Raw genomic sequence first — 144,179 nt, 5'->3', positions numbered from 1 at the left:
ATCCTCCATTTATGCCATATCTTAACACAGTTCCAGAAGGATGAGATGTTAATAGTAAGAATATAAATTACATTACTGAGAAGAAAGTTTCAAGGACAATCAGTTTTCATGGTTCAAAGCAACGTTCTTTGACGAGTTAGCTGTATGACTGAATAACCCTCTTTATTTTGAAGCACTGCAAAGCCAGATGAGTAGGGTGGATTTTAGGCTGTTTTCCTCCAAAGTATATATGATTGGGCCTTTTTGAACACTGCAGTTCCTAAACTGGATTGTGATTACAAGCTTAAATATTTAATACACTTTGAGATGAAAAATCCTAATTTGATTAAGTCAGTATGTTTGTCACTAATGCCAGTGAAGTCAATATGCTATTTCTTTAATCTATTTCTATGTAAAATAATTGGATTTATTACTATTAGGTTATGTTAGTACATTTATGTACTAAATTAACTGACATTGATGCAATCCAACATTCATAGCATAGAATAATATAATTCCTAATTTATGTTTTTCTTGGAATTGCTTATTAAAATATTTTGCTAGATTTTGATATTGCAATTAAATTTGGGTTTATATCTCTCCTCATATAATATCCAATCCATGCCAAGAAAAGTGGCAGTTATAGGTGTCCCCGTGTCCACTGCATGTTCCTGTGTCCACTTCTCTAACATGAATACAGCCTCTAGCTGGCCTGTGTTTCATGCACCCTGTGACACTTCATAAGGGCACCATTTCCTTGGACATTCAGACATTTCTGCTGTCCTTATCTACATCCTGGCCAGTTGTGTGGACTGGCTTGTCTAAATTGTTTGTGGTGGCAGACTCCTGTGTGATGTACACCTCAGTGAATGCACTGAGCTACTGATAACACAAATGGGAAATAAAGAGGGGGAAGTTTGGCTCATGCCGTCCATTCTGCACAGGCTGGGGCTCAGTACACAGTGATGTGCAAAGCCCACAGAGTCCTGAGACTGTATTTGGGCTTTGCTACTGTACACCAACACACATATCCTTGCTGGACAGTTACCTGCTCATTCCCACAAACAGTTTGATTCTGTCCTGCTAGTGCTGGAAGATGATTTCAGCTTACTGCTTCAATCACAATGTCCATGAGATGACTTTCTAAGATTGCCATGGGACAGTGTGGATACTGAATATCTGTTTGCAGTCTTACAAGTAATTTTATACCACTTCTACAAAACCAGAAGTGTCCTATTCAGATCAAAGATAAACAAGAAGCAGGAGATAGTGATGTATCTTATGGGTGTTTTTTGGGGAGCACAATATTGCTAAGAAATGACTGTGCATGTACTTGTACTCCTTCTGCCATGAGCACAGACCAGGGAAGACTAGGCATGCTGTGCTCAGGCAGCAAGGGCCCTGGCAATAAAACAAACAGTTTCTATTGCAGTACTTATACATTCATGTGTTTGGTGACTGGTGTCACCTTAGTACAAAGTAAGAATCACAGAAACGTAGGTCTGGAAAGACTTCTACAGGCAGATTAATTATACCTTTGTCACTCTTTATGAATATTTCTAAAGAATGCCATAATGTGACTCCATGTGACTCCACAACCATTTCATCTTGTCATTACTCTTACCATGTCATCTTACCATTACTCTGACATGCTTCTCATCACGTTGTTTGAAACTTTAAGAGATATACATTTTATTGCACTATCCGAGTTACTAGAGTATATAAAGAGATTATTGAACACTAAACATGTCTTGTAAACAACAGCCTGAACGAACTGTGCCTGGAGCTCTGTAGGAAGAGGGGCTCAGAAGGAAGAGAAGCTCAGTCTGTGAGGTCACTTATGGGAGGAAGAAAACAGTTGGAAGGGTCACACCTTTGTGATCTTCTCTTTGTTTGCCAAACATGCAGTTCTTACCTCATTTATTGCTGATCAAAGCAAATATGTGCAAAGTATGCCTCCCCTACTTGAACTATGGTTCTTCCCATATACCACCTACACATGTGAATTGCACGTACTGTTTAGATTAATTAGTATAGTTCATAGAATCAGAGAATGATTTGGGTTGGAAGGGACCTTAAACATCATCTAGTTCCAGCCCCCCTGCAATGGGCAAGGACATCTTCCACTAGACCAGGTTGCTCAAACACCCATCTGACCTGGCCTCGAACACTTCCAGGGATGGGGCATCCACAGGTTCTCTGGGCAGCCTGTTCCGGTACCTCAGCACCCTCATGGTGAAATATCTCTTCCTGATAGCTAATCTAAATCTACCCTCTTTCTGCTTAAAGCTGTTGCTCCTTGTCCTATCACTACATGCCCTTGTAAAAAATCCTTCTCCTGCTTTCTTGCAAGTCCCCTTTAGGTACTGGAATTCTGCTAGAAGGTCTCTCTGGAGCCTTCTCTTCTCCAGGCTGAACAACTCCAACTCTTTTAACCTGTTCCCACAGGAGGGGTGCTCCAGCCCTCTGATCATCTTCATGTCCCTCCTCTGGAGTTGCTCTAACAGGTCCATGTCCTTCTTATGTTGGGGGCCTCAAATCTGAACACAGTACTCCAGGTAGGGTCTCACAAAAGCAGAGTGGAGGGGGACAATCACCTCCTCCAACCTGCTAGTCACTTTTCTTTTGGTGCAGCCCTGATACAGTTGGCTTTCTGGGCTACAAGCACATCTTGCTGGCTCACGTTGAGCTTCTTATTAATCAACACTTCCAAGTCGTTCTCCTCAGGGTTACTCTCAATCCATTCTCTGCCCAGCCTGTATTAGTGCTTGTGATTGCCCTGTCCCATGTGCAAGACTTTGCACTTGGCCTTGTTGAACTTCTTGAGGTTTGCACAGGCCCAGCACTCAAGCCTGTCAAAGTCACTCTGTATGATACCCCTTCCCTCCAGCATGTTGACTGCATCACATAGCTTGGTGTTGTTGGCAGACTTTCTCAGGGTCAACTCAATCCCACCATTTATGTTGCTGACAAAGGTGTTAAATAGTGTGAGTATAGACAAAAGCACACTGGAAGAAAAGTGGAAGGATCTTGGATCTGGCAGACCAGTCCCTGGAGAGAAACGACAGTCTAGTTTACTGACTTATCAATGGCCTTGTACTCCAAAGATCTTCACAGGTACCTCAGACACAGATGCTTGAATTTCTAATTCCTTGCACTGTAGAGATGAGGTCTACACAGTTAAAAAAGTGTCATGATTCACTTGGACACTAGCAGACACTTCCTTCCCACAGACCTCATTCGCTGTAAAACAAATGTGATGTGATTCCCAGGAAAGTCAAATTAGATACCAGGTCTGCAAGTTTGTACATTTGCATCTATTAAAATTCTTATATGGGTCCCATCTTAGGCTGTGGCTTCATATTGCTATTTAGAAATTTTGCCAGAACAAAGGTTTTGCACTGAAGCACCTTCTCTCTGAATATTGATTATGACTTTAGCACTTCATAGAATGTTTTTCTGGAATCCAGTTACATTACATGAAGAGCTACCCCAGAAGGATTCTACCTAATGAGACAGTGGCCTCAGTATAGCATGTGGCAGGTTGATGCTAAAGTGCAAGGATGAAAATGTAACATCTATTGAAATTTTGTTTCAAGTCTACGGGTCAGTCAAGACAAGGCCAACCCTGCAACTTCCATCCTGCTTGTAGGAGTGAAGTCAACCTTAATTCCCTGAAGGTTTCATACCAGGGGAGCCAGCAAACATGTCCAAAAGTTTTGAACAGGTGTATATAAACTTGTAGAAATTGAAGCTGAAAAGGCAGGATTTGAATGCAGTCTTGATATGAAGTTAATGTGACTCATGCATATGAGAGTTGTATTTATCTCCTTTAAACTGGGGTGTACTTAAATAAGAACTGTCATTGTTCCAATATATGTTATGGAGGTAGTTTCTACTGAGAATGATCTAGCCATTTTTTTAAAAATAAATTTGATAAATTTTTATTTTAATTATTCATTTTGGTAGTTTGGATAATGCGTGCTTTCTTCATACTGAGTTGCTTTTTCTATTTCTTTTTTTAGTTGTACATAAAATATGTCTCATTTTTAGTATTATATTTGTAAGATTTTTTCTTTTTTTTTACCAAAAATTTAGCTATCATCAGAAGGAAAGTCTGAAAAAAAGCACTATAGTTAAATTAACTGGCTAACATACCTTTAAGAAAAGAAAAACAAATCAAAACACCCTATCAAAAAAAGAAAAAAAGCCAAAGTGCCTTATTATTGCCTTATTATGAACTCCTTATCCTTCCAGAACATTTTAAAGTATTTTCAATTTACAGGTTCATTGATGACAGATGACTTCATTAATTATATTTTTCCACTCCTTTTTATTTTTTAAAAATGTCCCTGCTGTGAATGGCATTGGAAAAACAAACTGATATATTGTCATCCTTGGAATTTTGGAAGATTACCACTGTTTACAGAAGATAAAATCAATATTCTTTTTAATCATCCTGTACTTGAACTGGCATTTTATACAACTTTTCAGCTGATGAACGACAAGGTCTTAAGCTTTGAGAACACACTCATTCTAACAGTGAGTCTATCTATACAGTATATAATGCCTCTGAGAAATAGCTAAAGTACTGTCATGACACGTTTCTGAATACAGTACGATTTCCTCACATTACAAAAATATTCAGACACATACTTTCATTGTGTGGAAAGTACAGATTAGGTATGTAATAGGATATAAAATGAACTTTGGGCTCACTTTTTGAAAAGAAGCTTTATGTGATTGAATAGCTGCCATGGAGTCAGAGTTATAGTGTTTGGCATCCCAGGTGGAAGGGACAGCCAGCATTCTCCTTAGTGTTGGTGCTGCCAAAAGATGTTTCCATTAAATTACAATAGTGAGGACAAAAACTGAAGTCAGGATATTTTCAGAACTGGTCATTAACTGCTGTTGCTTTAATGTTGGATGTTCTTCTTTATAAGATAGTATGAGAATTCAGAAACAGACACAAAAAGCTCGGAACACGCTTTTCTAAATCTGAACTGAAACAAAAATCAAGTCATGTAAGCCAAAATTAGCAATGAAATTATAAGGTTGAAAAGTTGTATCTCAGATAATTCCATTAAAGCAAAGGACTAAAAGGCTGGTAAAGTCAGTGTGAGAGTTATTAACTACTTTGGAGATGGTTATATCAAGTCCTAACGCCTTTGTTCTGGGAAGGGAAAGAGAAAAGAGAGAGCAATGAGAAGTGAATTAAAGACTGAAATATGAGATAAAAGAGGTTTGCTGCAAGAAGTGCCTATAGATTTAGAACTTGAACTTAAGATCATTTATTTTCCAGTTTACGCTGTGGGACCTAACACATGAAGTGCTGCAGAAAAGCATTTAACTACCTTCTGGGTAATTTGTTTCTCAATTCCAGGACATTTTAGCATCATGAAGCATTAAAATATACATATATAAGTTCTGCAACCTTTTAAAGTTCTCCTATTCCCTGTGGAGAAATACTGTAAATATCCTTGACAGCTGTAATAACTGGACATTGTTAGAGTGATGCTAACAGAGGGGGTTAACAGCTCGTGCGTGTACAAAATACTTGGAGTCAGACAGAAAGCCATTATTATGACCTTGTGCTGACCACATTCTATGAAGTGTTACATGATCAGGGACAGGGAAGTTGCTTAATGGAAGTTATATAGTAGCTAGATGTATCCTTGTCACACTTCATCTAAACTGATACATTGCAATGGTCCACACTGCTCAGACCTGGCAATTACTGTCCAATTCCAATCTATTCCACACTGCCACTATAATGAAAAATAATTAGGAGCCTGAAAATGAGTTTTCACATGAAATGGTTTCAGTGCTTGGACACAATCGCCTTTGGCAGATGGCTTTGGGTTTGCTTTAATATAATAAAGACAGTTAATCATCTCTAAAGAGTGCACAGAATGAATAAACTTTTAACACTACTTTCTCCTCTGAAACTCTCATATTGATTGACTGTTTAATACTGAAGAGTTCATGTTTCTATAGGTGAGTGTTCTTGAATAGCTGATACCCAGGAATTTGTGCACATTCTGATACACCCTGGAGAATAACCAAATTAACCCAGAGGCCAATTTCTTGATATTGGAGCTTAGAAACTAATAACAAATTCAAAAAAGAAGAAAAAAACTCTTAGACAGTGAAAGTACAGATCTTTGGAATGTTTTCACGAACTCTGACTAAGAAATTAAAGCTCACTTGAATTGCAGGAAATAACATGATATAAGAGTAATAAGATTATTGATAACTTTCAGAAAACGTGTGCCTATTGTAGTTAGCAAAGAAATTGATAGGAGTGGGAAACATTTAATCTGACTTCAGTTATCTACAGTGCAGTTGTTAGTCACTGTAGGCTCCCTTTGTAGCCAAGGTAGAAAAATAGGCACAGTTAAGGTGCAATTGGTATGACCTGTATGAGATGGCTACTTTTGGTTGAAATGAATTGCACCCCAGAAGGCATATCAATTTCTCTTCCCTGACTATAATGGTAGCCCAGAGCAATTAGCTCAGATGTAGATGTCAATAGTGTTTAAAGTTAGATTCAATAAATCTGTCTTGAATAACTGTTTGATTCTCATTGAACTACTTGCTAGCTTTTGTAACAGTTTTGTGTATTTCTATTTAGTATACAACCTAAGAAACACTCAATGCCTCATATATATGTTACATCACATGGCATAACAATTTGAATACAGAAGGCTGGACAAAAGTCTTTCCATTGCATCCACTGAACTATGAATTATACATTGCATCCATTGAACTATGAATATGAATATATTCAGTAGTACTGAAACACAGAGATAATGTTCTCCTGATGAGCAAAAAAAAAAAAAAAAAAAAAAAAGAAGAACCTAAATAAACATGAAAAAAACATGGTGAAAGTCGTATGACAAGTTAGTAGATGAAGATAACAGACTATGTAATTTTGCGGTTTTTGATTATTTTTTGTAGAGGAGGGATTAGCTAAATGGAAAGAGACATAGGCAGGACTACTATGAGAGAAAGAATATAAAACAGGCAAGTGTTACTCTTAGTGAATAATGGGGATGCTGAGAGAGATAATAGTTCAAACAGCAAGATACCAAAGGTAGGAAAGACCTGAAAAACTATGGCAAGTACTCCAAATGTCCCAGAGTCCTTATTTTGTCTGCTTCTACTCAATACCTGTTTGGTTTCTGCAGTTTTTCTCCCAGGCCACAGGACAGTGGGCATAATGAGCTTGTCACTTAGTCATAATCTCTGACACAGAGAGTGATTTTCCCTTGGAAACGTCTGGTTACAATGTCCCTAGTGAGGTCTCTCTTCTGTTCTGCTTCTCTGCAGAAGTCCTTGTCTTTGATTGCTTCTGTAGCAGCTCAGTCATATTAAAAAAAAAAAAAAAGAAAAAAGAAAAAAGAAAAAAAAAAAAAGGAGTGAGAAAGACTAATAAACAAATCTCTTAAAGAAAATCTAGGCAGGAGTCTGGACTATTTTTTATACTTTTCAGTTTGCTATTGATTAGCAGTAGAAGAATAAAAATAAATGAATCACATTTTTTTCCACTGGCAAATGTTTGCGATAAGCATCTTGATCACTCTCCATTTCTGTACGTTTATAATTTGTTATTATATTCATTAACTATATAATTAATTTTTAAAATACAATTTATTAAGTACATTTAGAAAATTATTCAGCCAGTGCTTGGAAGCAATATTTATCTAGGTTTTTTTTTTTTCCATTTTCAATGAGGTAAGAATTCAGTATTTTATAACCACTTATGTCACTAAGAAAATAATGTTATATTCCAGTAGCCTAATCAATACAGAAAACTAGAAAAATTTGAAATATGGTTTTATATTGAATAGTTTAATGTTTACAATGAAACATAATAGTAAAACAATGTCTCTTTTCAGCTGAATTATTAACTGAAGCTCTAAATTGTCTCTTACAGAATTAGCAATCGGTGTTCTAGCCTTTTCTTTCTCTTATACATTATTGCTTTGTTTAATCAGTCCTGACAACTTTTAAACTCTTTTTAGCTACTTCACCTCCACCTTTTGACAACTTTTTACCTCCTCTGTAGTTCTGTGGATATAATTTTTCTCCAATATAAAGTAAAGGGTTTTGAGGTGGTCTTATTGCAACTGATTTGTTGTTGTTTTCTAATTCCAGTTTAAAATTGCCAAGTGAGACAGGGATTATAAATAGAGTTAATGAAGAACAAATCAAATACTTTGATTGTATATATCTGTTTAGTTCTAAACCCCATAATTATTTATCAGTCAAGTAGATTTATTAGAATACTTATTTTGGAGGATGTTGAACGCAAGTTATAAACAGCTTGAAGACTGATGCATATAGTTCACTTAACAATTCAGTTTTAATCTTATTTCTAGTATGTTCAGCTATATTGACTATCAACACAACTTCATGTAACAGAATTTTTGTACATTCCTTTTTTCTATGCAATCTGAAGGTATTCGTATGCCTGTTACACTGCTCCTTTTACTTTGATATTTTTTTTTCCTAATCATGGAGCTCAATGTTCTCTACAAGGTGTATGGGCATTACTGGCTAACGACATATAGCACAAAAGTTATGATGGAAACTCTGCCTTTCAGCCTTGTTAATTCCTTCCAGTGTTTAAAACTCATATAAATATCCATTTAATTTTATTTTCTAAAGAAATTCCTGAAGAAATTTAATTTTGTGCCTTCATGTTCTGTGACCTACTTTTATGAATAAAGAACTCTGAAACACTTGCAAAGTATACAGAGGCTACTAGAAATGATCCTGATAGTTCCTGTATTTCCACAATGATTATAGTTAACTTTTAGTTTCTGCAATAAGATAAAAAACATTCTGGAGGACCTATGGGTATAGCCATTGAAATCTTACATGTTTCACAATAAACATCCTTGTGTAATCAATTCACTGAGCAGAAGTGCCAACTTGTGGCACCATGTCCAGCTGGGACAGTGCATCAAAAGTGAGATTCAGACAGAAAGAAAAATGATTTTAAAATCTGCTCCTCATGTACATCAGTAGGGCCATATGCCTATTTGCTACCAAGGGTGGTTCAGATGATATAGATACTGTTGATTTTCCTTACCTTTGCTCCAAGAAATAAATGAATAAAAAAACTAGATACATAGATAGGTATGTTTGGAGAAAGAGTGGGGAAAATTCATTGTAATTATTTTTAAAAGGACGCGAATTTGTAACGTGGCAAGAGAATTCAAAACACAGTCAATTGTTTGATCTTTTTTCCATCTTTTGGGACTCATCTCTTGAGCATGTTGGCTCACCATAAATCTGAATCACTGTATGCAAAATAATAAAAAACCCCATGGTTTGGGTCTCCTTTTTGTTCAATGGATTTTCATCTATACTATCTTTATTGAGGTGTTTGGTTGAGGAAATGAAAAAGGTAATAGATGAAAGTGAGCTGTCCAAGTAGTGGGGAAGAATCCCTCCAATCTGCAAATAAATAACTCTATAAATTGGACCAATTAGTAAGTCAGAGGTATATAAGTGTGAAGGGGAGGAGGAGGCAGAGGTGGAAGAAAAATGAGACTGTCAGATTGAAACATGTTTTCTTGGTGCTGTTCAAATGAATAATGCAGAAACAGAAGAACAACAAGTCTAAGATACGTAAACTTCAGAGGGCTACTGTTGGGAAGATTAAAATAATTTTGTGTAGTATGTTGAGCTGTAGCCCATCTGGGGGCATACTATAATACAGCTGGAAGAAAGTTCTTAAGCCAGACATGTCTGAAACTATTCTGTTGTTATCTGTTTAAGCTCCTTAGATACAAGTAAAATTGGCCCTATATTTAGAAAATGGAAACAAAGAGATGTAGTCAGGAAGTCACACTCACGTCATCAGTACAAAGCCGCTTCTGAAAGGTAACTGTGACAGTGCTGTATGGATCCCATAGAAGACAACACCAATGTACATACATATAAGGCCAATTTCATAATCAAGATCAATAGATGTCACACAACACTCTGACATCAGTGACAATTTTTTAATTACAGGTTGCATCTAGTGCTTAAATCTCATCTTCTCTATTACCAATTTCCCTGTGCAGCTGTGTCATTTCAGATGAGACACAAGTCCTGTATTTTTTAAGTATAGTATGTTAAGTATGTATTTGTTCTCTAAATATGTAGGATGACAATTTTATATTGATTGCCACGATAAATGGCATGCAAATAACTACCTAACAGAGACTAGAATATTTAAAAGAAAATGTGTAAAAAACTAAAATATGTCAAATATATATATATAGGAACTAAAACGTTCCATAAATTCATTTTCTTTCACCAGATACATAAATCTCTTTAAATTTTATTGAGTTACATGCATAGCAACTGAGAGAATTACTTGACTTCTGTGTTTCAGAGGATATCACTTGACTAATTTTGAACATCCATGTCAGCTTTAAACATTTTATAATCATGTACTTAAGCTTACTTAAGTTTAAATACGGCATGATGCATTTAGAGTTAGAAAGAGCAGTTTATTTGTCTGTCATAATACTTCATCTACTCTGTTACATAGTTAAGACAAACAGAACAAAGAACTAAAAGCATCATTTTCCATGTCAAACTGTAAAATGTTCACACAGAGCACACGATGGTGGCTGACTTTCCAGTAGAGCTGCACTCCTCTTCAACCACTGTAGTCACTGTCAAGTACAATACACGCTTCTTCATTTTATTAATACATTTCCTCTTTAAACTAAATGAGAGAAAGGAGAGGGGAAACTTTTTAGATTGATTTAGGCCAGAATGTCCATCACCTTCCCAAAATATTGCCCTATTATTTATGAATTCAATAATATAGAGAGTAAAGCCTATTATGCATCTTTATGCATGCTACATACATTTCTGAATAATGTCAAGGATATTGAAAGTAGCCAAGCCATGCATTAAGTCTTCATCAGGAATTTAAATTAAAATGCAAAAATCCTTGGATTTCTCCCTCCATCATCATGTCTAGAACTGAAAATTGTAGTTACATTTGAAGATGTCAGACACAACTTGCTTGTGCTGTCACTTCACACATAGTTTGCCTGTATTACACCACATAGCAGGAACTCTTAGTGGCACATTCAGTAATGTGATATAATTACTAAATTGTCAAATTCCATGCTTACAATTAATTTTACAATCAGATTTTGAGCGGGCATAATTTTTAGAGCTACAAATCATTTCCGCTTGGTACTTGCATCTGACTGATGTCTAATTTCAGATTACAGAAGAAAATATTGAGCGTTTTTAATATTTATTTTGGGGAAAAGTAATGAATTGTTCTGACTAACTAGATAATTGCATGTTGGAAATGTACTTTTCCTCTGTGTGTTGTTTTCCAGCATCCTACTAGCCAATGACTAGTTATTTCAATTGTTATTTTCACTTTACTATAGCCCTTATTTTTTTAATCATTATGGTTTATGAAAGCATACTATACATTTCAAGATGTAATTACACATTCTCATTTTATTTGCTTTACTCCAAGTATTTTACAGTGGAATAGGTAAATGCTTTAGACACTTAACCCAGACAGAATTTTTATAATGTATATTACTTTTTTTGGTACAATATTCCCTACAATCTATTTTACAATGTAGTTTTTTATTAGTAAGGATTTGTAGTAGGAAAAAAATATTTAGCATGGGATTCATGTTAGCTAATCTTATAAGTCTAAATTGCTTACATTTGAAGAAGTTGTTTGACTGTTTTATAGTCAAAACTATGGAATTAAGTGGTTTTAGGGTGCTTTCCCTAAAATATGTATCTAGATCAAATTGTGGATGGCATCAAGTATCTCCACTAATTATTAAGTGTCTAAGCAGCTAGTTTAGGTTTAGATTTCTATGTGACAAATTCAGATAAATCTATCTGGTCACATAAATGTCACTCAGAGTCTTAAATCCTGGATTAAATTTATGAGGGGGGGAAAGATCATAATAGATATACACAGACGAATGCACAATCGTATGTATGTGCATGGGTGTGAGAGTCGGTGTTTATTGTGTGTACAGCTCTTAGCTTCATGTCTATTATTATGCATTCAGTACAGTTTTTAAATACATGACCATGTGCCATTTTTGCATAGGAACCTTCTTCATTCAAGACACAGATGGATATGTCGATATTGCTCACTTAATATAAAAAGTTCAATATTTTCTTCTGTTTTCTTGATGCTGAATATGCAGGCCCAAACTTGATTCACTGCCTGTTTACTACAAAACCTGTTCTGAAGGTAGAATTGCTCATTTCTTCTCCTGTGGCAGTCCTCACTGCAACATCTATATTATAAGAGACATGAAGGAATGCAGACCCGCCCGGTCCCACACACCAGTTGTCAGACCCACCCAGCTGGTTCCTGTCTCTCAGCCCCTGCAGTAGCACTAACATCCTTCTGACATGTACAAAACGATGCTGTGGCTTTTCTCTCACTTCCTCCCCAATCTGTGTTTTGCCAGTCAGCTCTGTGGGGTCACACAGTAAGAGTAGCCATCGCACCTGCACATGGGTTGGGCAGGTTCTGCTGGAGCCGCTCCGTGCTTAGTTTAGAGAAACTTGTAGATGATACACTCACCAGACGTCACTGCTGCTGATGTAATGTGAACAGTCCCCATCTCAAGCTCCTGGGTAACAGATGCATTTCCTGAGCTATGACAAACTATGGAACTGCCTCATACCTCACAGGCAAAGGTACTTAGTGCATGGATGCATTTTCACAATACTCTTTAGTGAGGAGGACATTTTTACGCTTTGTGAATTGAGGCAAAGAGAGGAAGGAGAGAAGTAGTGTATCGACAATGCAGTAAATCGGATGAGGTATGTAGGATTTGTATTTCAGAATATGTGGAGTATTCCAAAATATCATATAGCTCCCAGGTGCTTATAAATTCATTCACATGGTGAGATGAGGACAGGTAACCAGTAACCACCTGTGAGAAGTTCAGCTTAAAAAAGTTGCTTATAATTACGTAGAACAATGTAAAGTCAGGGTGCAGATATTCCGACTCAGTTTTGGAACTTCATATTGTTTTGAGGGGATGGGAGAGGAGGATGGGTTTTGTGTACAATTTCCATTTAGAAAAAAAAGGCCAACTGAAAAAGCAGAAAGCTCGTCATGCAATATTATCTGACAGTTTGGCTGGAAGCTTTGGATGGATGTTGCAGACCTCTGACACTCCATGAAATGGAGTAAGTGATAGCAGCAGGTGGGAATAGTCCCCTATGTAGACGCCAGCACTGCAGGAATCTGTGACACTTTGCCAAACACATTTCATAGCTGATGCTTAAAATGGGGCAGTATTCAGATTTTCTATTTATGGCACCTTTCCAGACTGTTTCTTAGCATGTACTTCTGCAAGACTATATTATCTTGCCATGTTTCTGGAAATTTAACACTTTCTTCTCCCTCTCTACCAGCCTGTCTGGGTCCCAGTGCCATTTCTTGTCCACACTAGCTCCTGGTTCAGTTACAGTATTCTTTTTATGTAGTTCCATACTCCACCTTTTTGGGTTTATAGCTGTACATGTTATGCTTTCAATCTCCTTGCCACAACTTTAATTTCCTTGCCATACTACCAGCCCTGATTTCCTTCTGTTGCTTCCCATGTCAGGCTTTTTTGCCTAGAGAGCCAGGCTGAGACTCAGCCAAAGTCAAGAAAAAATCGGTTTAGGACTAACTTCTCCAGGGAATAGGAGGGTATTTAAGGAAGTTCAAACACACCTAAATATCTATTTGTAGGTAATTGAACTGTGCCCCATGATGAACCTTAGGATGAACTGCTTTAGTCTCTCCTTTGCATTGACTTTATTGGCTAGATTTCCATTGCTTATGGCAGTCTTACAGTGCCAGCCATGAACTTAGTCCTTGATGCCTGCTAGGAAATTAATAAAATTTGGTGTACTGGGTCTGGTTGGGATGGAGTATGTGAGCTTTAATTCTGTTAGGACTCAATATCATTCATTTTATGAGACAGGTATCTCTTTACTACAGGAAGTTTATTAGTTTATTCACTTCAACACAGTATGAATGAACAAACTCAGGCATTTTCCTCACAGTTGTCAAGCCTGATATTCCCATGGTTCTGTTCTGAACTAAACCTTCTCTTTGAGCTCTTGACTAGGTCAAAACTGCTTCTTTAACTGTTTGCTGGCCTTATCAACTGATGTTTTTGCCTGCAAACATGCATAGCATGATGAAGAATAGGCTACATTTACCACCAGTCATACAAAATCTTCACAAAGTACCTTGCTTACAACTGAAATGTATTTCTTCAGTTATCTCCATTTTTAAAGAGGCTTTTTTTTTTCCTCCAGACTAAATTGGGTAATATATCTTACAGATTATATGGTTAATGAATTAGATGTCTTGCTATGTTTATAGTAGCTTTTTTGGGTTTCTTTCTACAAAGAGGTGAGTTACTTGGCCCAAAACAATGAAATGGAAAAATGCTGAAACTGCCATACTAAAATCATAAGAACTGTCACATACTCAGAGTGCAATTGCCTAGAACAACCTGATTTATCATACATAGAAGACTGCCATGAAAAGTGTCATCCTGAACTTTGCCAAAAATATGAAAAACAAAAAGAGATGAAGGTTTTAGCTTTTTTCTCAAAAGTCTGCCATCTAAGACTAAGATGGAAGCAATTTTACTTTCAAGGAATCACACAGGTAGGTACATTAACTAAAAAGTCTTTGTCTTGCAAAGACTTCAAGATCAATGGCATATTCCTTCCAATGTGTCGCTTATATATAATTTATTTATAACTAAAAGTCAGAAAAGTCAATATTATTTTTTTCCTGGAAATATATAGATTTATCTTAAAATTGTACAACTATTAAGGCTTTTGATGAACTGACCTAGAACGATCAACACCTTTTAAAGATCAAGCTATGAATTTTGCTAATGTTGATCTTCAAAAATACTTTTCAGTTATGAACAAAATGGGTTTCTTTTTTAAAAATACATCTCAGACAGGACTTGCTTCAAGTTGAATGATATCAAGATCTTTTTTTAGACTGGATGTTTTAGTCTCAGTCGATGTCCATCAAATGGACATGTTGGTCTATGTATCAAAGGTATTTGCTCCGGTGATCAGACTGTTGGGTATTTTCTCATAGTAACAGTGTATTCTGCTGGAATTGCTCAACATGGTCTAATAACATAATAAATGCTCATTGGAACAGCACACTGAGCCTGGATAATTTGAATCATAGATGAGAACCTTACTTACTAGGTTGTTGTCAGTCTCATTCTTTTGCATTTAATGCATATCTAACTATGAATTTGCAGAGCAACAGCATAGCCTAGTGGTTAGGTTTCTGGAGAGGACAAGGACCCATGTTCAACCATATGACCCAAATCAGGCAAAGGAGAGAAAGTAGATTGTGTCACCTAACTTGGAGATGAAAAACTCTTGTCAAGGAAAGTTTTTATCATCACTGAAAAGGGTTGGGCTTGGAGTATTTTGTGTTTTTTCTTTGGTTGATTGTTTTTTGTTTTGTATTTCCCTGTTGTTTCTGTTCCATTAGTGTTTCTGACCAAATAAATAAATGAATTTATTACCAGATTTCTGATTGAAGTAATGCCACATACACTGTGTACTGACTTTTTATAAACCTTTTCCTTTTATACAGACCCCTTAAGGCCTTATTTTAAAAAAACACATTAAGAATAGTGATTTCATCCAAAAAGTAAAACAAATGGAGGCTGACAGGCCTCATGTATGGAATGTTTCTACATGTCAAAAAAAAAGCTGTCCCATTTCTGTTTCTGAGTTTGACTTTCTGTCTTCATAGGCTATAAAATTTTTCTTAGCTTTTGAGCAAAGCATTCAGTCAAGCTTTAGAAGGATAGATATATGGGTCTTGCGGTTAAGTCTGTGGTTCCATTTCATATCACAAATTCCAGGAATTCCTTAAAAATAAGTCGTAAGTTGCTACTGCTGACAACATGTTCTAGGATAGAAGATATCATAGATAATTTACAAAATATTTCTGGTTATTCAAATAAAACATCAGTCACAACAAGATATAGTTAGCTGTGGGAAGTCCTGGGAAAGCCAAATGCCTGCCTTGCCAGAAGTTGTCTCTTCCCTTATGTTGTATATATCTATAGTTCTATTGGGTACTTTTTAGGACTTCCAGTGAAACTTACTGCTTCAAATGACAAATGTGGCACATTAGTATGTATGTTTATATAACTGCACATAAAATTAAGTTCCTTAATTCAACACACGGTAGTTTTAAAATAATTTAGTGCACAGCGCTTTTGACTGTGATCAATAGATTTCAGTCTTTTGATGCAATTATAGCTGCTAACAAAATGACAAAACATCTTTCTACTCTATTCTAAAAATTCCATTTTTTTGTGAAACTGGAGTGGTTTGTGGAAATATTTCAATATTGATAAAAAATATGCAACATACTGTCTGTGGAAGTTCAGATAAACTGATGGATCACTCCCATTTTATGAATTGTCTAGCCACTAAGCTACTGAGCATCCTGAGATACCTTAACTCCTGCTTTTATTTCAATTAATGTTTAATTTAAAATCTTTACCTATCATCTTGAAAGAAAATATTAAAATGCATATTTTAATTATTTTTACAGCATTTAAATGCTATTTACTGGCCAGCCTATCAGCAGTTTTCACTGACACAGTTAAATCTAAGACTAAGACCAAAAGTAGAAAAAAATTCTTTCTACAAAATAGACTTGTATAGCTTTAGATTTTTAGGTCACATACCAAATGAACACTCTAGATATCACCCACATTCCTGAAATTACAGAGTTAGTTTTATTTCTGCAGTTCTGTTGCATATTAAACTATATACTATATAACTGTGAAATTTACAGCATCATTTGTAATGAAAAATGTATCAGTAATGAGGTCTGATCTCCATATTATCCTAGTCTCTCTACTTCTAGCTACTGTGATATACAAAACAGATCATACATTTATTTCCCATAGGGCTCAAGAATCAGCTTTTGGGGGGGAGGCATCATTTGTTTGTTTTAATAGAATTCCAGAGGGCAGACTTTGTCCTGTTAGGACGCTGGTTGGCAGAGTCCCTTGAGAGGCAGCTCTGAAGGACAAAGGAGTCCAGGAAGGCTGGTTGCTCTTCAAGAAGGAAATCTTAGAGGTGCAGGAGCAGGCTGTTCCTGTGTGCCAAAAGAGGAGTTGGTGGGGAAGAAGACCAGCCTGACTGAACAGAGAGATTTTGCTGGAACTCAGGAAAAAAAGAAAAAGAGACCAAATGACCTCTGAAAGAAGGAACAGGCAACTCAGGAGGACTACAAGGATGTTTAGAGGTTATATAGGGAGAAAATTAGAGGGGTCGAAGTCCAACTAGAGCTGAGTCTGGCTAGTGACATAAAAGACAATAAAAAATGTTTCTATAAATACATTAACAACAAAAGCAGGGCTAAGGAGAATATCCATTCTTTATTGGATGTGGGAACAAGCATCGTGACAAAGGATGAGGAAAAGGCTGAGGTACTTAACTTCTTCTTTGTCTCAGGTTATAGCAAGGTGGGTGTCAGTCTCTTCTCCCAGGTAACAAGCAATAGGACAAGAGTTGTGCCAAGGGAGGTTTAGATTGGATATTAGGAAAAAATATCCACCAAAAGGGTTATTAAGCATTGGAATAGGCTGCCCAGGGAAGTGGTGGAGTCACCAACCCTGAAGGCATTTAAAAGACATGTAGACATGGCACTTAGGGGCATGGTTTAGCTGTGGACTTGGCAGTGTTAGGTTTACAGTTGCACTCTATGACCTTAAAGGTCCTTTACAGCCTAAATGATTTAATGATTTGAAGTCTCCTCCATTACCATAAATACATCCTGCTGTAATCTTATGGAAAGTGACTTCCTAGGGACTTATTGCATGGAGTCATGTATCCCATGTGTCATTCCAGAATACCTCCTAGTGCTGAATAAGATACACGTTCAATGCCATAGCCAAAGTTGAAAATCTTTACATATTTTTTGATCATAAATTGCAGTTGTGGGTATGTGCACATAGAACCATACCTGAAATACATTTCTTAATAGAAAACAGAATGAAAAAAAAAAAAACACACAAAACACAAACAAACACAAACAAACAAACAAACAAACCCAGCAGGACAGTGCTTGATAATTTTCTAGAAATAAATAAAAAATATATTAGAAGGAGTCCTAATTCTTATTCATTCTTTTGAGCTTACAAAAGTAATTTACACTAAAAGCATTAGCTCACTGGGGTGTGAATGCTCTCCTTTTTTGTATGTGTCAATATTATGTTTGTGTTACAGAGAACATGCAAACATGTTTGTACAGAACATTTGTGAAATTAGTCAGAAATCTACCTGGAGTTACATCCCATCTCTAGAACAATTTTACATAAAACACCAGGGAGTGTGAGATTACCTATAATTAAGTTTACCAATACATTAAAAGCTTTAATTTTATGATTGCTTATATGTCTTCATTGGAAATCAAGGAACTGATTCAACATGTCAAAAATTCCTGAGTTTCTGATTAGTTTCAGGGATGTGAGAGAAGTAGAATACAGAAAACAAAAATACAACAGAATCGGCCATTTAAAAGCTAAATAGGAGGAAAGCTGAGCATCTTTACATTCAGAGTGTGTAGTAACACAGATTCTCCTTTTTTGCTATACTGTTGAACAGCTGTATATATAATATAGTGGTGTGAGGTGTTAAAACTTTTGCTGTGCTGTGAGAAGCAATATACTGCTGATTATGTCATTTTTTTCCTCTTACAGAAATATTGTGCCTCCTAGCAACTTTTGAATTAATTTTGCTGACATAAAAGAAAGTCTATAAATTTTAGTATAACTTCACATATTTCTATGATTTTCTGAAATTTCAGAAGACAGTCTTTGCTCTTTCTAATCATAAATTCTGTAAGATTTCATCTTCCCAGCTCAGTGAAAGAGGAAACTGGAATACAAAAAAGAACATTCAGGAGTGCTGAAATATAATAATGAATGGAAAGCAACAAAAGAGACATACCTGTTTCAGCTAATACTATATGTCTTGCTTTATCAAGCTCTTCATGTTCCTCAATATCAGACAAACCTAGTAGAGAGGTAAACTATTGCTGGTCTTTCTTATCACTACCTGGTCTTGCAGGACAATGCCCTAAAGTCTCCAGGGCATCACTTCTGAGTATAAAAGCTCTTGCTGCCATTTATTGCCACTGTGAATTCAGTGAGATATTTTTTTTTTCTTTATGTTGAATTATATGTTAAAATATTAAACACCATTTCTGAGATAATGTGAAAGAAATACATTCTGAGTGCAAATTTGCAATATTTGATCCCAAACCAAGATAGAAGTAAACTTCAGCCCCTTAAAAAGCTTTTCCTTGTAATCAGACAACACAAATTTTCTCTCTCTGGACATAGTATAACATCACTGAACTACTGGCAAAATACACTTAGACTTTGATACTCAGTATGAATTAGACATCCAAATGCCTTTGAATGTTTGACCCACCATTATTTGTGTATTGTTTAGAGAACTGAAACATAACTAAAGATATTGCAAGGGTCAATTGATATGCCTTCTGGAAAAGAATGCTTATTTAGGAAGGTGAGGATAATGTATTACAATAATGCCATGGACATCTTTAAATTAGAAATAACTAAACTACACAGTTTCTCATTTGAAACTAAGTAAACTCTTGCTCAGAAAACTTAAATCATCCTATCCAGAAAATGGCTGTTGTGGGTGCTCAGGATCTGAAATTTAACTTGAGTTGTGAAATGAAAAATCTGAATTTAAAAAATCCTCTATATTCTCAAAAACTGTAAGTTTCTGCATGTTTGCTTTTGTGGTTTTGCTTATTCTTTTTTGGAATAAAATAAAATATACTGCAACCATTGATTGACTGATCTGCTACAGATTTAACAGGATGATGTAGGAGCTGTTTGATAAAACCAAAAAGAATAAAGTCCATTGTGGGTATTCACACTGAACCTCAGAACACACAGAAGCAAGCAATAAGGTAGTGAGAGGAAGTATTTCAGTGTTGGTGATGAGGTAAAGCTGTTGGATGTCTTTCAAATTATTATGCTAGTCCGGATATTTTTTGCATAATGAGAACATCTTTCATGTGTCAGAACAGGTTTTGATTATAACTAAATAAGTGAAAGCAGGAATATGTTGATAAGGTCACCTTTAATGTAAAGTTTGGTCTGAGTTGTCTAAAGTATTTCATGGAATAGGGAAACCTGCTGATGAAGCAAGGCATTCAGATGAAGAAATATTGTACAACACCATATTCTAGAGGAAAAAATAAGCATGCCTTTCCTTAAAAAATATTTTTTAAAAATCACCTATATTGAGAAAAGAGAAGGTCACTTGCAGTAAACAAATGGATTGTTAATAATAAAAAAGAATTTTTTTACCATTATAAATTAGTTCTTCAAGCTCATGATATTAAATTAAATGTTGGAGGTTTTTAAAATTATTTTTATTACAGTAACCATGAAGACTTTGCTCTAAATCTGAATAGCCTCTGGTTGTAGCTGGATCTTCATGAAAGCTATCATTGCCTGTGTTCAGAACAAACAAAAGGAAGTGTTAATTTGAATAGCACATTATTATCCACAGAACTCACTGTCAAAAGATGCTGGGGGGATATAAGCTTTATTTAGGTATTTTTGTATATTTTAAGTATATTATTTCTATACAGGAAAGACCCTGTAGGACTAGTATGTTCCTTTTCAATATTTCAGAGTCACTAAATAGCAAAAATAGTTTGATATCTATCATCTAAGGGAAACAAACTATTTTAGTAAGGGCTAACTGAAAGATTGAAAGGGCTTAATACTCCATTGTAGTAATATCAATATCTATTCCAAAGCTTTATGGACCAGTTTTATAGATTTTGCAAGAGATTCTGGAGCTGACCTTTGGATGCAGACATGGATCCCACCTGTATTGGACAAATATTGGAAAAAAACTTTTTTCAGTGTCTCCTGCTTACCACAAGGTGAAAATGTGTTATGAAGAATAGTGTGAATGTATCTAAAACTTTGTCCTTTTTCCTAGTTATGTAATTTGCTTTAGGAAAAAAAATTGCCTTTATTTATAGGCAATATTTGGTTGTAGTCTGTCTTGAACATAGTACTACTACACCTGGTGAACTCCCTGCCATTTTTATCTTTACTTGCACAGTGTCTGAATGTTGGATCTCTGAGAGTGTATCACCATGCACATTTTTATAAATAATACCTGAAAAATGAAGACATGCTGCTTGGACTTATTGATAAACTTTGAATAAGTACTATAAATTTTTATTACAATAAAAAACTTTGAAAATAAACAAATGAAAGTACTGAAGCATTGGAATAGCAGCTCAGTGGAAGAAAGGCCATTTCAGAGAATGTATATTAAGCTTACGGTTCTAACAATAAGAGCCAAACCTTTAATAATACAGTACAATATTTTTATCGGAGTTCCATCTAGAAAGTCTATTTCTGTACACTCTCTTAGTTAGAGAGAACCTGTCTTAGAAAGTCAGATTGTGTTCTGTATAATGGTCAATGTATTAGGTTTCAGAAGAAGTCCTACGCTTGGTAGGTATGGCATAACCTGTTAGATTATCTTTTACTTTATTAACCCTCTCTTCATCAAGAAGTTGCGATTTCTACTCAGGAGCATGAGGGTATGTAAGTGCTGTCTACTCTATACAGATATAGATACATACATGGACAACTTGTTAGATATATGTGACATATTATGATCTACTCTATGGTATGTGTTCCACATAGATACACCTATAAGGATGTTTTATATACAGGAACCATTGTTAAAAAGAACATTGTGTTCATATTAATCAAAAATCGATAGGCCTCATTAGCATGATTTTAAATTAGTAAATCCTGCTGATATCCTGGTAGGCTATGTTATCTCAGACAGAGGATCAGAGAAACAGAGTCAGACAGTTTTATTTTTCTTCTGAGGTGTGGTTGTGTGTTTCTGGAACACAAAAAGCATAACACATATTTTACTACAAATATCAGGTATCCTCTTTTAGTCCAGTTCCAAAATTGTTCCAAGAACTTCTAGTTTCAGTTTTCATTTTAATTTTATTTTTTAAGTTACATTTTGGATGGAAAATCCCAGAAGAATTGTTCAGCACTGAAGTTTGTAACTTAACATAAAGTAATTAAATGGCAATGTTAGGTGTAGAGATGTTAAGGTTATTTACTTGAAAGCTAGGAGGCAAATAAAAAACATCAAGCCTTATTGTAGCACTGAAGGGCATGATCTTTTAGCCACTTTTATAATTCAGAGTCCTGATTCATGAGAGTAGAACACATGGCACTGGCAGTACCAGAGATCCTGCTTAACTGAACGGGAGTCAGGGAGCCACTTTGTTTTGGTTTAATCTTTTTTATAGCAATGCTGCATAGCCTAATTGTTTAGATACATTATGATGTACCTCTGAACAAAGAATGCATTAGTAAACAGCAGGTCTCTAGAATATGACTTCATTATTGTTTTCCTAAAGGTTCAGTTCTCATGATGTACATCACCCCTTAACCAACACCTCCAGTTGGGCTAGGAAAAATTGAGGTTTTTCTTTCCACAAATACTGAGTATTACTTTTTTTTTTTCTTTCTTTTAAACATGCTTGCTTTGAAATTAGTAGTCTTACCCCTGTGCCTTTATTTCCAGGGTGTCTTTTCATATATACCTATGAGTGCATATATGTATATGTGTAAATGCATATGTACATTATGCATGTATATATAAACCATATCTATATGGCTGATATTATCACAGCTAGAAACTGAAACATCTAAGAGACTTAATTCTGCCTTTAATCATTTACTTATAGTACTGTGGAACTCAGAATTTGGCAAACCATCAATTGTTCTTTTCTTTTTTTGTTTGAATGACGGCAATTATAACAAATTAAGCATTGTATTTTTGTCTTTTGGAGTGTCACAGAGTATTTTTTTTTCTTCAACTACCAGTCAAATCTTCGAACAGGTCTGCTTTTCATTCTAGAAAGAAAAAAAAAAGTGTTTTTTTTCTTTTTTTCTTTTCTATTTTTCTTTTCTATTTTTTTTTCAGATTCCTAAGAATGGGCAATATGAATAACAGGACCAAATAAAAGTAATCTGCTGAGAGAAATTAACTTAAAAATTGGAAATCAAAAAACGACAGAAATACAAGGGAAATTCCATCAGTATACAGTGGATAAGATAAAAGTACAGTTCTACGCCTTTTAATACTATGTCTGGATATCAGTGTTGGGGATTGATGACATATTAATTAAAAATTATTAAGTCTAATAGTCTTGTGAATACAGATGAGAGAAATGTGCAAGTAAAATCCTTCAGTAATCTCAAGTGTTTCAGTCTTCTTTGTGAGGCTTCTCATTACTCTAATATAAAATTTGAAAGATTTCATGTTCTCACCATTCCTGCTAGATATCAACAGTGTTTGCCTTTATTATTTGAACTGTGTACAAGTAATCCACTAATTTTAACAGGTTGCTAAGCATGCATCCCTGGGAAATACAGTCACCAGGAAAAAGCTGGTCAGTTCACACAGTTTAAGCCAGAATCAGAATCGAAACACTTTATTAATTTATTAATGACATGTAATTAACCCCCAGCGAACTATACATTCAGGATCAATATTGGTAATACAACAGATAAATCATGATACCAGACACAGAGCATTAATAAACAGCTATGCATTTCCCAGGCCCCGGGACTAATCCTGAGGAACACGCCCCGCCTCCAGCATCCCCAGGTATCCCCCTCTCTCCCTGCCCACGGTCAGAAGCACCGCCTCCCGCCCGGTGTGGGTCCCCGCGGCCGTCGGGTCCCTGCTGGGGCAGGGGTCGCTGCCGGCGCCCGCGGGGCTGCGCTGCCCCGACCGGGGCGGGGGTCGGGACGGGCAGCAGCGGGGATGCTGGGGTAAGGGACCGGCCGGGTGGTGCTGCTGCTGGTCCCTCTTCAAGGTCCCCTCCATCTGACAACTCTTCATTCTGCCTCTGTGCCTCTTTTCAGGCTGACTCCCTCCGTATTTCTATTTCTGTTATTCCATTCAACAGAATTCCTCTCTTTAACAAGGTCGGTTTTGGGGCAAACACTCTCCCTCCAGACTTGTGCACATGGCACACTCACACCCTTATGCACACACAGAGTCCTACTCTAACAGCTGGGGTTATCACAGCCACCCCAATTGTGCATCATGCGAGCACCCCACCAAGTCCTTTATGTTACAGCAGTGAATGGTAAAAACATTCCCCTGATGAAAAACATAGAATCAATTTCATACAGACGTTGTTGTTCAACTTGTGTAATTCCGTTCATTTCACCTTTCAAAAGATGTATTTTAGGATTCAAGAAAGTCACTTGGGTGAACAGTATATGGGGAGGTGCCTGAAAGAGGCAGAGGATACAACACAGAGGGAGGGCAGTACATAATTTAAGGCATTTTAAGTTTTTGTTACCTAAATTCAAGAGATACACAGTAACCTCTGCAGGCAAACTGACCTAGTCAGTTTGGTTGGGACAGGATGGATTGTCCTCTGTAAGTGACTATTTCTAGTCAATGAATTTGAAGGGAACTTAAATTGAACAGTGTGGGGTTACACAACATGGTTTTAGACCTCTAAAGTTATATGAGACCTAAAAACTATCTATGCAGTCTTTACTCCTTATGAGTATTCACCAAAGCAGAAGTCTGCATCTCGAATGTCTGCATCTGAAGACAGTTTCCCATTGAATACTGGAAAATATTTCCAGCAGAATGCACAGTATAATTCTATCTCTATACATATCCTAGTCCAATAAAATAGTAATGAAAATGAGCTTCCAACTACCAGCAAATTCCTCTACACCTCACTCTAGCTGTCAGGGATTTTTAATTCTTATCAAAACAAGAGTATTCAGCAGATCATGTTAAAAAGAAGAAAAAAGTGATTATGACTATGAACCATTTCTGTACTGCAAATTGTACAGTGTCTGGTATAATAGGATCCTGGTCCATGACTGAGTATCGTGCTAACAGAACACAAATGAAAAAAGTCATATTTATTCTGTCCTGTCAGTATAACACGTTGGCATCATTTATCATGAAACCCACCTTGAAAGTGGTGTGAAAGAGCTGATGATGGGACAGTGACCATCACTGTATTTTAACTCTCATCCCCACAGGGTAAGTGTGAGGCAGATAACAGCATCTTATTAGCACAAAACTGAAGGAAAACTGTTCCATGTAGCACTGGGCTCCCTGTGGACAGGAATTGTCAGGGCAATTAGTAAAAGGAGATTGCTGTGACTGGTGGCTCCACCCTCAATTAGATAGTCTGTTTGGTTGTGTCTTTTCAATCAGTACCCATCTTAGTCCTTTACAAAAATGTGCTTGTGCAAGTTTTGGTAAGCACCACTTGCGTTTAAATGATAATGAACAGTTGCAACCCACTAGTCTTGATTTGTTCACACAGGCAAAAACTTACTTTGTTAAAATCACTGTATACCTAAAACAAAATGAGAAACTGATGCTAAGAGAGAGATTATTTCTTTCACAAATGGCCCAAAAGACTTCTACAGGGACAGATTACTGTCTGAAGTATATTGTCCCCTGGCAGAGTTGTCCTCTCCCTCTACGCTTGTTATTCCTTACTGCTGTTTGTCAAACCTGTTTGCAAAAACCTATAATAATGTGTAACCCAGAATATTCCCAGGTAATCACTTCCAGAGCTTTCTTTCTTTTTTTTTTTTTTTGGTAATGTTTCATATTTTTTGTAATGTCTAAGCTCAATTGCTTTAGCTGAAGCTTAATCCCATTATTTATAGTCTTATTCCCAACTGAGATGTGGAGAACAGATTTTTCCATTCTTCTTTTTCTTGTTTGCAGTAATATTTTTTGTATTCAAAGACTGTTGATACATTCTCCTGTATACTCTTCTTCACACTAAACAGCCACAGTTCTTCCTTTCCTCATAATCACAATTTTTAGATTGTTGACCTTACTTGTTATTCCTCTCTGGATTTCCTCCATCTGGGCCATGGCTTTCTTGAAACATGGTGCCCTAAACAACTGTTGACTTCTCCAGTTGAAGGTGTTGCCTACATCCTTTTAGCCAGTCTTTCAGCTGCTTTTAATTAAGAACAGTTAAACTGGATTAAAAATAAAATAAATGTTACTAGTTTTTTGTTTGATTGGTCGTTACTCTTTTTCTGACAAGGAATTTCATGATATAATGACTGCAATGTCAGAAATCATTAAGACTGCTGTTACATATCCTTTAAAAAACACATCAGCTATTCTCATATTCATGTCTGTATACACTCTGAAAAGGATTATGGCCTCTATATAACAATTTATTTCAAAGCTTTCTGCTCATTGTAGTGACAACTGATGGCAAAATAAACTTATTCATTAGGGATTTATTTAATGAGGAATACACCACTGTAAGTAATCCTCATTTGCCTCAGCGATCTGGCACTGTAGTCACTGGGATCAGGCACTTGGTCAATGCCAGCTGTCTAACTTAATTTTCCACAGACCATGGTTTCTCACATTTGTGCATCTGTAAACTTTCCAGCAGCTTCTTTGTGCTAATGAACAGAAAACTTGCTCTGCTTCACTGGTATTTCCAGATATTCTTGTTGCTGTATATACACAAGCTGCACTTTTCCTACAGCTCAGGTCAGAATTTAACATACCAGGTCTTGAGAGCTGAATGGGGAAAAGTTAGATTCCAAATATCTATGATGACTTTTAAATCAAGGATTAATGTTATCTAAATGGCTCTTCCTAATGACCTTGGATTCTTACAAAATTTATTATGCTAAATATAGAATTGCCTCAGGATGCGATAGCTATATATTTCAGAATCTCTTTTCACAGATTGGAACAGAGCTTTGTATTGGTGATTATTGCATATACTATTTGGAAATATTTATTTTTATAATCCTTGAAAGCTGATTTAACAAGTGACAATGGGAAACATTGTATTCCTGACAGACTGCGATACTTGGCAGTTCCCACAATTTCAGCAACAACTCTGTGGCACAGGCTTATCTCTTTCCGTTAGCTGAAACTAGAGCAGAGCAAATTATAAAAGCAGCTCAAAATTGTAACTAAAATTCTCTTCATCTTCAGTCATAACTTTCCATATTCCTGTTTCTGAACATTATCATAAAAAAAGGTTTACTAGCAGATTGTTCACTCAAAGAGTTCATTTAAATGAAATATATTTGTAGACATTTGTAAACACAATTATTTGAACCAGAACAGAAAAGTCATGCTGATTCAGTTCTGGAACAAAATATACTACATGCCTCATGTATTCAATCAAAGATAACCAATGACATCCAAATTTCAGATATTGATTATTTTCAAAGACTTCTTCCTGAACAATTTTAAAACAAGAGGTCTGTGAGATTATTGTGTGAATAGCACTTCAACTAGCAAACAAATATAAGAAGATTATAAAGGGCAAGTAATATAGAAGATGACCATAGAGAGAGAATAAATTGTGTGGAAAGGTTACAAAACAGGAAACACAGAAAACACCATCTAGAATGAAGAATAGATTTAGAAGTTGGAAAAAGAATGGCTAGAATTGATTTATGAAGCATGTAACTGTATAAATTTGTTTAGAATGTGGAATCAGTTACATTATGCAGGTCTAATGTGTTTATTACTTTAACCCATTACGCTCTGCTTCAGTGCTCAGAATGCTAACACATTAAATGTGTTCACATTCTGTTGTTTCATTTAATGAATCTATATACTGCAAATACTTCTGATGCAAGAAGAATAAAACTTTTACATGTAAATACATATGATGCCACATTGAAGCAAAAACTACTTATCAGATACAGGTGTATTAGTTTTGTGGTCTGTGTAACAATTTTCTCTAGGACAACAAGTATTTGACAAAAATCAAAGTTTAATTTTCCTGTAATCACTGTTATGTATCTAATTGTAAGAACTGTATAAATTCAGCTTATGTAACAGACCAGCAGATGTCTTTTCTTTACTCTGCATAGTACTATGACTTACCAAAAAAAAAAAAAAAAGAAACAAAACCCCACCAACCAAACAAAAAAACCCAGGTGTTTAAAGCTCCAGGCATTCTGGGAAGTCCCTCTGGCAGTTGCTCATTGGTCCTGATAGAAGATGAAAGTACGTGGATGTAAGTTACTGGTAGAGTGAACTAGAACGGGAACTGAATGTGAAAAGAATAAAATAGACTATGAACAGTAATAAACTGCAGGACTATCAGTGTAACATGTAAAAGTATTTAGTGAGCTAGGATTCTCTGCTGTACTGAGGTTGGCTTGAACTCGTATTTTTAGATACATAGAAGTATTTTAGAATTTCGCTTCTGTTTTTTCTTCAAAATGCATATACGCTATAGTTTTTATCCCAGCTCCATATCCAGGAATGATAAAGACTCATTTTTGGCCTAAAAAAAAAAAGGTGACTTTAATATGTAACCATGTGGCAGTGGCAGCTACAGTGTTAAACAAAACAGTGGGTATCTTATGATTTGAGATAAAATTATGAGAAGTGATAAGGCCAGAACAGGAAAAGAAACTTGATTTTTAACTTCAGAAAAGGAGTAAGGTTTGGCAACTGGCTACCATCTCTGCAGTTTACCAAGGCCAAGATAGATATTAATAGAGCTGAACTGCAAAGATAGATGTGAACCTCCTTCACTAAACTCTGGGCTTTCAGGCCAGTAGAATAAAGTGTTGCATAAGTTGTGGTTGATACAGGCAAATTTGTACAGTTCTGTAAGGGGATTTATCTCATGTTGAAAGACTAGATGCATCTGAGATGTCCCTCATTCCCCTGCTTTCAAAGCACTTTCCTCTGAACATTTACAAAATTATGTATCTGCTTTCCCAACAGGTTTGAAATAGCAACACGTGTCCAAACTCCAACCTAATCAATTTCCCGTTTTCTAGTCCAAAATGTCTGTTGTAATCCACTAACTTAGTAGGAACATAGGGCTTTACTTCCTTTTCTGCCCTGTGCATTTTGAGGAGATAACTTTAACTGATGTTACCATTCTCCATCCAAGACCATTTTCTGGGAGGGAACAGGACGAAGTAGAAAGATCAAGTAGAATAAGATCACTGATCCCCTGAACTCAAATTTACACAGATTTTTGAGGTGCTTTACAAATATATGTGTTTCTGGTTAAAGTTACATGATCTCTCTTAAGGTCACAAATCCCAAGACTGGGTAATAGCATACTCTACCCACCATAGTAACTATGAACCAAAGTACATGTAATGGCATTGCTACTGTGTGCTGGGTTAGCTGAAACGGAGTTAATTTTCCATACAGTTAGAAGCTTTTCTTCATAGTAGTTGGTATGGGGCTATGTTTTGGATTTGTGCTGAAAACAATGTTGATATACAGGGATGTTCTTGTTTTTGCTGAGCAGTGCGTACACAGAGTCAAGGCCTTTTCTGCTTCTGACGCCACTCCACTAGCGAGTAAGCTGGTAGTGCACAGGAAGCTGGGAGGGGACACAACGAGGGCAGCGGACCTCAACTGATCAAATGGATATTCCATACCATATGATGTCATGCTCAGCATATAAACCTGGGGGAAGAAGAAGGAAGGAGGGAGACATTTGGAGTGATGGTGTTCATCTTTCCAAGTAACTGTTATGCATGATGGAACCCAGCATTCCTCAAGGTAGCTGAACACCTGCCTGCTGATGGGAAGTGGTGAATGAGAAACCCTTGTTTTGCTTTGCTTACATATGTGGCTTTTGCTTTACTTATTAAACTGTCTTCATCTCAACTCATGAGTTTTCTCACTTTTAATCTTCTGATTCTCTCCCTCATCCTACTGGGGGAGAGTGAGTGAGCAGCTGTGTGCTGGCTCAGGTTAAACCATGACAAAATATTTTTATACAGTCACTGTGAAGCAAAGACTGCATGTTGGTGCAGCAGTGACAGTATCACTAATAGAATGTGCCATTATGTTATTTAAGAAGTTAAAGTGATAGTATGCAGCTTCTGTGACTTCAGATCTTAAAACCAATTATTGATTTGCAAAAGAGTATAGTCCTAGGCACAACTCTTAAGAGTGTATGGGTTTTCCACTAGGCTGGTGTCCTAATACTGATAAATGATGCCATGGGAAAAAGGATTCATGTTCTGCAAAACATGGGTAATGATAAGTCAGGCTTATTGACCTGCACAATTAGTAGCTAATAGGGTGGAAAAAAAAAAATCCAGCTTCCCCTGGGCTTAGCATTTGTAGCTCAAAATATATCAACCTTTAAAAATTGTTATTTGTGAAACCCTATTATTATTTTTTTAATTAATGTGAGAAACACTATAATATTACAGGTAGTGAATTCTTTGTACTTTTTATACTATGATCATTCACAAATAATATTTATATAATATAGTATAAGATAATATAATACAACGTAATACTATGGCCTTTAGGGAGCAATGAGAGTCCTAGAGAAGTGGGATAGAGAGATATTGAACACATATCCCACACTAAGATACTAAATTTAATCTGAGACTATCTTTCCTCTAACCGCTATTTATATGGACAGACATTTGCAAGATTACCCTTCAACAGCCTTTTCTGTTATTTTGAAACTTCTTCAGGAGTTGTGGCAAAATACCTGAAGCTGAAGTAGTTACTGGAGAACCACCTCTGCAAGAAAAGGAATTATGACGAATCAGAGCAGTGACACAGGTCAAGGTAAGCCACAATTATGACTCTTCAACTAGGATTTTTATTTAAAAAATGGCTTAATTTGAGAACTCACAAAAAAGCTAAGTTTTCAGGGAGGGAGTGTTTAACTTTCTGAAATTTGACGTCTAATTTTCTGAAATATGGCAACCGAACATTTAACTCTTGTAAAATGTTGGAATAGGCAAATTTCTTAATTCATCTTGTGTGCTATTACATTGCAATACCATGGCTTTTACAAAGAACTTATCTACATTTTATTAAGCTAATTTTACGTCTCTGTGTTTTTGATGCCTATGATAATCTTGCTAAATTCTAAGATTTTGTCAATAAACCATTATATGGTAATCCTTGACCTGAGAGACTAGAAGCGAAGACAAAAATATTTGAAACTGATCAAGAAACTTTAAAAAAGACAAAGTTCATAAAGCCACTATGCAGTTTAATTTAGAATTAAAACGCAAATTACCTGAGACTCATATTGGGTCATAATGAATAGAACACAATTCATTGAAGATTATTCACTATTAATTGTTGAAGATACCAAATCATAAAAAAAGCCAATATTTGTTCTGAGTAAGGTGATATATCAGTTGATCAACAAGCATCAAGAACTGTCTTAGAAACTCCTGTTTCTTAGTGCACCATATTTTATTCTGTGAGGTATATTCTGCTAGTGAACTACTTTGACTAGAAAATTATGTGTAAAGCCATCCCTATCCCCAGAGCTGTCTCTCACAATGTTTGGCTTTTAGCCTGTCAAAGCAGGAGAAAGTAGTTTTGTAAAATAGTCAGTTACAATATGAAGTTATTCATTAATAATTCTCTCAAGTGACTTAAAAGATAATTTTAAAGAAAAGGTAATTTGAAATAGGTCAACACATGGACTCATTAAGCCTAAAAATAATAATATTTGAAAAATGCACTACAAATATGGGCATTATTACATTAATTTACACTTAAACTTGCTGTATTTACATATTTACACCAGGAGAAGCAAATTTCTTTGTATTGGTTGCATGCAGTTATATTTGTGTATTTGAGAAAGGCTATTTTCTTCTCTTTTCAGTTCTATTTTTTGCCACTGCACTTCTCTGTTATTATCTGAGGTTGCATAACAATACACACACTCAATACTGTCAAAAACCGAAGCCATCTTCTCTGAAGCAGTATTGGAAGTCTACAGGTAGTTCTGTTGGGAGTCTGACATTCTGTGGCTTAATATATTCTTATAGTCTGTTTTAGTTTTTTTTCTGGAAGGAGTTATCATTTTGTTCCTTAATCAAACCTAAGGTCTTCAGTATCTGAAATGTTGTCAGTCACAGAAGCTGTATTTTTGAATTAAATTGTAACAGATCTTAAGGTACCATGAGACGTATGATTATGATAATAGACTACATAGGATGCTGTTAGTGATCTAGAAAGACAGGTATTATATTTTCCTCCAGTTAAGCTTTCTTTATTGTTATTAATGGATGATAATTGTGATTACAACATGAAATTTGACATGTGATATGAGTCTCCTATAAAGAAATTAGAAGGTGAAAAGGTTCAGAATGTGTACATCTTGATTTTTTTTAATGTCATGATTTCTAAGTCAACTTCACAATTTTCTGAAACTTGATCTTCTAATAGTTAGGATATAACATTCTTCCTTGATACTTTTACCTACAATACAAAAAGAATGAATGGAGAACACTAGCAAGGACTTTCCAAACTGCTAAAAGAGTACATCATGTGGAATCACTGTCAGAGCACAAATTTGACTGGTTTTTATCTGATTTTCTGATTATTCATATCAGCCATCCTTCCAGTGATTTCTTTTATCTCACTCTTGGCTGTGTATAAACATCATCAGAATATAAATATAACATTTGAGTATCATAGGTAAATCTTGTTTGTTCACTTTCAAAATGCTATTCATTATCACATGTATCTTTTAATCTTTAAACTTTGGACACAGCCATTTTGTTGTGATCTGCTGGGGCAAAATGCCATTTGATCAGCCGCTTGATTTCTTGGACAGTTATATCAAAACTAACTAACTAATCAGGCTCTAATTCTTGCCTCCTTTTCTCTATTTCCACTCTTTCTGAGAGTACTTCTATTAATAAAAATAGCAACAGTAATTATAATAATGTTAAACTGAAACAAAATTTTAACCTAGCAGGCATTTATTTGCTGCAGTCACTAATTTGCCAAAGCAACCAGAGAGGCTTTCAAGGCAACTTTAGAAATGATCTGTGTTTGGCTAACATTTAGAACTGTTACTCCACTGATGTAAGATACTGTGGTTTGACTGTGAATTGACTTTACAACTAACTGTCTGGGATAAATCAGGTACACCAAGTAATTGACTGTGGTGGGAAATAACTCACTATCTCTAATTTTCCTCTTGTCTACATCAGTTTTATGGCAATATTGTTCTGTCCCACTGAAGATTCTCCTCTCTGATATCATCCTTACTGTGGGGAACATCCTACTGCCTTTGGTAGAATAAGGTACAGTGTTAGATTCACATGACATTACTGTCTATATCAACCAGCTACAAAGTTTTTGCAAGTCTTTTGGGCAAGTTCAACTTGTGTCCTGGGTTTGGTTTTTTTTGTTTGTTTGCTTGGGTTTTTTTAAGTCAATACTCATACAAACTATGTGTGTTAAAGAGATACAAAAGAAATTAGAGAAAGATTCATAGATCTTCACAGGTACAAAGGTAAGGTACTAACTGTAATATTACTAAACATAATTCCAGAAGACTCTGTAATGAAACTAATATATCCTTCCTATTCCCCACCCACCAAAATAAAAGAACAATTAATATAGTGTGAAAGTCATGGAAGAGGCAAGAAACCTCTGTTCTCCAGAGGAGAGAGGTTAAGTATGCATTAATGCAGAGGTTTATCTAGGGGACAGAGGGATCATGTCTAAGTGATAAATTATCATGACTGGGCACGTGATGCTTCTCCTCTAGAGGGGAACAGAAGGATGGATGATGTTACTTACATGCAACTGTAGCAGCTCTTCATCATTACCCTTCATAAGTGTGTAAAAATACCTCACACACAACTCAGAAAGAGCAACTGAAAATCACAGAGCAGGATCTGGGAATTAAAAAGCATCAGGCTCAGGATGATATCACAGAGGTACCTCAAATTATAATGAAGAGGTTAAAGTAAAATATTTCACTTCTAAGGAAAAACAGTGTTAAGCTGCCTGACAGAAGACTTCAGGTGGGCAGATGCTTCAGAACTTCTCTCTCCAGACCTCTTCTTTCATGGCATATTTCTGAAGTAAAACAGACTATAGTGCATTGTAAATATTGTCACAGCTATTTGCAACTTTTGCCATATATTTGTATCTGAAACAATAATTATGATTATGTATTTTTGTAAAATAGGCTCTGCCTATATTCATTCTTTCCTTTTGAGTGGGGTTGTCTTGATTTAGCAGCTTATTTTTTCCCGTGACTACGTTTTTTTCTGTTCCTTTAATATAATTAACATTATTCTTGGCTCCCCTTTTAAACTCATAACATATCTGTTATACATCTGTCAAAGAATGTTAGAATGTGCCAAATACATAAACAAGGAATATGGACTAAATTATATTTTCATTTTTGTCGACTTAATTTAGTCTCCTATAATCCTTCTATCAGTAAGTCTCACAATATTTCTTTTTCACCCATTCTAATAGCATTTAGACCATGACCTTGATTGACCTCTAAGGGTGAATGTGTTAGGAAGAGGGAGAAATGCCAAAATACTGTAGTTCAGGATACAAGTTCTGAAAAGTATATTTCAAGTCTTATCTTTTCAGATCATGCTTGCCCAAATCATATGGGATCTAAAAGGTTGTTCTCTGTCTTTATTTAGAACTGCTTGAATCAATTCTGAGAGTAATAATATTGAATAATATTTTTTTATTATTTCATCAAGCATTGATGCATGAAAAGTGTTTTGATTGCGCTACTGGATTTATGGATTAATGGACATTAATAATATCACTATATTGACCAAAACTTGTTTTTATTAGTTTAATAGCTGGTTTCTGCCCCTGTATCACCCCCTGGGGTGCAATACTAATGACTTACCTGCACCTGGGCTTCATGCCACTGTGCATAATCCTTTGAACCCAATAGTTTACCCAGTTTTAGATCCACCTCACTGTCCACTTATCTGGTCCGTATGTAGTCAGCTGGTATATGAGGATAGAACAGTGTTGAAAACTTTACAAAAGTCAGCATAGGCAACATCCCCTGCTACTTCCTCATCAACCAGGTCAATTATCTCATTGTTGAAGGTGCTTAGGTTGGTAAAGCATGATTTTCCCTCCATAAATCCATGCTGACTATTTCCTATGTTGACTACTTCCTACAACAAGGACGATTGAAAAACTAAAGAAAAGTGACCTTGGCAGAGTACTTGGGAGGTAATTTTTCTTCTTTGGTACTGTCTTGTTTTGAAACATGTATTACTCAAAATGTCTTAAAAGAAATGTGTTGAGCTTTTTTATTTTTTTTTAGTAAACCAAGGGTAATTTCTGTCAGCTGTTCTAAAATTATCTGTATATAGATAGAGTAATTTTCTGCAGAAAGCATTCCTACTAGTCCTATTTCTCCCTATTTTTTATTATGTGGTTTATAGAGATGGCTCATGAATACTTCTACACTGTCCAGACATATAAAAAAATACTCTCGTGGCAACACGAGATGAGTCTGCTCCTTGTTATCCTTGTTTCCCAAACAGCATCTGCTGGCTTTCCCTTAGAAGAATCTTATGTGAATTAGGAGTGATCTGCTGCAGACAAGCCCCTTGGGCCATTCACAGTTCAGTTTGTGAAGTTTCTCCAGTTGTCTGGAAGACTCCATGTGCTGTTATTCTTCCAGAAAACCTAGAAGCCTACAGCAAACAACAAAACACAATAATGATTAAAAACTAGAGCATGCTACCATACTGTCGGGAGTACAAAGACACTGATATTTGAAAAGGAATGAGGGCAAACACTTGCTGAAGACCACCTCCAACAAGGCAGACCATGGTGAAAAACTTACTGATGATATTGTGGTACTTGGATGCTGCTCAATAAAGGTGTGCTGTGAAAGGTAGTCTAATGAGAGGCTGGAGGTCAAGACCATGAAGTTTAGCAATGGTGCTGTTCAGGACTTCAACTGATATGTGAATTGTGGTAAGTCATAGTTTCTCAATGACATGAAATAGCAGTTTTATCATGCTTATAGAAAAGAAAACTGTAATTTAAAAATGAACTAAGAAATGCCCCTTCCAAAAAAAAAAATCAAAAATCAGTGTAGAAATAACTGTATTTTAACCTGGTTTGTGGAAGTCTTAAGAAGATTAGTGACCATTTTAAAAATTTCAGGAAATAAAAGTTCAATAAAAATATTAGGGGTTTTTATTTAGTTGCTTTAGAGAATAAAAATCTCTAAGAGAACTGAAAATTCAAAACCAGGATATACGGGCATTCTGCTGTCATGCCACATGGCTGCATCTGAAAGTCTAACTTGAGTGGCAAAGCATCTTGGTAATATTAACTGAGACACATGAAGAACCAGATTGACTGAGATCCATACAGAAAGTTATCATCAAAAAGCTTCTAGGAACCCCACATTAAAAGTATTTAAGCAGAATTTTGTACTATGCCTATCATTCCCATGTTTCTAGACACAATCTTCAAGTGAAATATGGGAACAAGCGACATGCAGTATATGCATAGTAAGTGTAATGCATCTGGAACAAATTACCTTTACTGGGCATGTTCAGGTGAGCTGTATAGCACATGTGCAGGTAAACTATGTATGCACATTGTCTGGAAATTCTGGAAAAATGAATTCCTTTTTTCAAGCTTGAAAATAATTGCAGTCATGTTAGGGAAACTAAGACATATGGCCACCATGGTTTTCTTATTGTCCTTGAAAATGTGATCACAACTTCTCTTTCTAAAACAGCAGCAGTAGATATTAATCACTCACAGAACCATATCTGGTTTTGGAATAATGAGGCTACAGTTCAAAGGTTTTGTGCCACTTGGATAGCATATGTGTTCAGATAAGAATAAAGCCTCAATCATTTGCTGGAGATGTTTTCTCACTTTTCTCATTTCCTTTGTTCCTGATTTGAGCTTCTCTCTATTGTTCATCTTTTGGAGAATTTGAATTACTGTGATGATGCTAAAATGAATCAATAGAGGGTTAAACACTTTGGAAAGTTAATGTATCTAGCTAGTTTTGTCATTAATGAATAATGAATTTGGTACGAAGTGTCGTGCTTCAGCAGCTGTCCTGAATGATCTGTATAAATTATCCCAAGCTTATTTTCACTTCATATAGGATGAAACTTTACATTCATATTTTAGGAGGTATCATTAAGATAAACTGTAGCAGTACAGCACAGGATGCAGGAATTCTCTCTTTCTTTGCAGCATGCAGACTTGACACATCTGAGAAACCTGATCTGATCAGATCTGCTTTGAGCAGGGCGCTGGACTAGATGGCTTCTGAGGTCTATTCCAGCCTGGATTATTTTGCAATTCTGTGATCTGCAAAATGGTATGAGTTAGGAACTGTAATGAAACTGAAGATTATCCCTGCATTGGGAAAACAGCAAATGGAAGTGATATGAGTGCAATCATCTAAAAACTTCTCCTCTTTCCAGTGAAGAAAAATACTTTTTCAGAGAGAAAATTATATAAAATTCACATTGACAAGTTCAAGTGACCAAATATATTTGTAACAGGAGATTTAGATAATATCAGGAAACCCTAAATTGAAGAATTGTAAACTGCAGTCAAAACTCAGTCCAGAGCACTATGCAAAAATAAATTGTAGGTATGGTTTTCCAGGAACCACAAGAGTGTAACATATTTAATTGTAAAAACTTTGCAATCAACCCGGGTCATGTTTTCTTTTCTCTGAGCAATCCTACTGACTACAGTAATACCATCTACAGAATAAGCAATAAGTGAGCATGAGTATTTTATAATCTGGTCTCCAAATACCAGTTTTCTAGATGGAACAATATTTTTACCCCATGAAATGAAAAAAAGGGCTATGATATTAGACGAAGAATCACTTTAAAGTTATGTTATCAGGAAATGCTTTAAAAATCACTTTACAAGGAAACAGAAGATATTTTTGATGTCTTGCATCTGACTGATGTTTTTCAGAGAGCTGACTTTTGAAGAATGGATTCTGATTATTAAAATTTTGTGTATTTATGTCAAAATATGTTTTGCGGCAACTGACAATGAAGACACATTTTTTAAAAAAAAAAATTTTAAAACAAAGTGTTATTTCATTTACCAGGCAGTTTCATTTAAGAAATCTATTTAAACTCAGTTATGAAAATAAACAGGGAAACATGCTTCTTGCAAAATATCCCAGGTGGTGATAAAAGTGTTAAACACATCCCTAATGCTGACTTCAGCCAAGCTATCAGTAAGGTATCCTATAATTATATTTATCCTGCAAGTGTAAAGAAACTGAGTAAGCTTCTCCCAGAGCTGTAACAGAGTCCAGAGGGAGCACAGGAAGAAGCAGCATGCCTGCCTGGACAGGAGCCCAGTGTCCAGCTGAGTAAATCCTCTGTCTTGCAAGCTCAGACTCAGATCCATAGGTATGCAGACATATATCATTGTTTAACCAAATCTGATAATGTTGCACAGCACAACTGTATGACACCATGCTAGCCTGAGTTTTTTCTGTTTCTGGTATCACAGCATCACTGTGTTGGTGTGCCAGGTAGACATTACAGGATGGGTTACCTCTCTTTTTCTATTATTGTGCCACTATAACTTGTACACTCCTTGCATAATGTTTACATTAAAACAGCAAGTATATTTCTGAATGTAAGTTATAATATTTTAAAATATTTTGCAATTTACACCTTCATGATATCTTCTGAAAAAAATAAGACAATTGCAAGAAGACTAATATTTCTAAATACATATGAGTGCACCAATAATGTAATCCACACAGCGGGGCACAGGTAACTCAAAGCTAGTTTTTTTATGCCTAAACCAGTCACACAAGCATTCTTGTGGAATCAGTGGAGATAAACAGTCCTCTGAGAAGGAGGTTCGCTTCATGGTAAGGTAGGTGTCTACAATAAGCGAGATGAATCAGTCTTTGGATGTGCTTATTTCTTTCCCAATATTTCAGCTGATGTGTTTTTTTTCCCTTTGGATCTACATCCAACAGTATTGAGACATGCACAGAGACTCTTCTCAATAGCAAATAAGGTACTATAAAATATATCTATACAGTAGGCTCTGGAAACATTTCCCAGTCTGGATTCTGACGTGTGGCACCCATGGCTTCATGTTTAGATGAGGGCTAACACTACACCGTCATTCTCTGGTTTCTATGCAAAGGAAACAGGGACACACAGACCAGCAGCACTGAAAACAAATGTTCTGTGGAAAAGCTTTAGTAGATACCAGCTGTAAATACTGGCTGGAAAAGTTTCCTGGTTACCTACATGAGAAACAAAGCAGTTTTCCTAGGCAAGAGGATAGTTCTACACATTCCTTGCTTATTATGCTTTTTTTTTTTTTTTTGGTTATCGTGCACTTCTTGTAATGTTTGCTTATAAAATATAGAACAAGACTGATTCATTTGACTGATTCAGTATGGTTATTCTTACATTCAGTAACTTAATTACCTCAGAGATTCAGAATAATTTAGGAAAGGAAGCCTATAGTTCATGTAAACTTGGGGAAAAACATCATCAAAAAGAACTTGACGTATACGCATAGTTTTGTCAAGTATTCTAGAAAAGGCAAATAATAAGCATATCTCCACATCTAAAAGATTATATTTTGTCTAAGTGGCATGAGATGTGGATATTCTGTCTGGAGACAATTACAAAGAGCATTGAAATAATTACATCCATCTTTTCTATGCATTTTTTCCTGCTTTTCATTATATAATTTGTATATATAAATGTAATCATCCTAGTGGCTGATGAAGAAAAAATAAATAAATAGGGATGTGCTCTGTGGTTTATACATAACTTGTCAAGCTGGAAGGTTGGAAACATGTTTCTTCTTTCATTCAAAGGAAAGCAGCTGATACAGGATACATTTCTTTATTTTTATGTGGCAGGATACTTCTCGTTAACTGTGGGTGGTGGGTAGCACTGTAGTATAGATCTGCCTACTACAGGAAATAAATATGTCAGATAATTGTACAAAGAAGGAGAAATTACTGAGGGAGGAAGTGAAAAAGAAAAAAAAAATCCCCTACATCTGTTCTTCACATGACAAAGGTTCAAATTCAATCATGTGCCTGACACCTAAAATGATATGTTCCTAAAAATTATTAAAATTAATAAATATGATTTTCATGATTTCTTAATCCCTGGTTCTTTTAAAAATTAAGGCTGGTCTACTTTTTTTCACTCTAAAGCTTGCAAACATATTTTCTAAAACTCGGTTCTTAGATTTCAAAATAGATGGTTCTAAGACCTTGTACTTTTTAGAAACACAGTAAACATCAAATATGTTTATGAAACTCATAATGCATAGGTAGGATCTGACAGAACCAGAAATTCATCCATTAGCAGGATATTTGTGTTTATTCCCTACAGTTATTTTACCAAATAAGTACCCTGACAGAAATGCTCACAGAATTGACAAGTAGAAGAGTCAGGAAAAACTTAAAATGTATAGATGTTTCCCCAGCAATAGCTATTGCAAACAACTGAATATCCCAGATTGGACAGAGTCCTTAAAAACGTGTAGAAAATGACAGAACAAAAATCAAATGGAACCCATTTCCCTGATGGTGTTGAACCATTGTTCTGATTTAGTTCTCAGTGTTAGAGTGTTTTAAGGATTGTTTTATATCATAAAAACTTCTCATTGTTGTGATTCTTTAACAAGCTTACCAGGTAAATGTCAGTTTGTTTGCAGATTTGCATTTTATTAGCTGCAACTAAAACCATCCAAACTGACATTTGTCTGCTTTATTTACAGTGTGGAATAGGTTAATATGTTGTCTTCAAAGACATTGTCTGTGTCTGTATTTTTAAAAGTAAGGGAAAAATTAATCAGTGAAGCATAAAATGTTGAAAAATTGTATTAAGTGTTTCATCCTTTAACTTTGCTGATGGAACAGTTTTCATCCGTAATCCCCAGGATCATAACCAGTGCTAGTAGAAAATCTAATTAGCTATTAAGGACTGCATTTAGAAATAAATTATTTACTCAAGTAGAAGTATTTGTAAACACTTAATGAGAATTACCAATTTCATGCATGAAACCTTACAATTTTGCAGGTTTATTATTTTAAAAACAGGGGGAAAAAAAAGAAAAAAAGAGCATGGTTTGTAGGAGTTGAAGTATTATGCATCAAAAGATACCTTAATGGAGAAATACTAATTTTTGTCTAGAAAATCATTAGCTTCTTTTATTATATAGAATGAATCTTCTACAGTCAAAGCAGAGACGGATGAGTGAAGTGCATTCATGGAAAACATCATTGCAGTCAATACTGCTGCTGCTGTTACTTATTTGTCTTCTTCTTCATACTTCAAGGGATGCATTTTCTTCTTCATCTCCAGCTGCTATTGCAGGGAAAATATATCTTAACTTGGAATCTTTCATTTCTTAGACTAACAAAATCTACTTGTATCTAAACATATAGTTAATAGGTATGAATTCTGAAACAAAACAAAACTGTACAAAGCATCTCATTATTTGATCAAAATGTGAATTTCTAAATACCAGAGAAGCATCCACATATTCAAAAAAGCTAAAATCTGACTAGGAAATGTACTCTTATTCACTTTCTTAAGAACAATACTGCTTGCCTTGTAGCCACTGAGAGTTATTATACTTTATGACTAAGCCCTAAATACATTTTCAAAGTTAGAAACTACAACAGCAATAGTAATGATAGCTACCCTCACTATAAATGTATTTGAATATTTGGGGAGCTTGTTTGTTTGTCTGTTTTGTGGGGGCTTTCCCCGCCTCCCCCCCAGTCTCTTTTCAGGAAGAGGGTTTACTTGTGAACCCAAGCAAATGCAACATACCTAGGTTGATCCATAGCAGTGGAGTTTGAAATTTACTGTAAAATATAAAGGAAAACAGAGGAGATCCCTTTCTAAGTTGAATAAAATCTGTAGAAATAGACAATACACTAATTAAATAAAAGGTCAGGAAAAACATATTTTAAAAGCATTATAAATTTAATAATCTACAAGTGTAATGAAATATTTACTGGGGGTTTTTTATGTCAACATTCTTCCTTTTTCATTGTAACATTGTCTGACCTTACTGTTCTGAAAAAGTAGCATCTCCTTTACAATGTATTTGGTCTGTGCTACATTTTCCCTACTTGATCATGTTTTCCAGCCTTCCCAAACAGAAAACAAAACCAAAACCAACCAACCAACCAAACAAAAACAAACAAACAAACAAACAAACAACAACAAAACCCCAACAAACCAACCAAAACCACCAAACACCCCAACAAACATAGGGCATGTGAAAAATGATGAAATACGAAAATATAATTCTAATGACACTATGTGTTGGAAGTAATATGATCTGAATACCATGAACTGAATTTTACTATCCAAATTAGTGCTTAAGCACATCAGCCCTCTGGCACTAAGGCACACCTCTAAGTTAAAATTCTTCCTTTGTTTATTTTCTACTATTGGGAAAAAGCCCAACTGTAGTTAGATGTCAATAAAAAATACTAGCCCTTAATGAATCTGGCCAATGAATCTGGCCAATGACCAGTGGAAATGGAAACAAATTTCTGTTCCATTCATTCTTCCTACCTGCTTTTACCTTTTTCTCCTCTATTAATACCTGTAGAATTTCTAGTAGAGAAGTGCTAAGGATGCTGATGTTGATGTTTTATTTCTGCAGGCATAGCACAGTCTAACTTGAGAGTTATGCCTAGGTATAAATCTACTATGCTAATTGATTAGGAATAAAGTAGGTATTTATATTTGACAGATCTGCTTGTGCATAGCTGTTTGCTTAAATTAATCTATATTAATTTAAAGAGATTCTGCCCCAACCCCCATTTTGCACCTCACAAGACCAAGACAGCTATGAAAAAGGAGCATCATATTATCTGTGCATTGTCAAGAGTTGTTAATTTCTAATTATATAGCCATGTGCTCTCTTGTACTACCATAACTCAATGAAATTACCAAGATGCCACCAAAGCTCCAGTTTGGTCTGTATAAAATTGTTCTTATTGTTGAGGGTTAACAATTCTGAAAGAAGTTTAGATAAGCAACCTGTCACTTAGAGATGTAACACGCTAGATTTCACCTGAAGAAACAGAGTAGACAATGTGGACTCTACAATGACATTTCCAAAGATAAATATTTGCATTACTTAACTGCTTCATCCATTGAAGTATTTAGTTTCTAGTTAGCTGTTTTCCTGTTATATTTCAACATTGTAGTAAGTAAATCAGATGAACTAAATGTCTGATAACTTTAGAAAAAACTCCTCCCCCTTTTAAATTTTTCTTCTTTTTTCCCCTAGAAATGGTACTTCTTTCCAACCACTGTGCTCTGTAAAGCAAGAGTAGAATACTTTAAATTCAAAGAACAATAATAATAGCATTTAAACAAGCAAAAAAAATAGTAATTTTATTGCAATTAAGGGGAAATGCCAGAAACTCTCTGGATTTCATTTTGGCTTGCCCAGTTTACATGGAGAATTCTCAGAAATAATGTAGATTGGCATGAGTCTAGAATCCTATACAAGTGATCAAATTTGAGTGACTATTGACCAACTCCAGAATTACATAAGTAGTTGGGATCAGTTTCTGGCTTGATTTAAAATAGAACGAAATATAATAACATATAATAAAATAGGCCAAATAACCATTAAAATTGGTAATTTTTATTCTGTTACAGACCATCTGCTCTACAGCTTTTTTTCTTCCATGCATTTAGTTCAGTAGCATATGATAATCTGTTATCTACTACAATTTACACTTCTATAATTCAAACTCTACTTTCAAGAAGCCACAAAAACTGCAACACAGGCACATAAGAGATTTAAATTTCTAAAAAAACGTATATAAATGGTAAGAGGGTATATTATGTAAAAAAGATATTATGTGAAATATTGTGTACTTTATGTTATAAATGCATTAAAAATTATCCAAATTTATGATGGAATGTTAGGTAGATTGTTTATTATTTGTAAATTGAATATTTTTGTTAACTAAATTCTTATTTAAGATTATTGTCAATTTCTCTGATACATGTTTGAATCAATCCTGCTAACCTACTATATATTATCAGAAAGCTGGATATCATGAAGCATCTGAGCCTCTGGATGTTTTCATAAATTCATGTGGGGAAACCTATTATATTTTGTTCATCAGTGACACATGGATCAAATTAAAATGAAACATTTTTATATTGTTTTACTTAGTGTAAATTGAAGAGCTAGATTATATCTCAATGAAAATGTTTTTGCTCTCCTAGAACTGGCAGACCTATTCACTGTACATGTGTTTCTCCAGCTATAATATGTCTTTAAACTTTTGAACGGTTATGACTACAAAAGAGATTTCACAAAATACAATAATCATGAAAGCTGATGAAACTAGGAATAACCATGGGTAAATTGTTGCATCACTTTATAACAATACAATCATAAAATAATAATAGGTAGGTGTATGTTGATATGACTTACATTTCATCTGGAAGTTACAGTAGGTCTGTTATGCACACGCAGAGAGAGAAAGAGAGAGCAACAGGATACAGAAAGAAAGAAAACACCACAGCTTACTTAGCTCCTCTCTTTGTGGGCAAAGCACCTAGGAAATGAATCCATGTTTATAAACCAAAAATCTTTCTTTCTGAGCATTTGTACAGCATTTAACTAGATAAACCGCTGCTTTGACAAATCTGCCAATGACCAGGCAAAAGGACTTCATATAACCCACAGGTCTCAGTGTACAAATCTCCCTTGGACAGAGTTTTTGGAATGATATTTTTGCCAAATATGGTCTTTACTTAACCTTTACAAATGTCTATATATGGTCTGTAAGCATTTTTGCAACTACTGTGTTGCAAAATCAATCTAGCAGTCTAATCCAGAACAGGTGTCCTACAAATGTCTTTGCAAGATTAACATAGAGAGCATAGCCTCATGGACTATTTTAGTAACTATGATTAGCATTGAGAAGCAAATCCACTCCCATATTTATGGTGTGAAAGAATTCCATTTCAGCACGTGCCGTTCCCCCATACAAGAAAAAGAATGGGATGGAGGGTCAGGCCGAAGTGGCAAGACAAAGCTGGAGATGAAAGGATCAATGTGCTGCAGTGCGGGACTAGGAGGACACAGCAGTCAGCAGAAAAATATATTCAACTTCATAAATTCTCTGTTTAACATACCTCAGTAAAGCTGCACGTGGAACACAGAGGCCAATATCAGGTAATCAAGAAATGTCATGGGCGCTGCATAGATTCTAAATAAGCTGTTTTCATTTATTGGCCTTGACAGATCTTCCTTTGTTGTTGTTGTTGTTTGGTGGTGGTGGTAGTGGTGGTTTTTCCTAAGAAGTAATACTAAAATAGTCCAAAGCAGTCTCATAATGAAAAATAGAAATAAAATATCACCAGATGTAGGATGTTTTAAAAGTCTGTTTATCTGTGTAAATATAAACAAGCATTTTAAACATTTTTGTAAATTTAAAAGTTTTTTTCATTTTAGTTACATAGAAATCAGTTTTCAAATATCTGAAACAATTAACAAGGTAAAAGCAATAACAGTTACAGTAAGTGTTACTAATGCTATTAAAACAAATGATAACAGTATTCTGGATTTTCAAGCATGTTTTTATTATGAATATTTTGTACAAAAAGCTATTTTCCTCCAAAAAGTTTTCTTGAAAAACATTCTATAGTTTCAGGCAACATATACAATTTTTGCTCACATGTGTTCCCTGGAGATGTAACCTAAATGTGTAATACAATGAAACATCATTTAACAGAAGACGAACATTTCCCAAATGCTCATCTCTGACTATGACCTCAATCTGTACTCATGGGAACTAAATACTGCCACAAACCTCATGGCCTTCCCTCCGAGTGCCAGCTGCAGTTCTTTAGCTTTCCCTTTTCCAACACAAATGTATGACAGCACATAAATGTGTGTCTGTTAAACAATAGTGTCACTTATATATAATTTTAAATTAAAAACCTATACTAATGGAGTCGTCTTCTCTAAGGCCTGTCATATTAAACCCCAACAGTTTCAGAGAAAGTTACATATCCCTGAACACTCCTATTACATTCAGAAATATATTTTAGCTAAAAAATGTAAAACTTTTTGTAGTTAGACATCTTTATCAGAACTTGGTACAGTTCTAAGGATGTCAGAGAGCATATATTATTTCTACCAAGCTCAGTTTTACCTTACACATTAAAAACTGGTTGAAGTCTAATACATTCCTCTCTCGTAAATGGCAAAGTATGACTAAGTAATGCAAAAACTTCCTCTGAATTCACTGGAAAGCCTTTGAAATTTTGTTGTAATCCAAGCAAGATGTCATGATACAAGCAAGATGTAAAATGGTACAGACAGAATCCGAAGTGCTAGGCTTTAGACAAAATGTATCCATCAGCACTGAAGAGATGGTCTTTCTGCTACAAGCAATACAACCTAACAGGGCCTGATGATGGAAAGGTTGTAGCAATTAGTATTTAGAGAATGGTTGTCTTAAAATAACTTCAGGTCTAACTTTACATTACTCTTCCATACCTTTTACCCTTGTAAGCTTTTTTTGCTTCTTTTTGCAATAGCTCATACACTCCTGGTATTTCAAGTTCTGTTTCAGTCATGGATTACTGTCCTGGTTTCTGCTGGGAGAGAGTTAATTTTCTTTCCAGTAGCTGACATAGTGCTTTCTTCTGGATTTAGGATGATATTTGATAAGACACTGATGTTTTAGCTGTTGCTGAGCAGTGCTTACACTAAGTCAAGTACTTTTCAGCATCTTATTCTGCCCTGCCAGCAAGCAGGTTGGGACTGCATAAGAAACTGGAAGGGGACACAGACAGGACAGCTGACCCAAAGTGGACAAAGGGGTATTCCATACCGCATGACATCATGCTGAACAAAAAACTGGGGGGAATTGGTTGGGAGGCAGCGACCGCTGCTCAGGTACTGGCTGGGCCTCAGTCAGTGGGTGGTGAGCAGTTGCACTGTGCATCACTTTTTTTTTCTTATTGTTTTTGCTGTTGTGGGTTAAACCACAACAGTTACATCACCCGTGATTAAGAGTATAGGAACATAAGAACACTTATTGATGACCATAAGCAAAAGCTAAGAGAACTTTAGACTAAGGCAAATAGATATTATACTTCCCATTTCTAAGGTTCCAGCCTGCTGTTTGAGTACTGGGACTCCCAAAGCTAGACGTATGTTATTATTTTCCATATATATTTTTTTCCATATATAGTTTGACAAGGAGTTCAACAGGGTAGGGAAAGATAAGCAAAAAAAGGTGGCTTTTTCTGTAAGTGTCCTTCACCTCCATTATATGAATTCTGCCTCATTCTCCACTCTGGAGCTGCTTTGTTGGATCTGCTCTTCAGCTGGGTGCAGCAGGGGACGTTATCCTGATACCAGGTTTCACCCAGTCACATTTTGTGGCCAGCATTTGGGCAATGGCTTTTATCAGGGATGATTGCACATGACAGCTTTTACATACCAATGGGATAAAGCAGAAGGAAAAGTTTGCCTCTTAAAAAAGGACAAATGAAGGAGGATAAGAAAGAGCAAGACTGATGTTATCAAGATCCAAGAAGTGCAAGGGGAGTCATTCACTCTGAAGGGGGACAATTTGAATTTCTATCTCCTTTCCCTGAAAGTTGCTCTTTGAAGGAAGTGCTTTGAGAACACAAAAGGGTGTAATGAAAGTAGAAGACATCTTTTCACATGATGGCTGAGCAATGCTGTACAAAACTGTGAGGCTGCAGCTGTGGTTCACACAGATTTGAATTCTGCAACCTCTGGGTAATGGTGTAGGTGTCAGCAGAAGGAGTAGGATGACGGCAGTGGCAGCCTGCAGTTGTGATGTGGTACTGGATGCTACTGTGAAGTTCTAGGCCTTTTCAACGCAGAGAGATAAGGACAGGAGAGAGAGGGGAAAGGAAAGCTTATCTGATGTTTTTTTCTGATTTGGGTAGTGAAGAACTAGTGAAAGAAGGTCAAGATGCTATAAGGAGCAAATGTTTAGTTATTATAATCTATCAAAGACGTATGAATCTGTGGTAGAAAGAGAGAGAGAGACTGCTTAATTAAATGCCTTAATTCATTTGACTTTTAAAACACTCTCTGTAAGGTCATGTTAGAAGCTATAGTGAGCTGCAGAAGAGCTTTAGCTCTCCAAAACTGTAAACTTGTCTGACTGTTTTCAATAATAAAAGGTATTTAGAAGATGGTATTATTGTGTATTTCAGATCTGAAATCAAAATTAAGATTTAGATTACAGCATTTGACAAAATAGTGAGGTATCTTATCAGTTTCCCTCCTGACAGTGGGGAGTAAAAATACAGAGCCAGACTCTTCTCAGTAGTTCCCAGTGACAGGATAAGAGGCAATGGCCACAAACTGAAATGCTCATTAAAAAAAAAAAAAAAAAGTCATTTAAGTATTGAAAAAAGGTTTTATTCCTGTGAGGGTTGTTGAACACTGGAACAGCTTGCCCAGCTGTTGCAGTTTGGGACCAAAAGACAGTGTGGAGACTTATGCAGATATGCTGTCAGCATTGTCAACTAGCCCTAACATATTAAAAGCTACACCAGAGAAATTGTGGCATCTCAGTCTTTGGAAACACTCCCAACATGATTGGACACAATCTTAAGCAACCTGTTCTAGCTGACCCTGCTCTGAGCAGGAGTTAGATTAGGCAGTCTCCAGACGTCCCTTCCTACCTCAATGATGCTGTGATTCCAGAAATTTTCACTATATTGTAGAAAAACACTATTAGCAAGTGAAGAAATCTTATCTGTCTGAAGAAGAATGTAGATTCACTCAAGATTTGCTGTTGTGTAAATATGATTTGCTGGTTGTAAATAAGTCATCTGATAGCCTTGTCTGCTGTCTTCTGTAGTGGTCATTCAGATTGTATAGACACATGCAGAAACAATACTGTGATCGTTTTGCCTGCAGGACCAATATAAAAATGAGACATGTATCTTAAGCTAATGACTAAAAGGGAACTTGTTTAGGTAATGGCTCAAGATGCATTGATTTTTGGTGTATTGATATCAATCTTGGGTGATCAATAATATAGCTGGTTGCAGGAAATGAATGACTAATCTCCAGACCTAGAATAATTTCAGTCTAATGAGGACAAGCTATAACCATAGTGTCTGGGGCTCCATTACACACTTTATCAAAAAGAAATTATCAAGATGAGTGAGGAAATCAGAGTGAACGTAATGGCGGAAGTGGGAGGGGGGAAGAAAAGGCAGAAATCCCTCTGTATAACAGAAACCCGTCTTTAGGAGTATGGCATAAGAGTACATGTACACATTACCTGTTGAGGACAAGCCTGGGATAGGTCCAGGTTCTCGTGTGCCCAGGGTATGTCCTCAAGAGCACATGCAGTAGTTATAATGAGGACTGGTCTTCTGCCAAGTCATCACTGCCAGGTTGCTTAGAAGTGGTCTTAGTCTGTCAAAGAGACAAGCCACATGGCAGTCAGGCAGGAGGACACTAGGGAGGACACAATGGAGTGTTTCATGCTTTTCATTGATCCAAACCAGTTTTCCAGGATGAGAGATGAAGGCTGTTAATTCTTAAGATAAGTTGAAAAAGTTAGTCAAAGACATTCAAGATTGATTTGGAAAGTGAAAAAATGCCTTATAATGAGAGATTAATGAAGTTCATTTCGTATGACCAAACAGATGTTATGGAGATGAAGCATAGTTTCCCTGACTTTTTTTTTTCCCACAGTTGGTGGCTCCTAAATCTAGTAAAAAAGTGAAGTAGCAACAAGGAATTTCTAAATGCAGCTCAAAAGAGTGAGGAGAGAAACATTTTTAATGTGGCTGTAATGAGCATATAGCAGTAGAACCAGCAGAATAATTTATCTGAAAATATTATGAATTCCATGTCACTAGGACATCTAACTATACCACTAGTGCAATAGGCAATGTAGGCTCTGTCTTTAGCATATGGGGGAGAAATATTAATTTTGGAAGTGTAATTTATGTCATTATAATATATACGTATGAGAAAATGGGGAGGAGAAGAGAATCGTAGGTTAAAACAACCTTGAATTTAGGTTGCTAAAGCTGGGAGAGATAAATTGGCCCTTGTCAACTTGGAAGTTATTTATTCAGGTTGGTATCAAGGGACCCAATAATTTCTAGATAAGTTCTATGACCTGTATTAAACAGGAAGTTTTACTTGTTCATCCTTTTAATGAATCTTTTATGCTAAATCTTAAAAAAACCCCTGTGTGTATTCCAGAGACCCACCCCAATAGCGTATTTTTGAAGCTAATGATCAAGTTAATTTTTGAAAGACAGTGCAAAGTCTTACGGTGATTTATTTTTCATTCAATTTTTTGATTCAGTTTTAATTGAATTATTTATCTAAATGTCATTCAGCTATGCCATTCTTATATTTCCCCAATAAATACTCGTATTTTATTCCAGAAATAAATTTGAATTGCTTGCTGTCTGCTTGTTTTAGAAGAAGAAAACTTAGTCCTCTTTTGTCACAAGCATGCTGATGTATTCTTTCAAGATGAAGGAACAGTACTGATAATAACCCTTTTTATTGAACCTCTGCCTTAAAAATACAGCATACCTCTCTTGAAGCTTTCTTGCATGTAATGTACTGTCTAAAATGGCTTCTTACTTGCCAGTTGAGGAAGCGTTATCACTGTCAATGAGTTAAAAGTGATGGGAGAAAATTTCTGTATTTATTATACAAAGCAAGAAAGATTAATAGCTGGGATTTCATCAATAATCTTCCTCAGGGTGGATGAATGCCACAGCATTTTCAAGATTGGAAAATTTTGACAAATCAAAACACTAATTACCTCATGAAATAAATTTGTGACAGTACTAATTATTGTTATTATTATTAATAATAATAATAATTGGAAAGACCACCAACTCAAGGCATTGGGGTCAAATGAAAGGGAGACTTTAGTATATATATAATAAGAATCTTCAAAATACCTTTCGGTAACTATCAGGAGCTTTCGCTTACACGTATCCCTTTATGTCTAGGGCAAGAAAATTCACAAGTATTGTACCTCCTAGCATGTGACAGGACCTCTAAAATTAAGAAGTTAACAGGTTTTGCCTGTTGAGCCTACAAAATCATACCAAGCAGAAAAAAAATCTTAGGTAACATTTAGGCAGCCAGTATCTTAAAACATTCCTCTAACGCTAGACTCTGCCTTATCTCCCCATTCCCTCTACTCTGTGACTGGGGCTGACTTTCAGCTTGAGATGTGCTGCATCTAACAGTTTACCCCTTGACCTTCAGTTCCTTCTTCCACTTTGATGTATACATTTTCTTTCCCAACATAAAAAAATCAATTCTACCACTGAAATTCTTTTTTATTTACCCTCTCATTAAAACCAGCCTAAAGCTTCTGTTTTATTTATATAATGCTTTGCCTGCAGATCCACCTCCAGCTTTACTATCCCACCCTAGAGAGTAAAGCACAATTGAAACATGTTTTCGGGCCATAAAATTTAGCATAGCCATCATGGAAAAAGAAAATGATTATACAACCTCTGAAACTGTCTGAATGTTTAGCATAACCTCTACTTAAAATCTCTTATTATGTCCTACTAAAATACTACCAATAGTCTATGATAATAAGTAATGGATATGCTATCATTAAATTAAACTGTATAAATAAAAAAGACTAGTTTATTCAAGTAATGGAAAGCTGGAGCATAGAATATGAATTTCAGCATGAGCATGTTACAACACTGAAAATAAGATCTACATTGGTAAATGCAGACCTGACCTAAATTGTCTTTAATATAACGTGTTGGAGAATAATTTCAATTAGGTGCTAATAATGAAGAGCCCCTTTCTTTATATAATGACTTTTTTTTCACTTTTGCATTAGAAAATGGAGAGAACAGTGCTTCAGACTTCTCTGTTCTTTCTGAAGACAGACCACCTGGCCTTAATATGGGGTAAAGATAGAAGGATAGTGAGGAATGTAGTTGTGCAAAGTATAGCAGGAACACAGAGGACAGTGCGCAGCTATTTCAGTCTTTTGGTACTTAACCCATCAGGCTACAACCCACTTTCCTCTGGAAAATTGCTTTATTTTCACAGACTGAAGTCTCTAAAATGGAAAACACTGTTCAATGCACCTGTTGTTTTCTGGTACTGTCATTTATTTTTGAAAAAGAATATACTTACATAACTATTAAATACAGCTTATATTTTAATGTATCATTCACATTAATCAACATGGGCTATCGTAAAAGCTGTGTCAAAATGTCATGATCAAAAGAACGGTGTTCTATAACGAGAGATTTTTTTGCAAAGAGCTACATAAGGCAATAAAGAAAAATTTGGGGTCCCTTTTATGAGTTTCCATAAGTCTTGCATTATTAGAAGTTTCACAGCTGAAAATTCCATTTTAACTTAGTTAAAGCTTTGTATCTTTACTATTTCTACAGCTTTCAAGAGCCACTGCATTAAATACAGATCATCTAATATACACTATCTATGTAGGCAGAACTAAGGCTGAGGTTTTACTTAGTGACATCTACATTAAAAATATTGATTATCAATAGTTTTCAAAATATTATCAAATGAACAATACTTTTTTAACATTCTGTATTTGAACTGAGAAAAATAATATATTTTGGATTACAATCCGCATGTAGCAAAAATTATGTTGTATTTACCTATTTTAAAATATTAATCTGCTTTCTAATTAGGACATATTTATTTAATTAAGAAAAAAAAAAAACAAAAAACAAAAAACCAAACAAAACCAAAACCAAAAACCAAAGTTCGCTTCAGAGGGTAAAGAAAGCTTGCTTTTTTGGTAGTGCTTAATTAAAGATAAAGCAATTTCATAGAACGAATGTATTATAATGAGTAAGGCTCCTTTACACTTTACAGGTTTTGCTGCATTAAGCATTTTTGTGGAACTTCTGTAGATTTTAAGAACAAATGATGCATGAAACAGGAGCAAATTGGGCCCTAAGTGTGTGGGTGGGTGAAATGGAGGATTTAAAAGGATTAACACTTATTGGAGTACCTCTTATAAAAGATTTTGACTGTGTAGTAATGTTAATTGTGAAAAAAAAAGCAGGTGCAGAGGCACATTAGAAGTGGGATATGTAGTTTTGATATTAAAAGAAAGTTGCAAGCACAATCATGAACCTAAACCTTTAAAATCTGTCTGTAAATTACATATCACCAATTTGTTTTTCCTGGTGACATTTAACTATGATATTCAAAAGTTGTTGAGAGTTAATCCATGCATCTGAGCTGGACTTGGAGACATTTATCCAAAATTCCTGCATTATTTAGCATACAATAAAATAATAACTACATAGTGACAAAAGGTGTCTTGTTACAGAGATCAGAGAGATCTTTCCACAGGATGCCTGTCTGGAAGGTGTGATAACTAGTAGGGATTGGCACGACCCATTCCTCAACGTATCAGCTACTGAAGGGTGTGAAAATGGCAGGGGTAATCTGGAGAGCAGCAACAGGCAGGAAGAGCTCCCATTTCCAGCAGCCCACTCAATGGGCACAGGATTGCAGGGCTCTGGGAGTTGCACTGTGCCCATCAAGCCACACGGAAAATGTCCTAATGAAGTCCTAGTTCCCATGACGAATACAGATGCCAGGCACTACGTGGAGGAGAAAATCCTGCTACAGATTTTGCTGTTGAAATCATCAACAAAAGTTATTACTTGTCATATAAAATCTTCTCCTGGCCTGTCCTACTTTACCCACATGGGGTTAATATGAGGGACAGAGTGAAAGGTGCGGTTTCTGTTAAGAAACTATGTACATTTCTAGGCAAGCTAGCATATTTGTTTTGTAGGCTGCTTTACAGAATGTGACAGAGAAAAGAATCCTATTCCAGAATATCTCAGACATGGGGCAATGTTTCTAAGGAAAGATTAACCAAAATGAATACATATATTATTTTTCTCTCTCTTCTTCTAGTGTCACCTTAAGTGAACTTCAAGACAACTTTATGACAACTTCATCTAGATGCAAAAAAAAACCCAAAACACCCCACCAAAAAAAAAAATCCCTCAAACCATAAGTGGACAGTAGATATAATTGGTTTGAAGTAATTTATATGCTTTATATACATTTATGGTACATCTTTCTTCTAAAGATGTATAAAGCATTTAATGATTAAAGTTAGTAGTAGAAGAAAAATGTTGAAATATTTTCATTTGAAGAGAGGACTAGAAAGGCACATGAAGGATATTCAAAACAATTAATGCAATTAGAAAGTCAGTCTGAGTACTCTCTTAGGAAAAGAGATCACATGGCTTCTGGTTTTTAATCAGTCTAAGCAATTCCTCTTACATAGTGAAATTAGTTAAACAAAGGATAAAACTATGTATGTTGTCACCTTCATTCTAAATTATTAATCGTCTTATGGAAGCCTCTAGAAATGTCAGATTTAGTCTTGGAAGTTTTACATAGGTGAACAAAGTGATAATCCACTTAGTAGACATGGATTAAATGACAGAGGTGCAGAAAGCTGAAAAAGCTGCCTAAATTCACACTGGATTCCTTGCTTGGTAGCATACACCAAATTCATACAGGGAAATCTTGCACTATGCAATCTTTCTGACTGATTCCTAGTTTACTTCCAAAGGAAAAGCTATGGACATTCACATAATTTTTTCAGGATAAATATCTAAATCAACCACATAAATACATATAAATATTTGAAATGTAGTCATACTGGTTGCTCTAAATTTATGTGTCTTCTAAGGGGCCATATATGAGAATTAAATTTGAAAAAGAAAATTTAAGCTCAGTACCATGAAAATCTTCTTGGCAGTAGACATATCATCTGTTGGATAGTTGCTCAGGAAAAGCAATTGAAGTGAAAGTGATTGACTTTTTTGGTCCTCACTTGGATTACTTTTCAACATCTTAAAATGTCGTACAAGTGGAATATTGAAGAAAGATATCTAAAATTGTGATGAATGAGCTGAACAAAAACCCATGATTTTTTGAGGGGTGAAAAAATTCATGCAATTACATTATTTCTATTTTTATTGAACTGTATAGCTCTCTCCTCATTAAAGACATAAACTCTTGTTGTGGTTTAACTCCAGCTGGCAACTAGGACCACACAGACACTCACTGTGTGATGGGGGAGAGAATCGAGATGGGAAAAGTAACCTCATGAGTTGAAATATTAATAACAGTTTAACAGGACAGCAAAGGAAGAGAAAATAATACTAATAATAAAATAATATGCAAAACAAGCGATGCACAATGCAGTTGCCCACCATCAATAGCCTATCCATTCCTGATCAGCAGTATTTGCCTCCCAGACAACTCCAGTTTATATACTGAGCATGACATCATATGGTAAGGAAAACCCCTTTGGCCAGCTTAGGTCAGCTGTACCGGCTTTGCTCCCTCCCAGCTTCTTGTGTGCCTGGCAGTGCATGGGAAGCTGAAAAGTCCTTGACTACCTGGCAACAACCAAAACACAAACAGTGCATTATCAACATTCTTCTCATACTAAATCCAAACCACAGCACTATACCAGCTACTGGAAAGAAAACTAACTCTACCCTAGATGAAAACAGGATAGCGAATTTATAGTGGAAGATATAGCTATAGAAATGTTAAAATAAACTAAGAAAATATTGCGCTATGAAGCAGGTACTTAACACATGTCACACCACTCTTACAAAACAAAACAAATCCTCCCAAGGCTCTTTTTAATTAGAGCTGCAATGAACCTTTTCACCATTATTACAAGCACTGATAAACAAACTTCTCATAAGTTCTAATCTTTAGATACCATTATGGGACTCTCTGCTGCTAACCTGAACGTATTCCCTTAGGTCCACACTGAGGATTGAACCTAAAACAGTCTGACAATTGCACCAAGCCAATGGGAAATTTATTCTGCATTTGAGTGTTCAAATAAGTTGAGTCTCTGAAGTGACTGGCAGCATTCAGAGCAGCAGTATTTTGTGAAGATATTGTTCTACGTTTACTTGGTTTATATAGGTGTTTGCTAAGCAGGCTGGAGGTTGAACTCTATTGTGTTGATTAGACGGGAGGAAGAAAATTGGAGAGAGTAAGTGTGACTGGAATAATAAGGAAGTCTGCAGAAGTGAGAAATGTATACTAAGGTAAAGTAATGTCTTGGTGTGAGGAAAAAAAAAGTATACACCAACTTAATGTTAAAAAGCTTGCTATCTAGATCTATGTCCAAATAAGAGAATCGACTACAATGCAAAAATAGAGATTACCTTGATTTATTTCCAGACATATTGTGAATCAAATAAATATTTAGAAGGTAATATTTTAAAGGTGAATTGAAAACAAAACAAACTAAACCAAACACAAACCAAAAAACAAGCAAACAAAAATCAGTGAGAAAGCTATCAGGCTATTGTAGACAAGGGCAAAACCAGCAGTGGAAGAAAGAGAGAAGTATTAAAAAATGAAGAAATTTCTTTTTCTCCAGGTTTAGAAAAAGCTAAAAGATCAGATTTACATTATTTAGAGAACAGTCTTAATTGCAATGTTCACTTAATTTTAAATTAATTTAGTAATGGTCTAGTAATAGATTGAGGCTTAATATTGTAAAAAAGTAAAATGATAAAATCATGAGTAAGAAGAAATATTTAAGAAAAAATGTACATTATTCTGCTCCTTGGAAAGAAGTACCACAAAGTAAGTCCTGGTTTCATATAGATGTTATCTTGTTTTTTTGCTTGCTTCTGTACTTTTTGAAATTCCTGATCTGCAAAGTGTTTTGTAAATACTTGCATAATGGGGTTTGCATTTAAAAAAACAAGTGATTTTGGACAGAACCTTTTCGCCTATATTTCAGTGCATGTATCTTGTTTATATTAAAGAGGAAATCGATATGAATTATTCAAATTTTCTTTTTTCAACTTGGGTGTGTTAAAACAGATCCTGAAGTCTCGAAATAGCTGGAGTAGTAACAGTAAATTGTTTTTTTCCTGAGATTCGATACATTCTACTGTCACTTGAGGATTTTCACAAATAGATATTCTCTTGAAATTATGCATATCTTAAAGAACAAATAGTTTGGCATAGAAGCTGAAATTTAGGGATTTTATTGCTCAGGAAGCAAAAAGCATGAGGACATTTGCATTGCTGGATGCATTGTGGTGGAACATCAAACTACATCTGCTATACATTTAATGTTTTGTTTGTTTGACCACTCCTTGTAGCTTTTGTCTGAACTGCATGTTTTTCTGCTTTTGTCTTCCATTTTATATTGAACTAAATTCCTTAAGGATGCATCCTTGAGGCTCCTCTTTCTTATTGTCTTCCTCTTTGCCCTACCTACCCTCTACCAAAATTACTCAACTAGTGTCCACAGTGGGTAGTTATGCTCACATTCATCATGAATTTGTCATTAATCTACTGTTCTACCCTGTCTGTAAAACAGCAACATTATTGCCCACTACTGTTAAATCTCCTTTGTGCATCTCATCACCTGTACTTTGAAAAGCAGTTCTACACTGGAGAATCAACTTGGTTTTTTTTTTATTTTTCCCTCCTGCAGCTGACTTACACATTTCCAGTTCATAGGTATGCTTGAGCCATATGAGAGACAGAATATTTGAACTCCTTGCTTGCCTCCTGTGTGATCAAAAGTGAAACAGTGAAAGTATGTATGTCCTATAATTCTTTCCATTGTCACCTAGTGATTTGGATATATTCATAAGTTATGTTTATAACCTGACTGGGTTCCTATAAATTACAAAACTTAAGTGAAAGTTACTAGCATAAGAGTTTATTTCCCCTATTTTTAAAGAACAACATACATTACTGCAGCCAATACCAGCTGACTAAAATGATTATCAGTTTCTATGGGATGAGAAAAATGTGGACTTATTTCTGAAACATTATAGGTATGCTGCTTATAGAGAGATGTGTATAGATATATTTGTGTGTGAATGTATTTCAGGTCCACCATGCAATTTTCATAATTAATCTCAGTTTTGACTTGAGAATCAAATGGGATTCAATTCTTCTAGATATGTTGTTCTCATCCGGATATTCTTTCATGCTGGCTACATGTTACTGTCTGGACACAGAAGAAATTCCTGAAGTTCAAGGTAAAATGTTGATTGCAATAGATGGCTGCGTGAACAAAATGTACTGGGTTCTGGAAATGCTCATAAAGAAAGCATCTCCTCTGGTGTCCTTTGCAGTCAATGCAGCATTAGTTTAGGACTATGTCATAGATCTGCACTTTTCTCTAGCTCACACAAGCTGTATGAAAGTCTCCATTCTTGATTCTTTGAATTGTTACTTTACATATTCTTTTGCAACAATATTATGTTGTTACTGTTCAGATCATATAGAAAAAAAACCAGCTACCAATGTTAATATTCTATAGTCTTTCATAAGGTACTAATGTATTTTATTTATATAGATCTTATTTGACATTTTTAGTCAGATTGTTTTTATTACCATGCATTTCATTAGTTTTTTTGTGGTTGGTTGTTTAGTGGTTGGGAGTTTAGGTTTTTTTCTCGCAAGAACAATCCTAACAGATTTTTCCCATAATTTAGATTTAACTGGAATGCAAAATGCACACAGAAACTCCTTACACATACACACACTTTCGTGCACGTAGTTAAAAAATTCTGCAAAGCACTTGGGCAGTTCCTAACTACTGAAAGTGGTCATTAATAAAAACATTAATAGTAATTTGCAAAAGTACTCAGTAATGTTTTTTTGCATCTTTACATAGCCTCAGGCAAGTCACTAAAATTCTTACTTCTGCGAATCTATATGTGAAATAGATACATTACCCATTCCCTCAGTGAAAAGCGAACACGCATTAATCGTATGTGAAGAAAAGGGATTAGATGGTTTGCTCACATGGACAAACACTGAACCTCAGTCACTACATAAGCTTGAAATCACACAAGTATTTTCGCATTTGTAGGCACAGAATGCAATATTTTTTATCAGTGATGGCAACATTTATGCTTTATCACAAAATGATGTAAAACTAAGTTCTGTATGTTCAACAATTTAGAACCATGTATTGTGGAGAAAAAATGTAACTACTGAGTCAGCCTGAGGTCAGGGATAAAGTATAACTTGAAATATAACTTCAATATAACTTGAAATAGAACTTTTCTGTTGAGGCTAAATTACCGGTAAGGTAAACCACCCAGCTGGGAAGTGACTAACAGAAGTTTCAAGGTGAAACAGCTTCCTCCACACTGACTGAATGGCTATTTATAGTGTTGCAGGCATCCTAAAACTTCCATCAGCATTTATAAGGGAAAAATATGGAAAAAAAATATAGATGACAAAACAGTGGATTACTATTTGAATAATACTTTATAATAATTTAATGGCTTACTTTGATAAAATATTTTGAGAAACATTTACTTAGGACATTAAGCACAAAATACACATAGCCTTATGAAAATGGCTTTGAAATATTGATATTTCAATTGTTTAAATGAAATCATTATTTTATCCATGCTTACATATTAAACACATAATAATACATAAAATGTTATAATACATTCCTATTCATGAATGCAAACTCTTAAAATTTCATAGTTTATGTTTCCTTTGAGGGTGTTCTTAGCAAATATTTTTCTTCTTCTGGCTTGGTTCTGGGTTTTGTTGGTACTTCCCTCAATAAATCTGTATGTTATTAGGCAGAAATTTATAAAATATTTTATTGTCTTTTACTTGTCTTAAAGCCTCATTGTTACAGTGTGCTACAACAAACATATAGCCTGCTAAATCCTTCTTTTGATCTTTTACATTAACTAAAATTGGCAGTGAATCAGCAATTTGTTTGTACATCTGTGATCGTAAACCTATGTATATCCAATTAGAGTCGACTTTGAATTTGCATCTTTGTTAAGATTGCATCGTCTTGTTCTGTGAGGGAATCTGATCACTAATATGTTCCAACTTTTATTCAGGTTTTGAATGAAAACTCTTTGAGAACAAAATCTTTCAAAAAAAAGAGATGTAATTCATTCCTCTTTAACGTGATGGTTTTGCAGATGCCTTATTCACCTCACATTCACACAGCTGACGTTATTTGAATTGTTACTTCAAATAACAGCACCCAGAATAGCAGATGGGAGCATTTTTACATTGTTATAAATCACAATAAAGTGTTCAGTCTCTTGTATCAATGCTGTGTTTATAGTCATTACAAACCCCATGCAAAACCAAAATTGTACTGAGGAGTTCGTTCTCTTTATATGTGCACTTTCTATGCATATCTCAAACACATTACTTCTCATTTAATGTGCCTAATTTCTAAGGGTATTCAACTAAGTTCTCTGTTAAACAGGATATAGGACAGAGGAGTTTTATTTTTGCACAGACACATTTAATCTTGCTTATTCATAAAAGTTTTTAAAGTGCGTACATTGCAAGTGGATTTAAAGTATCTGAACTGTAATTACTGTCATTAGTGCTGTACCATCTGCATCTTTCAGGAACCAGCAGATTGAACTAATCACCAATAATTGTTTTCAAGATGTTTAGCACATCTTAAATTTAAACATCAAAACAAAAGCATATATTTGGCACTGATTTCTGCCAAAGCCTTCTTTTTCCAACATCCTATGTCTACACTAGTTTGATGTGTTGGATTAAGCCCTACATGAGCTTGTTCCTTAGATAAAGTCTGATACATAGCTTTGGAAAATTTTTGATAGTTTCTTTTTCTTATTTTCCCCTTAGTAGCCCACATTACAGAGCCATCGTACATCATTGAAGGAGATCAGAACCCTTGCTGGGACCCTAGGATGGAAAATGAATTACTTTCCAATACAAACACAGTGATTCATTCTTAAATCACCTCTTGCAGTCACTGAAGAAATGGCTGGGGAAAGTTTTATCTGTATAAATCTATCACACCTGACAGCAAAAGGAACAGACCTCTTCAGATTTAATAGAAGCTAACACAGTGATCTGACTAAGATAAAAACATTTTTAGCTAATGTATAGGTATGCGCTTTTAATAATTTTACTCTTTACTTTGTCTAACAGCATCCTTACTTCTAAAGGTTCCTAAAAGTATTTGACAATCCTCATGTGAAAATAACAGTAACATTGCATTTTCTTCCAAATACAAGTACACTTAATACATATATTAAATATTTCCATATAAGATCACGGAAAAGAAAGTGGCAATTTTAAAATTATTTTTAACAAATGAAAATTAATAAAATTTTCTCCAGGCTTCTTAGTGTTTTCTTCTTTTTCTTTCTGACTATTAAACTTTGATCCTACAGGCTGCACTCTGCATCTGATATCTGTTCATATGTAGAGCTTCTCGCTGGAAAGAGATTCTAGACTGTAAATTCTTAGGGCAAATGTATTATGCCACCAATATTATTTCCTAGCCCAAACACAACCTGCTGACGTATCAGCCCTCAGGGTCTTAGTGATACTGTGCAACCTGGTCCCAAATTCTGCTGACAGAGTGTAGATATGAGAAGGTTCAGTCCTCTTCAGATCTTCAGTTTTATAGTGTGGTTAAGACATAGAACAATCTGAATTACTAAACAGCAAAGTTAAACCTTTGATAAGCAAGGGTATTACCTCAGATACTTATGAAATATCCTACCAAAGCAAAACCTGAACTGTTCAGACACATATATTCATGCTGTCCTACACACACCAGCTGTACCTATTCTGAATCTCATGTGTGCTGTATTCACAGCTCCTTCATCTGGTAAAGAGCAGGATCAGATCTTCAATTTGACTTTAACACAGAAATAGACTCAACTCAGTATTTGTTCCACAGTATTGAGGCCATCATCTAAATTGTTAGTCATAGGATAACAAGGAACTAACAGCTCTCTACCCCCTGAATCAGAACTAGTATTTTATTTTTATTTTTATTTTTATTTTTTATTTCTGATCAGGAAAGCACTTCTGAAGCAAATCACTTAGTCATTTTTGGTTACCGTTCAACGCTTTTTGTCATGGACAACATGGATTTTGGACAACATGAAATAAATTCCTCTTAGATCAAGTGAAATGGAGTGATCAAGAACTGCAAGAGATCATCCAGTATTCTTCAGCCATTGACATATGTTCAGGCCACAGAATCAGAATAGAATAAGGCTACCTCCCTGCCTCTTCCCTAGATACATGGTCCCCAACACCAACTGTCGCTCTCCTAGATCCACTCCTATTATACTACACTATTGATTATAACCACAGATCATTCCATAAGCACATGTGTTGTGGTTAACTTCAGCCGTCAACTGGGACTACACAGCTGTTTGCTCACTACCTCTCCTCCCAGATGGGATGGGGGAGAGAACTGAAAGGGAAGAGAAAAATTCATGAGTCACCCTGCTAGATCAGCTAGAACAGAAATTTTACACTACTTTCTTCTAAGGGACAAAGAGAAGAACATGAAATGAGTTAAAAGCAGAGACTGCTGTCTTTTAGTTTGGCCTTTGTTCCTTAAGACTGATGAATATGTAATTACATATGCTAAGTGTGTCTTTCAAATATATCTAGTGGTATACAAATACAGCATTTTATATATATACACACACACAACAGTCTCTGAATGGCAGAGAAATATATAGATAAGCTTTGTAGCATAATCACGGCTAAGCTTAAGATCTGTCCAATTTTTAATTGGTAACGAAATCTAGAGCCCTAAATGTGAAAGGAGACAAGAAACGTGTTTGTGTATTGTAAAGCTACTGCAGACAAACTTAACTCTGAAAGCTGTATTCTTAAATCTACAGATTCAGAAAAACAGTGAATGTTGTTTGTCTTTAGCAGGCAGAAACATATAAACATCAGTCAAGGCGTTTTATCTAAAATAGGTATTTTGAGCGAGCAGTTCAGATTTGCAGATCAGTGAACAAAATTATAATAAAACTAAATTGAACAAAATTATAATAAAATAAAAACATTATGTATATAGCTCCATTAGGAATTTTCATTCTTATACATGTTATACCATCTGTATTACCTCTGATCCTTCTAAGACCGTATTTTTTTAAGATATAAATTTTATTTTCTTTCACTTAGGAACACTAGAATCTGGTGTGTGAGGCACACACCTCAAAAAGGAAGAGGAGTTTAATATATCCATATGGATTCCTCGTAGTACTTACAGGTAAACCTTATTAAAATGAAATCTTTGTTATAAAGGATTTTTTTTTTCAATGATCAAAAAGGGAAGATGAAGTTTGTTCACAAATTTTTCAAGCAAGGGGATGCTACTGTACTAAAGACACTCCTACCCTTTAGCACTGAAACAACATAAAATGTAGAAGTGTTAGTTCACACCTGGCATGGGCAAATGTTTGGAATTAGAAGTAGCTCATAGCAATATATGCCACCTTTTCCACTTCTGCTGGTTGAAGCATGAATATCCTCCCACACTATGTCTATTTACTGCACAATTTACAAGCTTGCTTTTCCTTTAGAACAAAAAACACATGCAATTTTTTCAATTTATTGCATCTTGCCACATATCATGTGCATTGTCAGAGGATTTAAAGACAATAAATTTAAGCACATGCTGATTCACAGATGGGGAACCTATTATATCCGAAAAGCTTTAGGATGGAAAATAATACATTGGAATACTAAGGCTTTTGAGTTCCAAATTAACTGCACATTAGATGAAAGCTTTAAAATCCATGATGTATGAATTTTAGTGAGAAAGCATCACAATTTCAGATGTCACGTATTTTTTCCAGTAGAGAAAACAGCTTACAAACACACTTGGGACACAATGATTACAAATATAGTTCAGCGATATAACTAGAGAAAAATAAAACAACAACTAAACAATTCCTCCAGGCTAATATTTCAATACTTCACCCTCCAAATGAGCTGCACTGTGACTTTAATCAATCTCCAGGACTTAGTTTACAAAATTATACTTGATTAGAATACATAGGTATGATTTCCACAGAAATTTCTCTTTTTACATTTTAGAAGAAACTAGGACTGGCTTAAAGAAGTATGTATTTCAGATCCATTTAAAATAAACAGAAAGACAGCTGTCAATTATGGAATATATAAAGGCGGTACCTGATCTTTCATTATTGGAACAGGTCATCGAAAGAGTAGATAAAGGGACTGTTTCTCTTAATAAAGATGAAAAGTTTTCTTTAATATATGTACAATTACATTCATTTTGTTTATGTGTATATTTGGATGAAATTCCCTACATAAAAAAAGGAAAAAATCTACAGAAAAAAACCCAACCAACCAACCAAAAAAAACTACAACAAAACCAAACCAACAACAACAGCAAAACCCAAAACATTATCAATGTTCATGCAAATTAATCTATGCAGGGGAATTTAGGTAATCACTTTTATAGCTTGAATTTGATGATCTTCTAATGAGCAAGCAGCAATAGTACTATGTGACTTTGGTGATCAGACACAAACCAGACATTTAGTTGAAGATACTAAAACTTCAAAACCTTACATGAAGTTTTCCAGAAGAAGTGATGCAATAATATATTTGTGCAACCTCTTTATCAAGTAATCTTTCTTTATATAACAAAAAAAAAAGTGAAAACTGTCAATTGCTTGCTTAGGAAATTACATAAGTAAAGGATATCCTTCCTCCTTAACAGAACACTACACCAAATATTCTCAAGTATTTATTTATTTCTAGATTCATTATATATTTGTGGATGTAGAAGAAAAACCTTCTGAACATTCTGAAATTGTAGGAAAATCTGGATAGATTCCTAACTGCAGGAGAGTCAAAGTGTCTTGTAGATATATACATTGTACAAAACCCGCCTGTAATTATAGTTGTCCATTGTTTGCCACATTATCATTCTTGTGCAGATGAGCAACATAACATAAACAAATATTTTGTATTGCATACTAACTCGAAAGAATAAATTGTCCTTTTCTTAGGTCATTCTTGGAGTTAATACGGTTACTAGAGGATCTGGAGTTGGCATTAGGCTTCATGGCTTGTTAGGATCCTGCACTTGCTTTGCATCAATGTATTAGGTCAGAAAATGATGAATGTGGGATTTGCCATCAGTCGCTGTTGCAGCACACAGTACCCCTGGCAAAACCATTGTTCAAGTTATTTACTGGTAGTTATCAGAGGCTTCAAAATCATCTTGTGCCAAGAAAAAAAGAAAAATCAGTTTTAATAATAACTGCATTACAATATGCATTTATATATAGGATGGTAAGCAGCAGACTATCATCTTGAGAGTTGTAAGCAGTAGGATAAAGTGTGTGGTGCTTCAATAAATAGCTATTCTGGATCAGGGAAAAAATTAAGTTACAACTAGTAGGTACAGTTAAATATTCCTAGTTTTATATGAATTAACCTATTATATGTAATGAAAATGATCACTCACATCTGTAAAAATCTGGACCCTCATTAAAGGTTTGACTCACTTAACTGGTTTTTATTGTTGTTGTTGCTGGTTTTTCTGTTAGAAAGAACACTCAGCCCTCTGAAATTTCAATTTATTTTCTTTTTAATAAAGTGGTTTTATTGGCCTCAGACTAGGGTGAAGTGACAGGTGCTTCAGCACTGGAAACTTAAATACCACTATTAGAGCAGAGATTCACACTTGACTTTCTTTCCTTTCGTTCTTTAAAAACATTTCCAAAATTTCATCATTTAGGATCATTTTGTGTGTACTATATTCCATTTGTACTTTTATTTTCAAATATTTGTAAAAAGAAACAGGCAATAGAAGCTCACAGAAATGCAGAGGAGAATGTTTCGAAATTCGTGGTTAGCTGGGATGAGGCCATAATGGAGCTGTTACTGTTGCTCGTGTCAATGCGTACTCAGAATGTAATCCATGGATTACAAACACAATGGACCATAGCAGATCCTGCCATATGAATGGCTGCTGATATGCATAAAAACCTATAATTCTTCAGATAATTATTTTGTCCAAATTTAGAATGTGAACTTCTGACACTATCAAAGGCACTTTCGGTTGGATATCAAAGTAGAAGATGTTACAGGATTTAGCATGTGTTAGCATTAATTGACTATTATGTCTGTCAAGCAAATAAAACCCCACATAATCGAATTAAACAGGGCACTAGAATGAGAAATGACTTGTATGCAACCATAAGAAGATGTAGCTGGAATGTGTGTATTTATAAAGAGACTTTTGTATAAATTTTCTTCATGAACTCTGGTATGAGGTGATGTTTCAGCATACTTGTCTTTAATCTGCATTTTGAATTCTTTGTGTGCAGTAAGCTTCTAAGGAAGAGCTCTCCAAAAAGAAAATTACTTCTCCCAAAAACTGTTCTAAAATGTCTGTATCTTGCTATTTTATTTTTGATGGTGGTTTTACACTGACAAATTAAATTGCAACAGGAGTGGTTTTGTCTGTGGAAAAGGTCATTTCATGTAATATAATGTGGGATTTTTCTGTGTTGTTTTTTTTAAAAAAAACCCAAAACTTCTTTTTAAACAACACTTCTGAAATTATTTTTTTATCTAGACATAGGAATTTTTTTTTGTCAGATAAATATTTTGAGGAACAGGTATTTTTTTAGGTTGGAAAAAAACCATTGTAATAACCTTATAAGAGCATGTCTGAAGTATAGAAACCTATTCAACTTAGACTTAGTTTCAGCAGTAAAACTTTGCTCAATTGGGCCAACAGAGAAAGTTACAGAGAATATCTGACTTCCTGCCATAAAACTCAGCATGTAATGATAAACATCAATAATAGCTGCTGTTATTGCTCACTGAAAAGACAGAAAATTATGTTTTCTAAAAGGGACCTTGAGGAGTAAAGACACTAGTGGGTTAGCAAAGGAAAACATGTGAAAGAAGTCATCAAAAAGATCAAAATAGTAAGGAGTTCCCAGTACAATGTCAGATGGTCTTTACCATTTCCACAGACAAGTATTTTCTATTTCATCCTTCTTATAATAAAACATGGAGCTATGAAACTCATTGAGAATAAATTTAATTTTTGAAAACTCATAATCCTTCAAGTGCCAAGACAAAGAATATTAAAGTGTTGAATTTGTCTAAATTAATATGAAAAGGCAGCAACATACTCATTTAATAATACCCTATTCATTAGGAAAAGGCTTTGTAGTTGGATATATACAATAGCAAAATTTTTCTCCTCATGTAGGCTACTAAGTAAAGGTGGAAAATCTTCCAACCTCTATTATACAGTTTTTGTGCAAACAGAACTTCTATCATCTTTAATGGAAATGTGCACAGGTTTTACAGATATTGGATGTTTTGCCTAAGACTCTCTTACTTCTTTACAAAAACTAAAACCCAGAAATATTTGCCTGGAGAAACAGAGTGAAGTTCTTGAGGAGTCTGTGTAGCTCCAGTTATTATACAGAAGCAGTGCTTTTGAATCATTATGTTTAAAGAATCTGAGACTCAAGTAATTATGAGAGCTTTTCATCAACTCTATGATGATTCAATTTTGGGCAGGCCTCTGAAACAAATAGTTCATGATGAACGTGTGCAGGACTTTACTGGGTACATCAACATAGCTGTTCTGGTCTCCAAGGAGCATTATTCATTCGCATTAATGCCATGCCCCACTGCCCTTTTTGTCTTTGCAGAGTGACTTGCACATTATTCTTGCCCTATAATTTAATTCTGACAATATGCCATGGGCTATGCTAGAATATTGACCATTACGAGAGCTGCATTTCTCATTAATTTTTGTTGGGAAGCACATGGAGTTTTGCAGATGCCAAAGACATTGGATCTGATTCACCGATGTTCAGTGGTTTCTGCTGTTAAATATGCAATTACAAAAGTAATATTTAAACATGGTCCATAAATGTAACAGAGGTTCTTCCCTCCTTTCCCACCTGAAGCCTTTCATTCTTGATCATTAATGCTTGTACACTAGTTGCAGCAAAAATAAAATTTGATTCTGTGGCTCAAATATATGTGCAGTTCGTCAATTGGTATTACAGTCAGAAGAAAAAAATATTTATTCTTCTTTAATTCAATGAATACTGAAAACTAATATTTCTGTATTGTAAATATCTGTACTGTAAATATCACACCTGTTTTTAAGGCAAGTATAACTTTTATTTTGCAAAGTTTATCTTTCTGAAAACCTAAATTTACAGACATGAAATGTGCAGAAATGCCCAGAAACTTCCTTGATAGTTTGTACAAAAGTTTAATTGGTCTTCAGATTAAAAATATATACTTAATATGTGATTTAAAAGTGTTTAGCTTTAACCTCTGGTCACTGGTTCCTGTTTTTCCTCTCTCCAAAAAATTAATGTTTTTCCCTTTATGTAGGTGCCTATACACTGATGGGATAACATTTTATGTCAATAACAGACTATAACAAATCCTGGTATGTCATATAATTCAACCTTGTAATATCATAATATGGAAGATATATAATGAATTACTTGGGACTGCCATGTCAAGAAATAAAATGAGATCATCAACTAACAGAAAGTAAAGCATAATGCAATTAATATGTATATGATTTTGTAGTTTCCTGATGATTTCTTATAATAATAAAATCACAAAATTGGATGGAAAATCTCAATGAAAATTATACTATTTTCTTTAAAAACAGAACAAAACAACAACGAAAACCAAACACACACTAATAAAACCAAAAACAAACCCCCCAAAACTCCATATACTTTTTAAAAACTGAAAAACGTTTTAATAAATAATGTCCAGACACCTGCAAAACTACCTTCTTGCCTTTTACCTTCCAACTTAGAATTAAAATGCATTAGTTAACTGTAGATGTACAGAGAGAGTAAAGTAGTAAGAGAGTCTTAGGCAAAACAATTGACATGGCTTGAACTATGGGCCATAAAAAAGTGTCATATACTAGGAATCAGAGCTCTGCAATCTTGGAATAAAATCACAGAAAAACTCACACCTCTACTGACATTATATGCACAGAGTGATTCCTGTGAGACTTTTCATTACATTCACAGATGACCCCTATTACTGTGCTCTTTCTTGACAATTCTGCAGGGAAAGGACATTCCAGAATGCTATGAAATTGCAAGAAGAAGAATATATATATAAAAAAAAGGAAGTTGAAAGTTATTCTCACAACTCCACAGCTATATGGATCCATGGTCAAATGGTCAATTATCTGTCAGCAAAGTGCTTTTGGGAATATCTCATGTGGCAGCACAGACCATCAGCAAAAATTTCTCAGTTACAAATAAGGGAAAATAAACCACAAAATAACCTTATTTTTAAAGGGTTATGTGAAAAAACTGCATGAGATGAATTTTAATTCTATTTTAGCATGTGCTTTTTATCACAGTTTTCAAATCACATCTGTCTTGAAAAGACAATGCCCCCTCAAAAAAGGGAAGGGAAGAAAAAAAAAAGTACTCAATATTTTAAAAGATTAAGCCACTTTTTTATGGATTATATTGCATTTAGACTGGATTAGATGATCCCACTTCTAAGTCATGTTATAGGCATGAATATTTATTGTAAAAACTATGCAGGATCAGCAATAAATTCCCATTCTAGTAAATCCAAAACAGAAACAAAACAAACCCAGATAGAACCTATCAACACACACCAGCTCATTTGTAAAGAGAAACTCATATTCACATCTGTGAGCTAATAAATATTACAGAATCATTGTCACAAATACATTTATAGAGGACTCAATTTTGTCACAAAATAAAGATAACTGTTTGAAGTTATTTAATACCTTGAATGAAACTTCCTTCTTATCTGGAAGTGAATTATTGCAATTCAACGTTTTATTCTTGCTGATGAATCTAACAAAGGGTTGGCAAAAATGTCCTTTGTCCTACCCCAGTCCTGTCTGCACTTTCCAAAGGAAACAATTTCCTCTTGTTCCCTTTATTGCAAAACCTTCTGCAAGTGTATTTGACCTTCTTTCTCCTTCTATGAATATAACAAGTTTGTTAAAATTTTCTGTGTGAATAAATTATTATGACATAAGAAAGGTTATTGGACAGTGCTCATATTATCTAAATTTTTTCTGTTGAAATACCAGGTTAATTTCACTAGACTCCTTTTTAATATATTTTTTGATATTTAATCGAGAAAGCAAATGACCTCTAGAAAGCAATTCAGAGCCATAGTACACTAAACAGAAAGACCACCTATAATGGAAAGTAAATAATTCTACACAGAAATATCATCCCGTTGAGCTGATGATTTACAATATGATAATATGAGTTACACAATCACTAATCTAGAGTGATAAGAATTAAAAGTCTGGCAAGGAAAGTTTGCCTTCCTCATGAAGAAATAATATTCTATCACTTTGTACAATGCATCATGGTGGTGAGAATCAGATAGAAACAAGAGAAACCATTTGTTGTGGAGAAATCACTATATCCATGCAGATCACTGGCTCTACTAATATCAGCATATTCCCATTCGCAACAGCAGGTTTAATCTTCCTTTACGCTTGATCTGCATTAGATATGCCAATTGACAGATTCTGGCACTTCAGTTGAAACTGAGGAGATTCAAAGTGTGGAGCTTTCCATTCAGTGCCTATGGGCTGCTCGAGATAGTGCACACAGTAGAGAACAGTGCCAAGGGTACAATTTCTTTATAAAGTTCTTTATCACTCATTGGCACTCCAAGAACCATATGCTCTTTCACATAGTGGCAGAAAGGAAAAGAAAACCAACAGGCCACTCTGCTTTCCTTAGATTCCTACCAGGTAAGATGTCAGTGACAGAAGGGCTTCTCCTGAAGGTGCCATTTCTCACAGTTGTAGATTCAAATAGTTTATAGATTAAGTTGCAGCCCAGGAACTTTTAAAAAAAGAAGAAAAAAAGACAAAAGAAAAAGAATCATTCACTTTTGAACCTGTCTTTCTATTACACACTTGGAATTCTCTTCTTCCTTTAGCTGGTAAGATGTTTCCCTTTTTCTTATACTGGCAAAAATTCAAGGTCAAGCAGCCTGATGTGAAAAAAGTCCAGACTGACAGACATACTGCAAATCTGCAACTCAGCTGGTGAAAATAGCAAATATGAACTGAAACTCACCCTGGAAAGAAAATCTTGACCCAATACTGTGGGAAAAAGAGCAAGCCAAGCAATTTCAAAATTAAGGGATCAAGGTGAACTTGATCATTTGATCATTTTCCTTGAAGCAGTGCCAAATATTTGAAGGCAAATTGGATTTGCAGCAAGGAACTTCAGCACATCAGGCAGAAAGTGAGCCCAGCTTGAAGAAAAAAAAAATCTATGAAGAGGTGGAAAAGCATCAGATGAGATCCTCACCCTTGATAACATTTCTCTGAACAGCTCAGGTTTCTCAGAGAAACTGCTAAATTATTCTGACTAAGCATCTGAATACCTCTTCAGTAAAGGAGAGGTAATATAGCTGCTTAGCTACATGGGTGTATTAGCTGTCTTAAGGGACCGTACAGCACACACACATCATTTATTTGGTATTTTCTCAGATATCGGTAGTGTTCCAACTAGTGTTTTAATCGTACCATCCGCAGCAACTAAAATAACATTAGTATCTGCTCTGGAGACCTTTAAGCCTAAAGAACAGTGAAAATAAGGTGATCTCAAAGTCTACATTATGTTGTTCAAATGCAGACCCAGTATCTAATTTTGATTGTTCATAGTAGCTAAGATCACAATAAATAAAGTTTAGATCAAATCATTAAAAAGGCAATCACATCAAATATAGCTAGTTTTCAGACTACACGCACAAAGAATCAGCTGTTTAATTCAAATGGATGGTAACAAGCTATTTCTGTGACTAACTAAAGATTCTAGCAAAAATTCAGTTTTCTATACATTTTCCACATAACTTCTATCAAAAAAATCTAATGTTATCACCATGTCTTTTTTAGGCTAACTGAGCTAGAGATTTAGAAGGATTTAGTCTTCTCCACTAAACACAGAAAAAACATGCACATAAAAATCCTACTGCCTAATGAAATTTTTAGTTTTGAATGAACATTGTACTACTTTGTCTCCCCATAATGATATTCAAGCATCTAAAAAAGGGAAAACAATGAAAAGTTACCTAATTCTTTCCAAAAAGAAGTAAAATAGTCTATGCTGCATGCATGAAGCAATGAAAAACCACTCCCTGCCTGCCCCAGTAGCCCAGGCCCCAGGATCTGCTTAAGGCACATATACTGGCTCTCTCAAGCTGTTCTGGTTGCTCCTGTTACAGGATCAAGGATGCATTACTTTCATGACCCAACATTGATAGAGATGGGGAGTAAATTAGGCAATACAGACAAGAGATGAAGTCATATGGAGTTATGCAATACAGCACCTCTTAGCTATGTTCAGAAAAATCACAACGAATAGCAAGGAAAATAGACGACCGTGTATATCACTGTTCTGTGATAATTATTTAGTTCACTTACTTTCTGTATAGAGTTTCACAGTGTAATACTGAGAAATCCTAAGTGGTGGTTATAGGTCTCTGGGTACTTGCTGTAAACAGCACCATACTTCTGAAATAATATTCTTAGGTTAGGTCAGACTATTTGGTCTCTCATTTCTTTCTGGAGCACCTTTGAACCCGTCCCTATTTACAGCTTAATAATTCTCTCAGGAATTTACTGTATTTCCCTAAGCATCTGTATGGTTGTTGGGCAGCTCTTCACACTCATTAAGAACTTTGAGATAGAAGGGAGCTAAAAAGAGAAGAGGGCAGGAACATTTTGACCAGAGGTCATTCCCTTCTTGACCTGGTTTTAAGGAAACGATAATGGTAGTTCTCTGAATATCCCAGTGTGCTCATTAATTTCTACTTAAAGAAATGGAAATTGCCATGAAGTAGGACTGGATGAAGGAGGAGGAACAAGCTGTGGTAAAGGAGAGCCTCATCTGGTGCTTTTCCACTGGTCTGGTTTCCAAAGTTTGCCTCTGATTCAGGAATCTGGACATAGCCAGCCCTGCCTTGCCAGATATTCTGTTAGCCATTCTCAGTGATCATTTCACCCACTCCTATGCAGGGCATACCAGTCTAACATTACAATCCTCTCTTTTCCCTGCTCCTAATCAAATCGGTCTGTTGGCTGGTAGCCTGCCATGTCTGATTTAATTTATGATCATCCAAAACTGTCTTCTCCCTTCCAGAGGAAAAAAAAGAGAGAACCCAAAATTTTGCAACGTATTTTATGTGCTACACAAGGGATGGAAGGAATTTCACAACAGATGGGCTTTTGCACTTATTTCCTCATTAACTATCTAAAATTGAAGATTTTCTCTACTACCTGTTCCATAATCTTACAATACACCGAAAAAGGAAAAAAGATTTTTTTAAGTAGTAATAGAACAGGAAAACACACACAAGTACTGTGAACAATATTCATTACTGCAGTACTCTGTTCACTGTGAATAATACTTATACCCTTGAAATTCCTTTTGGTAGGACTAAATTTTTTTTTCTTGAGATACTCATCTCTATCTTTCTTAAATTGTCAAGAAATTTGACATAAAATAGAAAGATTAACCTTAATCCTTACAAAAACTGTCTAGTTATACCTCAATATTTCTGTTAAGCAGTTGTAAGAAAAGTTAAAAAATGTGCTTCTATGAAGGGACTTTTCTTTAGTGGAATTCATATAGTAAGAAAGCAGGAAATTCCATCAAATAGAATAAAGATAAGGGATAAATATAAAAGAGTCAATGAATATAAGACATTTGTTTGAATTAGTGGTCTAGATAAGTTTCACAACCTGAGAGAGATACTCTCACAGGTCATGATTCCTTCCATTAATTTCTTTTATGATGAACTGTCATCTCCAAGTGTCCATGATAAGATTCAGTTAGATCTCTAATTTTAGATGTCTTGAGTTAGCTGTGATAGATCTCACCCCAAGCCAAAGAGAGGCCTGCGTGAGCACCTCTTCTGAATGCTGTCCCTGGGATTGAGGTTTAACCTACACAGACTGTAAGTCCTTAGTGTACAAAGCGTTGTACTTTAGAACAGTTTAAATAAATATTACTAAAATCTCCTGTAACAAAGACATTAGCAAAGTAAACTTTAGTACAAAGAGCTGCAAAGTTACCCAGCTGCACCAGATCTAAATTTTTCCATAGGTGCTTTTCTCTTGGTGACAATAACACATGGATGTTATAATATATCCTAATATGATGATCCTAATTTGGACATTCTACTTGACCTACCTAAAAAAAAATTGCACTGTTATTTAGTAGAAAATCTTTTGGTAAAATCAGAGATTCAAGACAAGTTTTAATCTCTTGGAAAAATATATAGAACACAGAGATTAGAGGATATAAATCTGTTTCTGTCTGTTGATTTCTCCTTTTAAAGCCTTCTAAATTAAGATAAACTAAACAGGGGCATCTAAAACACCATGAAATATTCTCCTGAATAGAAGGAGAAAAAAAATGAAGTTAGAGACTCAGAATAAAAAAAAAAATAATGTGGTAAATAAGTGACAGCTGCATTTGACATTACTGTGAGTGTGGATGCTGTGAGAGGAACAGAGATTTGTGTGATAGTTTTATGATCATAGTGTGTCTGGAAAGGAAGATTAACTGAAATGTTGATAAAATACTGGATCCAAAAGAATTATTTCCAAATATTTATTAGGTATGAAAGAACAGAAGACATGGACAAGTAGTTTCCCAAGGATTTTGATCACTCACTGAGAAGCTAAGAACTAAAACAGGCAATGCATGACTGTTAAAACACTGTTACAAAAATGAGACATGGGAACCTCTGTACCGTATTGCAGGATGTATCGTAAACATAGAGTTACGTGCACTCCTTAGAGTTGAACCTCCAGGCATGGTGCAGATGGCTGCCATGGAGTTCTTGGGATAAAAATCCAATCTTGAAGCTGAAAGAGGAATTGAAACTGAAAAAAATAACAGAAAAGTCTCTTACATGCAATTGTCTGTTATTGACCTATTTAGGAAAAAAAAAAACAAAAACGGCTGCCATCAGGATGGCAAAGCCACGTAATTTGCGACAAAAACAGAGGATGATTTATATAATTGCAAATCTTACTTACAGGAAACTATTACAGTAGCTGAATATCAAAGATAAAAAGAGAACAGTGAGAGAATGTACCAAAACGGCTGGACTTGATGATCTTGTAGGTCTCTTTCAACCAAAATGATTTCATGATTTTATAAAACGTATAGGGTTGTGTGAAAGATCGGTATGGAGGTTTTTTGAGTTGATGTTGAATATAAATATCAGAAATGTGAGAGTGCACATAGTGGACAGAGAAGAATGTTATGAGAACTATTGAATTCTTCTCTCAGCTCTAAGTCTAGTTTGTTTTGTGAACTTGACTGAAATATCTAATCTTCCCAAATCTCTCTTTTCCATACTGTAAGAAGATATTATCTGATCCTCATGAGTATTGAGAGATATAATTTGATTTTGTCAAATCCTTTTAAGTCCTTGGATGAAAAACATTACATGTGAGTACTGCCAACTTTAATTTTTTTGTTGTTTTTAATGGCTATTTGCAGTGGTTGTTTTTTCCTTAGCTTCAGCTTCTGAAGTCATAGAATTATGTGAAAATATCAGTTTTCATTTTAAAAAAAATTGTAGGTAGAAAATACATCAGAAATAATTCCTATAGTCCACCAGAATGGTAACCAACCTCTAGTTTGGTTTTGTTTTGTTTTCATATTGGTCCACAAGTAATTCAACATTGTACACAAAGTTTGTGAACACTGCTTACAGCTTTCTCCTTGGATACAGAAGCTACTCTACTATTGTTCAGAAGCTCATGTCTGGTGTTCATTTCTCCTCAACATGAGCAGTCTTATAAGATGATCAGGTTTGATTTTGTTCGTTTGGTTGGTTTTTAATTGTTGGTGATGGTTTTTTTATGGGTTATGCTTTAGAATAGAAGAATAAGACTTGTTTCCTCAAAAAAACTATTTGAGATGCTATATTCTGAATGGCTAGAAGCAGTTACCAGGCGCTGAGAAGCCACAGATTCAATGATGAAAGAAATCCTAGTTACACCATTGCATTCAGTGTTCCTTATTCATTAGCTCTAAGCAGTACTATGCAGATTCTTTTATTCTTACCTCTCTCCATACATTTGGTATCAAGCTTTGGGTGGTTTTTCCAAGTTATGGGTATTCTTTTGGGAAACAGGTGCTGAGAAAAAGCTTATTATAACATCTGAATTAGACACACAAAAAGACATATCTGATTTCATTTGAAATTTCCCATATAATCTCTATTGATTCAAGAATGATAAAGAGGGTAAGGGAATTTTCATTACTGTAAATATTAAGAGCCAGATTCATCCTTTAAGACACATATTCCGTTGGCTTCAGAAAGAGTTGCCTGTGCATTTCAGTGGTCAAAAATTTGCCTGAGGAACAGAAAAAAACCAAACCAAACCAAAACAAAACATTTTTAGCTTAATCAGGGAGCATATTAGGTAGAAGTATTTCAATGAAACTGAGTACGGTAAAATGCTGGATGAATATCAGCAGGAATAGCTCTGCAAACCTTAAGAAGAAGTGAAAAAGGGTCGTGTAAAACTAGATTGGACAGAGTATTCGGATACAATATGGGCAAAGAAACCAGTGCTAGGATAAAAAAAGATCAGATGACCTAATCTGTGCCTTTGATCACTAACGTCTGTGATTCTTATAGTCAACAATAATATAAAGCAAAATCAACAAAGAAATGTTAGCATGTACAAATGAGTATAACTAAAACATTTGAACTTTTTCATGTACTTCACGATTTGCCAGTTTAAATGCTAGAATAAACCCAATAAAAATCAGAAAGCAACTATCTCAGTTTCTCCCAGCAAATGATTATAATTTTCTATCACACTCTTTAATCAGATCTACTGTAAATTGCAAAGAAATTGTGAGACTTAATTGTGGCTAAATCAGAAAAGTGCTGAGTAAGGATCCACAGGCGAGGTAAAAACTGCATTTGGAAAAGCTCTAATATCTAACACAGGAAGACAGGTTTCTTTCTTTTTCTTTTTCTTTTTGTTTTTCTTTTTCTTTTCCTTTTCCTTTTTCTTTTTATTTTTATTTTTATTTTTATTTCTTTTTCTTTTCCTTTTCCTTTTCCTTTTTATTTTTATTTTTATTTCTTTTTCTTTTTCTTTTTCTTTTTTTCACAAGCCAGAGAAGGACAAAAGCTCTGACAGAGCAAATGGGAATAGAGAAAGTGAATTGGAAATACTCTGAAGGGAAAGAAGGTACTGAAAGCACACAGGAAATGTCAGTCAGAAGTTTTAGCAAGAAGGGAAGGAAAATAGCTATTCTAACACAAAAGATGAGGAGAGATAAAGATGGTAAGTATTAGAGAGGTAGTCGACTATAACAGACTCTATTACACCTTAAGCAAAAAAATAAATGACAATAAGTTTTACAGTAGCTGTCAATAGATAATTGAGTGGTGTCTGGTTTTCATTCCCTCAAGCTGCAGTGCTGTAACCTGACTAGATACCACCATCATACAGCCAGGGAGTCTTGAAACTCTTATATACACTATTTTCTTCACCAAGTCAGAAATCTTAGATTGAACAGACAGGAAAAGAAAATCCTCCTCATTGCAGCTTAGGTGAGAGACTAGAATTAATTCATCCCCTTTCCCCACAAGAAAATCAGTGAAGTATCAGTTTGCATATAAACTGTGCCATGTAAAAATGTATATGCACACATAGTAATCAAAAGGTATGGTCACATAGATCATATAAGGAGAATGGCCTTTCAGGTGCAGAGAGAATACAGTTCACTTTTGCGGGGCATTTAATTGGTCACTTCCATGACATAAACCCTATAGATCCATGTCTACTGTAGAAACACCTGTTCAACAAATTTAAGCAAATAAATCCAAAACTACATGTCAATTGACCCAAGCTGTAAAGAGACTGTAAAAGTATAATCAATGCCATTAAAATACAAAGTCTTATGGATCCAACATATAAAAATCAACTTCATTTTTAGAATCTTCACATCATGTATTTTATCCCTTGTGATTTACCTATGGAACTCTAAGGTATGCACTGCTTTAGAACTTCTGCATTTATTTTTTTTTAAATAATTATCATCCTTTTATACTGGAGAAAGAAACATGAAGTTGCTTGAATTGCCTGTTTACTTGAATTAAGAATTTCAGAGAAGCTCCCTAGAGTTATCAAATGACTGAAATGAATTCTTTCAATTATTACTTTTTTTTTTTCTTGGCTTAAAATGGCATTAAGTATTTGCATGCGTTTTGGGGGAAGGAGAGCTCTATTTTTCACAACAGAAAGATTTGCAGGTTTTGTACACAATGAAAGGCTAGAATGACTAGATTATTCAGAAAACAGCAAACCCACAATAAGTAAAATTGAAAGATTCTGTGGCAAGGGCACCTTCATCAAAATTCTCAGTTTCCCACAGATATTTCCTTTCTGGATGGTGAAAAATTATTGTTGCCAGAGGTTTTATTTCCCTAGACTCTGTTGTATTCCAAAGAAGTAATTACTTTATGGAAGAAATATGGTTGCATTTGTTTTTGTTTTCATCCTTGCTATCATATAAAAGCTTTTTAATTAAATAAGTGTTTTCTAGAAAGCCCTTTAATGTACCAGACAAAAGCAGGTAGCTAACAATAGGAAAGCTGAAGTTGCAAGATGTTTGTTTTCAACAGAGACCACTGGAAGTTGCTAAGTTTACCAAGGCAAGAAATGCTTTCTGAATCTCTTAATTCTAGAGAAGAACATCTCTTTTGATAAAATTAAGGATGGCTTACCTGTTATTGTAATTGGTGTAGTCATGTGTCATTTTTTTAATTGTTTGTAGAAGTCATCTTTTATTTCCCTCCTCTCCTTTCATTCACTCATTCAATTTAGTGTTGTCATAGGAGCACCTGATCTGGCATTCAACACAAGCAATAGAGTCAGAATGAGCACTAAACAAAAAGAGGGTTGTTTTTAAGGCAGAAAACAGAAACTTTCTCACCAGTGCAGATCCACTTCTGAAGGTTCCTTCCTTCATCTCCTGCTCATTCATGAGGAATGCCAAATAAACCATTACAGTATTAAATTAAGATAATTTCTTCCAGGAGGGATGTGGAGCCTAAATTCAGTAATTGTTTTAATTTTTTTTCTTTTTTTTTTTTTTTCCACCAAATTGATGACCAGTTTATCCATTCAAAAATAATAAAAATTACACTATAGTTCAGCCAGAGGCAATAAGCTTACTGTAGCAATTATTTACCTGAAATTTATGGTTAGGAGGACAGCTTACACCGTGATGACAGTCCCTTCTGACCATAGAACGGAGGTTTGATTGCAGATAGTGTAACAGATATTCCTCAGGCTATGCTGAAGTTATTGGTCTCTGTCTTTCTGTGATACAATGCAATCAGTATCAATGTTTAAGTTTCTTTTGTTTCTTCTTGTTCCCTAAGGATTCTCTGTCTGCAGCAGTCTACTCAAATTTAATGTGTATACATTCTTCTCTGCTTGGATACCTGGTATCCCTGTTAGGAAAATAGATCCCTTGCAATCAACTCAGACCACCCAGACAGCTCCTTTTCCTCAAATCTGCAAACTCCCTATTGTCTATTATCAGTTTGGTTAGAATCTTCCAGCTTGTCTTTCATGGGATGAATTCTCATACTTCCAGATTACTTTCAACTATAATTCAGATGACATTTTCTTACCATTTTACTAAAGAAGTATGTTTAAGTAGTAACTATTTGTATATTTAGAGCTAATTTATATTTTAATTTGCTGATTTATTCCTAAATTATCTTGAGAAAGTGATAGTATATACGAGATTGTTTCCTACTTTATATGTGCCTTATAATAGGCAAAGATTTGTGCATGCCTAATGAAAACCACCTAGAGTGAGCTATAATTTAGGTTGCTGTGGTTTACCATCAAATGCTCCATTTTCAGGAGAATTTGAGGGAAGCTCCATGCAGTTCTAACGTATTTAAAAGGTATACACATATGCCAAAAGATTTTAATGTGATTAGATTCTTACAGACTTTCCTTAATGTCTCTGATTGCATGACAGAAGCATTTCTGCAAATATTTTTTGAAGCTTAATTTACATGGTTTACAATGTCCAGATTTTATTTTTATTTGCTAATATATGAATCCATTCAAAATCTCCAGTTATAGCACTAGGTGCAGATTCACTTGAAGAGCTCAGATGAATGAAAAACAGTTCCAAAGTGTGGACATCACTTATCTACAGACTGTACCTCTCTCCGTCCCCAGATATGTATAAATAAGGAATAAAAGGCTATGGTATCGTATATTGGATTAATGCCAGTGGCAAGATAAGTGAATGTGCATTCATAATTAGTTCTGCAGTGACAAAAACTGTTGAGTTGACAAATGTGTTACCTAATCGAAATTACTTTATTATCAAGTACTTTATTTGTTATATTGTAATTTAGTTGCTCACATATCTTCAACAGGCCTCATTCTGTTAAATCTTGACCTGATTTAGAGTGATATTTAAGTGAAAAGTAGAGTCGAGAGCCAAATTATTCATTTTAAAACAGATTTAGGATAATATTCTGTTGTTCTTCACTGTGAGAAAAACAAACATACCAGAAATGTTCAGTGTGTCAAAACTCTTCACTATTCCCTCTGACTTTAAATTTCAGTCTCTTAAAAAAAAGCAAAAAAAACCCCAAAAAAACAAACCAAACCAAAACCACGAAAGCAAAAGGTATTGTTCTAGACACACCTTTTAGAAAGATCACATTTGTTTATTCTCTTTGTCTTAAAAAAAAAAAAAGGAACATAAAGGGGTTTTTATTTGTTTGGGTTTTTTTCCCTTCTGTGTTTATTGAGGGGGTAAGATACTAGATTTGATGGTGGTGGTGGAGAAGTAATTTTCCTAAAATATGTGAAAAAGATAAAATATTTTATTGAAGTGTGTAGTAAATGTTGCTGGAATATTTTCAATGTAATATACTGTGTTACCCTGCTCAGGAAGGAAATTGGATAGGAATTAACTCATAAAAGTAATTAGATGTAAAAGTACAAAAATCAATGCAATTGTAGAATTAAAAAGAAATAGAAACATGAAAACAAAACCAAAATATTATGTGACAAAGATGAGAGACAATGACAAAGACAACCCTATGATGCTGCTAGAGGCTGCCAAAAATTTTTGAGGTAGATAGTCTCTTTGTGCAATATAAAGCAAAGTCTTTTGGGACACCACAATAAAATAGAATAAGCAGTCATGAAAAGGTTTGTGACTCGGTGGGCATATTTTCGTCAGGTAGAGAAATTCCATAGATCATTAGTCACTCATTAATGGAATAGATTGAAATACGCTCATTTTAACAGATGCCAGAATAGATGAGGGGAAAAGACTTCTTTGATGACTCAGCTAAGTATCATTGCTTTGATTCTTCTGAGTGCATCTTATATCCTTCAAGGATTATTAACTGCCTCATCATGAGCTGAAACCGTTTCTAATACCATAGCATGATTTGTGCTGCCCGAAACACAACTCTAAAATGTGCTGTTCATTGAAATATGCATTAAAACGGAACTAGAACTCAATGAACCCCCTGAGTCTTTCTGTTCGTTTCTGCTTGCTTCAGACTGGATATGCACTTATCTATGCATATGAACAGAGAATATGCTCTTACAATAGCATCATTACCATAAAAGAAGAACGACCCAGAAGTTAGATAATAAGCTTAGGCTTCAATTGCCACAACTTATAGTCCTTATTTTTTCATTACGTTCCTGTGTTATTCAGGCTTTTTTCTAGCAAGGGACATGATGACCCATCCCAGCGCATTGTCACTCCTGCTTCTGGAGCTCCATAGCTGCTTCATAGGTGCAATAACTTTTCCCCTCGGCAAAGTTAACATGGTCTGTGCATTTACATCTGCACTATCTTGGGTTAACACCCAAGTGGAAGAGGAAATGCCTGAATCATTTACATTGCCTGAGAAGTACTGGGAATCTGTTCAAATGAAAATGGGCCAGTAGTCTGTTACACAAGAGTCCTGATCATACAATCAGTAGTGCATTTGTCAAGCAATTAGAATACAACGGTTGCTTGTAACATAACCGAAATGAGACAGCTTCTGTCATATGAAAAATATACCTGTGTGGTACATGACTAATGGACATACACTTCCATGTCCTCTGGACTGATATGCAGGCAGCTGAAGGGGTAGGTGCATTTGAATAATGTAACAGATGGACTTCCAATTCACCTTTGTGGATTTACTTTGTGTCAAGGAAAGAGGCAGGAGTTGAAGGTCTTTCTTTTTTGTCATGTTGCCTTTTGGTTCACTTAAACATGTGGATTACTGTCCAGTTTGTTGGCTTTTCTGACTCCAGCTCCCTTAAGCCCCTAACTCTACCTGTGCATTGAATAAGCAATCATATTATTTCTAACATTGTGGCTGGACAGGGTCCAGGCACCTCAGTCTCACACCAGTAATGTAATGCTTTTAGTAATTTCTTACTTTACAGGCATTCACTAAGGCAACATTTGTTAACATGAGGTGGTGAAATGGAAGATATCTTAATACTTTTATTCTTAGAAGTTTAAATGTTGGCTTCCAAGCGCTAGAGAAAAAACACAACAAAGCAAAACAAACAAGTGTTCAAATGAGTCTGTGAGAGACATAGTTATAAATTCTATTACCACTGATTAATTTTAATGCACACTACCCACACAGAGATCTGAATATTAACATCAAGATGCTCAGTTTACATTTATTGCTTATGAAAAATCAAGGAGATACATAGAAAAAAAATATACCTCTTTGTTTCTTTGCAAGCTGTCATTCAAGTCAAAGTTTAATAGTGACATTTAAGCCCACCTAACAAGAAAAATCAAAAATGTTTTATAGGTATAACTTATAAGCAAGTCACCAAAAACTAACTAGAGTGTCTCTATAGCACCTAAATTGAGATGTTTAAGCTTCTGCTGCCAGATACATTCTTATCACAGCTATCATTTTTAATGCAATGAAGAAACCCAGTTTCAATCTATTTGGCAGGAAAATAGATTTATCATAACAAAGCAGATGGAGAGCAAACTCTTCAAATATAGTTCAGAATGAAGCTTGTACTTTAGCTGATTTGCCAATAATTACAAAATTACTGATGAGTATAAGATGTGGGCTGGAGTAAAGTCTTTTTCATATCCATCATACTTGTGATAGCCCAGATGAAGATTGCTGAAAAGTTCACACAGGAATAGCTCTTTATTATTACAAGCAGCAAAACACAGAGTAACAGTTATGGAGAAGATCAGCTAGCTTGTGTAATGGAAACTGTGTTCTACAAGATCTCCCTTGCCAATTAGTTAAAGACCCACAGCAGATTATAAAATGACAGACTAGATTATTTATTAGCCTCTGTTGGCGGTGTTGGTTTTTAACACTATAATATTATGCCATGCTCTCATTTCCTTTCAAATCACTGGATTATTTTCATTCATTTCAATGGGATTTCAATGGTCCTTTTAATAAAGCAGGTGACTAATGTGATCACCTTTGTGGTCACAGATTTTAATTCCTCCTCAGCTCGTAGTGATGAAAGTTTTCATAATTAAATTGACTCGAAAGTCAGAAACAACATCTATAGTAAACCAGTATGATGTGAGAAACCAGCCAAAAAGCATCTTCAAGGATTCCTGCAACTGCTTCATTTGGTCTTCTCTTTTTGCTGTCTGTCCCCCAGTCTTCATCCAGTCAATGCTCCTCACCTCCCGGTACATATAAACTCATGCCACCCCTTAAGAGGGCGTTAGGTTCACCTCAGCAGTGAGCCAGGGTGACAAAGACCTGAAAATCAATAAATTAGTCTTGTTTGTGAGTACAGCTTTTAGAGGCACTCTGATCTCAGAGTTGTTTGCTATGTGAAGACAAACACAGACTTTCTTTTCAGTCTAGGTGTTTCCCGCTCAGGCTGCAGGGTGCAGTGAAACTTCGTCTGAAGCTCCTAACTTTCCACAGACAATACAGAGAGAAGGCACATGTCAGATTTTCAATTCTGGGAGCTATTCCTAAGCACTGCTGCTATTTTCCTCTTTATTTCTTGAATTAAAAAAGAATTATAAAGGGTAATGAATGAGCATGCTTCTCCATCTTCTACTGCTTTTGCTGTTTTTTGTTTTGGTTTTGGTTGTTTGTTTGTTTTTGTTTGTGGCTTTGTGTTTGGTTTTGGTTTCATTTGGTTGGTTGGTTGGTTGTTTTTTTCTCCCTCAATGCAAATGCTTAATATCATCTTGGAAGATTTTCTGACTTACTTTCACTATACTTTTACTACTTCTTTTGTTTGCGGCATTTCAACAGACTTTCTTTTCCAATTCCTAATATAGTGTTACATCAAAGAATCTCAGTGAAAGAGTTTTTTTATCAAATATTTTATAATATGCGAGTCCAGGAATACAAAGCTATCTATGACTTAATTTTGAGCTCCATTTTAATGAGAAAATATTCAAACCTTTGCTTCTGAATCTTTTCGTTTAAATTGCTTCTTTTAAAATACCTACTATTTTCTTAGAACTTTTAAAGATTATAGGAACTATGACAAAATAATCCCATTATGAAATGTATTATTCCATTTAGAGAATTTGCGATTTTTCAACCTTGTTTTTTGCCAAGACAAAACAAAATTATACACTTCAATTATCAAATGATGCTCCCTCCTCCACTTCCCATGAAAGTTTTTTCCTAAACAGATCAACGTTTCAGGCTTTCCACTTACTTTGTCATACATACATTCATTCGTTCATTTAGTCTGTCCCTTACAGCACCACAAGTCCCTCTGTATGTATACAGCTGAATATTGTGGTTTGCCTGCTGATTGACTCCCTAGGTGTCATTTAAGAACAGAATAGAAAATCTAAACATCCAACATGCATCTAAACCTCTAAACATAGATAGATGTCTTAATATTATAGTGGATCTCAACCCAGGGATTTGTGTGTAAGTGTTATTGTTGTTTGAGCTGACATTTGGGCAGTTAGTACAGACACCCACCACAGCTAGCAAATATGACACAGGAATCGTATGGGAATGTTTCCATCTGGAGCAGCAGGTGGAGGTCATGCAGTAAATCCAGAGCACACTGAAGGTCACAGGGTACCTACATGCAGTGAGCTGAGTCAACTCCCTCATTGATACCACCACTTGGGTCAATTCAACTGCCCAAAATTGTTCCTCTGGCCATTTAAAAGCGCCTAAGCTATGTCACCTGGCCTCCATACGCCAGCAAAGAAAAGTACAGATGTCCATAGGTATTCAGTCTTTTTATCCTCACACCTGAGAACCAGCCCATTACTCTGACACATGTCAAAGCAAAGAAATAGAAGAGTTCACTGGTGCAACCATTCTTTCAGAAGTGGACTCAACCAAAGTAGCACTGCAGATATATTTTACTTTTACTCTGAATGTTGACTAAATTACATAAAAACAAAAAACGTTTCTGAAGGATTTCAGCAGTCTCCAAGTTCTTTAAGTAGAGTCAGATAGCAATAAAACATTGATCTTGAGAGCTCAGAGCCCCACTGTTGTGATTATTACCTGAAACTTCTTTGTTCAGGACTGGTACAGACTGCATCCTTTCTACTATCATATACATTGAGTAGTCCAAGACACTGACTGCACATGTATTTAGCAATTATTCCCTAATCAGCAATGCTTTGTAATGTCTCAGTCTTTATACTGAATAAAACCATTGTGTCATTTTCATATCCCTGTGCATGCTATCAATTCATATTTGCTGTAAAATGATCTGAACTTATATCCGGGGGAGATAAGTAAATCCGTAAAGTGTTACCCTGCACAGAAGGACATGAGGTACATTTTTTGATGACATAGATGTTTCCATTATACTTTATTAACCTTTGCAAAGAGTGTTTTCAGTTGTGAAAGGAATACACATTCTGTCTGTTGAGGACCTAATTTCATCTGTGTACACACAAATATCTAATGTCTGTGTGCATGTATGTGTACTTACATATTCATGCCTCTGAGTATATGAACAAACATATATTTGGATGTTTAAAAAGCAGCAAATAACTGTGGATATAAATACATACATAGTGAATTTAGTATTTGATCATGAAATACTTAAAGCTTTAGCAAACACCATTAGCAACTGCCTGAGATCTCTGCTTTTACTACAATGAGTAAAATTATGTTTTTCACACAGTTAAGGACAAAAGCCTTAAATTGTGCACTCCAGTATTTCAGATGTCATAAGAAAAAAGAAAAAAGGCCAAAACTTCTTGTTTCTAAAGTTAACATATTGTAACTTAATGCTCTGACTGACTGAAGAAAGGGGAAATAGATGACTAATGATTTTTAATCCTTGGAGTTAATACTGCTGACAATCACTGGAGCGGGGGCATCTTCCACTAGACCAGGTTGCTCAAAGCCCCGTCCAGCCTGGCCTTGAGCACTTCCAGGGATGAGGCATCCACAGCTTCTCTGGGCAGCCTGTTCCAGAGTCTCATCACTCTCATGGTAAAGAATTTCTTCCTTACCTCTAATCTAAATCTCTTTTAGTTTAAAGCCATTACCCTTTGTCCTATCACTACAGGCCCTTGTAAAAAGCCCTTCTTCAGCTTTCTCGCAGGTCCCCTTTAAGTACTGGAAAGCTGCTAGAAGGTCTCCCTGGTGCCTTCTCTTCTCCAGGCTGAACAACCCCAACTCTCTCAGCCTGTCTTCAGAGGAGAGGTGCTCCAGCTCTCTGATTATCTTTCTGGCCCTCCTCTGGACTCGGTCCAACAGGCCTGTGTACTTCTTATGTTGAGGACCCTAGAGCTGAACACAATACTCCAGGTGGAGCCTCATAAAAGCAGAGTAGAGGGGGAGAATCACCTCCCTCAACCTGCTGGTCATGCTGCTTCTGATACAGCCCAGGATACAGTTGGATTTCTGGGCTGCAAGAGCACATTGCTAAGTCATGTTGAGCTTGTCATCAACCAACAATCCCAGGTCCTTCTCAGGGCTGCTCTCAATTCATTCTCCACCCAGCCTGTATTTGTGCTGACATTTACATCATTAACTGCATGGCCAAATTGCAGCAAAGATGAGATACAACTTAAGATAAATAATGGACTGAATTTTATTTCCCAGACCCATTAATATGAGAAGAGGTAGTAATGCAGAACGCAGATACTGACACCATGATTTGATGATGGGGTCAAATTCCAAGGTACAGTGGGTAAACTGGTTTTGTAGAAATATATAGATGAGCCAAACGACAGCCAAACTTAAATTTTGCTTACATTTCCAGTGAGTTATCCTTGACTAGAAGACAGTCTCCCACTCAGCTGCTCACTGATTTCTCTGTCTTTGGCAGGAGAGCAGGGAATAAATAGCATGAACAGAAACAAGCAAGTTCATGGATTGAGATAAGGACAATTATTACTACAGGCAAAACAGACTTGATTTGGGGAAAATTAATATATTGCCAATTGAAACAACTTTTTAATTATTGATTCAGGTAATGGGAAACAAAAATTGGGAGTTTGTGGCCATTAGACAGTGGTTTCTTTCTGCCGCCACTTCCTCATCACACTTTTCCTCTGCTCCAGCGTGCGTTTTCTATAGAATGCAGTGCATACCAGCTCTAGTGTGGGTCCTTCTAATGGCTACCTTCTTCTCCATGGAGTACCTGCTCCTCCTCTTCTGACCTTGGCCTTAGTATTCCCACTGCTTTTCTCGCTCTTTTTTTTTTCCTCCTGCTCTGGATGTGAAGAGTATTGCCCTCACAGAGCAACCCCCCTTGAAGCCCCTCACTGACAGCATCTCACCAGCTGCAATTGGTGCAAAATTTTTAAGGAATTGCTCTTAATTAAGTACCTCCTTTCAGTAATAATTTTTTGTCAGGCTTTCTTTTTACCATGGTCTCTATCACTGTCTTTCACTAATTGATAATTTACTGTGACAAAAGAAAATTTGCGGATGAATAGACAGACACAGAAGAAAAAAGTATCTGTTAGAGGAACTGAAACACACTGTATGACCTCTCTAAGACATTTGTTTTGGAGAAAACATGGCAGTAGCACCATTACACAGACATCATAAAAAAACATCTTCATAACTAGTGGATTTTGGTTTCTAAACTGAATACAAAATGTTAACACAGAAGTTATTTGCTTCCTGTTTGCTGCTTCTAATTATTTGGGTTATATAGACCCAGGTTCATGGGGGCCTAATGAGTCTTGTGGAAGCTGTTCCTTTCTGTGTAAACTACAGTGTAACTTGCTTTAGTTAGAAACAGATTGAGCTCACTTTGTCTAATGGTGACAATAACTGGTATAAAGGTAACAAATCTATACCAACTTCTAGAACATTTTACTTGTAAACTTGGCCTTGATGTCATCTCACTATCACTGATAAATACTTCAAAAAGTAGAGGGTTTTTTTGAAACAAAAGTTTCTCAGTGAATTGCTACAGACGGCTCTATCAGAACGTAATTATGACTTTGGAGTCAGAAAATAGATTGCATTTCCCATACAATGCTCTTCAAATCCTCATTTGTCTTGTTCAAGGTGACATGTAGAGATGTAGACATGTAGACATGTAGAGATGACATTCGAGGAACCCAAACTCCTTGCTAAACTAATTTCCACAATCCAAGTCCTTTACAACACCATCCTCTTAAGCTCTTGGATAATATTAAAATTATAGCACCATTCTCATGACATTGTACAGAAACCATGAGGTTTTAAGGAAAATGTTGATGAAAATTTAGTTATGTACCATAAGAAATAATTTCATTAACAGGCTTTCACTTATATAAGAGTTAAGTAAATGCATGTATAAAGAAATAATTTTATTTGACCAGCTGATGTTGATTACATGCACATGTAAGCAGTCAGGAACATTAAAACCTATAACTAACACAGAGGCACATTAGAAGGTGCACATTGATTCTGAATATTTTTAGTAGAAGAAATCACAGTTCAAGTGGTAATCATAAAATATATATGTGATTTTTACTGCCAGAAGCACAGGTGACGTTTTATAAAAACCTAAAACCAGATTGTACCCACTTACTTTCTCTGAGTACTCCTAAAGAAGATAAGCTTTGTATGAGTAAAATAAGTCTTGGGCTTTCAGTATTTTGCTATTTATTCTAGCACTCCAAAAAATAACTTTGAAACAAAAGAAGTCCAACAAAAATGATGTAGAATTGTCATTCTGTCCAGCTTCCACTTAATTTGGTGATGTGTCAAAAAATCTTGGAGAAGACTCTGACGTTTCAGACTTTTTATTATATCTTGGTATTTCAGTACAGAAATGTACTCTACTTTATTTCAGCCTAAGTAAACTCCAATTCCTAATGGAAAAAAGTGAGTATTCACAGTTGTCTGTGACAAAAGAGGAGAAAAAATGTATTATGAATGCAGTAGATATCTAAACCATCTGAAAGGTATAAAGCTTCTCTCATTCCATTCACCAATGTTTACACTTGCTGAAGCTATAAATCACTTGTTAGAAAAACTCTGTAGCAAAGTAGATACTAGCACATAGCTGTTTGTCACTTACCACAGAGTTATCTTGAGAATAGCTACTTAAATTTTTATAGTATCTTATCATGCCGAGCCATCTTATGGTACTTTACAATATTACATTAAAATGGAAGACTAATCCATTTGCAGATTTGCTGTTCAGATAAAATAAGATAAAATCCAAGGGACCAAATTCAACATATGTGCAACTTCTATCATCTCTGTACAGTTACACAGATGATTGAATATTCCACTGAAAACCAATATGTCTTAAACTTAGATCTAAAAAAGGCACTTGCAAGTTAGGGCAAGTTAAAAAAAAAAAAAAAAGCAGCCATTTATTGGCCTGTCTTTTTTAGTAATCTCTTTGCTATTATTTCAGATACTTGGATTTTAATAGGAGCTTATTATTATTCTCTCATATCACAATTCACCTTTTTCTTGATCTTGCTGACAAGCTGTTACTGTTCAAACATGTGTTTGTGTGTGTGTGTGTGTTTGAAGGAGACACTATGCCATCACAGATTTGTGATCTAAATATGATGTGGAAATAAACAATATTACAAACTCCTCATGGTATTGAGAAGGAGTTTGCTAAGAATAATTAAACCTCTTGAACAGTCAGAAAACATATGAATCTAAATCAACACATTTGTTTTTCTTTTGCAAACTTATATTTAGAGTCTGGAAAGTTTTGTTTATGGAAAGCTGATTCTTTGGTTCCCATGTCAGTAGATGAAATTAATTAAATCAAATAAAAAAGAATTTTAAAAAGGATATATGCTCAATTATCATACCAAGTAACAACAAAAACTAGAGGACAGTTATAGGCAGAAAAGTAACCACTTAGAAACACACATGTGACCAGAGAACTAGAACTAATTTTGATACCAAAAAACATAGGAGCCAAAGACATCCATTTTGCCTAGCACAGAGAACTAATTGCAGTCTAAAATTTAGGTGTTCAGGTAAGTGCTGAAATACAGAGTTGACTAGGAAAATGTGACTATTAAAAGTCTCCAGAGGAATGTTGGCCATATCTATGTGGACACTGCTAGCTCCATCCCTGTCTAGTGATTGTATGATGTGACTTTTTGGACTGGACTAAGCAACTATGTTCCTGCAGTTTTAACAGGCTTGGATCATGGTTCTTGTAATTCAGTATCTGCTTAGAACACTGTTTCTAATATACTGTACATTTAGAGCCCAAAGTCCTACTCAGTGTTACCATATTCCAAGTATTAATACTTCACATCTATGAACATCTGTGTTTTGGGTTATTAATCCCCACAGTTATTTCCAGTCCACATTTCACATCTTAGTTTTTTGGATCTCCAGGTACAAATTAATATTGTTCATGCAGCCTGCCCTCATAATTTGAAAAGCAGGAATCACAGGTTTCTTTGAAGTTGTGTCTTCTTCGCCTTTTTTTACAAATCTTTTTCCTCATACAACTGCAGTATTTAATACTCATCTAATTTAGCATGATATGTTGCCATGTAATGTTTAGCCTCTATGAATATTTAAGAAACATAAAAGAGACTCACAGTGACATGGAGATGACTGACTAAACAAAGAACATCAAAGAAGCAGTTGATTTTGCTATTGTACTCAGTCTGCTTTCTTCTCAGCTAGGAAGATGATATGAAGTTGTAATACCTTCTCTCTTTTGCGTGTTCCTGACTTCCTTAGGCAGGAGGAGTATGGCTGTGAAACTCAGATCCTGACGATTAACTACTAATAGCATACACTTAATTTACTACATTTTTGTGTACATATGCACATGTAGGCACAGAGACACACAAATATGTATATTCCTGTATTTCAGAGAAGCTTGCCACCAGACATTAACATGAGTGAATAATAGGGAAATGGAAAAAGACTTGCAAACACTGTCAGAAAGGGAGGACTGATAGCACAATGATGTAAAATAGTAATTTAATCCATCCTTTTCCTACTCTGATTTTCTTGTCTTCAAGTTATTTAGCTGAGCTAAGACCAGTGACTTCTGGGCTAAGACCACTGACTTCTAACTTGAAGGGCTACATTATAATAAATATGCTTGCCTTTTTGGATTTCCCCAAGCCATTTAGAAGACAAGAGTTCTCCTTGTGAAGCAATTGAAAGAAAGTTTCTTGCTTTCGTTTCAATGTATGTGTGAGATAGAAGAGCAGATTGAAGTGGGCTATCATGTCAGAGATACACATGCAGAACTTGTGCTACTCATTTAAATCTAGCTGTTTCTTAAAATGATGAATAATAAGTGAAAATATGGTGAAGGTAGAAGGTTGGCAAGTGTACCCAAGGAAAGAAAATGTGATGGCAAAGTGAGAGGCAAAGTGGAAGTATTCCAGTATACAATGATACAAATGCATAAGTCAATCTTTTCTGAAAGGTATTACTGGTCTTGATTGCAATGCTGTATTTATTGGTTAGACTGTTCTTCATTTGCTTAAGTGCAAGTGAAACACCACAGTCACTATCCATCTAAACAAGGTCTCCATGAGATTTTCATACTGTCACTTTATAACTCTTGCAATAGAATCTATTTCAATAACAGTATTGCTTTTATTACTTGTCCAGGCATGTGACTCCTGTTATACTGAACATTAGTCAAATTAAGTGCCTTTTATTTAATATCTTATGTGTATTGGATTTTTTTTTTTGGCTTCTGGTGAGTTTTATAGCTTCTACAGATTGTCATAGTGTTCTACACATTAAACTTCATAGGAAAGGTAATCTATGACTCTATGATTCTAAGTGCCTAGAGTGACTCAATCAGCATTTTTTCTTAGTGATTTCCATCTGCTGAGGGAGGTTTTTAAACACCTGAATTATTTGAATGGTACTAAGAAGCACGAAGAACAATTAACCACACAGGGTTTTTTTTTTTTCTTTCAACTTCATTATTGTTATATTATCATTGACTTTTCTTGCCACATATCACCACTGCTGATTTGATATTACTATGTGTGACAAGATAGCTGAAGAAGGTATTATCTAATTTTTCTGTGAAACCTTTGGCTCTGCACAGAGGAAAATCTGAAGATTATCTTGGACTAACTTAGAAACCTGGAGAAACCGACTTATCTCCCTGAAAGATGAGGGGTCATTGGAAGATTTCAAACATGTTCTGTTCCATTCTAACAAAGATCAAGGCATCTGAGAAGACCCTCACACAAACTATTTTCTTCTGCTGCTGTACATTGTAGAATAAAAAATGACACCTTATCTCCTGCTTAAGGATATCAATACACTTAGTTTTGCAGTTTAAAAAGTATGGATGCCAATTTAATGCTGTGAAAAAAAACCCAGCATAAGCCACCTTAATATACTGCTACCATAACAAATACAGTAGTGTTGGAGTTCATAATAAATGTTAACCTAGAAGGGAAGAACTTCTGCCCTTCAAGAAAGTTGGATAGGATAATCCAAAAAGTCAAATTTTCAGAACCTGATGTAAGAGTCTGTCATAAAAAAATATCTATTTTCTGTCCTAACATGTCCTCTGCCTGATACTGCGAAATGTAAAGTGCACTAAATTCCCTAGCATACTGGAAGTATGTTGATTCTGCTAGGCAAAAAGGAGAGTACCAGTTTATGTGAAAGATTGTGTGAGATCTCATGAATTATATAATGAGCCATGCTAAATACTGACTTTACTGTATTTGAGTAATTTTAGCACCTGCTAGAATTTTCTTTCCTTCCCACAAATAAAATTAAATTGCTTCAGTCTTAGTATGTGTTTCTCAAGCATAAGTCAAACCCTAATAAACCTCTTGGTGACTTGTTTGCTCCCTTTCTAGCTTTCTTGCTTAATCTATGATCAACTCTTCAAAAATATTTCTTAAATGATATAACCTTGAAGAAATACTTAGCCTTTGTGCCCAGAAACAAGCACCCACATTTTGTATTATGACATTCTAATCTCTTAAATTACTGAATACGTGCAGCTCCCAGGTATTTAGTATGAATAATTCAATTTATATTTGCTGTCCTGTCATCATCATGACAAAGAGCAACCTACAGTATTCCATGGATGATGGGTAGCTATTAGGGAGTGGTAAATCTCATTAATTTATCTCATGAAATTATCTTCTACCGATGTGATAAAGCAAAACAAAATACCTGCTGTTTTCTTGTTTTGCTGTGTGGGGTTTTTGTTTGTTTGTTTTTTAAATTTCAAACAATATGCTAATTCTTTTACCTTTACCATGTCTGAAAAAGATTTTGAGCTACTTTAATTTTTTTACTATATTTATGAGTTAATTCTAGTTGAAAAAATGTAAAATTATGATCTCTTTTTCTCTATATTAGTTTCCAAGAATGTAAGTATTGCTGAGAACTCTTAGATTTTTTTATGCACCTGTGGTGTTCTAAACACTCTGGGAAGCAGCTCTTTTTGTGTATGTTGGTGAAAGTCTAAAGCTGTACCATACCAGTGTACCTTATAAACCTCCCCTTCACACCCCACTATCATCTAGTTTTATTCCCTAATAACGATCCCACTCTGTATCCTGTGGTCTGACCTCTCCTCTTTTCTGAACAGCATGCTTCATTCAGTGCTCAAGACTGAGTGTTGTGAATTCCCATGTTTACTCCATCTTGTCCAGTCTTTTACATTTTTTTTTTCTCCTATGAGATTTTTTTTATTGTAAAGCCATAAATTGGAACTCTATGCACACTTGATGAAAGTAAATACACTTTTACCTCAACTAGTTGTTCTTTAGACTATATGAAACAAAGTTTAGTGTTTGACATATTTTAGGAGAGCAATTTGTAGCTAAAATATACTCAAGAGACTCCAATTTAAATGACAAGATAACTGCTTATTAAATAATGCATCTATTTTAAGACCAGAAGATTAGGGATTTTTTTTTCCCCTCCACTTCTCTGGAAACTTAAAGTGGTAGTTTTCTCATTTCATAATTCACACTTTTTTTTTTTCCTCTGGAATCAAGATGAAAATAGCAACAATTTCTGGATTAAAAGCTCACCACTGCTTTAGTGAAAATTTTATTTCTTTGCTTGAGTAATTTCTCTGACCTCATTTCTATTCCATTTTTTATTTATGTGGAATAAGACATTCATTATTTCTCAATTTAAATGGCTTTTTATCCATGCAGGACAAATTAAAATGGAACTCTTAAGGGAATCATATCATCTTGATTACCATACTAAAATAGAGGCAGGTTCCATCACTATTGCTCACTGACCTGTGTCTACAAGTTCTTATTTCAAATTCCAGCTCTGTAAGTGACTTTGGGCTACTTAGTTAACCTCTGTGTACTTGGGTTTCTCTCTCTGAATATTTTTTTTTTTGAGATTTGCAAAAGATCTGGTTTGTTTTGTAAACACAGAACAACTTTAAACTATGTTTATTATTAAAATCATACAATCTGAAGATCTCATGTTACTATTTCTTGAACTATTGTAATTTTTCATAAAAAGTGAATGAAAGGCACAAACGATTGTAAGAGTTCTACCTTTAGGATGCAGGTTCAGAAAGATTTTGAAGGTTATAATGAGTACTGGGGTTCCCTTGGGTCTTTTTCATCCTTGGCATCATGGTCTATGGCAACCAGTCTGTGTCACTGAGCAAAGGTGTGAGGAAAGAGCAAAAGTGGAAAACCAGACAAAAATCCCAGCCAACCCAGGAGATTAATGTGAAGAATATCCTTGTCTATTCCAGTCACAGTTTTACTTCTTTCTAGCTGCTGTTATGTACTTTTTATTTTACTTCAAACACTGTATTATATTTTACTCAGCATTTAAGCCTATTGCTATTTGTAACGGATCACACATGTCATAAATGAATGTCATTTGCCCAGGGAGAGCTACGTTTTCCCCTTTGAAAAGGGTTTGGCTAGTGGTTTTCTAGACTGGCATCAAGAAATACCCTTGCCTAGACATGAAACACAAAGATTGGGGTGAAGAGAAATAAAGGATCAGAGACATAAAGTAAGTTTCCAGTGACTACAAATAGATGTTACTCTGTTACTTAGTATGCATTATTTTTTTAGTTACCTACTACTTGCTATTAAATCCAACCCCAGAATTTTGAATGGGATGCTTTTCAGGTTCCAGTGCATTTCATCACTGATGGGATTTGAGAAGGAGGGCAATAGGAAGGGAGTAGAAGAGGATGCTGCAGTACAGAAACCTTACTGAATGGGCTGAATACACAGTATGACTGAGTGAGATCAACGATTCACGTCTGCAGAATGAAGGAAACTTTACTTCCTGCTTATCTTTTGATATTTTCTTCCCTTGCTGTCTACTGTGGATTCACTATACTTTCTCTGCTTCCTCAGTTACTTCTCCCTCGTGTCACCGATCCATTTGAATCACACCTTCCTCCAGTATGCTGCTTCCAAGGGTCACAAAATAAATCGATTTAATTAAACAATTTTTGCTGGATTACTTTTCTTCAGCTTTAACCAGCTCAATTCACTATGAGATGATGAGTAAACCAGACTCAGCTCAATGGAAGTAATGGGACCATCCCTTTTTGTCAGGTATTGATCTGGTCCATGATGCATAAGGATACTTATCCTTATGTACTCTGAATTGGCTACTGGATCAGGGCCTAGAGACAGCCCTCTCTCAGACTCTGTGAAAGATGTAGCCAAAACAGAGGCCTGTACACCAAGAAATGGTATGTATCTATCACATCATAAATAATATCAGCTTGTATTGATCATTATATTAATAAGTTTATCTTGCCTTGAACCCAAATATAAGCATATCCAAATATGTAACTAAAAGGAGTAGAGAAGCATTTTGTAGGTCTGGGATGGAACAGCAAGATGGAACATAAGCATGTGGGGTATGTGACCACGAAGGTGGTCAGAACAAGATATGAGTAAGAGGATGCAAATAGACAGGACCTCCTGCCAAATGCTCAGGACATGGGCAAAAGAAAAAAATAACAGATAAGCACTATCATGAGCAAATGAGACCTTCTCTGTTGGGAAGGAGGCAATAGCATAAAAGCAACAAGTATAACCAAAGAAAAACAAATAAGAGAGAGGGCAACCTACTTCAGTTATAACAGAAAAACCTCAACCTCAGTGACTAAAGATCATAAAGGGTAGTTCCTATCTGCACTGACTATATAGAATCAATCCAGTGGTATTGTATACCCATGACTAATTTAGTACATAAATGTAAAGACTAGGAGTTTTGTATATGTAGAGAGAATCATTGATAACCGTAAGGGTTTATCATTAGCACAGTGCATGCTGTTAATGAATAAAATTATTGAAGTTTTATTCCAAAGTTAATTCTCTGTTTGATGGATCAGTTTTCTTAACACTCCCATCACAGCAATCTCCAGTTGCCTAATACTTATACATATATATACACACACACACACATATATGCATATTTACAAATGTCCTGTTCCAACAAAGGAATCTACAGATGCTTAATTATAAATATCTCAAGTTAATAATGTGATTTTTCTCTTACTCTTTCAACTACAGAGACATTCTGAGCAAATGCTCATTTAACTTCTTTTTTCACTTCCCTGTTTGGAATTTCAGCTTATTCCTCCTTAGTTTACTGAATTATTTTGATTTAGTGATACAAAGACTACACGTATTCCAACCTTTACTTAACTATGTGAGTCATTAGAGTGAGAGCTGGTTGAATGTCTCAGAAGATGTACAACTATTGATTGTGTATGTGTGCCTGTGCTTAATTTTCTAAAAATATGAGCATCAGGGGAATTGTGAGCAACATAGTCACCTTTTATCTCTTTGTTTATTTGTTATTTGTGAAGATATATATGTGTTCTTTGGCCATTAAGTTTTCATTCCATTCTTTAATACAACGGAGGATATAACTCATTAATCATATGCCAGGCTGGGGAACTATAGTTATATCTCTGAAGTTTCAGAGTAGTAAGAAGAAAATATTATCTTTAATATAGAAACAAATTGTCAGTCAATGAAAAGCTATCTCCATTGTTTTCCATTAAATATCACTCTCTGCTTTTGGTTTAGAAACTGATCTGATAGTTGCTGTTTCTATAGAAAACTAAAATAATACAATTGTTACAGTATTTAATATGTGAAACATCTACTTTGTAGCTAAAATTTACAATGTGCAAATAAGAATGCTTATTATCTATTTAATTCAAACTATGACTGGTCTTGTATTAGAAGGTAGAAATATAAGAACATTATGTGTATAAACTGAACATAAGGTAATGTTTTTAACATTTTGAATATGATTATGCATAATTAAGTATGGTGAAATATAGAAAGTAGAGATTACCTTGCAAAACCTGTATCTCAGAGTGATCAAAATTTCTAAGTAGAGATAAATTTTTGTGCCAAGTAGATTTTTGCTTTCCTAAAGCTTAGTATAACCATGTTGAAGTCAGATTTGTATGGTAATACATGTACATTTGAACCAGGGAGTGACATGCAGAATTCCCCATAATGATACATATTGATAATAATTGAGATTGAGCTGGCTTGGGCTGAGGTACGTTTAATATTCTTTGTAGTAGCTGGTATGGTACTGTGTCAAATCAGTCCTTCAAGTTGTAGGCTGCTACCCCCATTTCACTCTAGAAAGACCAGCAGCACCATAAGGAAGAGCAATTTTCTAAAGATCTGAAGCAAAAGGAGCAGGTGGCTTTAAAAGCATCAGTAATGGTCAATAAAAGGAGTTGATTCAAGAGAATCTTCCCAAGGGAAGAAAATATAAACTGATTGGCATAAAGCAAATGAGAGTGTAATCAGAGACATCTGCATAATGGAATTTCCTTTCCTTGCTGAATTACAGAGATTTTTCACAAGCATAAGATTTTCTTTTTCTATCAACTCCTTCTGGTTCACAGCTAATACTTAGAAGACAGGAGTTTTTGCTTATTATTTTTTTAGGGAGTAGTGAATTCCAGAATCCTGTCTTTTTTTTAATATAATTTCTTTATTGAAAGAAAATAAATTAATATGATTATACAACACACAACAACTAAACCCACACACACATACACACACACACAAGTTTTCTTATGTGCTGTGCAACTCTTTCTTGGTATGACCAGTCAGATACTGTCTTGAAAAAGTTGCTACACAGTATTTCCAAAATACATGGTATTTTTTATTATGTGTAGAAAAAACAGTCTGAAAGCTCAATTTCATAGAAAGCTCAAACAGCAATATGGCAAACAAACACATTAAAATGCCTAATGATCAAAGGAAAACTAAATTACTCTAGAGAACAGCATATAATTACACCAAGAAAATATGTATCAAGTTTTATCTCATGATTTTGATCCCATTAATCTATGAAATCTTGCATTTTATCCTGTTCTGAAAGTTTTTCTAGAGCTCGTCCTCTCTCCTTGTCTCAAGATTGATTTCTAGCTCTTTCCACATTGCTCCTTTCACTGCTTAGTTCCATATTTTGACCTGCCTATTTGGAATTGTATTTATTAATTGCAATTCTTTACTTTTTATATTTTAGCTCCATGTACACTACTGTCCTGAGTTGTTTATGGCTGTCATTTATTTCTTTATTTTTCTGACTATAGATGCAGCCATTGTATTCCCAAGAAGCAACCTAGTAGCTCCACACGCCAACTCTGTTCTCTTATGTATATGGGCCATACTTGTTACATTTCCTTGAACCATAGCATAACAATCCTAAAATTTTAAGAGCTATAATAAATGCATAAAGGTGCCTGAGACTCAGTGACAATATGCCTTTCTTATGTATTCTGCCACCCTGTCAAATCTGCATTGCTAATTGACGGGCACAGGTAGAACAACATTAAGGAAAATTTATAAACCCTTAATAAGACTTACAAAACACAGTGTGCAGAATATGGAGACATTTACTCCACATAAAGTGTAGATGGGAAACGAAACCCTGTCTACCTTTCTCAATGAAATAATTACCCACCTCGAGGCTGGGACTGTTCTTTCTACTGTGATCTCACTGCGATTAATACATTGTTGGAGATAAAAATGTCAGCTGTTCTTGTTTTCTGATCACGTACTTAATACTCTAGCAACAAACACAGATGAAATCCTAGAGGCAGAAATTCAAGCATTGCGATTTCTGATTTGACATGGTTACTTAGATTGTTCACTATCTTATAGGCACGTGTTTAAGGGCACACAAAGTTGTATATCTCAATCTGTTTAATAGAAACAGTATCCTATTTTTTATATATAATAGGTCTGCTCTCTGTGCCTTCCATATGAATAAGCTCAACTGCCCAGTTTTAGTAACACATTTAACCAAAATTTTTGCCACTGATATTTAAATAGTTTTCACAATGTGAAAGAGCATTCGAAGAAGAATTTGAGATATTAGGGAGCTTTCTACAGAACATGTCAGACACTCCCATAAATTCAAATCTCCTATTCCCAAACTATGAATATCCTAGGGATTCTGTTAGCATTATGTTATTGTTTAGGTGTTCTACATAAGGATTAATTTGGTGAGCATGCTTGAGAACAGTTGCTACTTTCAATATAGATAAGAAAGGGCTTAAAACCATAAATGCTCCCTGGCAGTTAAGAACCTGACATTTATGAAGAGCAGTAGGGATGTTGTTAGCATGAACTCACATGTCCACATAGTCTGGGTGCCAGCTCACTGAAACCACTGTGAACTGAGTTTTTAAATTTCTATACCAAAGGCTGCAGTCAGGCAACAAATTTCCTCAGAGGGCCTAGTCTTGAAATGGTAAGCTCTTTATTTATTAAAGTGTTCACAAAATTATAAAATCTTCTAAACCATATAGATATGGTTTGTGATTTTAAATTTCCTTAGAGCTGCTATTTATTTATTACCATTTCTTACCAGTTATTGATTTATTACCATTTTTTAATGTGTGCAGTTTTAAAATTCTGTTAATTTGTCTTCTAGAAATTCAATTTTCTCAAAGATTCTACTCTCTCCAGCTGCTGGTATTTTTTACCTAAAGCATGTATTTAGCTTCTTCTTTTTTTTTTTTCTTGAGTGTTTAAAATAGTGTCTTAGTATGAGGAAAATGGAACTATATCCACTTCTCTAATAATAATTTCCTGTCTTGAGCAAAACTGCTGCATGGCCTAGTTTCTCCATGTGTTAATTATAATAGTATTCATCGCTCATTTCTTAAAAGCTTTAATTTCCTAGTGTTTCTAGAAAATAATTTTCAAAAACTAGTATAAAGGTTCAAAATAGTTTGGATTAGTATTATCAAATGCAAAGACTAATAATGGATGTGACTAAGAAATTATTCTCCCTCTTTTATTCTTTTATCAAGGTAGTGAGCCTGGACCTATATTATTGAGCATGACCTCTGCCAAATCTTATTCTCTGCAATTATATGTGAACCCTGTTACATACTGTTATTAATGAACTTGAAAATGTAGCATTTTTTTTCTTTTGTGAAAAATATCCAATTTTAAAGGTAAATTTATAAACCAAAAAAACTGAAATACAGATTTTTATGATAATTTTGGCCTCCAGCCAGACCAACATGATTGATCACCAATTATCTGCTTACCTTGCTTTACAGTCTAACTGAATAGTTTCCTTGTTACTTGCTTCTCATCAGTGTTTTCTTATTCTTTTCTTTGATTCCACAACCTCTTGATACTGAAGAAAGTCTGTCACTTTGAAGTGCATCCTGATGAAACCTCTCAAAGTGTACTTGAGTACATTGGAAAGGGATGCTTTTGTATGAGAACCCTTTGTAACTCTATATTGGTAGACAATGTGCCCGTGGATAGAAGCAAACACTTAAATAATTTTATTGTAACTTTACCAAAATGATGGGGTGTGATTTCAATTATTCAGCCCCTGTAACCTCCCACCAACTGTTACTATCTAACTATATACTATACCAAGATTTACTGATTGCACCCATTGGAATGAATCTCACATTAGTAAGGAAATTATTGCAGCATCATGAGCTATGCCAAGTGCTGAAATGAATCAAAGAAAGTGGACAGAACACACTGATCATGGTCCACCATGATACAAAAGAAACACGCAGTATACTCAAAAGACTTAAAAAAGATGGAGAGCACTGCTGGTAGGAAACCCTTTTTGGGTGGTCACCCACAGCAACTGGAATATAGAACCACATGTTGCATCCTGTAGTAGTTTTAGTAGGTTTAGCCTTACTGTATCTCTTACTAATGATCATTTTGTGTATAAAACTTAGGAAGATGATCACATGTTTCAAAAATCTTCATAAGCTTTGCTTCACATATTAGCAGGGATGCTTAACAAAAATGATGGGAGGACTGCTAGAGAATCAAAAATGATGGGAGGACTGCTAGAGAATAAACTGCCTTATCTTATTGAATTATTGGTCATACTGCTTTTTGTAGAACTTGTTCAGAAACAGTTAATATAGAATTCACTTAGCATAAGTAAGTTTGTTTAGCTTAACTTGTGCAAACTGTGAACCTTTGGAACTTTCTGCTTCGTAAAGTGAAAAAAAAAGCCTAAGAACCTTCAAGCTAGAAGATAAGGGAATCTATGTCCCTGGACATAAGTAGAGGAACAGAACTGTACCGAACAGAAGACAAAACAGAAAAATGTTTTGGCTGTTGTCAAGAACTTATTTTCTTCAGCCACGGGTACAAAATAGCAATTGAAGGTCAGAGCTTCAACTGACAGCCTGCCTGATGAAAATGGAGAGATTCAATGTAGAACAGGAAGACCTCAGACTCTAATTTTGTGATTGGCCTGAAGCGATGCACTGGGAGTGGCGGCTTAGATTGTGGGGGTATAATTGTCTAAGTTTTTCCCTGCTGAGGGTCCCTCTTCAGAAGGTACCCAGCTCAAGCTTTTCTACACTGTACCTTGCAAATCAATTATTTATTTTTGAAGAATTTCTGGAATCCATGGCTGAGTCTCTGCTATGGGAAACTCAGGGAAAAGAACTTCCCTAACACTGGTGCCAATCACGAAAAACAATTTAAGGACTCTTTTTGTCTCAGAAATGTAATGGTTTTAAGTCCCTCTGATGATTTTATTCTTTTAACCTAAAAAAGTATCTATAGTGGTAATGTTTCTAACATTTTCTGCCACCAAACGGTATGTATAGGCTTTTGTCTCAGTTTCCTCAGTTAACATGTAAGCTACCGCTTTAGGCTGCCTGTAAGGTTTGTATTAACAAGTCTAAATACAGCAAACACTGTGATGTGAATATAATTTGTTTTAATTATACACATCAAATAATTCTATCTTTGTCTTTCAGAAGAAAATATGTTAAGAAGCTTCTACCCTTTCTTCTCTGTTTCTCTGTTGAAGGTTGTCAGAGGTATAGTTGATTCATGTTTTAGAGATGTCCTTGGTGTTATCACTTGTAAAACATCAGGATTAAACAGTGTTCTAATTCCATTATTCTATTGTCATTAAATAAGCATTTTCTGGAATCCCTTCATGTTAGGGAAGGGAAGGGAAGGGAAGGGAAGGGAAGGGAGCATTTTAAAAGTTTCTGAATTACGTCTTAAGACGTGCTGACTTCTTTCCATAGATGGGGCGGAGAGCCAATATGAAGATAAAGAGAGATATTTTTTGATTCGTACTAACTGGCAGTGACATTAGTTTAACCAAAATGCCTTTAAGTAGAGGCAATGTTCTCATCTTCCAATTTATCACGTTCAAAATTAGTTCAAAAACTCCAATATGACAAAAGAGTTCAAAGATGACAGATGTGTCCATCTAAGTATTTCCTCAACAATCCTTCCTTTGGTTTAACATGTTCCTAGTTTCCTCAGATTGCTAGTGTCACTAAGAAGAAAGGCCTTCCTAGGTTAAGAACAACTCTGTTCTTAATACACTGGCACATCTGACTAACAGTAGAAATGTCGTATTTTAAACTACATAGTATCTACAGAGGACTAAAAAGTTAAAATTATTTCTCAAAGGAAATATAAATGCTACAGAAGATTACATGTTAATATTTCTCTGCATATAACATTTTGGTCCTGAATCAAATACATACAAAGCAGGTCTTGCAGCTTTGAAGTAATTTCTATGGGTTTTAAGGTATGATGGTGTAAGGCATGAATGGCATAAAATATCCCTACTCTAAGAATAAGGCCCTGTTTTTCATAATTAAAGAGTATTTTATTCAAGCCATATCGAATCTCTATTATTTAATTCATGCATATCCTTTTCTGGTGCAGGTCATTTCTCATTATAGTCATCTGTCTTTTTATAATCCCTTTGTGTGAGAAATTAGAAAATAGTGTAGTATGTATATATCCTGTTGTTATCCTAATTTCAACTTCTTCCCTACCTAGCAAATCCAGAGCAAAAAACAATTGAACCATGAGAATTTTCAGGTAGTTTAATATCTCTAATTGTATGTGACGTTTCCATGCACATTCCCAAAAGATTAAAACCTCTTTGATTCTCGAGATGATGTTCTGATGTTTTTCTTTATGGGCTTTCATCCTAAGAGAACAAGACACCTTTTGGGAATTTGGTATCCGGGATATTACCATACTTCATATTTGGAAAGCAACATGCAACATCAGCAACGCATAGAATCTGTTTGCTTAGGACCATGTTCAGGAATGGCAAGGTAAACTAGTTTAATAATCTTTTCTCATCATGTCACCACATCTACAGCAGTTATTTCAAATGGGATTCATCTGGCCAAATTTTATTTTATCCCATAGAAAGCCCGTAATTCTTATCTACTTAACAGTTTCTAATTCCATGTTTAATTGATTGCCTATCAACTCCATTTACCTGAAAATTTTAGACAATGAACTCTGTTATACATAGGTGACTTGTATAGTTTATAAATCCTGTGCAAATTATGTCAAAGATGACTTGATACCAAAACTGGATTCTCAAAAGCAAGCTCAGGACTACCAGGTTTTATAATAGAGAGACAGACCTAAATAAACACAGTCAGTCATCCTAATTTTTGGCCTAAGCTGGTGACATGCTTTCACGCACAAAGGTTTTCCTAGCAGGGTTCATTATTAATGAATATAAGAGCTATGACAATCTATTTTTCAAGAGCTATCTTGCGCAGTAGCACTATGTTAGTTTTCCCACTGTCTGGATAGCTCCAGTCCTCCCCTGTTTGCTGGTTGGGAAATAAAGGCACGTATTATGTCTGCAGATGGTGAAGAAGCTCCTTCCAGGAAACAGGCTTCAGAGTTCAGTCCAGCTCTGAGTAGGATGGCTGACACTTCAAGCACAGTTGATCTTCCCAGTAAATCACAAATTTTCTCATTTCAACGGGAAAGTTTATGGAATGTCCAAATCCATCTCTAGGTAAAGATACTGGCTAATTCTGTTTATTTGGCAACTGATTTGCATGGAACAGTGTTGATAAACTGAAATAAGGGAATTATAAAGTGATCTTAGAGTCTTGTGAAGAAAAACTCCTGTCAGGGGAAAAGTTGCTTGTGAAGAAAGGGTGCTACTCTCAGAAGGAGCAGTCGTTTGGTGGTTGGAAAACAAAAATCTTTCCCTTTTGCTGTGTGGACCACCTGTCACTGCTTTTTCAATGTCTTTGTGACATGTTTGCTCACTCAGAGGTTTTTACGTGATAAAAAGCTTGTGTTTATGTGACATAGAATTTTTATTTTTTTAATTCCTCTGGAATTATTGGACTCACAACATCACCCCAGGTACTATAAGTCTGTCTTTCCTAATCTTACCTCAACAGAGTTCCAATTACTTTATCTATTCTCAGCACAGCAATCACCTCCAGGCTGCCATAGAAAGAGGATGACATCATTGTCTGGGCAGCAGACAGGTTTCAAAAGACCTGAAATGTTTTTTTTAATTGTGTTCCATGCTAGTTATAAGATGATTTGGGAAGATTTTGTCAACAACATATTTATCTTTTAGAATATAACTACTGAATATCCATTTCACCTTTCTTCAGTACAAAAATTTTGCATTATCTTTTGATAGTAGAAAAAATGTCAAACACCAGATTATTTCTAATGCTCCCTTCTTACACCAAAAACTCTAGATCCCCATTCCACACTTACATATGTGCCTTTCTCAATATGTGCAAGCATTTTCTTACATGTAAGATATTCACTCCTTTCCTTTTTCACTCAACACCGAATCAAACTGCCTCCTTTAATGGTTTTGGAGGTAGACATACTGCCTTTAATGGGGATCTATTGCTTTTTTTATTTTAATGAGGATTTACCAAGTTTCTGACTGAACGGCTCATGAGCACATCCACCACAGGTGTGCCAATTGATTGCATATGCACTGTAGGTGTGACAGAGCCTGCTTGCTTGGCACCCTTGAGTTGCGGGAACTCTGCAGCACAAGGAAGTAGACCAGCATGTTATTTTGATTTGTTATCCTTTTTCCACTTTGCTATCCTTTGCTCCAGTCCATCTCCCCTTTCCTTCAGATTCCCAGTGATATCTGTCACCTTGTCTCGGCTTTATAACCCACTCGCCCCCTGCCAAGTATCAGAGTAATGGGCATACATATGACAAAGTAGGTGAAAGTAAGGAGGAAAGAATGGTCTTTTGCTTAGTTTTCAATAGAATTGAAGTACCCAGGCAGTGCGAAAAATCCCACTAGTCCAAGTCTGCTTCATTAGGTACCTAAATGGCCCTGCAGATCCTGCTTTAAGAGATATAAGACACAAATATTCTCTAAAATCAGAGACACAACTAAAAGTGAAATGAAGCAAAGAGAAGTGGAAAAAGGGATATGAAAAAGAAAAAAACTGCCAGGCTGCAGGGGGACCCAGGGACTCCCCAGGGTGAGTGGCAGGACCTCCTTGGGGTCCATCAGGGCAGGGTCTGCCAGGCCCACCCCATGTCCCCAGCCAGGAGCAGGGCAGATGGAGGGACAGGGGGGCAGCCCCAGCCCCAGGTACCAGCACCTCCCTGGGGAAGGGAATGGATGACACTGGCCTGGGACATGGTCCTGTGGGTGGGCCTGCCTCAGCATGGCCCACAGACAGGCTGGGCAGCACTGTGGGGATCTGGAGATGGGCTCTACTGTGATATTGCTGGGGCAGGAGCTGATGGCCCCAGGAGGTAAAATTGGGTACTGGACCATGGGCAGGTTGGGGGGAGCCTTTGTGCGTAGGCAGGGACAGGCAGGTTTGTGGGAGCCCTCCAGGCCCTGACAGCTGTGAAAAGTACATTAGTAGTTAAGCACTTGGCACTATGTGTCTTCATATTAGGCACTTATACCCAGCTTCACATGTCTCAGGTTATTTTAGGATATGCTTTTTGAACTGTATTCATTCCACTTAACCTCACAATGAGGAATGCACCTAAGGTAGGGTACTAGCATTTCTATTTTCCTTGATCAAAGGGAGAGAAACCAACCTCTAGAAGGCTTTTGAATCCAAAATCTGAACTTTCCTCTGAGAGTATCTAGGTATCTCCTTCAAGTGTCACTGTCTTTTGACTTTGCAAGGTTGACTACACTCTTAAGTATTTCAGTTAGGTGCCTCAAATTAGGTAGGATGAATTTGTGAGTTACTATCTGTGACCTTTCTCCCTATAAGATGCTTTTGTGCCTCTTCTCACATTGGCCTTAAAATTCAGCCATGAGGGGATGCTCTGATCTAATTCTTCTTTTCTAACCGTGATCCTAGAAAACAAACAAATTTACTACAGGTAGATAACACAATCACTGCTTTCACAAAGAAAAGCATAAACCCAGAAGACTTCCTTCTAACTGTGTCACCTCTTTCCTCCATGGGGGAAAAAAAGTCAACCAAAAGTTCTAGCTTTTCTTGTGGTTAATGCTGATTTCACATAATCTGTACTAGAATATTGAGCCATGAAAGCTAAAAAGGTGCTGGAGGAGGTGAAAGTTGTAAAAACATGATAGAGACAAATATTTCTCTTGGTTGAGGCTTAGATTTGGTTTCTACTGGCAAAAACTAGGTAGCATAGTGAGAAGGGAGGCACCGCTCCCACCCTGGCAGGGCAGAATTACTCAGGTCAGGCTGGCAGTAGCCTTTGTATAGTAGAAGCCTGTAGGACTAAAGCAGATTGCATCCATGGCATTGGGAAAAGAGATTCTGTAGAGCAAGATAAACAAGCTACTAAATTCAGGTAGATACAACAGGGCACAGGCTCTATGGGAGTGGGAGCAAGGGAATAGTTTCGTCTTTTCCTGTCTCTTCCACTGTGAATCTGGTCCAACACATTCAAACCAAACCCAACAGAAATGAGAGTTGTGGTAAAGACATTTTAAGTTGCTTCTAAAAACAGCTTGTGGAATTCTTTAGCTTAGTCCTATTTATGCAAAAGCAATGGAAGAGTGCATTAATCAAAGCCATATGGGAACTGCGCAACATTATAAATGGGAAAAGACTAAAAAAATCTAAAGAGTGAGAGCCAACAATGTAGAAGTTATGAAGAGGCTCAGAAAGTGGATCAGAGAGACCAGGGGACTGAAACCATGGCCAAGAAAGCAACAGGGGAGCCAAAGGCCAAACTGGAGATGGGAAAGGAGAAGCAGAAGGCAGACTTTGGGACTGAGAGTACCATTCCAAAACACAGCTAAGAAATGCAAAATGTACTGCAGAAAGGAAGACCTGAGGAAGAGCAGTATCACCACAGACTTGAAATATTCTCTAAGAATAGCATCATTGTTCTACTGCTGGCTACCTACAGACTGATTTCACTAGGCATACAGAAACATAATCGTTAGGTAACTTATAACTCTTAAACATACCTGCATGTTGCCAGTGTTTGTTGTCTTCTAGGACTTCAACATCACAATTAATTTTTAAATGTTATTTTCTAGTATAGAAATTGGTTTGGAAATCTTTGCCATTTCAGTTCTTGCCATTTTAAAAGCATAATATAATTCCTCTATTTTTTGTGTTTGCAGTCAGTATTTCTCAATAGGTATCTATTTAAAAGTAGACGAAATTTAGGAATTATAAATTTGTTCTTATGATATAGTATAATCTCCTTTCAAATTAAGCTGTGTTATGAATATTAAAAAAAAAAAAAGCTTATGTTCCCATTAGAAATCTCATGCTTCGTTTAGATCCTTTTTAAAGATACTTCATGATACTTTCTGTATTTCATTAATACATCACAGGCAAAAATATCTGATGCTACAATTTCTAAAACCTGTCCATCGTATCAACAGAAATCAGAATTTTTAATTTGTTACTTAGTGTCCTGCTCTCCATCCTTTACTGTGTTCAGGCATCACTGTTCAATGAGATCTAAGCTGCTAGGTTTTTTTTGGTTTATACGTTTTCTTTTTGTTTCATGTTATGCATGTATTTATCTGTACTTCTTACTAAGCTCTTGCTATTACATGATACTTTAGGGAGCCTATGAACTAGTAGGTTTTTTCTGTGGTGTGTACTTTCTCCCCATTTCTATGCATTTGTGTATTTTGAAGTTCTGATTTCCTCATGCTACCTTTTGTTTTGCCAATTATAACATATAATATAAGATAATTCAAAAAACTCCATGGGGGCAGCCTATTCCTGCACCTGTGGATGGGTGCTTAGCAGCATCAATATTCATTTTTAATCTCTTGATACATGTGCTGAATGGTTAATGCAACATTTCCAAACAGGCAGTTGCCAATGCTTTGCATGTTTTGTTTTGTTTGTTTGTTTGTTTTTTCTTCAAGTGTTTCTAGAAAGCTCTTTCACTGCAGTCTTTGGCTCTGGAAGTGTCATTTCCTTAGTCTATCTCAACAAAAGATGGAGATATGAAATCAACATCTGCCAATATTAGTGTCTGGATTAAATGCAATCATGAAAACAGCAAACAACTGTCTCAAAACCTTTGATTTTCTCTTTTAAGCGAACTTATTAGTACTTTAATAATCTTTTTCTACTGCATTCAGTTTTCCAAGGCTTCCTACACTTTCTTCAGCTGCAAGTCCTCAAACAAATGTTGCCTGGATACTACACCCCAGTGCAACATTCTGCAGCACTGGTAAAGGGTAGTGGACATTAAATGATTGACATCACCGTATCATTTTCAGTCAGCTACTGATATTTGTTGTGCATCTTCTGAGAGATATTGCATAGTGCCTCTGTAGCTCTAGGGAATCTTTACATAGACTAAACAAATTCAGATGGGATAGTTAAGCCATTGATATATGGTTATAGCAAGAGTAAGTACAATGGTAAAACTAACCTTATATACAAAATTTATGGATCCAGCATGACTTCTTCTAATTAACTGAAATATTCAGCATAAGTATAAATAGCCTTCAAGGCAGGAGTAAGGATGCACTGATTAACGTAGTAAACAATCTTGCTCATCAGTTAATAACCAAAACAACAAAAAACAGCTATATTGGGTGCTCTGTTGGCAGACAGTCAAGCCACAAATAAGCAACTGTTGTGTTAAAATGTAAATCAGACTGAGGATGTACTGAGTCGTAGAAGGAGATTGTTGTGAACAGGCTACATTTCCAACACAGAAAACTGAAAAGTCATAGGCAACCTTCAAATATAAAATTCAAGGTCTTATGTAATTGTAGAATTTCATAATAATACTTTTGTTTGGGGGAAGGGGACTTGTTTTCAGTTTATTGCTTATATTAAGTATATATTGAAAGTTTATTTAGTATGCATGAAGACTAACAGAGGTAGAGACTTATCCTACTGTTTCTTCAACAGCATGAAATATTTGGTGACAAATATTCTTAAATATTAGAGAGGAATTTTAACTTCTACCTTGTATATTTTGTTTTCCATCATCTGTAAATACTCATTGTTGACAGAGGTAGGAAATTTAGGTTTTATTGAATACTATCATTTCATCATCTATGCTTTTCAATGTGCTGCATAAGCATTGCACTGTGCATACCTGAATTAAGGCCCCAGTTTCCCAGAAATCTTGCACAGTGAAGGTATAATTTTTTTTTCAAATATATGGATGTTTCCAGATGTCAAAAATCAAATACAGTATGATGCCATTTAACTATGTCATGCAACTAGATCCCTAACTGCTTTAGAAAGCAGAATGAAAAGGTGAGAAAGTTGCATAACATAATTTTATTAGCTTATGAGTGAATCTTTTAACATTTTTATTATTGCCTTTTGCAATGAAGTTGCAAGTAAAAAGATACACACTTTTGTACTTTAGAAGGCATTTAATGCAAAATAAGTATCAAAAGGAAAGGAAGCTACTTCCAAAGTATGCTTCATTATCCAGAAAGGAATAGCAAGATTTCATTTTTTACCTTACCAATGAACTATTGAGAATTTTTGAAGAAGACTGAAAAATCCTGAATGAGACATTGTATTAGAAAGAGGCAGGTGGGGAAAACCCTTCAGATCTCTTTGTTTAATGGCCAAACATTTCCTTTGACATAAATGGAAGTCCAGTTATAGACGAAAATCAATGAAAATTTCTTATTCAAAAGCTGCTCCTTTTGTCATCCAAGTTTAGTTTTAAATTCTTTTTACATTTTATATTATTTTAAATGCTATTTATGCAACTCACAGAGGACAACAAAAAATACTTTTTTTTCTGTTCAATGGTATTTATAAAAAGAATTTTCTTATTTTTTTATAATAAGTGTTCCACTTTTAAGAATAATTTTGAAGCATTGAGGCTTAAATCACGGACAATTAAAGACAAGGTCAATCACTTGTCAGTACATGCTTGTGTGATGGTATAATTTAGGGGGTTTTTTAAAAACTGGAATTTTCAAATAAAAATATTTTTTACAAAATTCTTTAAACAAATCTTTATTTTGGAAAATAAGTTTCTGATTGTTGTAATAAAAATGTATTTAAGTTTCATTTAGTGTATTTAGTTGCAAAAAACAGACAAAGTTTTAGTTTACTAAGAAAAGTAAAACTTGTTCAAGGAAGGCATCTTTCAGACTTGTCTAAAGAGTCCTCCTGCATTTAATATAAATAAAAAGTAGTAAACATTCAGGAAAGAGTGATATACATGCTAATTCATCAGAGCTTGATTAGAATGGTATACTAAAATATTATTTTTTGAATGTTCAGTATCATGCTAAAGTTGAGTTTCTCTAAGAACACTATGTCATTCTACTGCTCAGCTTCCTAGCCTGCAAATCAGGAGATGAACAAAAAAATCTGATGAAACCCACAATGATAGATCAGTAACATATTGCCTGCTATCCTTATTTTCCATACCATTTTATCTTCTTCTAACCTCTTCTCATTTGCTCTGCATTTTGCCCTATTATTTTAAAAGTTTATCATGCTTAGCATTTTTCTCCCTGCTTTTTATTTATTTATTGGTTGGTTGGTTGTTGTTTATAGTAGAAGCAGCAGATCAGGCCTTATGAACTTCAATGCAGTGGCAGCAGGAAAAGATGGAATGTGACTCCTTTGTCCAAATCAAAATGGATATTTAATGTAATAATGCCCTGATAATTTTACCTTTTGTTACAGATGGGAACTTTTACATGTGATTCTCTGACTGACAAATAAAAATTAGCTGAATATCTTCTAGGAGGCAGAAATATAGGTCGGGTGAAACCCTCTGATTTCAAAGTCCAGTAACTTCTTTTGTCACAAAATACGATTTAAAGAAGCTGTCAAATTCTGTCAGTAAACCAGTGGGTATTTCTGACTTTTTTTTATTCGTTCTTCCAAAAAGTTGCTCAGTAACATTTTTCTTTGATGAGGGCCAAATTTATCCACAAAACATTAATATGCATTTTTTCTGACTATGCTTTTCCATCATTTATCAACAGTCCTGGCTGAGAAGGTCCCAGTTGACTGGAAGGTGGCAAATGTGATGCCCATCTACAACAAGGACAGGCCTGTCACTCTGACCTCGGTGGCAGGGAAGGTTATGGAGCAGATCATCCTGAGTGCCATCACATGGCATGTACAGGACAACCAGGTGATCAGGCCCAGTCATCATGGTATCTTCAAAATATCTGATCCCACTAACATGAGCACACAGGTTGTAATGTCACTATTGTCTGTGAATCTGAAATTTATTGAACTGAGTGCTGATTGACAGTTTTCACATCCCCTTTGGTAGCAGCATCACTGTTAGTAGCCTCTGTGCTAGTCAGATGCAAAGATCAGCCTCACAATTTGGCAATGTGTTTCAGGTATTTAACCATCATTGTGGTAGTGCTGCTTCTTCCTGGGAGCCACACACACAAGCTATATAACAATTGTAGTTTTGTACTTCATTGTATTAGGCCACTGACTTTGAGCCATAAACAAAAACTGCAGTAGACCTGTCTCTGACTACATAGGACTCCGAAAGACTGCACGACTACTTTTTATATTTCATGGTTAAATTTACCTCTATTTCCACTACTTGACTCCTAAAAATCAACCACGAAGAGTGGGCTTCCTCACCACTCATAGTTTGACACATTGTTACCAATAATTTTTATTACAAATTCAAACAGTACAGTTGAAAAACCTGAACATTACTGCAGTGTAGTGAAAACATTTGTCTCTATAATAATATCCTAAATAAATTCCAAATTTTAAAGCGTGAAACGGATACCTGACATGAGATATAAAAACCAGACTTTGATTTAATATTTTAAAACCTATGCAAACATTAAAAAAATAAGATCAGATTCTTAGCGATAGATTAGTTTTTCTTTTCCTTTTTTTTTTTCATTCAAATTGCAGTCATATGTCAACAGGGAGTAATTAAACAAAACACTTCATGCATTTTTGTGGGCAGGGGAAGCACACCTTATATTTGAAAACAAGAATTTGTGGATAATTTAATTAAAGGCTTAACAGTTTAATCAAAGAGTTGATATTAGTCTGCTTAGAATTTTACCAGCACTTGTAGTCCGAAGTATCCAATTGCAGCATGTTCCAAACTAAGTTACAGTTAAAGCTGACACATATAAACATTCTAATATCTACCATCTTTCCTGTGGTTATGCTTCATGTTTTCAGTGTGTTATTGTGGCAGTTCATGAGCATCCCAACTTCTTTTGAAATTAATTTCCATGATGAGGGCTTGTTCTACCTTGTTGTTGGGGATCCTTAAAGTTTTTTGGTATGTTTGCTAACAGCTTACTTTTTCACTTTTTTTTTTTTTCATTCTTTGTCTCAGAATTTCATGTTATATCTAAGTTTTACATATGCTGGATACTTTTCATTGCTCTCGCTGTCATTCCTAAAGCCAGTTCTACTCTGTTCCCAAGGCTGCATTACTTTAGCAAATAGTAATTGACCATTTCTGGGTAGTGTTTATAGCTCTGGGACATCTGGTATCACCCTGTGCCTGCACTTTCAAGGCCTGTGATATTGTCTTGTGGTACGTTTGGGGATGCCTGTTATAAACCGTTATTTGACTTCAACAGTCTTCAGGTTGCCTAGGAAATGCTTTATTAGTACAACATAGTCAAAGTTACAACCCATTTTTAGGTATACTAATAGTTACCTCCACAAAAATGATGATTGATTAGAAGATATATGTATATCTCCTTAGATACGCTATACTTTTGTAACTATCTCTTATTAATATCTATTAGTTTTGGCATACCACTCTGAATTTATCAAAATTGTTTCCCAAGACTATATTCAGCTAGGTTTCCAGTACCTAGCCCTTTTCTGAACCTACCTTGCCATGTCTAAAATCTTGCATATCTGTTCCACCTCCTTACTGACTATGTTGCTGGAACTAAGTAAATAGTTCTTCCATTTGAGGTGGAAAATTACACAAAAAGGAAGATATCACAGAAAAGTCATAAATAATTCTGAATACCTTCAGAATACTTCAGTTGACCAAAAACTATTTCTACAGTCACGATAGTCCTTCAAAAGGTTCACTTCTGCTTTCTTGAAGAAGTTACATCTTTGTTCCACTTCTACCATTTTTGTTTAATCAATTACAACTTTTTTACACATAGATCAAATGTAGATTGGTGAGATGAACTAGCTGGTGTAATTTTTTGTAATTAAACTTTTTAAGTGCCCTCTATTTCCATTTCTTTAGCTGTAGGTCTATGGTCAGCTAATTAGACTCCTTCAAAAGCTTTCATGAACGATAGAGACAAAAGGGTAAGACATAAGAAGAGAAAAAGCTCAATCATTTGCATCCCTAATCTTCAGTTCTCTTGTAAGATCGGTTTGCATAGTTTCTCCTATCATTTCTCGCTCTCTCCTTGACTGTCTGAATTCCAGAAGTTATACTCAGAGAGAGAGAGAGAAGAAAGTAAAAGAAAGTACAGGAATACAGAATATAGTCCATTATGATTAAAACTTAATAGAAAATTGAAGGCAACATTACAACTAAACTGACAAATCTTTCTTCAAACATTAAAAAAGATAAGCATATTATTTAAAAAGTCTAGCGTGTACTTTTTTTTCTGAAAGAGATATCTTTGAGGATTTAATAGATCAAAACAAATATTCAATCAAAAAGATATAATGCATATGTAAGATACTAATATATACACAAAAATATGTTTTTCCTCTTCAACACAACTTGTCGTTTTGAATGTTAAGCTCAGTATGCATCATTTAAAACAGTCAAAGTGTTGTGAATCTATCTAAAGGAAATGTATTCACTGAATTGAGCTTTTTTTATTTCCTCTTTTGAATGCAGGAAAGAGATTTTGACTTTTCATTCCAATTTTATGTTTTGAAATTTTTATGAAACAGGAAAAATGTATTTGACCTGTCATCTAGAAGCTTACAGTTGGAAGGGTAAACAGGAGTTGTGGAAGAAATATCAAAGGGGAATCTTCCTATTCCCCAAATCAAAATAAAATGGCCAGAAGAGCCCCAAGAGAAAAAATAGCAGAGGAATGAGTAAAAGTACCAAGTAGTGGGAGTGGAGTTTCCCTTCTTTTACTAGTAATGTTATCACAGCTGAATGAGTCAAAGTGAAAGGAATCAATTTCAGTGTCAGCCTTCATTTTCTAATTACAACCATGTTTGCTGGACTGGACACGTCTATAACTTCTAATGTAATCATTAAGAAGTGTCTTTATCCCTATACACCAAACAATATTCACTAAACCCTGAGAAGTTATTTCCTCTTATTTGAATGGATCATATACTTTTCAGTTAAGCTATTTGTAAATATAAGAAAATCATAATTTCTTTCATCAAATATGACACTAAAACATGGAACAAGTGCACTAAAATATTTATGGGACCTACCCATTCTGTTAAAGAAAGGAAAACTTCAGAACTCATGTCTCTCACTTTGCACTATAAAACAAAAGAAGCAGTCATTGTGATTTATACTGATCAAGGCATGAAAAAGGTGATTTTGTTTTTCAGTAGGTGGTGGGTTTTTTCTTTGGTCTTTTTTATTTTGTTTTGTTTGTTTGTATTTGTTTGTTTTGTTCGTTTGTTGTTGGTTTAAAATTTTATTTCTGTGCGAATATGTAATGACTCCAGGTGGTTGTTTTCCTTGTTACCAAAAAGTTGATATGAGTTTTTATTTTCTTCCTTGTTTCAAGTTAAGAAGATTTTCTTCTAGAGCTTATAGTCAGCTGTACTCTACTAGTACATGATCTTGAAATTCCATCAGCTTCTACTTCCTGAAGAATCTCAACAACATCTATAACATTGATGTTATGCTACGAAATAGCATTTCACCATCTGAAATGAAATGAAAGTATCTCAAGTTCAGATCTTTTTTCTTCATTAATTTTCCTGAAGAAGAACTATATCCTCAGTACTTTGAAAAATGATACTGATTTGTGTGCCCAACCTGAGACACTCAGCAATGGCCATGTCTTCAAGAAAGGCTCATCATTCTGGCTAGTGGCAAAGTCACAAGAATCAGAATCAGAGCAGCACCACCTAAACTTTTTTATGAAATTAAAAGTTCCTTACTTTGTTTCCTTTTCAAAACTGCTGATCATATCAAATCTAAAAGCAAGAATAATAAAAATATTAACAGTGATACTGTCAATAATGCTTTCACAGAATCACAGAATGTTAGGGATTGGAAAGGACCCCGCAAGATCATCTAGTCCAATCCCCCCGCCAGAGCAGGAACACCTAGATGAGGTTACACAGGAACGTGTCCAGGCGGGTTTTGAATGTCTCCAGAGAAGGAGACTCCACAACCTCCCTGGGCAGCCTGTTCCAGGGCTCCGTCACCCTCACCATGAAGAAGTTTCTTCTCAAATTTAAATGAAACCTCCTGTGTTCCAGTTTATACCCATTGCCCCCTGTCTTATCATTGGTTGTCAATGGTTGTTCCTTTAATGCAGCTGCTTATTAAAACACACATGAAGCTTCAGATGATTTTTTTTCTCTTCCAAATGTCTTCTGAAACCTGTCAGTTCTGGAAATCAGCAGCATGTGGTGCAGATTCAGCCTGTTAGCCTGTGTTCAAAGAAGAAGTCTTTATGTGCACAACTCTCACGTAAGATAGCCAGAGATCCACTGTGGTTTTAAATATTCCTACATGCCTTGGGTCCCTGCCTACATATCTTCTAGTAAATTACTAAGTGACAGAAAATGTTGCTAGGCACTGGGACTTTATTCTCTGTATTTCCAAATAGAGCAGTCCTTGGAGCACTTTTGGCCTTGACTGATTAACACTCTAGCATTTCCTGGGCACAGTTGAAGCATTAATATGCCCCAATAGTTGGATGCAGTATAAGGGAAAATAATCACATGGATGGAGACTGTTTTGTGCCATTTGCCTCAATACAAAGGAGTGATCTCAGACACTTTCAATTCACCAGCCTTGTTTCCATCCCTGTATTGAATATCTGTCATGAAGTGTTTAGTGGAAAGATTTGGTAAGATTTTAATGACACAATTTTTACCTAAAAAAAAAAAAAAAAACAAAAAACAAACAAACAAACAAACCTACACCATTTTGTGAGCTTTTGTTGAAAGCAGCAGAAGCAAAAGAAATACCGTGAAAAATATGTTGCAAAATTATTCTACTTTTCATCTAAATTGGTTTCATTAAAAGCTTCTGATGAAGGTCACAGTCTATGCTTGATCTCAAAGTTAGCAATAAGTGCTTTACTCATGAAGGATCATCACTAATAAAGATCTAAGAAATCAACAAACTCTCCATTACTGTATTACTTCACAGGAAATCAAGTTATCCAATATTCCTACTAGTAAGCATTGCCACTTTCAGTTTCCACAGCAAGTTCTCAGTGATGCTATTTTTTTATTTCATCAGTACCAGAATGCTTGTGTTCCTGTGTTCACATGTTTCTCTCTTTTCTGTCTTTTCTCCTCACACCTTTCAAATGCTCACACTGTTCACACAATGTTACATCGAAGTACCAGAAAGAACCTCAGTAGTTTCCTGTCTTGGTGTCTATTACATCCCAAAATCCTCAAAAACATTGCAGTAAGGGTTGGTTTTCATTTTGTTTTTTTGTTTTGGTTTGGTTTTTTTCCTTTTCTTTTCTTTGTTTTTGTTTTGGGGTTTGGGGTTGTTTGTTGTTTTGGGTTTTTTTAAGATATAAAATTCATTTATGGACAATGTAGCTTTTCTCCTATTTCTTTCCTTCATTTATGCAAACAGTTCATTTAGTTCAAAGGATAGAATCTATTGTCTGAAATACAGTTCGCAAAACTACTAGAAAAGTAATTTCCACTGTTTCAAACACAGAGCCAGAATTGTCTGGAGGCTACAGTTTCCCTGGAACAGAAGCTCCCAAAAAAACATGACTACCCATCACACCCTGAGATGTCTTGTGGCACTAAGGTTGCACAAAAACCTGAGAATGACCCAGCAAACACGAGAAAAAATAATCCCGACCATAATGGGACTCAAGCCAGTCAAGTGAACTCTTAATGGTTTCATGTTTGTGACTAATGGTTTATCTGTGAAACATTAACAGGGTTTCAGAGAGTTTTTTTTTAATAAATACGCAATAAAGCTCAGATTCATATATATGTGATTAAAGTGGTTTATGACCTAGCACCGCCTAAATTCCACATCCAAATAGCACCTAAATTGCACATCCAAATAGGCTGCTTCTTTTCTCATAGAGGATGATTCAGGTTCCTTCCAGGCTTGCCTGCTGAGGTGAACTATGGTTTCTGGTTTACATACCACAGATAGAAACCCACAAGTTTGGTTTTGGTTTTTTTTTTTTGCCTTTTTTGTTTGGTTGGTTGGTTTTGGGTATTTTTTTGTTTTTTTCTTCTGCACAGATATAGAGCCATAAAAAGCGAGTATGTCTGGAGATCATGGACCCCTTGGTGGGGTGAAGTGCCTGGAACTAGATAGAATATTTCTTTAGTTGTATGACTTTCAGGCTCTTTATATTATTGTGCTAGTATTCCAGGAAGAAATCCAGCATACCCAGATTAAAAACCTGGTTGCTCTTTAACTTTGTTGCTCTAAATCTTTGTCTGCAGGAGCTGATATATCTAAATTGAACAACCAGTTTAAGTGTTTAAACTAAAAGATGTTAACACACAATTTCTAGGAAAAACAGAACAAAATCAGATTGTTTAAAATCACTTCGATCTTGAATTTTTAATGTACAGTATAGTTACTTTATCTGTCATTAGATCCTTGTTATTTTTCTGTTAAAGTTATCATTAAGTATTTTATCTAGACTTATTTTTTCCACATGTTTAAAATTACTTATGGGCTTTTTCTGCCTGTGTATTGTACTCCTTGAGAATTCCAATAGATATATGCTATGAAGATGAAAGAATTGTCGTGACTCATTGAATTATTAACAACCTATGAAACTTTGTTATAAAATGACTGTTTAATTTAATATGCACAATATCCAAATGCAGAATATTTAGTGCTGTCTATCATTTAATCCAAACTGGTGGACTCAGAGATAACACTATTAATGCAGTAATAATGTTCAAGACACATTAGTGAAAACACAAATATAAATCGATCCAGCTCCTCAGCTGGTGTAAACCAGAATGTGCAATTAATAGAATTCAATATAGCTCCATTTCAGTCAATGGAGTTACACTGATATTCACCAGCAGATGATTCATCTCATTATTTCTAATTTATATGTATCTTATTACAAGCAAAAATGATAATGATGCACCTAATTATACTGGACTAAAAGCATGACAAACTAGTTTGAGGATATACAATGCATGACATCTATTCCTATCAATCTTTAACATAATTTTTTGACTCAGACATTTAACTGTTTTGTTTAGACTAATGTAGGGATAGTTCAGATGAGGCATCTGTGTTAGATACTTCTATGTTTCTCGCCACTTGGTAGCAATTGTTTTATCTTCCTCTTGATAGTAGTCCTTATTTTCAGTGTTTTGTGAGTTTTCTTTTTAATAGTTGAGATATGAAGGTGCAGTCAGCATGTCACAAAAATGTTCTTGTTCCATGAGTGGAAGAGCATTCTTCTTTCAACATTTATTTTTCTTTTTTTTTTGTTTCCCTCAGGAGTCACACTCTTCTGTGCTAGGAACTATTTTTAGTCAATACCATTAGATACATCGTTCAGTCTCTTCTGTTTTGAAGATATGGGATGCCTTTCAAATTTCTGAGTTTTCTCACAAGAAAGAAAGCCCATAGGAAATACTTTGCATAGGGATATGGGGGGGACAGAAAAAATCCAGAAATAGTACAATGCATTGCCAGTGTTTAGATTTTTTTTTTTCTGTAATACTTTTTCTGTTTTTCCGCATTTTCAAGCAGTTGTTTCAAATATTCATTTCTCATTGTTTTTCAAATATTGATTTCTAATTTTTCACTTACTCTATTCCAACATGTTGTTTCCTTTTTTAAATTTAAGTTTTGCATGTTTATTAAAGGTCTATTTTCTTTCTTAATCTTAAATTAATTTTACTGTTATGTTCAGCTGCTTCCTCCTACTATTTCTATTGTCAAAAAATGAGTTAGAGGAACATATACTATAATTGCATAGTATACTCACAACAATTCCAACTCACTACTCAAGGAAACCAAACAAAAATATGGTCAGTTACATGAACACAAACTTTTAGAATTGTGTATTAAATTTAGAACAAAATGTTCTTAGAATATTTCTTTCCTTTTCCAATTAAAAAATGACATTAAAAATTGCATAGATAGGTATGGGGCTACTTTTACTTTAGCCTTCTCTATGGGGGTTTCTCAGATTTAGGTATTTATTTCTGTTATGTGATAGGTTTTTTGCCCTCTCTTAAATAGAAAACTCAGTTGTTGTCAGACATTTGTTGAAGCTGATACTCTAAACCACTTAAATTCTGCTGTAAACCTCACTGTAACCTGTTATGCATTATTTTTGTAAGAATATAAAACCAGTTATCCTTAATTTGACCAAAAATCCCTTCAGCTCAGCAGTTTGTCTCTATCAGTACCCAGTAGCTCAATAAATATCTTGGGAAAGAGCAGAACAGGTTAGGCACATGGGAAGCTCACCATCTTCTAATACTGTACTGCACACAAACTTCCCTTAAAAATAGTGATGGCTTTTTCTTCTATCCATTTGTCTAATTGATTTTTGTACTCATGCAAGTTATGAGTATTCATGTATTTTGGAAATGCTAATAATTTTCTTTTTTATTTGTTTTAAAATTGACACCTTTTTATTTCGTTTGGTTCGCCACTATTACTGCTAGATGTTGACTGTCATCAATGAACGATTATTCCGTATTTCCATTGTCTGAGGCTCTTCTGATTTTAAAGACCAGAGCCATCAGAATGTTCAGACTTCTCTTTTACAGGCTGAAGAAGTCTAATCTACTTATTTATTTGTCATATATTTATTTATGTGTGAAAAAATTTTCCTTAATATTGAGATTTAAATCAAGAGGTAAATAGCAAGCAAAAAGCTTGTAGTGCCAGTGCTTTTGAATATACCTGCCTCAGAGTTCCTAGATGCTTTTGAATGAGCAAGTGTTGACTTATGTTACATTTCAGAGCTTCACATATGCCTCTGGTACTGTAATTTACTTTCTGCAAGCTGTCCACACCTGGTTTGCCTTTACTAAGCTAATAAGGACTTGAATAAAAAATTTCAGTCATCTCCAAATTTACTCCAATGCGGAAAAACAATTTAAAATAACCAACTGGATAATTTAAGCTCGTATTAATAGAGAGGAATTTAGCACCAGAATTAAAAGAACAGCATCTGTCTCCTAGAGGCATTAACCAGGACACCTAATTACATCAGTATATTTTCAAACTCTCTTTCTCTGTTTTTCTCTCATTGTCTTTTTTTCTCTCTCTCTTTTAAGGTTCATCACCAAATGAATGAAAATAAAGCAAATTTTGTGGATTTCTCATTATGCAGATGAAGAATAGGTTCAAATGTCCTCATTATGGAGAAGACATTTCTCTGCTGTCATAGTGACAGGACTTTTGAGTCCTGGGAAAAATATGAAGGCTGTCATGGTTTACTTGGAAAAGTAGAAATATTGTCAATGAAGGAATTATATTTGACAAAGAGGGCTTATAAGCAAGATTCTGGACCTTGCTCTCATTATAAAATCAACCTTGGTGCTAATCGTCACAGAACTTGCAAAGGTTCCCTGCTATTGTAGTGTATTTACAATTAACAATATTGAATACAAAAGTATGATTTCAGAACAAAATAATACGCAATTCTAATTACCTAACTCATTTTCAAAATCAATCTCAAGTAAAGGTCAGCCTCAAGGTCTCCAGTAAGTTGGGTTTTTTTTCATACTCATGGCATAATAAAAAGAAAGCCTGGATAGCCCTGCTAACAGGCATTGCTTAATTGGTTGCAATGTCTTCAAATGATTACATGAGTTCATCTATAACAATAAAATAAGCAGAAACACAAAGAATAAAATATATAAACTACAAAACTTTATATTTTAACTACTACTGGCTATGTGTAAAGACTTTATGCCCCTCCATGCAAAGGTCTGGCATTCTTGATATGTCTAACTGTAAAAGTCTTTAAAAATTGTTACTTTCCTTTTGAATATCTGGTACACCAGCTGTCTAGAGAGTGTCAGTTCAGCTTGCTCTGCAGAGCAACCATTCACATCATGAGGAAAACCATCCTCAAAATAGAATTAAGACCTCCGCTGCATGGAGAATTGTGGCAAGCTCCAGAGCTTTGTTGCTAGTTCAAGACCAGTTACATTAATATTAAACACACAAGGACGAAAATGCAAAACTGGCCCAAAACTGAAAACAGTTCCTCCCATATCTTTCAGAGAAGGCAATATTATATGTAACAGAGATATCGACTACATGAAAATATCAAGTATAATAAATATTGAGTACCTCAAGACTCCTTTGTCTATGGTTTATGTTCTATCCAAGCAACGCTTTATTCATTGAGTGGTGCTAGTGATATCACTGGATGATTCACAGTGTAAATTACTGTTAATTTGGAATAAAGGTGACAGAATCAAGCTCAAACAGGATAAAATGAAGAAAGAGCATAAAAGAAATTTGAATCACTTCAAATTACAGCACTAGAATGAAACTCTGAACTAGCTCCTATAAAACTATTTATGAGCTTTAGAAGTTCTTGTGCTGAGGATATAAATAATCCTTGTTTGCTGATGCTTGAATGTCTGTAACAGACAACAGTGACCACAAAATATTTTCATATAAACTGAAATCTCTAATTGCTCTCTGATCTATGGATAAGCTATTAATTTCCTTTATTAATGTATTTTGGCCAGAGTCCCCAGCGAACAACAGGCTTACTTAATAATATCCTATAAAGCATTCCACAACATTTGTATCCAGTATGAGACAGAATTTGACCATGAATGAACTATTAATGACTAGCGTTAAAAGAAAACAAACCAAAACAATAAGCCACAAACAAAACAAACAAATAAAAACAAACAAAACAACTGAGTTTTATGTTTCAAATACAAGTTGTAGCATACACTCAATTCTGCAGTAAGCTGGCTTCCTTGCCCAGCATCTCAGAAGACAATTTTGCATTTCTGCTCTCAGAAACATGCATTTCTTCTTTTAGAAACATCCTGCCACAGTGGTGGTGTACTGTCTGTTTTCTAAAGCTTTGAGAAGAGCCTGTCCACTGGTGTATATATAGCCTTTTGCATTTTCTTTGAACTGTTCTCTGGCTGTTTTGTTTACTTGTGGGTTAGCCAGTTACAGACCCCTTTGATTAGGAATGCACAGCTGTAAATGAGATTCTAGAAAACTAAGGTTCAGATTATTAGATTGTTTCTGGGAACAAAACCTAAGATCTGTAGTTCATAGTATATGTTAGCTGACGTGTTATGGATCATGTTCCTGTTGTCTGTCCTGCATATACTTTAAGGATGGGAGTGATCTCACCTTTATCCTATAAAACTAGGCATTTAGTTAAAGCTATATGTTTAGCTAGCTGAAAACTGGTTTACATATGATGCCTGTCTTTCAAAAAAATGGAGAATTAATAGAAAGGTTATAGTTCCTATGTGTCCCTGTTGAAATATATGGGTCCCTTCCATGGGGTGCAGTCCCTCAGGAACAGACTGCTCCAGCAGGAGTCCGCAATGGGGTCACAAGTCCTGCCAAGAAACCTGCTCCAGCCTGGACTTCTCCCTCCATGGGGCCACAGGTTCTGCCAGGAGCCTGCTCCAGTGTGGGTTTCCCATGGGGTCACAGCCTCCTTTAGGCACCTGCCTTCTCTGGCATGGGGTCCTCCATGGGCTGCAGGTGGAGATCTGCTCCACTGTGGACCTCCATGGGCTGCAGGGGGACAGCTGGTCTCACCATGGTCTGCACCACGGGCTGCAAGGGAATCTCTGCACCAGCTCCTGGAGCACTTTCTCCCCTCCTTCCCTGACCTTGGTGTCTTCAGGGTTGTTTCTCTCACATATTCTCACACCTTTCTCTGGCTGCAACTGCTTTTGGGTGGCAACTTTTCCCCCTCATTAAATATGTTATCTCAGAGGCGCTACCACTGTTGCTGATGTGCTCGGCCTTGGCCAGTGGCAGGTCTGACTTGGAGATGGTGGGAAATGGCTTTGTCAGACACAGGGGAAGCTTCCAGAAGCTTCTCATAGAAGCCACCCTTGTAGCCCTTCCCACTATCAAACCTGCCACACAAGCCCAATACAGTTACCTTTATGACATAACAGGGATTAATATCCTCATGTATTGTTTGCCATTACTCATTTTTGAGCCCAGTTCCATTTTCATGGATGCCAATGTCACAAAGAACATTGGCTTTAACAGAATAATATATTTTCCCTTAAAAATGTAGAGCTAAAAAAAAAAAAAAAAAAAATTGCAAAATACTTATTTGGACCATTTATGTATTATAGTTGTTCCTGTTTCCCCAGTGTCAACTCTTTTTGAAGTATGAGGTAAGAAAATTTGATTGTTGAAAAGTCCCTGACAGAATTCAATTAAGCAATGAGACCTGGCCATTCAATTCTGCATCTATCATTTCTAGTTGTGATGTAAATCATAATAATGTTTTATAGTTATTTGTTTAAAATAAATTTCCAGATCAGAAAATGTACCACAGTAGTGGAAAAAGTTTTCTGTTGGTTCAGATACTGTAGACAGCCACAGGAAAACTTGGTGTTTCCTTTCTGATAATGCACACAGAGAAAACCCTGCTTCAGTGCAAGAAAATGTGAATTCCAGTGTGAAAGTGTCGATGAAATTGTATCATTTTCTTTGACATAACAAAAATTAAGATTCACCCCTGTAATATGTGATGCATCACAACAAAAAGTGAGTAAACATTAAATATATTTGTAATTATTATACTATTTTTTGTACTAAAAATATAAAATTCTTGTTAAAGAATCAGTATGGATTGTTACCTTAAAGAAGTTATTTTTCAGCCTATGCAAGGCAAAGAGTATAAGCTCAATCAAATTTTACAAAGCTGTATGTGGACAGTATTAGACATGCCAGGTATATTTGACAGGATTCTAAAGTCACTGCAGTGTTTTTGGTGTGCATAAAGTTAATTTTATTCATAGTGGCTAGCATGGTGCTATGCTTTGGATTTATCACCAAAACACTGTTGTTAACACACTCATGTTTCAGTTACTGCTGAACAGTTCTTACTGTTCGAGGCCTTTTTTTATTCTCACACTATCCTGCCAGCAAGTAGCCTGGGGCTGCACAAGAAGTTGGGAGGAGACACAGCTGAGACAGCTGACCCCAGGTGACCAAACGGTCCATACCATACAGCATTGTTCTCAGTAATATAATGCGGAGGAGGAAGGAGGAAGATGAGGGCTACGTTTGGAGTTATGGTGTTTGTCTTCCCAAGTAACGTTTACAGGCGATGGAGCCCTGCTTTCCTGGAGATTGCTGAACACCTTCCTGGTGATGGGATGCAGTGAATGAATTTCTTATTGTGCTATCTTGTGTGCACAGGTTTTGCTTTACCTATGAAACTGTCTTTAACACAGTCCATGAGATTTTGCACTTTTGCCCCTCTAATTCTCATCTTACCCCACTGATGGGAAGTGAGTGAGTGGCTGTGTGGGGCTTAGCTGCCTACTTGGGTTAAACCACAACAGTCCCCTTAATTAAGTTGGTAGCTGTGAGTTAATCAGTCAGTAATCTTATAGTCAGTAAGTAATAACAAGCAGGGTAAGTGATCTGGAATACAGAAGTATGTAGGAACATATTGACCCTCATTCCAAAACAAACAAACAAACAACCCCCAAAACCAAACCCAAACAAAACAAAACAAAAACAACAACAACAAAAAGGAATGTTTTGCGATTGATTCTTCTTTTTTCTTCTCTTTCTTCCATTATCACTGCTGACTGAGTTAATATCTTTATGCTTCCCTCAAAGTTGATGGAAGTATGAAAGACAGGGACTTGAGATACAAACATTACAAAATCAAGAATTTATGAAGAAAAATATAAAAGTTCAGAGCTGCAGAACATGAGTTTCTGTGGTACTTTCACATTTGTATACTTTCTTCTATTATTACCCATTGGAATATTACTAAGGAAAGTGGTATAGATTTTTTTTTTTGGTCCCCTACAAATGCTTGTCAAATGATATATAGAGTTAGGATTTGGTTTCTTTTTAGGTTTTGTTGTTATTGCAGCATTATGATCTATGACTGGTCTCCAGTCTCTTTTAAATAAATCTTCTTAGTATTAAATATACTAATTGTTATTATTATTATAAAAACCCCTTGGTTTTCCATGTACTGGTACACATACTGAAAGATCATTAGACTTGAACTTGAGCAAGTTGGCAGAATGTCTAAATCTGCAGATTGCTGTAGAATTTAATAATCACATTATCAATATTGTCTCTTAATGCTTTAATGTTCTCATTGCTACCAAAAATAAAAATAATCGGTTTTATGGTGGGAACTGCTGCAACATATTCAAGCCATCTAAAATTTAGATACTTCAACCAGGATTCATATCAGTTAAAGTTAGTCTTCTGCAACACAAAAATGACAACTAAAAGAATTGTGATTGCTTCTCTTTATATTTAATGCAGTGATACAAACAATGAATCCTTTCACCAGCTGTTGCTATCTAAATCAAATGTGACTGACCACCCGCATCTTCAAAGATCCTGTGCCTTTTCATTCAAGGAGTGAATGGCCAACAGCGAGAGACAGATATGTTGAGGATACAATTTCTTCCATCTACTTTGGATTCCTAATATGGGAAGAAGGCCCTTTCTTTCCATATTGACTGCAAAATGAACAAAACTCTTACCTTAGATGAATAAAAATACAAAATGTAAATTTCACTCCAAGCTCTATACAGTTGCTTAAAAATAAGACTCCAGTGCCATTTGAGAGGCTGAGGACATCTGAGAAGTCCACGAAGCGGCTGACTGATGCCACACGCGGTGGGCAGAGACATGTTTTTCTAGACTGGCAGAGAAAACTGCCTAGGATAACCTCAAGCCCTTATGTTTAGGCAATTGAATCAAGTCCTAAACATTGAATTTAGAAACTCCAAGACCAGCATAGAAGGAAGAGGACTTAATGAAAAGGGGGTATGTTAAATATAAGGAGTTTAACAAAGTGGCTCACAGCAAATTCTCAACAGACTGAAAGCAGTAAGAGATTAATCAGATCCTTAACAAAAGTCCTTATTCAGTCATGCATATTTAAGGCAATCGTGTCATATGAATGGAATGTATTAAAATAATGGATGAGTATTTCATTATTCTATGCTTCCTGCCAGAACTTGTTTTAATACTACATCTGAGGGCATGTCTTTGGAAACATCGGCTGAATTGAAAAAAACCCTAAATTTGAGGACTTAGTAATAGAGTGGTTGAGAAAGAAGCCCTGAGTCCCCCAGGCTCTAAATAAATGGACAGATTCCTCATGTTCTGGACTGGATACATATGTCTAAATACTTTGCTGCATCAAAGATAGTAGCTATGAGATAACCAAGTGTGCTGAAAATGTGAGAAAATATTTTAATGAGCCAGGGATGTGATACATTGTCTATTTATTGTTCCTTTTATTATTTGGACTGACTCAAAAGTAAAAATGTTGCTTTTAGTTTTTATTACAACACCTTTTGAAACTAATTATTAATTTCCATTTATTTTATATTATATTATATTTATATTAATTTCCATCTTGTGTATTTCTAAAATGGCCTGAACAAATGGCTATGAAGTTTCTAGTTTTTTAACACATACTGGTACATATTTTGTGCTGAGTAGCACCTAATTAAGTTCCTGTAAAGTCATTGAATTTGTGTGGACTACAAATCAGTGCTGAATTTAACCTAATAACTATATAGAGGTCATCTGTGGTAATGCAGGCAAACCAAATAAAAATCATGGTAGGAAAGTCATTATAGTTTGAAATTAATATAACAGATCTTACATTGTGTGCTAGAATGAGGAGGTTTTGCCTTCTGCACAGTTTTATAATAACAATTATAAAATGAAATGGCAATGATGATAGGAATATAATAAGATAGGTCATGGTTATAGGTCTAGCTGCTTCTCCTCTTTATGGTTGCTGAATTCATCCCTCAGGTGTTTGGCTTCTTGTGCTTAATGGTCTTAATGTAACATTATATGATTCTTCCACAGAGTTATACTGTGTAACTATAACTATACTAACGTTTATTAACATTATTGGACCATTTATTAGACAATAACCTCCTTAAGCCTAATTCATTCATTAGAGAAAGAAAACAAAAAAGTAATATAACTGTGCTAGAGAGAGGCAAGGCTGTACAGAGCTGCCTCGTCTGCTCAGCAGTGTCAGAGGCAGTTGTGCATACTCCTTTTAACAAGTGTTTAGGCACGTGGCAAACTGCCAGTGAAGGCTTCAGCAGTTCAGAGGCTCAGATATTCACAGGTGGAAGGTAGGTCTTCGGAGAAATTCATTAGCATCTTAAAGACAATTTGATCAGAGAATTTTATGCAGCCCTTGTAAATCTGGCCTGAACAACATGCATGCATAGCCTTACTGCTTAACAGCCTACTATTTTATAATGTGTTAGGAAGGTCTAGTTCTTTTAAGTACTTCACGCTATTGAATCACCTATTAAATTCAGCTCCTCTCTACCACTTACAGAACATGTGCATACATAATGCCTGTAACATTCCTTCTCATCACATTTTCACAAATGTACTGTTTTCTTGGCTAATCCAGCTCATATATATCTGTTCAGAAATTGCTTTAAGGTGAAAATCTTAAATCTTAGACTGAAAGGTTTGATCCCGAGTTTACTTAAGTCAAAAGAATGGTTTTGGTCACTTCTAAAGGATTTAGATGAGACCTAGACCTAAAAGCATTTTGTGTGTTTAACATGAATGTTTCCAACCATCAGGAAACGACTAAAAACAAGAGAGCATAGGCTAGCCCATGAAGATGTGTTGTCAGGTCCTTTTCATTGCAAGTGAACAAGGAGTGCACTGCTGATTGTTGTGGAGCAAACTAACTCACAAGGATATGTTCTTGTAAATATATTTGACAGAAAGCTTCAAGTGGCCTGCTCTGTTATTGACCTAATTGGACCTTCTCTTTTTAAACATCTTCTTCCTTTATCCTGGGCTGAAGCAAGGGAGCTCTTGCTTAATTATATGCTTTAATGCTTGTTGAGAGCTGCAGGTTAGGAGTATATAATCTAAAATCCACCAGATCAAATAATTTTTATGAAGTACAATACTTTGCCCAGCAGCAAAAGATATATCAAACATTGACCTATTCGCAGAGGCATTTAGCCTCATGGTTGGCCTTCTAACCGTTATTCTGATCTCTTCACCTGTTTACCACAATTCATTTCTCTTCTCATCTGCTGGAGAATGGTTCATAGAAGCTTCGGATTATAAACTATCCGGTCCACTTAGTTCAGTAGTCACAACTGCTGCAGAAACCCTTTTAATAAGGGAGGCTAGTACTTTAAAAAATCCACAGAAGTGACTTATTTTCTCCTTGCTTCTAGCTTTTATTGCAGACCTATTTATTTGCTATTAAAATATTTGACTGAAGTAGAATTTCTTCCACTGTAGTAATCACATTTCTAGTGTCAGTAAATATGTTGTTCAGAATTTGTCTAACTTGAAAATGGAGCTAGTTTTCAAATAAGTTTTTTACTGCATCTAGCTACACTCAGTTTGTGTTCATCCAGTTGTACAACACCTCTCTCTTCTTTTTTTGGCTAGTATTTTTTATTAGTTCATTCACTTTGCATAGATAGCAAATAGAGATCTTCGCTTCCACCAGGTACATTGTAGAATAGCAAGGCAATAGGATAACTTATTCCAGTATCCTGAAAAAATAGCACATTGTGAAAAAGTGTGACTACTGACAGGTTTTCCCATAACCATTCAGCATGCTGGTCATGTATATTATCCCAAAGAGCATCTAAATTGTAGAAAGCACTAGAGTATGGCAGGAATATGCTTCCCAGAAAACATCCATGAACCATAGAACTGTTATATTTTATGAAATGCTTACATTGGGACTTCATTCCCTTAGTTCCCCATCTCTACTTCTGTATCTTTAAATGAAATGTATTTAATTCTTAATGCTTTTTCTGTGTTCTTGTGGCTCTACTTTCGAGAATTAATGTAACATACTTCTTTATTTTACAAGAAATAAATCCTAAAGCATATGTTCCAAAATTTCTCACTCAATTTTTGTGATTTCTGAACACTCTTTCCTTTTCTTTTGCTGTTTTTGCTTGCCCATCCTTGGGTGCCTGTTTCTCTTCTCTGCCCGTCTTTCTTTTCTCATGTTTTTGATTTGCTTAAGCCTATACTTCTATCACTACAAATCGCTGCTATGGACTAGTTTGGCTCCTTCTGATATTAATATGCAAAACTGAGGCCCCACTGAACAAAGTTTTCTCTGCCTTTTTCATCTCTTTTTGTGTGTTCCTAGGACTAATGAAGACTGTGTTTCACAGCATGCATGATACTCACCTTTCATTTGTTACTCTGACTTCCTGAAGATCATGTTTCCTCCTGGCCTTCTAATCTGTTTTCCTGTCTGAGGTAGCAAGAGCATGATCATTTGACCCTTTAACTTTGTAAGCCATTTCTACTAAAAAAAGCAGCATTTAGCATTGCTGAAGCTAAAATTAAGCAGAGATACATATATTAGGAACACTGTTAAATGTAGATTTTCAGTTAACTTTTCTCCCATCCCATTTTTTAAAATTTGATTTCAGAATTGTAGGCTTGGAGGCCAATATTTAAATAAACTGAGTACGTATCCTTTCTAAACACATACACTGTGATATTTTCAAACGATCTCTGTTAATTTACTGCATTGACAATAAACAGATCAGAGTCACATACAGTGTCATTATTGGAAGTTATCATTTGAAGTGGGTAAAGAATAAATGAATATGGTGAATGAATTTGCTTTGCATTTCTTCAGGTTATAACTAAAGCCCTACGAAAGTAGTTGCAGGTTAGGAATTTTCTAGCCTATAAGGCTTTTATCTATACTGTAACTCTTTTGTAAATGACTGATATCAACTGAGAGACTCCTTGGCCAGTAAGTTCCAGATTTTGGAAGTTTTATTGGAAGCTACCTGTTTAGCTCCAGTGAGAGGACAGATGTCTACCTGCCTTTCATACTCTGGATGATGTCCATGCAGAGTTTTGGCCAGTTCTGTGATTGTTTACAGAATTTTTTCACTTCCATTCTTATCCATTGCTGTTTTATAAAACTGGCAAGTAATAATATGATACTGTTCCTTTCAAGTAATGATCTCAACAGTAAACAAGGACATGGAGGATTTAGTTTTAAAACATGGGGTGTTATTCCTCAAAATGATGCAGTCATTGTATCACAAATGTGATTTTTGTGATACATCCTTTAACATGGACTACTAATTTGAAGACCCACATAAAAAACTGGCTTACTACTCTAGGAGCTCTCGTTTAAAGATAGATAAAAGTGTCTGTACAATTAGACCATTTTAAGCTGGTGTTCTGTGGCGGTAAGCACTTTTTTTTCAGGAAGGCAATACATTGTACTAGCTGCTAGCTATAAAAACTTTCCTTCTTAATTCATTAGTTTTCTTCAATATAAGAATAAAAAATACATTTGATTTCTTTTGACCATGAATTTGATGTTACTTTTATTTTGCCTATCTATCTTTCTTTCTATCAATTGCATGTCATAAACTGCATAGCAAGGTAGTAAAATACACGTGCAGGCCTTACAGAAAATAAGCTATAAATTACGTTAGAAGTAAAACACTTTAATTTTTTTCGAGTAAATCAATCATAATGCACAATCAATACCTTCAAAGGGGAAAGCTAGTTTCACTCTACTAAATTAAAATATCAAAGTTAAAAAGGGGAAAAAAAAATCCAAATTGTATTTTTTAAAAGGTGAAACAAAATTAAAAGGCAAGATAAAACAAAACCTAAGATCATATGTTATCTGAAGTGGTTTACATATTCTTAACTCCAGCTTTTGATCCCTGACATAAACATATTGGTGAGTAAAGGGAACTTCAAAGTTACTGGAAAGGCAACACTGGGTGCTGTTGTCAGGAACCACAAAACATGTAGAAAATGCCCACTAAGATACTGACTCCTTTTCATCTGTCACTTTCAGAATGTTAAAAGGTAATTCTCTTGCACTTCAGTACTCTTGTGTATCACCAAAATAGAGTAAATAAGCTTTTATGTAAATAATAACAGGTACTGGGAAACAGAAAGGATTATGGTACAAATAATGCCTTAGATTTGAAAGTGTGGTAAAATTGTTTAAAGTAAAGTCATATACAAGTAGCCAAATCTTTCAATAATTTCTATATTTCCATGCCTGTCAGTGTTTAAGAGGCATTTGGACAATGCCCTTAATAATATGCTTTATCTTTTGGTGGGGCGTGAAGTGGTCAGGCAGTAGGACTAGATCGTAGGTCTCTTCCAACTAAATACCTGTGGATTCTGTTTAGTGATGTCTAATGTAGCAATGTAGCAAGAAAGGACTGACATTAAACTATTTATGAAAAATCTAAAAACTAAATTAACATTCCACATGGTTTTCTCCAGAATGGAGATATTAAGGATAAGAATTGAAACATAGCTAAGGAAGTCTGTGATCAATAAATAAATAAAAATAACTAAGGTGGTCAAAAACCATAAAATATCTAAGTCAAAGGAACTAATACTCTCTGTCATAGTATGCTAGAAGATACTGTATGTGAAATTACCAATTTATCACTTGGAAACCAGTGAAGGTGCTATCATATAACTGAGGTGGGAAAATACAATGTCTGCTTTTAAGAGGAAAGAAAATAGCAATCTGAATAAGTGTAGACTCATTGTCATATGAATCAACAGTATCGAAAGCTCTCGACAAACTTTTAAAGGAAAATATAATCAAACAAATGGAAGAATGTGGAGCATGGGACGAAATACAACACACATTTAACACAGGTAGTTCATGCATGATTAATTTGATATCTTTTTTGATAAGTGAATTTTTAGTCAAGAGAAATATAGTACATCTAATCTATCTGGACTCAGCCTCTATGAATAATTGATTTTTCAGCTCAACCACTCATCTAAAAAAAATAAATTAAGAACTGGAAGGAAAAGAGTACCAACAATAATGATTGCAATAAATTGGTTAGGGGACAGACAAGGTAGCAATTTTAGTAGCTAAATACATCCTTTCTGTATGTATATGCATCGATATCATAAAGAGAGAGATTTAAAGTCATAATAGCCAATAATAAGTGAAGAAGGCAGATTCCCTCAAATCTTAGTAGAAACCATTATAAGAACAGTGATATCATATAAGGCCTTGTCTAAGTACTTTTTAAAAAATTGTTTTGTTTTCTTTATTAGGTATTTTAACAATTTTAGGAAAGGAGGATTTCAAAGAGGGCTTTAAATTCAGCCCTAGATATGTTAAGTTGTTAAGCAGTCACAGCTATCTAGAAAAGTAGCAATCATTAGAAAAGCAAGAGAAATTGCACTGTTAATGCTCCAATACTTAAAACCAAGGAAGAATAATATCTGAACTAAAACAGAATCAAACATGTAGATAAAATGATTTATAGGGAGATATAAAATTAATTTCCTTTAGGTTGCTAAAGCAAAATAAATTTTAAATCTAAAATAGGTTAAAAGTTTAAATTAAAATAGTGACATTACTAAAATTATAAAATTTTGAAGAAGCCTTTGGGACAAAACCAACAAAAAATAGACAACTTAACAATCCCACTAATGAGAATGGTAAATTATTAACTTAGAAGAAGTATCAGATGCTTGGAAACAATTTTTAAAGCATCACACACTTCAGCTAATCCTTTCAGGAGAGTGCTTTAGTTGATCAAAATGCTCTACTTTTATTTAGCTAGAAATAGAAGACAGATATGTCCTCGCAAATCCTATCATAAAGGTGAGAGTGCATATTATCTTGAAGACAGAAAGCACAATCAGATGGGTTGGTTGCTAATTTTACAAAGTGTCTCTACATCAATATACTTATTTAAAGTGCTCTTAAAAAAGGAACATTTCCTTACAGTGGAAAAGAAATAACAGTAATTCTTTTTCAGTGCATATAGCATTAAAAATAATTGTTAAAGGTTTCTGTTGCAGTTTTGGCAAATATACAAAGAGGCTGATTAGTTAGAAAGGTAAACTCGGTTCAGTTAGGATTTATTGTGGTTAGACAAATTGCTGCTAATAAAATTAAGATGTCTGCGATTTGAGTTACAGTTCTCATAAAGATAACAACTGACACATTTTATTATCTCTCAGAATATAGAAAAAAATCATTAGTCAAAAAGAATGTAAATATATGTTTCTTCTATTAAAAACACAAACAAAAACCCCACAAACAAACAAACATAAACAAGCTCCAACCAACCAACTAAACAAAAAACAGTTTTGGAGAAAAAATAAAAACTGGCATTCCTTCAACATATGTTGAAGTTTAGATTTAATGAGTGGAGTAACTTCATTTAGTAAGAAAAAAACAGAGAGGTACCCACTATCACCAGTTAAGAAAACTAGAAATTTGTGCACCATAGTGTTCGGTAAAGACGAAATCAAAAGGGAATATCAAAATACATATTTGCAGTATTTCCAATATTTTAGATTTTTGTTTCTGTTGAAGACATTTTAGTAGAAGCAAATGTAAAGGTTGCAAAAAAATACTTCTAACTAGTTCTGATTTACATTTCTGTAAAATACTCAAAAATAGGAAACATGCAGGATTGTATTACGCATGAGCTGCATGTGGAAAAATCATCTTTAAAGTGGGAAAAAAAATATTCAAAAGTAACTTTTGTCTGTACAATGGTGTAGTCTTTTTTGGTAGTCAGCTAAAGAACTCTTTTAACTCCAGTGTTCATTTTCCTGATACAATTAGGCTCAAATCTTTTCAAGCTGAAAAGCACAGTTCCCTACATGTAAAGTTAGTCTCGTCACTCTCATTCTGAAAGAAATAATATCCAAAAAGTCAATCTTGCTTCCCCAGAATGCTCAGTTACTGTCATAGTCAGATGAATGCCTTCTAACTCATGCTGCTTTAAGTGAAACAAATGCCAGAAACAAGATATACCTTGCAGTTCACCAGGACCTCTAAGGTTCGGGATCAGCTGCCATTGCTATTTTGTTAGAGTCACTTTCTGGTCACATTTACTAAAGAGGGAATAATTTGTCCACTTAGCCATTATGAATACATTATTCTTTCTCTGTTTTTTGAGGTATGTTTATTTTAAATTTGAGACTGTAACATACATTCTTATCAGCATGAGCATCTTCTCACACACATGAAATAATTTTTCATATGGCTGCTTGCTGAAACAAAAGTTGAACTGTTTTTTGAACTTACATTGGTATTTTCATCAAACTTAGGCAAATCATTGAGCTTCGCATTAACAAGATGTTTGTAACAGTACCAAATAATGATAAAATTAAGGGAAAACATTATGATATAAGGCACCAAAGCTAAGCTTCTAAACATTTTTTTTAATTTACACTTCAGCTTGAACATAGGACATAGAACATCCAGCAGGATCAAAAATAAAGCTGTACCAGTATTAGTCTGTACCAGTCTGTACCAGTATTAGTAAAGAATGAGTGATGAATAGATTGAGAACAGGACTTGGGGATTTTGGCAGATGAAAAATCATATATGAACCAGCAACATGCTCCTGCAGCCCAGAAAGCCAATTGTATCCTGGGCTGCATAAAAAGCAGTGTGGCCACCGGGAAAAGAGAGGTGATTCTGCCCCTCTATTCTCTCATGAGACCCCACCTGGAGTGTTACATCCAGTTCTGGGGTCCCCAGCACAAGAAAGACATGAACTTGTCAGAGTGGTTACAGAGGAGAGCCACAAAAATGTTCAGAGGGCTAGAGCATCTCTTCTATGAAGATAAGTTGAGAGATTTGGAGTTGTTCAGCCTGGAGAAGAGAAGGTTCCAGAGAGACCTTACTGTAGCCTTTCAATATATGAAAAAAGCTTGTAAGAAAGATGGAGAGATACATTTAATGAGGGCCTGCAGTGACAGGACAAAGTATAACACTTCTAAAACTTTAAAAAAAGGTAGATTTAGATATAAAGAATAGGGTAGATATAATTAGATATATGGAAAAAAAATTTTTACTATGAGGGTGGTGAGGTACTGGAACAGGTTGCCCAGAGAAGTTGTGTATGCCCCATTCCTGGAAGTATTCAAGATCAGTTTAGATGGGACTTTGAGCAACCTGATCTAGTGAATGATATCCACCATGATGAAAAAAAACTTAAGAAAGATTAGTGATATGTACCTGAATTTTTTTTATTCCTAGTAAGATGCCATGAAATGCAAATTAAACCATTTAAAATTGCAGCTTCAGGTCTTTACTGAAGAGAAACTGTCAAGTTTAAGATGCTGCATGAACCTTAGGTTGAGGTTTTTTCAAATTTAGTGTCTCTTCAGAGACCTCAGTGGAAACTCATTCAGTGTGTAAGTCATTTCTAAAGAGCAAAGATGCAAGGTTGCATAAGCAATGAGACTGGAGCACTGTGCAACAAATACCATAGTGTTATGTATAGGCATACAAGATATAACATGTTAAAATATACTATACTGGTACCTGTTTTCAGAGGAATAAACTAGAAGTTTGTTAGAACAAGAAGAATACAAAACTATTCTAAAAATGAGAAGGGAAGAACCAAGACAGAACACACTATAATTGTTTTTTTCACAGACAAAACAAACCAATATGAAATAAGAATATGTGCAATAGTAAATGTTCTATAGAATTTACATATAAAACTGTTATAATCCCTGTAACACACTGTGATAATAAGAAATACAGATTCCATGATAAAATAAATAGGGAAATTTTATCACAATATATAATTAAACTGTAGAGATTGCTGTCACAGAAGCCTAAGTGAAAAAAGTTAACTGGCTACCAAAGGGAATAAGAGGAGGCTATTTTGGAATTATAATGAATTACTATTTGGAGTAAGTATGAGACTTCGAACTGTAGAGTATTGGGCAGTTATTAGAGACCAAGATGAGACTAATGGACAAGAACAGCAGCTAATAGTTGAAACATTTTAGATAACCTGGTAGTGGTATTAACTGGAAGACCACTGAAGAATAACAGTAGACCTAAGAAGATGCAGGCCTCTGCTGTGCCATGTTGTATTATGATGTTGTCAGCATTTACTCTTCACTAAAAGAGAACTGGTCTTGTTTTTAACAAAGCCAGGACAGATGTATGTATAGCCTTTAGATTTGTGTTGTGCTGTGTGTATCCCTTGGCTTTAAGGTCCGCTTAGCTGGTATATAGTAATGAAGAAGCCTGTAGGCAGCTGCCATCTCCACCAGCACAATTACACCACCTGTGTGTCCTTGAATTTATCTTAAAGGAAAGCAGTATGTTCTCATTTGAACACCCTTTTGTTTGACACTAGAAATGATTAATAGAATTGTTCATTTCTAAGAATATCCCATAAGAGCTCTAAAAAATGAAATGCCATCAAACAGATAGGATCCACGCTCTGTGCTGTTCCCAGACTGGAGGTCTGTCTGATGATACACAACTATTCCCTATGTCTAAAGGCATGTAAGATTATCCATACTATCCTCTTTTTCCCTGCAGTGTTAGCTCCATTAAATGGTATTTTAACCATTGTCTCACAGAACCTGAGTGATCTTTTCACTGGGATCGTAATTAACACCAGCCCCAATGTCTTGCAGCAGTGCACTACAAACCCCACAGCAGATGATTTAAGCCATTTTAGAGCGCTTGATCCCCTGCAATATAAGTTCTAGGGACATTATGAATGTTCCTTCAGTATCTGAAGCCAGTACACAGTGCTACATTCAATTTTGCTTTGTGGTAGCACCTTCCAGAAAAGAGGGTGTCAGTCCCTGCCCTAACTCTTCCAACAGTTACAGTGCAAACATCCTTTCTATCCTATGCTGCCTGTACTACTTGATCAGTGAGGTCTGATATATATATACAGTCTATAAACAGTCTGGTGTTGGCCACTGGACATGTAGTTTGACAGAACATAGATCTAATCCAAGATGGTAATGCTGATGTTACTAAATAGCTATGTTTCTTCATTATGAACAGTTGATAAGGATTCTCACAATGCTCTCTTTGTTGTAGTGTTCCCTTGAGGCAAAATGGGTCTGACTATCTGACTTGATTGGAACTACAACACATTTGCATCAGCAAGATGTGTAAAGCAGTTAAGACCGAATCATTGAAACTGAAGAAACATTGCAATGTTAGCAATTAATTTTTCAACACTTTGATTTCTTCAAATAGTTTATCTTGGTCAATCAATTTCTAAGAGCAGAGATACACGCAACCATTGCTTCTGTGGCTGCTCTTCTATAGAAGAGCAGTAGTCCTACAAACAGCAATTAGCAGGATGCTAGTGATTGGAAAGGACCTAGAGGCAAAGGGAGGGATGGTTGTGTGTGTATGTATGCAATTTTCCTTGGGAATTAAAAGTTTGCATGCCAGAGAAAGAAGCATCTTTTGTACAGCTACTATTCCCTTACACATGGAAATGAAGCAAATTGATAGAATTATCTTATATACACAGTCACTAACCTTATTGATCACTGTATCTGAGCTAGTGCAAAGGGATGACTGACCTTTGCTACATGAATGGGTGCAGAAGCTATAGAATCAGTAAGGAGTGGGAAATGGGTGATTTTCTGAGCTCCTAGAATGACATAATTATATGTATCTCTGTATGTCATTACAAACACCAGAATTTTTTTACTTGTAATTATGCTAGTATGTGACTGGTGACCTAAATTGCAAAACTTTGTTTCTGCTCCTGGACTAGATAATTAATGGATCGAACAAGAAAGAAGTTAATTCTTGCATCAAAGCCTCAAGCAAAAGCCTTGTGCATTATGTAAGTTCTTATTTATTGTAATATTTAAATAGTATTTAAATATTCTGGCTCTATAAACTTTGTCTGACTGAATACAATGACTCATAGGGAAAGGGCATAGGAAATATCTGTTCAGAGGTCCAGAAGAAGATCTCAAAGGAGATGAGAAGGAGACTGAAGAGGTAAATCTCACCAGCTGTCCCTGCTAAGGAAGACAGAAAAAGTTGTTTGGCACATTTCAAAGAAATCAGTCTTTTTCTTCAAGACTGCACTTATTAGTCAGTGGATTAATAAATTCTCAATTTGCTGGCATCTGCATTTTTGAAAGAAATCACAGAAGTAATTAATTCTTCATGTGAAAATACATTTATTTTCTCCAGCCTTTAGTGATAATAATTTACTATCATGTAACGATTCTCTAAACATATACGTTCATTAGATACCTGGCCATTCTCAAAGCATAATGGACAATTATTTATGATATTGTTTTTAGGTATAACAGCAGAAATATAATTCCTATCCATAAAGAGTAAATAGAAATGCTATTTGTTTCTTCTTTCTGTTTAAATGACACATTAAGCTTTTTGATTAATCTAGTGCTAAAAGTCACATAGCATGATTTTATTAAAGAGCATTTCATGTTGGTCTTAATAGTTCCAATCAAACATCACTTACTGTTTGCCCTTGAAGTGTTCACTTCTTGTGTTATTTACATAAACAAATCATGTAATACACCTCTCTGATGCAAATCCCATTGATTAATATCACATATTTATCTTGCAGAAAGGACTTAATAAGTTAAAGATCCACTAACTGGAAGAGGAACAAGAGCAGAGAATGGAAATACACCAAGTCTTCAGTCATGTGATGTTTCCCATGGTGACAATCATTGTACTTCCACTGAAAGCAATGGATCTAAGACGACTTTAATCTAAATCTTAATTCCCTCAGTTTGCCTGGAAAATGAAGCACCAAACATTTACTGGTAACAGCTGAGTTGGTAGATTTCTGCATTCTGTATGACCTTGTCAAGTTTCATCAATTTATATTTGAACTCTTTTGTCCTCAAGATATAATGTACAAATCTGCCTATTGAAATCAAACTTAATCTAGACAACATTTTTACAGTGCTTATTCAAGGCTCTGGTTTCATTAAGCAGCAACATACTATTTGTCTTATTTATTAATCCTAAGAAATTATTGATTGCTCCCTTTTTGCTAAATCTGAGCTTCCACTGATATCTAGGTCAAGTAGCAGGTGACAAAATGAAGGTTTTGAGAATGAATATAAAGTTGCAGGAGGCAAATGAAAACATTTTAAAATAAAAAGGTTTAGTCTTTCTCTATGCTGACCAAGCAATTTAAATAGGTCTGTAATAAAAACCCAATCACCCAGAGACACAACACTCCATTTTCTGAAGCTGAAATCCAATTCTGTCCTTAATTCTCTACCTTTCCTTCAGAAATAGAAGAAGAATTCAGTTTCATCTAAAAAAAAAAAAAGTCATCTTGTGAGGAGTTTCACAAAGTAGTATTGAATACACGTATGACTCTTTAAGCCCCTATTGTGAACTATCAAATACCATCACTAACACAAAGTCATAACTAACTTGTAACCTAGCATTGTGTTTAAAATCAGAGAGCTTAAGTTTCCATGAGTAGGTCTAGTAGGTGCCCACTTTTCTTCTGCTGAGTGTCTGATATCTACCTGAGTCTTACCATTGAGCCTTACACTTTCGAAGGCCAGGAAGAAGCCCCATCTGACCACACAAATTACTTAGAAGACTTGTTTAGGAAATGGAAAACACATATTTGTATTGCTGCCTGCCTAATTTGGAGTTGGAATTCGAAAGCAGCCTCACCGTCTTCTTGCTCATACAGAGGCTTAACTTCAGCAAGAGGTAATAAATAGAACATACTATAGATTATATTTCATCTGAAATAGTCTTTAGGAGACTGGAGACTTGTAAATCTAAGACTAAGTAAAGACTTAGGACCCGAATGTCATATATTGCTAGGGTACAAGCATATCTGCGATTTACACTCAGGATGGGTATTTTGCAACAGATAGTCCAAGTCATCAGAAGGAAGTATTTTGCAGTACAGAATGCAGTTAACCAGATGAACTCTTAAAAACATATTGTTAAGAAATTTTCTCTTTCTTTAATGAATGTTAAGGAAGCTGAAACTGATACTTGGTTGTAGCCCCTAACACCTTCTTGCACCTATAAACAAACAAATCACACAGGTTAATTCTGGATTTTGCAAGTCTTAGTCAATGAGCAGTCTTAGAGAAGGATTTAAGCTGTGATTTCCTGCTCAGCAGCACTTTTCACCTTTGAACAATAACATCATATTATTGTGCCTTAGTTCCTTTTTTCGTAAAATGAAGATTTCCAAAAAAGGTTGAGATCTGCTGATAAGCAATGTTACAGAAAATATAGCTTCTCTCCCAAAACAGTATTTTTCAAAAAATCTTACCCAAGCCACTGCCTGGTTTCTTTTTGGGATTTTTGTGGTTTTTTGGAGGGGAGAAAGGGTACAATGGCAGACATTTCTTTGATCCTTTGCCTTAAAAAGTCATGATGTCTATCTTTAAGCTGATGCCATATGATTATTGTTATTGCAACTTTTTTTTTTTCCTTTTTTCCCCTTTTTTTCCAGTGTCACCTTCTGGGCCTATTATGTGAAAAGACTCATCCAAAAGAAACAAAGAAATGAGCAAAATTTCACTCTGATTTGTTTAAGAGAAAAAATACACAAGCCAGACTGCAAATAAAAATGTCAACTTACTACTTGAAGGACGTGCCATAGATGACTCCAAGACTGAAATGGATTCTGGGCTTTTTGGCAGAAATTTAAAAAAAACCCATCACCACCACTAACAAAAAACACCACCACCACCACCAACAAAAAACAAACAAACAAAGAAAACCCCAAAAACAAAGGTCATGCTTGTAAACAATTTGTGTGAGATTTCTGGGGAGAGAAAGGAAGAGAAAAAGATGTAGCAGAAGAACCTCATGTTACAAAGCACACACATCAACAGCTAGAACTGTTTTCCCTTATAATAAATTATAGTCCTTACTTGCCCATTGAGAAAGCTGGAGCTGCATATAAAAAGACATGAACAGCAGTGTGAAAATTGCAAACATGTTGCTAATTTCTGTAGTCAAATATGTTCAATAACATAGTCAAGTATTTCACCAAAGCCTGAGCAATTATCAGAATTTACTAATTTACTGTATCAACTGCTGCACACAGGCCTTTGTTTAGTTACATAGCTTTCAACTATTCTATATTTAAAGAGTAAAATTTACTTCTACAGACAGGCAGTGGAAGAACTTTGTGATGTGTAAGTTCTTCTTTAACAGTTTCAATCATCAATGATAAGACAGAGATGTTACTACTGCTGCATGCCATAGCAGTCAGAGATTTCAATCACAAACAGGACTGTGCAAACACTGTAATAAGGGACAACTTTTCATAAGAGGGCTAGTGTCTAATTAAAGAAAGAAATGAATATGAAGGACTTTTAAATTTTTTTTTGAAGCAATTTGACCACTGTATGAACAGAAGAGCACAAATGATTTTTAGAGAAAGTTGCGTTAGAAGAAACAGAAAAAAATTTATTAGCTCTTTTGAGTTTTAACTATACAAATATAACTTATGAAAGAGAGATTTATTTTTTTAAGAAAAAAATCGAGATTTCATGTTATGTTCATTGTTTGGTCAGATTTTTTTCTTGAGACAATACTGTGTATTTTGCTGACAAAGTTTCATGTTTTTTGAAAATTCAGTGACTGACATTTTGTTAGAATGGAGCTTTGGCTTGAATTTCAAAGGAAAATGTTTATCATTCCAGCATGCTGCAAGCTAGTTCCTATCTGAGTTCTAGCATAGCTACATGATTCATGAATATGACCTGAAAAATCATGGGATGTTCTTGGGAGATTTAAGTTAAAAAGTATGGTCTGCTGAAGCTAGTTGAACTGTTTTAGTTATGGATATATCATATATTTTGCAAAAAATGTTAAAAAATCTGTTTTCCCCTTCATTATTGTCCCCCCATATTTTCAGTTCAATGTTTTGAGCTTATTCCCACAAATTAGAAAACATTTCCACATTCCAAAAAACTCAGCATATTAGTAGTCACAAAATCCTGCACTACGGAGAAATTCAGTTTCAGACAATTCATTACAAGCAAAAAGTTTGTTGTGCCCATGCCTATGCAACCGAATTTCTATCAAGAGCAGCTGAGGTAAAAATAGGTATGAATCTGACTCTAGAAAGTGATAACTGTATGTAAATATTAGGTCCAGACACTCATAAATGGCAAGTATTTCATCGTGTAATTCTAACATGGAAGCCAAACGTACATTCAGAATTCTTTCTCTGGTATGGTTACAGATGAAAACCATCTGGAACATGTTTTGCTTAGAAACAAATCACATTCTCACATAGTGAACTGTCAAAAAGAAGGACTGATTTGTGGAGTATTTCAAATATTAGCTCAGGAGTTGAAGCCTTGGGTCAAATCCTTTCTCTGCCATGGATTGCTGTTCTGTTCTTTGGCATATCACATAAATCTAGGTATCAGAAAAGGACTTACATGTCTAGGTTCTAAGTCATGATCTCAAGGCCACTTCATCGTGGAAGCACTTGTACTCTGCAAATGTCATTATTTTTACCTTGAGAGTCCTTAAAAGTACCATAACTGCTTATTGGCAGAGGTCAATACATTCTGCATAGCTCAGCTTATTGCTTAGACTTGTTATATACGTGGTTACAAGTTGTCCTATTTAGCTTGGCAAGGATTTGGAAACTAGATGTCCCTCTCACTGAATCCTCTGTCTGGCCAAAGCAGTCAGAGCATTCCTAACACCTACGACTGGACCAGGATCCTCATATAAACTAACATAGTCATTAACTTCTTTAAAAATACAGAAAATAAGATAGTTGTGATTTATTCTTGTCCTCCAGCAGCCTCACTGTAAGCATACTGGTGTACAGAGGTGGAGTCTTCTCATCTAGCTTTATTTATGTGTTGGGAGTCACCAGCAAGGGAGATGAATCACCTTTTGGAGATGTCTAGCTCTTTCCTTTG

General features: G+C 35.3%; 1 long non-coding RNA gene across 5 annotated transcripts; it reads left to right on the top strand.

Annotated features, from left to right (window-relative positions):
- The first annotated feature begins 44,998 nt into the window (after positions 1-44,998).
- On the top strand, positions 44,999-122,559 carry LOC135987086 (uncharacterized). 5 transcript variants are annotated; one of them, XR_010605954.1, is made up of 7 exons: positions 44,999-45,186; positions 57,536-57,640; positions 57,941-58,091; positions 63,034-63,121; positions 102,662-102,724; positions 103,872-103,996; positions 121,529-122,559. It is a non-coding gene; the product is annotated as an uncharacterized LOC135987086 (long non-coding RNA). The 5 variants fall into 5 exon arrangements; XR_010605952.1 differs by lacking the exons at positions 102,662-102,724; positions 103,872-103,996; XR_010605955.1 differs by lacking the exons at positions 102,662-102,724; positions 103,872-103,996; positions 121,529-122,559 and adding an exon at positions 83,849-83,995.
- The last annotated feature ends 21,620 nt before the right edge of the window (positions 122,560-144,179 follow it).

This window comes from Caloenas nicobarica, chromosome 3, assembly GCF_036013445.1.
Source record: "Caloenas nicobarica isolate bCalNic1 chromosome 3, bCalNic1.hap1, whole genome shotgun sequence".
NCBI classification, from domain to species: domain Eukaryota; kingdom Metazoa; phylum Chordata; class Aves; order Columbiformes; family Columbidae; genus Caloenas; species Caloenas nicobarica.
The sequence above is the reverse complement of the archived record's forward strand: the minus strand, read 5'-3'. Positions and strand labels throughout refer to the sequence as shown.